Source organism: Phaenicophaeus curvirostris, chromosome 2, assembly GCF_032191515.1.
Source record: "Phaenicophaeus curvirostris isolate KB17595 chromosome 2, BPBGC_Pcur_1.0, whole genome shotgun sequence".
Classification (NCBI taxonomy): domain Eukaryota; kingdom Metazoa; phylum Chordata; class Aves; order Cuculiformes; family Cuculidae; genus Phaenicophaeus; species Phaenicophaeus curvirostris.
The window spans coordinates 920,026-1,064,204 of NC_091393.1; the positions used below are offsets into that span (position 1 = coordinate 920,026).

The 144,179-nt window shown below is 42.2% G+C and overlaps 1 protein-coding gene across 6 annotated transcripts; it reads right to left on the reverse strand.

Annotated features, from left to right (window-relative positions):
• Positions 1-3,392: 3,392 nt before the first annotated feature.
• Positions 3,393-103,297, reverse strand: LOC138717584 (PR domain zinc finger protein 1-like). Of its 6 annotated transcripts, none has more exons than XM_069851111.1 (7): positions 103,275-103,297; positions 25,711-25,959; positions 19,311-19,430; positions 15,978-16,230; positions 7,357-8,465; positions 6,917-7,045; positions 3,393-6,493 (listed from the first exon to the last, which is right to left on the reverse strand). In XM_069851111.1, the coding sequence occupies exons 2-7, from the start codon at positions 25,891-25,893 to the stop codon at positions 5,918-5,920; spliced, it is 2,370 nt and encodes a 789-aa protein (XP_069707212.1). In that variant the 5' UTR covers positions 25,894-25,959; positions 103,275-103,297; the 3' UTR covers positions 3,393-5,917. The 6 variants fall into 6 exon arrangements, with proteins under 6 accessions (XP_069707212.1, XP_069707210.1, XP_069707207.1 ...); XM_069851109.1 differs by lacking the exon at positions 103,275-103,297 and adding an exon at positions 67,185-67,239; XM_069851106.1 differs by lacking the exon at positions 103,275-103,297 and adding an exon at positions 35,861-36,026.
• Positions 103,298-144,179: the final 40,882 nt, after the last annotated feature.

Genomic DNA, 144,179 nt, shown 5'->3' on the forward strand with positions numbered 1-144,179 from the left:
TAAAAAAGAGCTGAAGGCCTTTATTAATCATTGCACAATAAGGAAGTCATACTGGTTTGGCTCCCTTCAATAGGGCTATTTGGTCACACCTACCTAAGTGGTTTGGCATCTCAACCATCTCTCCACACGCAGCAGCCAGAGAGGAAGAGGGAAGGGCTAATGCGCCCACATGCCACCAGGGTGCCTGGCCACCAGCTTGCAGGGCAGGAAGCAGTAAGCATCCTTCTCTCTTTCCCAGGGAAACAAGCATGTCTTTTTAAGAATCTCTGCCCCATGCATACACCTGTGCCTCTTTCCCCTGTGCTCTGGGCACAGATTTCTGCCCCATCCCCTGGAATCAAAAAGAAGCAGAACTTCACGTATGCCCTGTGCTGGAGTTTTCTCCCTCTCAGCTGCAGGCGTCCCCGCCAAGGAGGGTCTCCTCCCAGGGGCACATGCCACCCACTCAGTGACTTGTAGCTCCTTGCCTTGCTGCTGCGCTTGTGCTCAAGGTCCCAGCCTACCTCTCATGGCAGCCAGTCTGTTCAACCCTCAGCTCCAGAAAGCAGTTAGTGGCCAGATGTGACAGCTGGCAGGTGCCTATGAAGTGCCAGGAGGCAGATGTTCAGACACAGGGCTTCGGCTGATGCAAGGGGCTGCATTGCCCTGTCCTAGGAGAGCATGCTGGTGAGAATTTTGTCATGAGTGGCCGGGCAACATCAGGACAGGATGTGAGGCAGCACTTCAGGAGCCCAAGCTACGTCTCAGGTGCCTTTTCTAGGTGAGCTTCTGCCCAGGCTGACATTTGCAAAGCTGAATGTCCTGAGCCAGCTGAGCCCACGCTACCTGGAAGTGAAAAGCACCACCAACTGTGAGCTGTCGTGGTGGAGGTGAGGACGCTTGGCTTTGAAGCAGAAGGCAGTGTCTGCATTTTTAAGCAACTGACATCTGACTCCTCTACCACAGGACAAGAATACAAGTTTGCATCCAAAGTGGGTACCGAGGCAGCGGGGGCTCAGTGAGCATTAGTGGCTCCTCTTCCCTTCAGCCACCACTGTGAATTGCAGAGGAGAGAAATCGTCCCCAACCTCTTCTAAAAATGGGCAAAAGCAGAGTCCTTTAGCGTGTTGCAGACTTGTAAGCCTTCTGCTGTTGACTGCAGTTAGTGCAAACGTGACCTTGATGGGTGTGCAACCATGCTACTTGCTAGAACTTCCAGTCACTGCTCATGAGGATGGGAATGACATCCAAGATACCGGTTGTGGGATGGTCCTTTTTCAGCATCTGAGGAAAAATTAAACACCCGTGGTTTTGGTAAGTGTCATGTCTTTGACAAGAAGTTGTGTTTTCCTGGTGCTGACGTCACCAAAACTTCCATCTGTGCCTCCACATCCCAGCCCAGGCAGCTGCTCTTCCCTTACCAGTCTCCCCTGACTCCACACGGAGGAGGGAGACCTCTGCCTCAGTGCCAGGGCAGCTACCTCAATGCTGTCGGTGAGTTTTTCTTAGGCCACCATGACAGCTTGTGTTTTTCAGATACCTGCCCCGTGACACATGCATTCCTCAGCTGCACCGCATCCAGTCAGCCCCGGCTCATGCAGTAATTAGCCAAGTGTTTCCTTTAATTTCAGCCACAACTATTTTTCTTGCTCTAACATAAAGCCTCCCAATGACAGTACAGGTTTTGGGTCCTGTCCTGCGTGGAGCGCTATCCCAGCACGTGTTGGGATGCAGCCATATGCTGGCAGCCGCTGATTTGAATCCGAAGGGCTCATACCCCCTCAGTGAGTCATGTTTTTCATTTTCAACCTCAGGGTTGTAATTGCCCACACTGGGAAGTAGCGGTGTCTCCCGCAGCACCCAGCTGAGACACACCAAGCTTTATAAAACAGCCAGAAGGGCAGAATCCTCCTGAAATCTGTGTTTAAGTCTATCTCAGCTGTAATTTGCCCCATCCCATGGCAAGGCAGCTCAGATGGCAAAACCATGGAAGGAAAGTGCACATTGCCTTCCTGGCCACATCACATTCAGTGCCCCAACATTTTCATGCTGGCGGCAGCAAGGTGGGCATTAAGCCCTCCTTCCCAGTCAACCTTTGGCTCTGTGCCGGGGGCAGGTGGCCTTACGGGGCTGCATTTTATGGCAGCACCCAAAACGAGGAGCTTTCCCACTGCTGCACCTTGCTAACACTGTCTCAGTTAGCCAACCTGGTGGTGGTGTTGCCATGGTTGAGATCTGTTGTATTTCTGGTCACAATACACACCTTCATGGCTTCCAGGTGGCTTGGGGGCTGCCAGAAACCCATGCAGCAGCTGCCAGGCTCAGCCTTACGAGGCTGTGATCTATAACGTGCATTGTCTTTTTATGTAATGCGTTTTATTAAACATCTTCTAAAGCTTACAAGTGTCCCCAGGACATAACTCTCCAGCGCAACGTAATGCCTTGCCAAATAATGAAGTAAGATTTATGGCAGTAACGGTTATCTTATGTTTTTTTAAAAAAAATATTACAGCAATATCTCTGTCTAATATAGGAATATAACATGCTGCCTTTGGCACGTTTATGACAACAGTGCTCTGGTTTTCTTAACTCCATAGTTCAGTGTTGGCAGTATTTCAAATTCTTGAGACAGATGTTTAAATGAGATTTTTAAGAGGACAGAGAAATACTTCTAGAACATCATATGGCACTGAGTGTCTCAATGTGAGTAGAAACATTATTTCTTTAACATTCAGGGGCAACACATGGCCTCTCTGGTTTAGATCTCATGGTAAATGATGAAAGTAGCAAATGTTGAATTAGCTTTCTGGGGCTTCCTGGCCTGTTGTTACTTTTTGGCTGAAGTGGTGGTGGAAGAACAGACACTTGACCTTCTTCTGGATTGAGTTTGCATTCACATCTTGCTGGTGAGCCGCGAAAATAGATCCACATTTGTTTTGAATGCAGTTCCCACCATGCTGATACAGGACTAAGTGGTCTCATGCTGACATTTTGAGTGTGTCATTGTGGTCCCAGTGGTTAGGGTTTCAGGCCAGAAATACAATCATTTGGAAATATGTAAATGAGAGCCCTGGTCACATATCTGCAAAGCAGGTAGCATTCAAGTATTTCCATTGAAGCAAATTCTTGGGGGGAAAAAAAGTATTGGCTAAAACAGATGAGAGCGACATAATTAACAAAGCTAGGGTTTTCAGCTCTGACATTGCTATTAGCAACTTTCAGTCATGGAAAATCAGAACCCACAAAGGCTGAAGTCAGCATTGTTAGAGACATCATCACTCTCAGTGTACGGTGTGTTTGCGGCTGGGAGGGGAAAGCGCCCCGCAAGAAGGCAAGAAGGCTGCACACGCGGACAGTGCAGAGAGATTGAAGACAAGGGAAGCATCAGTAAAGCAATGAACACTTATATTTAATTTACATTTGACAATTTGCACATAAATAACAATGTAAACCAATACGTAAACATATGATAGTTTGTTGTTCTAGCAAAGTAAAAAGCCTGGTAACTTTGGTCAGTCTTTCTTAAGAGAGACAAAAAAACCCAACCCCAAAACACTGTTGATTGTTGCTACATTCACATGTAAAACTTCTAAGGGAAGGGGAAAACAGTAAAGAGAAGTAACAATTCTTAAAGCTGATGCATATAAATTCTTGTAAAATTTGTATCAAATACAAGAAAGCACTACAGGCAAATAATAGGAAAAGTGTGTGTCCAGTGACAGAGTAGTGATACTTTGGTTTATCCTACAAGTACTACATTTATGAACTATTGCTACATTTAAAAGATGTCAGCCTCACAATTTGCAGGAGTGGAAATGTAATGAACGGTAGTCCTTCAAAAGCTGTGTTGAGAGACTTGCTTTTCAGGATTGTTTGGTGTTTTTTTAACAGAAGGCATTAAAATGAAGTATGCTGAGAAAAAAGATTGCTGAATTCTGGATTGCAGAAGTGGGCTATTTTTAAATATGTAAGATATAACCAGATAAAAAGCTACAGACAGATGGGAGGTGTGTGATAATGCTACTTATATTTATGTGAGTTGAGCAGGCAACCCATTAATGTCTCGTTAAAACAAGACGAGGGGCTCATCCCAACTAACTTCTATCCTGCACTTTGCCGTGTTTTGTGAACACACCACGCACGGGTCATATTTGGCTTCTTTTCAAGTTCTTTCAGTTACATTTTCTGGCTGTTTGCTGACCACCCACCTCCTTCCCCCAGTACACACTGCCTGGAGAGCAGGAGCCTGATGACCCCCGTCCTGCGAACTGGGTCATTCCCACTGAATTTGCTGAGATGCCACATGGGGGTGATGTCATCACATAAGGTGTTTGCACGTTCAGGCTTTGCCTGGACAGGGGTGCGTGCGTGCTTGCAAGTGGTAAATGCCTTAGTACATCCTTCTGGTTTTGAGGTCATTGGTAATATGCAAACGTGGATAACATTTGATTTTCACGCTTAGATGAAAAATAGGTTTTATTACATGGTTTGGCTCACAACTTAAGTGATATAAATATATATACATATACATATATAGTATAGTGGTATAAATATATCTATAAATATACATGTATTCTTTGCTACACCTCAAATGTCACCATATCATCTTTGGGCTTAGCAAAACAAAAGATAAAAGGACGTGCATTCTATCTTTCCCTGTGCACATTTTGGTTTCTTCTCTAAAGTAGCAAAGCATTTAGATAAAACAGCATTGTCTGCACCACTGGACACAAGCACTGAGGTAATTGTTGTTCAACAACTTTGCAATGCCCTTTTCTTCTTTAATTAAATTAACGACAAAATGTACAAACACAAATACTGAGAAAAATCTGACTCGTACAGGAAGGAAGAAAAATGTATGTGCCAGGAAAGGACTTTGTTCCCCACTTCTACCCAGGCAAAGTGGGAGAGGAAAATACAAGTAAAACTGAACCCCTCCTTTCTTTCTCAGGGAGTCTGACGGATTTGGGGTTTTTTTAATCCCCGGAAGGCTCTGGCCAAAACAAAAAAGGAGTCTGCCAAAAACCTCCTTTTAGGCAGAACATTAAGAATATTTGTATGTTTGCTTTTAAACTGCTTTTGGAAACAGAAGAATGTAAATGAGATTTTATTTTGGAAGAGCCATTTCAAGCTGATGCATTCCTTTGGTCAAAAAGTTACATGACAACGTGTGGGGCTGTAGCTGTTTTCTAAAAATCTGGGGTATTGTCCATGGCAGGTAGGAGTTTGCTGTGCCACATCTGTTCTGGGTAGAGCTGCAGTCAGTAGAATCTCTCTCCTATCCCATGAGAGGCAGGGGCAGCAGTTTCTTCCCTGCTTGCTGCTACTCTGTTGTTTTTTTTTTTTCTTTCCTTTTCAATTCCCAGTGGGGTGATTTGCACACAAAAGTACACAGCATTTTTTTCAAACTAACGGATCTAGGATTTTGTAAGTCAAATGTCCAACTTTGGCAATATGAAAAACCACATTTGTTTAAAAGACATTGGTACATAAAACACATTTACTGAAACCCCAATCTTAGGTTCTTAAAACAGATGTGCAGAAAAAAATATCTACAAAGAATGGCCATAAAACAAAAAATAAAAACATTTAAAGTAAAAATTACAATGAATTTTCCAGTCATTGTAAACATTTTCCTAATTATTGCTTTTAGAAAGATTAATTGCATAATAAATTATGAAGTACTATCATTGAAAAAATAATTATGGATAGATGATTGTCTTTTAGGAACTGGCGAGGCAATGTACAGTCCTTTGCCTCTTTTTATGCCCTGAGAAAACAGTAACTTTGGAGTTCCTTCTTTCAGCTGGAGAGCGTAGGGAAACTACTGTAAGCTGAGATTGCTTTGCAGCATTGAAACTATATACAAGCAACTGCTACAGGCACCCTGACTTGCCAAGTCATAAATAAAAAAAAAAAATCACTTTGCCAAAATGTTCTAAGGGTCCATTGGTTCAACTGTTTCTTGCTTGACCTTTACAGGTAACAGAGGTAGTGGGTGACCATGAGGCAACTTCATAACTGACATATCTGACGATTCATAAAGGTTGCATCCTGAGGAGATAAGTCCGTTTCCCAGGTTCCTCTGCAGAGATGCTTTCAGATTAGCTCCTTCCATTTCCCTTCTGAGCATGGCCAGTATATCCTTCTCCACGATCGATGTTAAGTCGATATTGTCCTCCACTTCTTCCAACTTGTCGGCATTGTCACTGATGTCAAACTTCTCAATCTCCTCGTTGATTCGATTCAGGTCCTCCATTGAGAGGCCAGAAGCAGGGGCGACAGGGCAGTTGCCTTTCAGGTGGACCTGGAGGCTACAGAGGTGAATGTAGCTCTTGTGGCAGTGGATGCATTTATGGGGACGTTCCCGGGTGTGGAGACGCTTGTGCAGCTTCAGGTGCACAAACTGGGTGAATTTGGCTGGGCAGAGCTTGCACTGGTAAGGCTTCTCTCCGGAGTGGAGCCGCAGGTGGGTTTTGAGATTGCTGGTGCTGCTGAACCGCTTGTGACAAACCTAACATGGGGGGTGGCAGAGAAACAGTGAATGAGTGGGAGGGGAATTTATGGTTTAAATCACAGACACCTAGGGGGAGACAGCAGGATGAAATGGCAGCTTTTTATATCTTCACACTTTCTCACAAGTAGAAAAAAATCCCCACCTTTTTTATTTAAATATTGCTGAACAGCGTTTTGAGTATGGCTGATGGCAAAACCATATCAGGCAGATGTTGCTCTAGCATGTTAAAGGCCACCCAGGTGTCTCACAGACCCTGCTGCATCGAGGCTGGAAAAGGCTGCGATACCGTCTCCTCAGCGATACTGTCTGAGGAGCTGAGAGTTTGTTGCACAGCCCTCCCTGCACGCTATACGGGGTGTGCATGAGCCCTGCCGTCCCTCAGGCCTCCAAGGGGAGCTGTCTCTGTGCTGTGTTACATACCTGACACTCGTGGGGTTTTTCTCCCGTGTGTACCAGATAGTGCTTCTGGAGGTGAGCCAGCTGCGTGAAGCCTTTATTGCAAGTCTGGCATTTAAATGGTCTCTCTCCACTGTGTACACGGAGATGCACCTACAGAGAAACAAAGAAATTGACAATTTGCAGTCTCCAGTACTGTAACAAATGTACTTTCAGATGTTTCCTGAAGTTAGCAGAAGACTCCCATTGCTAAAATACAATGTTATCTAGCTAATTAGGTGACATTAGTATTAAAACAGTGTCTTTACAACCATGCTTTCTGGCTGGGGGGTGCCACATTAAGCCCAGACTGATAAATAACCTAACGTGCAAGGGAGGCCTGCCCTAGCGTTCCTAGATAGCCTACAGGGAAGGAGAAGCCCCAGCCTTCCAGGAAGGCTTGTATCTTATTCTCCACTGCCTACCTTCAGATTGGAAAGCTGACCAAAGGTCTTGGAGCAAACGTTGCATTCATACTTGATCTTCCCGTTCTGTTTCTTCAGTGGGTATGGGAGGGTTTTGTAACCGGTCACATTCCTCTTACTTTTAATGAGATTCATGGCTTCTTCACCGCCGGTGGCAGCCAACACCACTGAGGTAGGTTTAGGTTGCATTATGTGTTCTGAACTGGCTGCTGTACCAGCCGTGGGTGACCCGCTGGTAGGGCTGCATGGCTTGTCCTTCATGCTGGCAGCAGCGCCCGTGATAGAGAAGGCACTGTTGGGTGCTGGTATGAGGAAGTCTCTCGGATGATCAGGCTGCAGCAATCGACGGCCTCCTTCACTGGGCAATGAACTGGGAAGGGTGGTGGGGTTCAACATGTGGTGTGAAAGGCTACCTCCACTGAGCAGGTTGCCATACAGAGGATACATCCTTGGGAAGAGATTGAAATTGTTGATGCCATTGATATTGTTCAAAGCGCTCAGGTTATTACAGCTCATATTGAATGGAGGTAATAGGAATTTGGGGTAGTGAGGGTTATAGGAAGGTAGAAAGGCAGGTGGGAGGTGGCCAGGGGGTGCATATCCAGGATAAGACCCCAATCCTTCTGAGCCATACGATCCATTCAAGTATGAGTACGGCTCTCTGTGCTCTTGAGAAGTAGGTGCCAGAGGTGAAACCGTGACCCCTGGACTGCTGTGAGGGCTTGAACTTTTTAAACTTTGGTCTGGGCTGCTCCTCCCGGAAGGACTTGGCGTCGTAGATGTCTGGATGGGTGAGTGAGTAATGTAGCTGGGTCTGTCCATCCCATATGCTAAGGAAGCTTTCAGATAGTCTTCAGGAATGTGAGGTCGGATAGGGTAGACAACTCGAGGGAAGAAACACCTCTCTGGGCTATAGTTCTTACGCAAATCATCCAAGTCTTTTTCTGGAGTAACTGGTGAAATGTTGGTCTGGAAAAAGTCTTTTCCTTTTGGAGGATTTGATTCCATTTTCAGGATTTCTTTCACACTGTGCTCCCTCTTTGGGATACTTTTCTGATAGAGCTCATCTTTATCAGCACTGTGCTCCTTTGGATTAACGTGGGTTTGTGCTGAAATACAAAGACAAGGCAATGATTAGTTAGATAAGCCACCATCATTATCTCTGTCCAAACACAATCCAACTCCTACAAGTTTAGTGGGAAGGAAGGGCTGCTCTCAGAGATGAGCAATCATTTAACTCGCAAAAAAAAAAAAAAAAATTTCTGTGTGAAGAAATGCCTGCTGATATTAACGGTTAATTAAAAGCATTCTTAATCTAAGGGACACCAGCCAGTATACACAGATCTGGATGACGATTCATTTGCAGAATGCTGGCCTTGGCTTTGCAAACCCATTTCACCTTTCTTTCCCATTAACTTTGACTAATTTCACTGTTCAATGTCTATTTAAGCAGTAATTCTAATAAATGCGGTAACAAACATTTGTTCACAACACAGGTTTAACAGAAGGATTTTGCAGAACACAAACTTCCAGAAATGTTTCTCAGTAAAATAACAAGGCATGACAAATCGGCTTTTGCCAAACCACAGCAGTCCCTTCACCAGCCAGTTCAATTACTTACAGTACCAAAAAAACCATGGCTGGCTAGGATGAAAGCCTTCTTCAAAGAGAAGGTATTCTCCATCAGTAAACAGATCATTACTCATTAAATATACTGCTTAGGAACATCTACAACAAAGCAGACTATTTACTGCAGATTTCTGTGGCATTCAATCTATGCAAAACTCCTCTGCTTACAGCTGTACTTTATAAAAAAACGCTGAAGCAAAGCAAAAGAAAGCAAGACTAGTTGGCTCCAGCTTAAGCTGAAATGTACTTACAAAACAAAAAAGGCAAAAGAAGTATGCATTTAGAAGAAAATAGAAGCCAGCCTCCATTTGAATCAGTTCAACGCATACACTTTTATTCACATTCAAAGCCTCTACCTTGTTATCTGGACACAGTATAACACAAAGAGTACACTGAAAGATGTCTTCAACAGAAAAAGCAGTTTACTTTTATCTAATCTCCTGAAGTTAATAGTTACATAATCTTGAAATGATGATGACTTGTAACATATTTTATTGTAGGGGAAAAACTACCAGAAGGTTTTGTATTTGTGGTTAGTTGTGTGCAATGTTTTCCATCAGGAGGTACAAATCAACACTGATAGATATGTGACTCGAAAGTATTGCAGCCCTTTCGCCAAATATCTACATTTGTGACTAACTGTTTTTACTTCACTAACCAGGATGAGAAATAGTTATTTCTGATTTTTGGAGGACCAGCTGAACCCAGCAAGGAAGACGGGAACCAGTAATGACCACATGGCTTTCAGTGCAGATTCTTTGCTTCACTATTCACTACCCTGACAGAACCTAACATTTGGCCACATTACCCTATAAGGCAAAGAAACAGTCATTTATTAAACGTATCCCAGAAAACAGCTGCTTTCAAAGCATGCTCCTACTCACAGCAACCAGTTGTTCAGTAGCATCCCTTTTCAAATGGTACTAGACAAGCAGCAAGCAAATTTGATTTGAGATAGGTGGGTAGTTTGTGTATTTTCAAGTTGCAACAAAATGCAGTTGAACAGTTATGTTCAATTAAAATGTTTATGATAAAACATAGATTGTGTTGTACAGCAAGCATGTACACACATAAATGTGCTTCCCAATTACTTCTATGCTATTTAATGCAGAGATATTTCAAAAACAAATTAATTGTGTATTGTGTTGTCTGGCATTAAAAATAATCTACTTTTCTCATTTTATCTGTATCCATGGACTGGTAACTCATTTTCTAAATGTCCACCCAGATTTTTGGGTGTAACATAGGGGTCTAAGAAGCTCCATAATGGCATTGTAGATAAAATCATCTTCTTATCAGCTGCCTGTCACCACGCCAGTGTCTCAGAGCAAACATTCCTGGTGACGTTATCAGTGTTGGGAAGTATTGAAAGCTGGGGGTGGGGAGGGCGGGAAGTGAGACTTGTGAAACCTTGCGGCAGAAAAAAAAAATAAATACCACCTTATCAGGCCCATATCAGTTTCTCAGTGGGGTCTGTTGAGCAGGAAGTTCAAATTGACACTTTTCAAAAGAAAAAAATCTGGGGGGAGGGGAAGAGGAAGGACAAGTGCTGGTGTTGCTGGAAAAGTGACAGAGAAACTGGGGACACTTCAGCTGGAGGAACGTCCCCTACTGTCACAAGGCTAAACATCAGGGTGTGGACCTTATGTGCTAGAACAAGCCTGTGAGTGACAGAAAGGAAGCTTACAACAAGAATGTAACTTCCCTTGTGCAACAGGCCCGTGTCCCCACTTGACAGACTGGAGATAATTGTTCTTTCCTTCCCTTCAAAGTTCCTGGTAAAGCCTCCCCTCCTACTAATTTCAATGTGCAAACACAATATTTAAATATTATTTTTCAAGTCTAACTGTGACAGCTCACTTTAGTTTGCAAGCTATCTTTGCTCCATAAATCCCCTCTCAGCTTCTTCCGCTATTACCTGTGCACAAGGGATGTTTGGGAACCTAGAGTGAGCAAAACATAAACAAGTGTGTCAACACCTTCTAAAATAAGAGAAGGTAATGCTGGGGTCCAAGAAGAGGTTCTTATATTTTATACTAAAGGTGAATTTAAACCAAGGTTCAAACAGATGAGGAGTTTGCAACCTTTCTTGTTGCTCTTAAAGGAAGCATATTTCAAAAGTAGATCTATTTCATATGTGTTTTTTTTTAAACGTTCTGATTTTAGATTTAAGTTCTTACTGATTACAATGTCTCCCTCTTGCTCTTAAAATGCATTTCTCCTTCACCCCCCCATATACATACCTATATACACACTAAATATAGGCACATACTCTTCCAAGATCTGTCTAGTTGCTGTGGTCAGAAACACACATAGAAGAGAGGTTCATGTCAAAACAAGAACAGTGTAACTGCATTTGTAAGTTACTGATCTGAAGGGAGAAGGGGGAAAAAAAAGAAAGTAAGTCCCAGGCGTGCCTCTTTAGAAGCCCGATCCACTTCTGAGAGAGGTGAGCAGATTATTTGCTCAGATCTGAAATTAGTGTGTGGAAGAGGAAAAGGAACAAAACTCTCATTATTTTTAAGTGTTAATAAAAACTGAGCACAGAGGCTGCCTGAAGTTACTCCAGTGTGGGTGTTCCAGCTACAGACTGCTGCATAGCCACAGAATTGCTCTCATTTCTTGTGCTCTGAGCTGTAGCAGGAGAAAGACTTCGATAAAACAATGATGTTTTTTCTAAAAACTTGAAAAATGGTTGTAGGCAGATAGTAAGCTCAATAGTAATTTCAGGAGTGAGACGGTACTGAACATTTTGAGTGGTGCAGCTTAATTATGCCGATTCACATTTTCGATCTAAATTAAGGACCTCTTTTGCTAGTAGAAAGAGAACCTCGAAATTGTGAAGCAGGCAAAACAAAGAGCGTTTCCACTCAAAATGAGAATGGAGACCAACATTTAGAAGTATATAATTTGATAATCTATTTTCTGTATGCGTCCAAGGCAGGGTGACATGCCTTTGAAAACATTTTGCTCAGAGTTCTTAAGTGAGCCTTCAAATAATCCTCAGTATTAAGTCAACTTTAGCCCCCAAATTCTGATTTTGTGAAAACAATCCCTCATATCACTTCAAAATAATTTTCCTGAGCCCTTTTGAAGATTCCAAGAGTTTTGTTTTTTTTTAAACAAGCGCAGATGTTTCCTCTCAACCCAAACAGAAAAGCTTCAAGACCAGAAAGTGAAACTGCCCATAAGCAAAAGGGAAAGCGAGCAGCAGGACTTAGCTGACAGTCAGTAAGTCAGGGCCAGCAGGAAGAAAAAAGAATAAATCACATTTAGGAAAGCTTTAAAAAGTTAATCTTCATAGAATCCAAAATACTGAATTATACATTAAATCTGCTAGTTCTCAAATATTTTTTAAATGCACAAATTGTCATCCCCCAACTCAAACTTTTTTTTCTGAAGCTTGACCAAAAGAAGATGTCACCTGCCTGTACTTGACTGAGGAGACAAACACGACATGAGCAGCAGGAAGTTGCATCATATGATTGCAATACACAACATTATTATCAATTAGTCGTGTCCTGAGTCAAAGCAATTGTATTGGGTTTTTTTGGTTGTTTTTTTTTTTTAAAAAAACACAACCATGTTACTCTCTCCACCCTCCATCCCAAAATTATGCTCCTATGATGAGGCAGGAATGAAATTCTAGATTATGTGGGACCCTGAAGCAGATTTCCTTGGTCTGTTCGCTAGTCTGAATGCCTAGATTATCACAGACTAAAAGAGAATGCGAGGGCCCAGTTGATGAGATTAAGCACATTTCACAAATCTTGCCAGAACACACCACCAGTGGCCTCAAAACAGGCAGGAAGGAGAAGGGGATCATTTGAAATGAGACTGAAATCCCAGTGCTGGGATAACGCGGAGTCTCCGCCACTGTTGTGCAACTCCTTGCAGGCACTTCAACATCCACTCCAAGTTACGTAGCTCCACTCAGAGCTAATCATGGTCATGAAGGTAGGTGTGTGCTTCAGCGTCTGAAGGACTGGGTCAAAGGCCTCAATTCAAGAAAACACAGAGTACAGGGTTAAACCCATAACTAAGTACATGCCTAATTGCTGTCTTGAATCTGGATGCTTTCCTTCTACAGCACAAATGGACTAACGCCAGAGAAGTTACCTTTAATTTGAAAGTTTGCTGTTACAGAGGCAAATAGATGTAATATGTGGATGTGTAAATATATTTATGCTCTAAAGTAGTAGTTCTCTCATTTTTGAGGCCACTAATTACAGGAAATAAAGCCAGAGAAATTCTCTGATACATTTTTTCCCTGGAGGCCCATCCTGCTCAAGTGCTTAAAGAGGAACTGAGGTGCTGAACTTCAAGACCGTGATCCCCGAACCCCTGAGGCACCTAAAGCAGCTACCTATATTTTAAGTCAGCAAAACTGAGGTCACACTGGAAGCTCTCCATTGGTGTGTGTCCCAGGCAGCCTCTCCTGTGCCAGGCTGGGCGACCAGCCAAGGCACAGCTCTTCCAACAACTCCCGCAGGCAGTGGCATGCTCTGCGCATCCAAGACACGGTGAAGGGAGGGAGCTGGGCACAACACACCACAGCAGTGGGCTGGCTCTGCTGCTGTCCCACACTCATGCTGGTGCGTGTCCCAGTGGGAGGGAGCACTGACCTCAGCCTGTGGTGGAACCTGGATCCCAACCTTCCCTCCCTCTTTCTCAGAGGGTGCCAAAACCAGCAGTCAGGAGCTGGGAGAGGTGGCAATGCTCGCCTGCTCCACTGAGGGAAGCTGTGTCACTTTAAACACCAAATTATTAGCGATTCATTTGACCGTAGAGGGCTTTCCTGACTTTCTGCAGGTAGAGGAGAAGACCAGTGGGGAGGGTCCCCTCAAGCAAGTCTGTACTAAGATGTTTTGTTGGGTCAAAGCCTCATGTATGCAGCAGGCTATGCAGCGGGCATAGGATCCTAGCTCTCTGGGGACAATTATTTATTGACAGATTAATGCAGTGTGAGGGCACCTTGGCCAGGTTTGTGCTAGGGATGTTCGCTAATTTTAGGTTTAACTAGAAGAAGTAGCCTGGGAGGAAGGGGAAGAAAACGAAATGGTGTTGACATTCACTTTAAACTCATCTGGTTCCATTACTAATGCTGGAAAAAACATTCCTGCTTGGTCTGTTGTTACAAGGCCTTCAGCAAATAAGCATCTTCTGGAGACCTGTGGATTTTTTTCCCATACTTTTAAAGAAAGGGCATTGAATCAATCTTCATGGTACCTGTAGGGTTTCTGGCCTAACTGACCTTGCACCCGAATGTTTGTCACAAAGATGAGGGGAAAAGGTAAACAAAAAAGTGAGATTTTTTTCTCGTTTTTCTGAACTGCTATTTTCTTTTGGTGGAGGGGGCTAACAGGAAACTTCTAAATGGTTTAAACAAAATTATCTTTAAAGATAAGGGATAATTCCATCTCAGCATCTGGAAAGATTGCTCTTTCAAATGTTAAGCCTAAACTACACAATTGCTGTTCAAGATCCCATCTCTTTAAATCCATATATTAAACTGACTTTTTCTAAAATGCACAATTCTGCACATGTTCAAACAATCTCAGTTTTGACCTGAGCAAGAGTAACCAGGTAATTAGTTGACACTTTACAAATACATTCCTCACTGCTTCTGCATGCAACCTAAGACGCCAGCAGATGCAGGAAACTGAGGCTGTATTTGTGTTTCCTCCTAGCTGCTGGCCAAATGTCTGGATCTTAGTAAACTCCTCATCCACAGGAGCCCTTAATGCTGTTATCTTGACATACTGGCACGTCCCACTGGAAAGCCAACAGATCATCATACCAGGAAATAAAACTGCACAGTGAGCAGTGAAATGACATATGCGTGAAGATGATATAATCAGTGAGATATTTTTTTGAACAGGGAATACAGCAGCACAGGACATCCCCTCCCTCTCTTCCTTCTGCCACTAAGAGAGAGCAAATTTTCTTCTGTAATTTGTACTTAGTAGGGACAGACCAAAAACTGGTAAAAGGATGTCCGTGGAGGACAGATGTACTTTTGATTAATCTAATTATTGTCATGATGTGGGGTGACATTTTAGCTCTAACAACCCCTGAAGTAACACTGATATTAGTTGTTGCCAAATAACAGCAAATAGCCGTTTTTATTAAAAAAATGTAGGTGCTGGCAGAAGAGCAAAAGAATGCTCTCCTCTATCTCATAGCAGCTAGCAGGAGGGGAGGCAGCCTAGAAGACGAATGAAAAGTCAGCAAGAATCTCTCCTTCTCTTCAAGGGGCTCAGGATTACGTGCTAGGCGGTGATTAGTTATGAGTAAACGACTGAGGCTGGAAATGGTCAGAAACCACAGGGAAACAGATAAACTCCTGAAAATACCTCTTCCCCCTGCTCCCAGAGCCATTATTTTTTAACAGAAAATGAAAGCTGTGATACAGAGCCAAGAAACAGGATCAAAATACACAGTATTGAAAAAACAAGTAACGAGATCAGAAGACCACATGAGCTTTGCTCCCATATAAGATAAGTAAGCACAGATGAAAGGCTCAAAGAGCATCATGCTTTCAAAATATACTTTGTTAGACACCCAGACAGAGTCATGGCACATGGCTACTTCCTTGTACAGTGAGGGTAGCTCTTTGGGAGCATGACTGGACAGCCTTTAGAATATGCTCTATGCACAAAGAGATCTGGACTGGGAAAGCCTGAGAGTGAACCAACATCCTACAGTTCTGAAAGCAGAGGATGTACTCAGGCTGTTGGTCCAGAATTTCATCAGGTAAGACTCAGATTATAAACCAGTAACTGTTCAGATTCTTTATAATCTGTTTACATTTGAAAGGGCACAAGGAACTCATTCTGTTGTGTTGGGTATTTTAATTCCTCTTTTCCACTCCAAGCTACCTACTGTGACACAACAGATGATGCAGCTGTGTAATCATACAACTTATTATTAAATCATATAGGCAGAAGAGACATTACTAGCATTCCTTGTTTATATTGTAATCCACTTACTGAGGTTCATCATTGTCAGCTCTCTGGAGGAGGGATAGTGCAGTCTCTCCGCAAAATCTCGGCAATACCACACAAGCAGCTCTTGGTTGGCAGGGATGGGCTTGATGGTGTAGAAGTAGATGTTCATTCCATTCTGACAAGCAGCCAAGTTCTGTTCCTGGACAGAGTAGCCAGGGTTTACATAACGCATCCAATTGCTCTTGTCCTCATTAAATCCGTCAATGAAGTGGTGAAGTTCACCACTTGAATAGATCTGGAATAGAAACGAAGTGCCTATGAGTATATATATGCAAAATAGTCAACACGTATGCGGAGTCCAGAGGGGAAAAATGATAAGCTTTTTTTTTTTAAGGAAAAAAAAGGCATTACTGAAATAAGAATTTAAGCTGGATTCCCACCTTTCCAGCTCTGATATCCTCTGTATTAGGAAAAGAGATGCTTATCCAAATATAAGTCCAGTCACCTTTTCCATTTCCACTTAGCCTGTGTCTCTGCCAGTATGGACAAATCGGACACAAAATCTGAAATAGAGAGCACTCTTCCTGTGCCAATAGTCTACCTTAGAGCCCTTTTCCCGGTGCTATGATCAACAAGTGGGTAATGTTAATGACTGCAGGTCTGAGTGCATGCTTGCATTAATGCTTTGAGTCACCTGTGTATAAGACTGACTGGTTGTGCTACGTCAGAGCCTTTCTCGCTTTTTTCTATGGCCTCTGTACTTGCAGTTTCCTACCACCTCCGCCCAAAGGTTTAAACTATGCAAACATCCTCCACCCCCCTATAGTCCTAAAGCAACACTTGCTCATAGTTGGACTGTAGCCCTTTTATAGAAAGGCTGGGCGAGGCAAAGATGAACTTCACCTGCCATAACTTAACGAAGACCTGGAGAAGTGCCAGCCGATGAGAAGTCACTTTTTCTGTCAAAGGACATGTTCTGTCTTGTCTGCCGAGGGGAAAGAAAACACGAATCTATAAACGCCTCGGAAGCTTAGGGGGAGAGAAGTCCCAACCCCTGACAGAAGTTACTTTTTCTTGAAGTGGTAAGAGAATTATTAAAAAATAAAAATAAAAAAAAATCCAGGAGACACAGTGGTTGAAGACACATCCCCTACTCTCAGACAGAACTAGGTTCCTGGGTTTCACAAAACATATGACCACGCAAAAGCCAGAAGTGGTAGCAGCTTGCACCAGTGATGCACCTCACTGAGCGGGAAATGATTTTCCAAAGGAGAGAAAGCTTATCTCGGAGGGGAAAACGCTCCATGGTGTGTTCCTGCCTTTGTGTTCACACCACTGTCTTTCGCACCTATCTGGCTGGGCAGTGCGCCCTGTGACCACCCGCCAGGCAGCTGGGATCTCTCCCTTTCTCTAGACAGAGCTGCCAGCGGACAGGGGCAAGGCAGCCTGGCCCTTTAATGCGGGCCATAAACACCAGAATCACTTTCTTTAAGAGTAACTTCCTGTAAACCGAGAAGGGGGAAATACATGTGGCCTCATCAAAGCAGCTTGCGAGAGATTTTGCGGTGTGTTTGTTATGAGAAAATGGAAGGGAGCTAGGCGAGTTGTGCTGCATCAAGAGGAGCCTTTGGGTTTCTCTGCTCAGCCCGGCTCGCAAACTTCCAGGAACATGGGGCTCCAGCACTCGACGCCTGCCACGATTTCCCAAACTGGCCCTCCACGGCTAGTGCTGGTCATCGTGTTCTGGGGCGAAGACACCCCACCAGGCTCCCACCTATTCTGGGGAAGGCGAGAGCAGATGTGCTGAGTCACGGCGTGGTTCCCAGAAACGACGTCAGCCCCGCTCCCCTCACACGGGCAAGGAGCAGGCAGCGTCCCCGGTGCGCGCAGCAGATGTTCCCACTCCTGCCAGCAAGCCCAGGATGCATTTAATAACATGTGGGAAGTTATCTCCCACAATTTCCTTTGCATATGTAAGCCTGTTTCAGACCCCTAGGAAGGAATTCATATTCAGTGCAGCGGCGTGTCTTGAATGAATCAAGGGATTACAACAGAGACTTTAACGATGCTTAGATGGCTCCTAGGATATTATTTCTGAGGATCCCTCTGCATTAAGGCTTAAAATCGCATCGTGAGAATGATGTCATCTTTCTCACTGAAACATATGAATGTCCTGCAATACGATTAGCAAACCCTCTCGCTAATGTTTGCCACTTTATTAGCAACTGGCAGGGCTAGGGCTGGCGTACCCATTGCTTCCTATGCCAGATACAAGCTCCTGAAAAACTTGGCTAAAAAACTAATTTTGTAGCCTTGTGAATGTGAAAACACATCACCTGCTTTGTAAAAATACTCAGGCAAATAACTGCCTGTGCAATGCTATATTACATCACACGAAGACAATCTGAGAAAAACGAAATTATGCAATTAGGTAGGAAGAAAGAGGTGTGGAGAAAGCTGGTGCTTGCCCCGGGTTTCACCTGGATATGAGGTTGGGATATTGGTAAGGCAGGCAGGCACCTGGGCACAGAGGCTTGGATGTACTCCCAAATCCACTGATTTAGACACAACCTAAATGGCTAGAAGGCAGCAAAACAAATCCATGGAAGGAGATGAGGCTGAAGAAATGTTCTCTAATAATTAATAATGTGTCTGTAAAGGAGACTGAGGATTATGTCAGCTGATAAACTGGAAGCATATTCCTCAGCACAGATTCCCCAAGCCAAAACAAATTGGCTGGTGCTCCCTTCCAGCTTATATTAAAAGTACAAATTAGGCATCACCTCTAGTGTTTGTCTGGCATTAATGGATTTTTCTCTTCACTAAGATCTCTGGACTGCTCTTTTAACACTTTCTAAAGCAGACTAGAAAAGCTTATGACTTGAATGCTATATGCTGAAGTCTGCCACTGCTGTGGTATAGCAGTTGCATTCAAAACTACAAGAAAAAATGTCACAAAATTTACCATAATTCCAGAGTAAAAGACGATGCAATACTTTCACAGCTGGAAAAATCCAAGATACCTGATATTTGCACGAAGAAGAATGACTTTCCACTGTGAAGAAATGCAAAACAACCTGCTCCTACAGCAAGCAGCAGAACTATTTCTTTACACATTGATCTGTTTAGGAAGACAGAGCCAGGAAGGGCCGTACATCTCCCCTGCTCTCTCCACCCACACAGTCCCTACATCCAAGACAGCCAGGCTTTTACTTGGCTTAGTCCACCCCACTGATTCTGTTCATGCCTGGCAGCGTACAGAAGTTGCCCCCTGCATTCACAGAAATCTGCAGCAGGAAGTGACCCAGCTTTTCAGCTGTACTCATTTAGCGATCTGCTTACTGCAACAACATGGTGCTGTTTTTTCCTGCTTACCCGCCAAAAGTATTTTCTGTTTGCATTCTTGGGAACCGTATCGCTGGTATAGATCTCTCCTACCAGGGGTCCAAAGCGCGTTCCTTTTGGGATGTACTCTTTGCTTATAACTCCAGTGACCTACAAGAAGAGCAGCACAGGATGAGTCCGTCGCCAGCAGAAATCGAAAAGTCTTTCTTCCTCTCCCCGATCCCCTGAACTTCACATGGTAAAGCAACAGATGCAAGAAATTTTTAGTGACAGGTCAGCAAAACAGAAATAAATTAACAACTGTGTTGGATGTGATATGACTAGTATTGTTAGGTACTAGCATCTTACCAAGACATACGGAAGCCAAAGACGAACACCACCTGAAAAATGTGTTTTGTTGAAATACATTTACAAGAAGAAACACTCAGCGAAATGTGCAGACTGCCAGATAACTTTAGAAGTTATTTCTCCTATCACAGCCAACCTCCAAAAGTCTAGTTCTAGCAAACAAAAATATTCAATAGCTATCAATCACTTCACTGCTACAGAGTTCGCTTTTCTAATAAGTTAGGAACTGGAATGACTGCTCCTCCAGATCAAAACGAAACCTCCCTCCACCCCCACATTCCTTGCTCTATACCCGTCCTGAAAGCTAAAAGGAGGAAAAAAAAAAAAAAGACGACCTACAATTTTCTCACCAGCATACAGTGACATACAAAACAACATGAAATGGCTTTGGGACGTGTACTCACAGATCACCCTCTTTTATAAAAAGAAGGCAGCAGTTCCGGTAACATATGTCAAGTGGGTTTGGTCAGAAAGGCTTAAGGGTTTTGATGAAAATGCTCCACTGTGCTAGGTCTAAGAAATGTATTCTAGTTGTTCAGCTTCCTTCTTGACAGTAATTATACCAAAAAAAGTCACTGACCACAAATCAGGAAGCAATTCATCACTATTCAGAAGAACGTGCCTTAGAGTAACCCTTTGCAAAACACTGCTGACTTATTGGTTTTGTCTCTCTCTGTTCCTCACCAATCTTTTTACATTTAATGCAGTCAAACAATGTTAGAAAACCAACAATTTTGTAAACCAACCCCCACGAGCCTTTGCAAGACTGATCCTGCTGCTCAGTGGAAAAAAAGAGGGCTAAAAAGCCTATTCATTTGGTATTATAAACAGACTTTCACAGCAAAATGTATTGATCATATCCCTTTCACACACCTTGCCTTATCTTTTTGCTCGATGGGATTTCAGAACAAGACAGGAATAGTAGAAGTGGTTGGCTAACACTGAGAGTTGGGATTACTGCTGTCTGTCTCCTGTAAGGAATCAACGTCCTTACCAAAGGAGATTAGCACTCCTCAGACCCTGCAGATAGCTCACTTCAGGGAGCATTTCTTAGCAACAGTCCTTTGCAGCAAAGGACAGCAAAAACCTTGGACTTCACAAATTAGCTAAGACTTGTGATTTTCGCATGCTACCTTTTCTTCTGTTGTATTACCCTTGGCGTGAGAGAGCGACACAGACAGAAAAACTTGCCTGCATATTGCTCAAGATTAAAAATCCCAGTAAACAAGTAACATCTAGTGCAATTTCACAGTAAATGCCAAAATAAAGTGGACAAATAACCGTCATGGAATCAAGCTGGTAATCCACACGGAAACAGATTGCTGGGTGTATCTGGTAGCTGTGTGCACTTGTCTGTGTTTCAACATGTGTTTCAGCACACAACAACAACAAAAAATTAAATGTCAACAGCAGAGGTAGTTAAATGCTCCATTGATCTGTGCATCTGGACTGAAGAAAGAGAGAAAAGGGACTTCCAGAAATTTTCCTACCCCTACCGCAAGCTGAAACAAGCTCAGTGGCTCAGTTTTATTTTTGTCTTGCTTGTACATTTCTCATAGAGAGCTGAAAAAGGCAGATGTTCTTCTCATCTTCCCCATATACCTTCATTTACATCCATCTGCCCTCTCAGGAAAAGTTCACAACTAAGCTACAGTTTTACTGCACGGAAGCTTCGGTTTTTGAATTGTTTTAAGATAGCCAGGCCTTAATTAAAATGACTTTAATGAAATTCTCAGAATCTCTAGAAATCGCTCCTCGAACTAGTCAACTTGAAACACTCCCTGAACTCGTGGCTCTGACACAGCAGATACTTTTCTGATATCCCCTTCACACACAGCGCTCGCTTCTCCCCTGGCGCGGCGGAACACGGAGACGATTTCTCACCCCGTCCCCATCCGAAGGTTATTTCCGCAGAGGATGTTCCGCACGTCCGCGTGTGCCAAGAGCTGAAGTTTTGCTAAACCGGACTAAAGGGATCCCGACGGTTTTTAAGCGGGGGGTGGGTCTCTGGTCCCCAATCCTCGCGGCGGGGGGGACCCTCCGGGACAACGGGGGGGCAGCACGGCCCGGCCGCGGGAGCCCCCGAGCCCCGAGAGCGAGAGGGTTCGCAGGCGAAAACAGCGAAGCGACCCGCGCATCCAAGCGCCGGGAGGGAGGCGGAGAGCCGCGGCGGAGCGGCACTTCAGACTCGCGTCCGCCAGGTGTCCCCGGCAGCTCCGCCGAGCCCCGCCGGGCCGGCCCCGCGGCGGGGGAACCACCGCGCGGCGCGACCCGAGCCGCTCTCCGCAAACACGAGTCACGCCGCGGAGGCGCGCCGCGCCGCCTCCTGCGCGACCCTCCTCGCTCGGGGCTCCCCGTCTCTCTCTTCCCCGCGCTGCCCCGTCCTCCAGCGCTCCCGCAAGCCGCTCTCCCCGGCGCGTCCCCCGCACCGAGCGCTGCGCGCCCCGCGGGGACGCGGCCCGGGGCGGCCGCCCGGGAACTGACCAGGGTCCTAACGCCGCCCCGCTCGGCGCCGCTCGGGAACCGCCGCCGCCCGCAGCCCAGAACCGCCGCGAGGGGCTCCGGAAAGGCCCGCGCCCCCGCGGCTCCGGCAGGCGAGAGGGAGCAACCGCCCCGCGAGTGCTGCCACGGGGCGATATTTTGCAGTGGGACCGTTAAAAAAAACCAAACAAACCAAAAAAACAAACAACCCCCCCCAAAAAACCCAAAAAACCCAAAACAAACCCCCCACCGCTGAACAAACTAACTCTTTTTGGCATCAGTGAAATAACACTGTTCTCCCAATGCAAACACGTGTCCTGGAATAACACTGATTTACGGTTGGTTTTTGTTTTGTTTTGTTTTTTTCCTTAATCTACTAGTTCCATGGTTACATAAGCCCACATAAATTTTACCAGTTTGCCCAGCACTAGTTTTCTAAAAGAGATGTCATGAAATAAAATGCTGTCAGCCTGCTTCCTCGGTGATCATATTTAAAAGAAAAAAAAATATAAAAGCAATAGGGGAGAAGCAGGTATCCAAGCTTGGCCAGGCACACTTAAGAACAGTTCAAAAATCACTGCTTCCATCAAAATCACTGATTCAAGGTCTACCTCTAAGAAACAGCCTTATCAGAGAAATGCAACAAGTAATGGCTTAGCTGATATGTTTCTCCCTGTCAAGCTCCCAGACCAGGATGACGCACTAGTAATAGTCAAGACAGCAGAGTAACTGGCTCTTTACATCAAGAAGGGCTCTTCACGCTTTAAGCACTGAGACTAAAAGGAGAAAAACGTTTTGGAAAAAAAAATGTTTTTAAACCTCTGGATGAAAAAGATCGTTCACATATGGCCTTCTAGAGCACGATTTTGGCACTGCGTTTCATCATATTTTTGTCAATTGCTAAAACTGGAGGAAAGGATAAATAAATCACACATAGGAATAAATAAATGACTTCATGTAAAACTATCAGCTTAAAACGTTACGAGCAGTAGTAATTCATTTTTTAAAATGCTGACACATACTGTGAACTCATAATGAAAAATGCGTCCTTCAGAAAAATCCCCAATCAAGATCCAGGAATAAACAAGGGTATGACGTGTCACGGGCTCCCTTGCAAATTCAATAAAGCTTTAAAGAGGAGCTACTCGCATGCAAGGAAAAGAAACACAAAAAGCAACCCTCCCCAGACAACAGCGGTTGTGCTTCCTCCCTCTTACGCAGGCATACGGTACTTTTCCTTTTCCAAGTGGAAGTATAACACTAATCATGACAGCACTAGGATTTAATGATCTAATCATGACAGTGTTAGCATTTCACAAGTGATATATCATACATGTTTTTGTCAATAAACTGACTCAGCATTTAAAATTCCTAACGAGATGAAGCCACAGCTCTCCCCAAAGTTAACAATGAAGACAGCTCACATCTGAAACCCACTGGCAAACATGCACGCACGCATCCCCTGAAGTCTTGCCTCATCCTTTCGCAAGTAAAAAAAAAATCCATCTACAAAGCTGTCAGGACTCCAGTGGTTTTCCATGAGGTCAAAATGAGAATCAGACTCCCTTGCTGACCGCACAAACACTGATGTGCAAGAGCAACACACACTCAATCCTGACCCCACTGAACAAAATAAAACTTCAAAGGTAGGTGGGAAAAAAAAGAGTGTTTGGCGTCAGAAGTTGCTAGAACCCAAATGGATTATGCTATTTGCAACTGTTTCACCCTGCCGACAAACAGCAAAGGAGTGCCCTGTCCTTACATTCGCAGGAGGGTAGCTTTCACAGAAGCTCGGGGGGGGAAATAAAAAGGTTCAGATAGGCCCTTTCTTTCAAAGGTACCTTAGAAATAGTCAGGGTTCGGAAGTTCCTATTGGTCCTTGGGGTAGGTGCTATTCAGTGCAAATAAAAGACTAGGGGGAACTCTGGAGAACAAAAGGAGGATGTCCTATATTCAGACTCCCACTAGCAGGGAGCTGCACGGGTCACATTTTACAAGGAAGAACCAGGAATCTTTCAACAACTTCTCTCTCCCCACAGCTCTTACACAGAGACGGCAGCAATCCTCCTACCCTGATTCACTGACCTGAGCCGTCGCATAAGGAAATTACACCTTGATGTTTCCAAACACAGCACTGGGAATTTTGAAAGCTCCTCAGACATCTGCTGCTGTGGCAGCAGGACTGAACAGGGGCAGAGAGAGAGCAAAACAGCCTGAGCAGCCGATCAGTCACCAGCCAGCCGGCTGCCGAGGTTCTGCCCAAGCTGTCACACTGCAACTTCATCCTTCAACCAAGAAATCCTTCCGCACCACACAGCGGAGTCGCAGCTTTATCTCCCCACCTGCCCTGACAAACTAAGACCTATCTTACAACGCAGTAACACAAAACAAGGTTTCATGCTTTCTCCTGGAGCACGTTCATTCTCTGACAAAGTTCTGCAGGGCAGGGCAGGACATATGGGAAGAGAAGGGAAATTTTACAGGAAAATTTAGCTTTAACCTCTTACTAAACCTACCAGACACTATATTAGGCACTGCCAACTAATTTCCATGGTGCCGATACCCTCCAGCTGGGGGTCCGGCCCTATTCTTGCATGCAGGATTAAACAAGTAACTACTTTGGAAGGAAATATTTGATAGGCATGGATGAGTGTACTTCTTCTTTTCAGCTCTGTGGTCAGTGTGTTTAGCCAAAGTAGAAGCACAGGTAATAGCTGCTATACCACAAGTCTCAGCACAAGGAGAAATGAAGGGTTGTCCCTAGGGTTATTACCCTGCCGAACATCACACCTAGCTATAATAGCTACTCTATACGAAGGAGTAAACACAAAACCAAATTGCTCATCCAGGCTCATTTCTTTCCAGCCCTTCTGAAACAACAACAAAGAATGTACCCACTCCAGGGACAAGGATAGGACAGTCTCGAACGGCCAGCTACCATTGAAGATACTGTCCCAGATAAACAAAAGTTACTCTAAGCTAACAGCCACTATTCTGTCAAGCTTGCTACAGTTCTACCTACGCTTCCTTAACTGATACGCTAGAATTTTTAAGAATTTAGGAAGCTAGGAATACAGTATGCTTACAAAAAGAATAAAGCAATTTCATAACCAAAGGGAAAACAAAAAGAAATAATTAAATGCATTTCCAGGAATTTGTTTTTTTTTTTCCCCCCTCCACTTTTTTTAAAGCTATTTATTGGACAACTGAGGCACTTTAATCTCTGAGCCAGAGGCAATGAATGGTCCTGGCAAACAGCAGTCTTTAGAAATTGGCACAGAACTAGTCCACAGTTTAAATATGCTTATTCAGATGCTGTTCAAATTGTCTGAAAGTTTAACTGTTTATGAATTGGTATAGAACCAGTTTAAGGATAGGCTGGCTGCTATTTCCAGTGTATATATTACATGACAGATGACCAGCTTACAGTTTCTTCAAAGACTTATTAGGGTCCCCTCATAAAAGCCAGCAGGCAGCATTTGTTATTGGTGGAGTGTGCGTGTATGTGTTAAAGAATGGAAGCTGGGGTGAGCACACACTTTCCAAAGCGCTGTGATTTGGCTTGTCTGACTCCAACCTTCCCCAGAGCATTGCCGCTTACCTCTTTGCAGTTAGATGCGTATTTGAAAGTCAAGTTCCTTGGCAAGGAAGCCTCTGCCTGAGTTAGGGTGCCTCCGTCGGCACTGGGATCCAACGGGTGATCGTTTACAATGTACGTGCACTTCTCTTCAAAATCGGCTTCTGTCCACAGAGTCATGTCAGCATCCTCCATGTCCATTTTCATTGTCCACTCTCTCCCTTTCACCAGATTCTTAAAACTCACAGCGTCCGAGCTACACTGTGTAGCAGCCTGGAAAATAAGAAAACAGCCTTTAATCCTCATTGTCCTTCAGTGTTGTGGTTTCCGTTGAGACAGCGTGACTAATACAGTAGTCTGTGACACTTTAAAAGCATATGCAGGATAGTTGGTACAGTTGAGTAATAGCCAAAAAGCAGTGTAAACGAAGCTGCTCTGACTGAAGCAGTGCCTTAAAACACACGCCTCGCTAATAATAAGGAGAGAACAAAAACAAAGAGGAAAAAAAATCCCTATGCTGACAACCACGTTACCTTTTTTCAGACCCTTTCCCTAATGCCTTAGAGAGAAAAAAAATATTCCGTGCTGAAGAAAGCGTGGGGTCATGGCTGCGAGACCACTTAAGTCTCCTGTGGAAAAGCTGCCTCAGAAAAGTGTCACAAACAAGGAGAGGAAGAGGAAAGGAGCTGCTGTCTGCGTCTGAATGAAGCTAAAAATGGAAAGCGCATGTTGGAAGAGCGGAACCCAGCCTTGCCTCTTCCAAATGGGGAAGCCTGAACTTTCCCACCGGCTTTCAACACAAACAACTTTCAAAACAACCTGGCCCCCCCGCCTCCTCCTGACGTCCCCTTATCCTCTGGCATGGAAGGCTGAGAGAGCTGACATCCTGCCAGCATCCCTGCAGCCCCGCGCAGCGCCCCGCAACGCGCTCCCGGGGGCCGAAAAAGGTGAGGAGCAGGATAAACAAGGAAATAAAATTTCTAAAAGTGGGGTTTTTCTTTTTGGTTTTGACGGTACCTCTGAGAATTACTAGCTCAAATCACCGCATAGGCGGCTCGCAGGACAATTCCTGCGAGTCCTTCAGCCCCTCCGCCTATTCAGAACAGAAGCGCTGTTATCAGACCTATCACCAAACAGGTACCAGGTCGGGCTCTTCCCATAAAGTTCATCAAGGACCGAAATCCGCGCCTACACCTGGAGCCGGGAATGACGTTCGAACCCGGCGTAAAATCCCTTCACTTTTCCTTTTCGGATGCGCGGCTACCGTGAAATTCACACTCCTCCTCCGGGAAAAAGAAAAAAAAAATCCAAAACCAAAAAAAACCATCCCAAACCCGAAAGGCGGAGGCTGGAGGAGCAGGAGGGAGGCTGGAGGAGCAGGAGGCTGGAGGCAGCGGCGAGGTTGGCTCCAGGAGAGCCCGGGGGTGGCGGCACCAGCCCCGTCCCCATCCTCGAGGGGGGCGAACAGCGACACTCGTGCCGGAGACTGGGGGGGGGGGGGAGGGGGGGGAGGGCGGTCGAGCGGCGGAGCGAAGGGGTTAATGGTGATCGGGGGAGCCGGGAGAGCCGACGAGGAAACTTTTGCTCCGTCCTGCGGGAGCCGCGCGGCCGGAGAAGGCGAGAAGAAGGAGCCGGGGAGGCGGGGATGGGGCGGGGGGGGGGGGGGGGGGGGGGGCAGGCGCCGCGCTCCTTACCGGGGCAGAATCCGCGCGCGTTCCCACAGCGAAGCCCCCCGCCGGCGGCCAACCGAGCTCATCTCTACGGCAGAGTAAACATCTCTCCTCCCTTCCAGCCGCTGGGTCCCCGGGAGACTGACTCACACCTCCCTCCTTCCCTCCTTCCCGGCCCTCCCGCTCCTCCCCCCGCTGTCAGACAGGTGCCGCCGCGCTCCCTGCGCTTCCCCCGGGGAGACGCTGGGGGGCCGCCTGCCCCAGCGCCCGCCCGGCCCGGGGGGCGGGGCCGCCCCGCGCACCCGGCCCCGACACACCCCAATTACCCGGCTCCTAATTAGCCGCCGCTCCTCGGCGGTGCCACCTCTGCCCCGGCCCCGGCCCCGCGCGAGAAGGCGGTTGGCGCTTCACTCGACCGGGTTTTCGTGTTCTTTGAACCTCCGCGGGTCCAGCGAGAACTCGCCTTCGAGCTCCCTCGGTCCGGTTAGCTAGGGCGTTACTCAATTAACAGCTACAATTACTACGAGGCTCCAGAGCACCGATTGAACCCCGATTTAAAGCGCTTGCTCCCAAACCTCAGTACCGATTTGGCAGTTTCAGAGTTCGAATTGATGTGCGGGCATATGACACAGGGGAAAACCCCTTTCCAGAACCTCTTTCTAAGGGATGCTCGTAAAAGGCATTAGGAAAAGCATTCCCGTTTTCTTGTTTAAACAAAATCTCCCCGAGTAACAGCCGGGAAGCTCGCAGGAGCAGGCAGTGTCCAAACCCGATGCCTCTTCCGCAGCGGGATAAGAAAACGAGCACCGATCTTGCGCAGAACAATATGTGAGCGGCCATCCGGGCGCACGCTGGTGATGGGAGGAGGGCTGCTGATAGCAATTACTGGACCCTGCACCCGATTTTTTTCCCTCCGATCCAAGTCAGCGTGCTGGCTGAAGGAAGGACATCCTGTGATGATGGCATACAATGTCCTGTTTGTTTATTATTAAGAGCATTCCTGCTTCTCATTACGAAACAACCAGATGCCTTACTTCCTTCAGTGGTCCTGTCTCTTCAGCGAGGCGTCCTCGCACTCGGAGGAACAGCGATGCACAATTCCATTTATAGCCATCTACGGCCCAGTGCGAACACTAACTGCTTCGCTGTGAGGCAACTCTGCTACTTTTCCTTCTTCTCGCATATCTGCGAGCGCATTGCTCACCGCTTTCCCGGCACTTTACATGGCAGCTAGTTTCACATTCTTCTTTTGAACACACGTGCACTTGTATTTTGGGGCGATCTGGTTGCTATGTACTTTCCTTCACAGAAACAAAGAGTGAAAGAAGAAGAAAAAAAGGACATTTTATGCAATTGGGTGCCTGACTCTCTCTCTGATGGGTGTACAGACATCCCTTTCCCTTAACCTGCTCCTCCTCCTCCTCTGATAAAATGACACGTGGAAAGAATTGCTTGCCATTTTCGGTCTGAGATGCTGAGAATAGTATATCTGTGTAAAGACCTTCTCTATGCGCCAGCACACGGGGGCTTGTGGCCACAGACAGAAGTAGGGCAACTGCTTGCAAGTGAGTGTCCTGGCTTAACTTCCACCGCGGCGTAATTCCACAAGAGAGGTGGCCCGAGTACTGAGCTGAAGGATACAAATGTAATTGGATATACCTGCTAAAACCGAGCCACATCCAAAATGAGGTCTAGGAAGGCTCTGAAGTAGGAAGAACCATTCATTAAAGGAGAGAAATCCGGCCTACTTGATTGGGTTAATTAACCGATGCTGAGTCACACCACACAGAACAGAAAAACAATGTAGTCATACCGAAGGTGATTATTTTACCAAAAAATAGTCTCACTCCGAGAGGCAGCTGTTTCAGAGCTTTTCACTTCCCTGTTAGCTAGAAATAAAAGGGGGGAGGAAGGGCAAGAAAAAAGGGTTGGTGTGTTTCCTTCAGGGGCTGATCTTCTTAATGTGAAGAAGAGGAGAAAAGCAAATCTGCCTTTCAAGGAACTGAGAAAGCTTTTGCACTGGAGAAGAAGAGGAAGCAGAGATTAGATCAGATCAGATGAAGTGAAATATTTGTCAGGACAACAGGAGGATGCCAGTGTCCCAGGTCAGTGCTCTCCCCAGAGCCTGGGGAGGTAAGTACAGCCTGTGAAGCCTGTGGACTTGAAGTAAGTCCTTGGCACACTCCGAGGCTATTCTGAAATTAGCTCCAGGTGTCTCAGTGAAGCTGAGCCCAGAACTACTGTAGCACAGGAGAAGGCATTTCAGTGGCATGCAGGTCTAGCCTAATGGTGCCTGATCTGGAATAAAGCAAAGTTTATCAAGAAAGAAGAGACAGAAACAAATTGTTAAGAATGTGTACTAAAGTAAAAATCACAAAGGAAACTCTGCCATTAAAGAAATATATATAGAGTGACCTTCTGACCTTCCTCCTTAATAGAGAAACATAAAAAGATGCCCTGTTCAACCGGCAGTTTTCTGCTCTTTTATAGAAATCTTTCTTACCAGTAGCTGCTATTGTCTGGAATGTGCAATCTCAAATGTTGTTCATTTCAAAAAGAACATTTTTAGTCATATTTTCATTTTTTCCTTCTCACTCACAGAAAACCTCAATTACCGTATTAATCAGCATTTCTCAGGCAGCTCTCTCTGCAGCAGCTTTCAGCCTGGCAACAAATCATGAATGGCCCTAACAGATCTGATCTCAGAAATCCCCATCCATTTCCTTTGATGCTATCACCACTTCGGCTCAACAACAAGCCTGTGCGACTCGGCCTCAGCTGCTGCTGCTGCTGTTCTCCCTGCGCCTTCGAGTGTGGCAATTGTAAGGGGAAGAAGGAGGGAGTGGACCTGGCTCTAATAGATGAAACTTCTTTAGAAAGTTGGAGGGGAGATAAAATGCACACCGGAGATTAAAGCAGAGTCTCATTTTCACATCCTCCCCTTCCCCTTGCCCAAACAAGGTCAGTGGCAGATTGACCACATCAAGAGTAACTACCAGACCCACCCCCCTTTCCCACTTCCTGCATGTAGGCATCCTTGTGCTGGCAAACATTTGGGGACCAGTTGTGGTCATTGTGTGGAGAAGGTACATGATGTAGTTGTACGACTGCACATCTTTTAAAAGCCAGCTGAGAAATCCAACTCAAAAGAACTTGCTTTCAAGTTCTGATGAGATATACTCGTGTTTTGGGGTCACAATTCTGAAAACGTTGTTGCCGTCAGATTCAAGAGACCCAGCACACTCTCGTGACTGTGCAACAGGAAAAGTTAAAGCTACCTTCTCACAGACCAGCCTGACCTTTGCAAAGCACAGCCTATAGGCTTCCGATACAATCTCAGAGGCTCTGTATGCCCTAGACTACTTCAGCACGGTATTGCCTATAAGGAGAGAAATTAAAACGGCACTTCTATCTGCATCAGGATTTTTGCAAGGGCATTTGGGGTGGTGTATGTTGTAGCCAGGAGGCTTTTGAATTATCACAGGCAGCTTTCAGGGACTGCCTTAAATTACAGAGCACCCTGGTCATTGCCTTGTAGCACTTCCAAATGCCTTTATGTTAATTTTTGTCTCAGCTGTGCAATACCAAGAGCAGAGCTTTTGGCTGCACTCTCAGCTACTGTCTAGCACAAGCCTTAACAGCTCTTTCAATTTCAATGTTGTCTTATCCTCTCAAGAAATATTCCTTAAAAAGAGAAAAAAAAAAAGAAGTCAAACTAAAATACCATATCCCTTTTTGTTTCCAGCTAGGCCTTATTAAAATACTGCCTAGATGACTTATAAGCCAAAGCAACCATCCTCCAATGGGAAAAAACATTTTTGCAGCAAACAGAAGAGAGAACTATGCTTCAGCCATTTCCTCTTGTTGAGGCTCAAGTTTGAGAAGAAGGAGCCAAGGCTGTCTGGGCCTGCTATCAGCAGTGCAAGGAGTCACTGTGAGAAGCTGGACTTTGCTTTCCTGAAGGCAACTCGCTCGTTTCCCACGAAACAATCTGGGGTGAGGGTACTGAAAAGATAGCAGTAGCAGAGGCTTTGTCACTGCAACACTTTTCATTGTGTGAAAAGGCAGCAGACTTCAGGAGCTGGACTAAATGTAAGGAGCCATCTCCTTGTCCCTTGTGAGAAGGGAGATGCCTCACAGCAAAGACCACAGATGTTCCCCTCTTGGTTACCATCAGCCTTCCCATCACAGTTCTGAGCAATGGTGGCCTTGGGAAAGGTAGGGATGATAGCCAGGAGCCCAAACAATGATGCTTGTATTGTTTCTGCATGTTTCTACCAACCCAAGTTTATATTGGACAAGAAAACCTGACCACAAAAATCAACCTTCCACATCCCAAACACAGACTTCTGAATATTCTGTGCATAGCAACTGGGTCTGAGGAAAAATGAATGAAAACACGCCAACCCATTCCAACCACCTTCAAACTTCACTGGTGACAGAGGACTGAAAAAAGCATGTGGTTTGGGAAATTTTCCTTTAAAATAGGCTGATCTCCAGATGATTATGGAGAAAGGATAGCATACATATATTAAAAGGCTCACTCCTGTGAATGTTTCAAAGACATGAGCCCTGCAACAAGCTCACAACAATCTAAAATAACAAAGCCATCTCAGAATTAATTGCATTAATTCAACTTTCATGTCTCTTCCCATCTTCTCAATCATGACACTTCTTGGGGTACTCTCTCCTCAATGTGCTGGTAAATCATAGTGATGGGAACCTTGGTGAAACTCTGGACTCTGTTTTCAGCACAATTTAGTTTTCATTTCAGATACTCTCCAGGCTCCCCAGTCTTGTGGAACACAGCAGAAGGAAGGTGAGATCTATGGGTGGAACCATGCCACTTTTCTCAAAGAACTGGCCACGGACCCATTTCGAAACAGATTAACAAAAACAACAGCTACTCACCATGAAAAAGCACATATGGTGGAAATGAAAATATTTACCCATAGATTATCACAGATCTAGCAATGCAACTACCGTGCATCTAGGACCAAAGGATTCAAAATACTGACTGTATGTTTAGAGCTGATTAGGGAATCTGGCTGCGGCAGGCTGAGGGACCACTTTTTAAGCTTCTGTAAGTACAGTTGTCATTTCTCCACCTTTCCTAGCCCACGGTGGTGAAATAACAGTCTTTTCATACCTGTGTGTTGACTGGGGGAGGGAAGAATTCCTCTGCTATTAAACACAACTTCTCATTAAATAGTTGACACCTTATCCTTCTTTAAATGTTGTAATGTTTACTTTGCAAAACCCAGGAAAGCTTTTAAAATAAAGATAGCAGAGAGATTCTTAAGCCGGGTGTCCTTGCTTATCTGCTCTTTATCAACCAGCTATTGTTTCTGGAGGAGCTTGTTGGGGAAGGTGGAGCAAAGGGGGTTAATGTTCAATAGGTATCTATCAGTTCCCCTGAAGGAATAGCGCTGCTGACAGAAGAGCAACACTGGGCTCTCAGCTGCTTCCTGCAGAATGTGACAAACCAGAGAGGAAAAAAAAACCCGAGGGCTGCAGCTACTTTTTTTTTTTTTCTCCTCTTCCCCCCCCCAAACAACTAGTTTCAAGGAAGACATTGTCCTTAGGAGAGATAATTCCACAATAGAGAGTCCATTAGAGGTATTAAAGTATTGGCAATGCCTGATCTACAAGAAGGGCTCTGTCCTGACAATAGACAATTAAAGCTGATAAATCTGCACTACTTGTTGCCGTTCTAATTCCTTGTAATTGTATGCTACTTGTCCCTGCCTCCTGCGTCCAGGGATGAAGCATGCTTCTTTAATCTCCAGAGTACCTGACCTAGTTCCTATGTGGTCTTTTCAGGACCTGTTTTCTTCCCATCTGGACTTCTTCCCTCCTACTCTCCTTTCCTGCTTCGCCCCCCTAAGCATTAAGAAGAGGTTACGATAGAGGGCACAGAAAACACCAGAGCACAGCACCCGGATCAATAATTCTGGAGCCCCAGACAATGCACTAATCTGCAATAACAGCTAATCATGCTCAATTTGGCACACCAGTGATTAAACTGTACTCTTCATTAGGCTCAACAAGTAGAGCAGACGCACACCGACAATTTAAATTGCCCTATCAGTAAGAGCTGCCAAACACGTGTGCACTTCTGCGTTTTTAGCTGCTGTATCACTAGCCTCAACAGACTAGGTGTTCTGTGGGAGCTTGTTTTTTTTCTTTTGACATTTTACAGACTGGGACTCTTAGCTGTGTTTTCTATAAAAAGCAAGTCCCTGCTTCACTTCGCTACAACGAGTTCTCCTAGTTAAAGGGCTCAGTGGGTGAAACTGTGCTGTCCTGTTGGGGACACTGAAAAACAGTCATCACTGTTTCATGTTCTCTCATGGTGCTGACAATATTCTTGGTTTTATTTTACGTCTCAAAGATATTTGGTGTTTTTCTCAAATTTCCTTTTTTTTTTTTTGAAGAAAGCTCGGAAGCCTGCTGATTACAGAGCAGAAGCATGAAAATGTGCATCATAGGAATTATAAGATGTAAAAATTACCTTGCATCTTTTTATTTTTCAAACTGATCTGTTCAGCCAACCTCACAAAACATTTGGAGACTGAAGAGTGGCTTCTTGTTTTTTTTTTCACCTCTGAACATGTGAACAAGCCACTACTATGCCCACTTTAGAAACCTATGTAGGTTTTAACCTTTACATGCCGTTTTGATAGTGACCTTCCTGTCACCCTCATAGAACAATTTCTTCTGACAACAATTTCTTCTTGTTACAATCGTACCTAGCAGATCCATTTTGCAAAACGCCCTGATAGCTTCACCCAAGAGTTTACCCCAATCCTCCTCTAAAGCACAGCACCAAATTCCAGGACTCCTGGAGACCGACCCCACACACTCAGGGGTCTCCTTCTGTTTAACTTTAGCTTATCATCCCTGTATTAACTTGAATAAGTGTTAAAACTGAACTCCAAGTTGCTCTTAAAAAAAAAAAAAAAGAGAAAAAAAAGAAAAAAAGAACATGGAAGATGTCAAACGAATGCAGGAAATGTCTATTCTACTATTAATATTAATGAATCCCTAATGCATTTACAACCCATTTGAGGTAAGTAAGTAGAGTTCTTCTCCTGACAGCTATTCCTCATCAAACTACCACTGCTAAAGATGTTGATGCTTTCCCTTTTGCTCTGTAATGTTTAAACCTAGTTTAAATCACACCAGAGCCTACCACAAAATAATGCATTTTATCCTAAGTGAACACAAAGCCCTGGAGACAGAGGTTTAAAACTGTGCACATGTCCGCTCAATTTATCATTTTAAGATAGGAAGCTGCCGCAACAAACAAAACACCTCCTTGAAAGTGGGACAGCAGCAGATTGCGGTGCAGAAAGCTCCGGGATCTTTTGTTTTCCTAGAGAGCAACAACAGGGCTTTGCAGAGAAAGACAACAGTCTTCCCTTGCTGAAATCTAAATCAGTTCATATAGGAAAGCCTGCCAACTGCTAGTTAGATGGTAACAAAATATTGCAGATAATTCACTTTTCACGATAAAGCAGAAACAAGGACGCATGCAGCACCCAGCAGGGGCTCAACTGATAAAATGGTGTCAAACTCAAACCATTTGTCAATTGGGAGGGAAGAGAGCAAGCTGAAAGACGGACTCAGGAAGTAGATTTATCTAGTGCGACACATTAACTAGTATAAATACGAAGGAAAAAGTAAACACATTTACCCAGCAGTATCTCCAGCCAGCCAAGAAAAGGCTTCTGAGCCTCAGACCCATGCTGGCCGTCTAACCACTCAGCTGTCAGCTACCACAGCAGCAGCATTTTTCTTCTTGTGCAGGATTGCAATGCGATTTAATTCACAGCACTAAAAGGTTTTATTAAAAGCGTACATTATAATTACGCAAAGCAAAAGCGTGACTCCTCCGCTGTTCTAGTCCCCTCCCTCCACCCAGCAGCCAAAAACAATAAAACCATCTCGGCAGCAAACAAGTCAGGTAACATACCCCAGAGAAGAGCACAAGTTTGTTATATAATCATTTACTTTGCGTCTGGCTTGCTCAAAACTGCTTTATCAGAAACTTCTGTCCCGGAGGCTCCTGAGGCAACGGAGGGGGCTAACAATGCAGGTCAAGCACAGAGTTGCCAGCAGCATAATGTGGGGCACACAAACAAACTGGAGTAATGCAGGGCAGTAGGGCTCTTTGGATACACACTGTCCATTGGAAAGTCTAAACAAATAACACAGTTTATAGGGCAGCACTACTCCACTCCACTGCAATCGCTGGGAAGAAGGAAAATAGTTGAAAGGGATTTAGGATACCAACCCACAGCTACACACACACACACCTTGCGCCCACAACCCCATAATATCAAAGGATGGCATGGCACATCAGCAAATCATTCTAACACTCAAAACAAAATTCGAAAATTAACAGCAAAGTAAGTAATCCGCATCGTGTCCTCCGCCCCCCAAGAAAAAGGAGTTAACTCATAAAGCAAAACACAGCACATTTCTTTGTTCAGTGGTACCTTCATGTGTCCACACAGCACAGGTTCCCCACCTCCAGCTCAGGCATCTCAGGCTTTTAGTCCATATGGAAGGTCTGTCACTCACTCTCACACCCTTACACACACATGCACACAAGCTCACTCGCTCACACACCCGTACACGCACACCACATACGCACTCTCACTCCCCAACACACACTGCCTGGAACTGCTCTGAGGATTTTAGAATTTCCTCTCGCTAGCAGATTCCTCCCTCCCCTCGCATCCACTCCACCCCATTCTGTAATTAGGCTTAACAAGAGCAATTAACAAAACAAACTCCTCTCTGCCTGGTGGCCTGATAATTTTGATTGTCATAATGTATGAAGATGTGTACGCCTGTTTAAAATAAAGGTAAATTACAAAATTGCACAAGAGCCATTTTGCACCTATTTTTACTGCTTTTATCATAAGGATAATGAACATGCAGCCACGCCTTTAATTTAAAACAGAAAAACCAAAACTCAGTGTCTGCACATCAGAACTCAAAATTGTCATGTTTGGATCAATTGGTATATTGGGTGTTTACTGCTTTATTAGTGGGCAGATCCCTCCTCCTGTGCACAGCAAAATCCATAGTAACATATTTTTCTTTTCGGATTTACCTAGTCACTGTAAAAATTCTAAGATATAAAATCAAGTTTAAATGTTTCTTGTGGCTTTACAGGCATCCACAAATCAATGAATTATAACTGTTCTTTTTTCCCTGCCTGATGTCTAATGGCATGATATAGGAGGCCAAAGCCTCAAAATTTTTCTGATATTTTGTCTATCCGTTTTTGGTTCGCTTTCATTCAGCAATCAAATCAAGGAAATTTAGTGTCAAGAAAATAATAAAAAAACCCCAAATAATTGAGGACTAACAGATTTAAGAGGTCAGTAGAGAAACCAATATCCTTTGGTTTCTATGTGTTCAGCCCACATAGAAAATTCACACGCAGCCTTAATTCATCTGGAAAACATATCAAGTTCTTGTTTTGCGTAAAAAAAAAGAAAGGCTGGTGGTGCTAGTGTATTGTTGGGATCCTACAGTTTCTGATAAGCTAGATATGTTTTCATAAGTCAATGATTTCATCTCTGCTGGGTGTCAACATTTGCACAAGAATAATTTGGGGGGTCAGAAAGACATCAGCAAATTAGATTTCAAAAGATTTCATAAGAGTGCAGATTGCTCAAACGCAGGGAAAGGAGGGTTTCGGCTTCCAGAAGTTCACTCTTCTGCTTCTTCATTCCTCCTTCCCTGAAGCTGAGTCAAAGTTCTGTAAAAACCTACAGCAGACCATCAGATTTTCAAGACAATAGTCTCACATAAAAAGCCATGTTTTGCAGTGAGAAAAACACTCCAAAATGACAGTAAATGGAGACTATTATGGTGCAAAATCATGCACTCTTTCAAATGGTAGGAGATACCAGGTGTACAATTGCATACAGAAACTCAGTTCTACACTCCTGGCATATGACGCACCATCTTTTTCTTTCTACCAGATCTCTTCCTTGTTCAGTGTTTAGAAAAAAGACTACTGACTAGAAAAGCAATTTTCCCAGAATTTTTCTCTTCTTTCTCCTTGGAAGGTCCAATATCTTACTTTTACCACACGCTGCTCAAATGGAAGACAAACCAATTTTGTCTTGTATTTTTCCACTTACAGCAGCCCATGAATGCCTCACAATTATCAAATAATGACTAACCTGATTTTCACAATACCTCTCCCATATGCTGATGAAAGTATTACTGCTATTCTTGCTTGCAGAAGGGGCATGGAGGCACAATGATGTTAACATTAAAAGTTTATATTAATTGTGGGATGTAGAGCAGCTGATTTACTCAACATGGAGTATTACTTTCTATGTTCAAAGCATTTCTCCTCTGGTATCTGTGATAGCAGTGTTTTGCAGGGCTTCACATGAGGCACCCAGAAGATGTCAAAATTAACAACCAGCTGCAAAAGGCTTTGCTGAGGTGAACTGGCATGAATCTTACTTAGAATCATGGGCAGAAATAACACTTGGTTCCTCAGAGCAGAGCTCACCTGCCCTAAGAAGAGCAACACTTCTTCCTACCATGACTGTTTTACTTCTTCACACTGCAGCAAACAAGATGGGGAGAAGAGGTGTCTTAAAGATAACATTTTATTACACCACCCCAATTCATCTCCCCTAGCAAGCTCGGCTGATGCCTGAATGAGGCAAGTAACCAGCAGAAAAAACAGTAATTAAATGAGTAATTAAAGACTGTATCATAATGCATAAGAGGATCAAATTTGGGTTAGGCAAACAACCTAAACTCTAGAGTACTTGAGTTTGCAATTTTAGTAATGTTCTTCAACAGTTTTTTGATGCTTTTTGAAACTGCAAATAGAAAAAAACTGAGATTCTATGACCTGGCATTACACTGACACCCACATCAGCAGAACTGGGATATTCTGCCCTGCCACAGGCAATCCTCTGCAGGAAAGCTGACAGACTTGGCTCAGAACAACCACACAGCTGATTTTGGCAAGGTCAGCATAAGCACTAGAAGGGATAGCACACTTCTGCTGGCAGATTGCATAGGACACTTCTTCTGGTGGGTATCTTCAGCTGACATGCTGGAAGCTGGGGAATGACTGCTATCAGGCAACTTGTTTTCGTGCCGAGTTTGATGTTGAGTTTGTTCCCCCTCCCCTCTCTTCCTGTCTCAGCCCATCTTCCAGACTTTGCCTCAAAACTTCTGGTTTCCTTGCCCAGCAAGTCCTCACCTTGTTCATCCTGACCCCTCTTGTAGTTTCCCTTTCTAGTCACTCCCATTTTCTTCTCCCCCACCCAGACTCCTTGTGCCAAGTCTTCTCATCAACCCAGTTTCAGTCCCTCTTGGTTCTTCACCTGCACTGCATCTCTTCCCCTTCCTGATCTACATGAACACGGGACAGTCTCCATCCTCATGTGCCCCTTCTCACTGATTAACCTGCCTGGCCTCCATAGCTGGAACAGCACTATGGTGTAGTCTCCAGGCATCTCCTGCTTCTCCTCTGTAGGCATGTAGTGGTGAGCGCAGTTCACACATGGAGCAGACATGGTGTCAAGCCAACTGGAAGTCCTGTGACTTATGTTAGTATGGCACTGAGCCCAAGCTAATAAGCCCTGGTGAGAAGCCGGATATATTAGCTTGGGCTTAGCACCGTGCTAATGCAGTCAGGCAGCTTTTGGATCAGAGCTGGCTTACATCCCACCCGCTTTTAACACCGAGCTTGCTTGTCTTCGTCTACAATAACCCATAAAGATAAATCCCTCGATCTTGTACCAACCTTACTCTCAGTTTCCCTCCTCTCTGACACTGGTGATCTCCAGGCACATTCTCTCTCCTCCTTCATAATCCTCTCCAGGTTCAGCTCTTGTCCACAGGCTTTTAAAAACAACTCCTTGTGATGACTCTCTGGCCTCAGGATGGTTTGCAGTAACCATGCACCTACATAGACTCTTCTGCTCTCAGTTCAGGTGCTCACTTCTAGACCAGACAGCATTCACTCATTGAAGTGAACCTCCTACAGCTCCTGGGCAGGCTGCTCTGCCATTTGCCTAGGTTGGCTTCTAGCTCCAAAACAATTCTCCTGGGTGTTACAGTCAGGGATGGAGGTGGGGACAGGACTGGTGTGTCCCCACTCTTGCTCTGACAGAGACCCAGTGTAAGTGAAGCACATGTGCAGATCTAGGAAGTAGGAAGTGCTCCTGGCAGGGAGATGGCATTTGAGCATCCCTGACAACAGCCACCACCCTCCCCTGCCCACATATGCTGTCCTTCTCTGGGCCACTGAACCTGTCACTCAGACTTCTGCTCCAAAAAATGGGGGCTGTCATGGTGCAGATTGCTTTTCAAAAGAAAAGACATCACACTAGTAATGTTAGCAACACATTTTTTGACATAGGCAAGTTCTTGGAAATGGCAGAAGAGATTTTGGGGAAAATACAGCCTGAGTGAAGTAAAATGTAAGAAACAACTGAGCCACACATTTAGAATTTAGTAGATTTATAAGCATCTAAAACTGGCATTTTCTAATGAAAATGGTCTATCTGTCTTAGCAACAGATAATGCTACAAGCCCTGCTTACGATAGAGATTGTTTTCCTGCAATTAATTTTAGAGGGATATTATTGAACTTTCTCTTTTGTATAAAGAAAATGAGAATATTAGCATTATACACAAATCACATACTAAGCACATGCATAGATTTAAATCCTACTTCCTTGGCCTGCTATTCCTATTTCAGAGGCCCAAGCCAGTGCACTAGGATTGTATTAATTATACATGGCAAGGTTTGACAAAGACAGAAAGGATGCTCCTGGTCCAACAAGTTTACGTAAAGTGCTCCTTTTCATATACTAAATCCTAAGGGGAAATGGAAACAGCAAAAATGCTGATGCTACTATTTTTCATCATTGTTAAGGTTAAAAAAATAAACAAGCGATTATCTAATTACAGTAGTTTGCTGTAATAAAACCAGATCCTCAGATGACTTATCTCATCACCTAATAATCATAATAATAAAATATTTTTTAAAGATTAATCTGTAGCAGTCTGTTCTGCCATACCCCTCATCTAGAATTATTAGCACTATATGCACACAAATCAGACAACAGGGTGTAAGGGAAGCTTGCAATCAGACCTAATGTCTTCCCTTCCTCTCAGCCCCTAGTACAGGACAGCCACTTCCTTTCTACAAACGCTTTGCTCAGATCTGTACACAAGGCAGGCCACATCTTCCGGGGAGGCTCAAAGTCTTTGCAGACGCACAGTTGCCTTCAAAGCATTACTGGAAATCTGTGTGGGAAGACTCTAAAATATTAAAACCATCCTATACCCTTTTTTTCTAAGCCAACAACAATTTCCCCTCCCCCCCCCTCCAACTTATCTATCACTTCTCTGTTCAGTTTATTCTGGGCTGCATAATAAACTTTCTGACTTTTGAAAAAGATGCAAAATACAGAAGCTCCACCACATGTGTAAAGGAAAACAATAGAGAAAGTATATACATCCTTTTCGGGCAGAAAGCTTTCTTCCAGAACATTAAAATTACACATAAGCTTTTCCTCTATTACCAAAAGCAGCCAAGAAGAGGGCTGTTGTGCAAATACCACACTTCAAAATGTAGCTTGTCTCCCCTACATCCAAACTGACTTATCTTTAGATCAATAATCTGTTACCTTCTTGCCCGATTTTCTTTTCCCAAAGGTGACTGTTCGCCCTCTAGCAGATTTGCAAGTTACTTAAGCCATGATCTTCAGTCATGAGAAATCTATAGCTGAAAGTTTGCTATGGCACTTGTAACCACAGCCCAGCAGCAGGCAGGACGCAACACTGCTCTTCCTTGCACGGTGCTCAGGCAGCCAGACCATGCTTGTCATGTTTTCTCAGTTTCCCCATTTCTAACCTGTAAACTACCCTGTGCAGCCTGATGACTTTAAGAAGACACATCCTTTGCACCCTCTCCTTGCTGCCAGATGTCCTCTGCAGCCAGTTCATAGCTTTATTTTTGTATTTTGCAATAGCTTAACAATTTTGGTAAAAATTCACAGATTACTACTACTGAAAAAAGTATGTATTTTTCTTAACGAAAGTGAAGAAGCTAAAAGATCCGATCTCAGTGAAATCCTCTGGATTTCTCTTACTTCACATTTCTTTCCGGCTATCAAATCCAGGCTTTTGCCAATCCTGTGTATAGATAACTGGATCCCCTTGATATATGGTCAAGCTGACAAGATGTGGAGCAGTACAACTGAGATGCTGTTTCCCTGAAGTACTTAGCACATTTGCAGTGTGCTAGGAAACTAGAAGAGCATAAATTATCACAACACACTGTGTATAAAGAAGACTGCCCTATCAGACCTTTGGAGGCTCATGATCAGTGTCTGAGGATGGAATGAATGCTGTAGCCCCACAGACAACAGTGAGACTGGGTTTAAGTCTAGTGAGGATCTAAAGACAAACAGGTAACCAGATATTCAGTGTACGTGCTGGTTACAGAAACAGACAAGACACATGGAAATATTTTTTTCAGATTAATTTACATAAAAACAGATCTGACTTTTGGGTGTACAGTAGATTTGATTTTGCAAATCACTACATCAAAGAAATTTAACCAAAATCCATCTGCATGCTTATAAACATGTAGAAGTGTTCAAGAGACACAATATGTTAAAAAAAATTCAACAGGAATGGTTCGTCCATGCTTCCAATTATATTCTTTCTTCAATTAGTCTTGAAGAAACTAACACCTCTATTAATCATTGCAATTAACTCCACGCACCACATGACATCCGCACCAGCAGCCCATATGTTGCGTTCCAATCACCCAAATATTAAAGCCTTTTTAATTGATTGATCTAAAGAACATTCAACAGGCTCAAGGTGGCAGCCAGCCAGGAAATCCCAAAAGAAGATGACAAAAAGGTGGGGGTGCTAAACCAGCTTCCCAATTTGTTTTTCCTCTTCCTCCAGGGTTCACTAAGTTAATCCAATCACAGCCCATAAAGCCCCTTTTTAATAAAATAAATAAATAGATAAGAGAACACACATGTTTGCTTTCCCCCAGAGAAGCCCTCTCCGCTAAAGTTGGAGACCCATCCTGTTAAGAAAGTGCCGCATATGAGGGTGCATTTTTTATCCGGCAGAAATATTTAGCTTGGCCAGCCGCCAGGGAATGCTGAAAGAATAGACTGAATTAGGGGATTTACCTTCCACGTGTTTGGCACGCGTCATTAGAGGCTCTGAAGAGCTTGACTCTTTCCTTCTCTCACTCTCTGTTTTTTCTATACCCTCCCCCCCCAAGCTTTGATGCAGAGAATAATGTATGAGCTATAAGAGCAGTTGATGTGTTGCATTTTTAAGTGTTGGCACGGTGGCTTTTGTTCTGTTGGAGAAAACTGATGTCCCATTTCTGAAGGTAATTTTTTTTTTTTGTAATTCCAGTCAGGTATGGGGTGATATGTTTCAAAAGCATTTGCTTTACTGCAGGAAAAAAAAAAGTTATTTTTCTTTTTTTTTCCCCTAAAAAAAGAGTTTTTGAAGTTTTCTGTAGACAGATTTAAACTCAGAGAAAGTGGCTTAAAAGTAAATTCCTTAAGTGAAACTCAAACCACAGAGTATTTTAGGAGCTCATTTGAAAGGTTAGGTTTGTAACAATAACCCATGAATTGCTCTGTCATTTGACTTTTATATGCTGTCATGTGGACTTATGTTATTTTAAAAACCACTTCTTTACATAAGTACTTTGGTTCTGCAAATAACTCTTTAAGATCTATAACCACAACACATTAGCTGAGATGGTTAGTCTATACCTCAAGTAACCCATGCACCTTCCCAGAGCGTCTAATTTGTGAAAGGAAGATAATATTGTAAGTTAGCTTCTGCCTCCCTTACCTTACAGAGGGAAAAAACCCACCAAACAACCCACTCAGTTTCCAGCTGAATAAAAGTGTGGAGATCCTTAAACCAACAGTAAATGTAAATGTGTCTGGCACGCGTGCCAACCCTGTTTACAGGGCAGAGTTTTGCAGAACAACTCCCAGTTCCACCAACACCAAACTACTCAAGTGGATCAGTTTAGAAGCTATTTGTTGACATGCTTGCTCAAAGCAAGGTTCAAGCAGAGTTTCTGAACTGGTGCTGGCTGTATCTTTATCCCATCATCACTTGCAAATAAATCTGGGTCTGACTTTGGTTCAGCTGAATTCATGTCACCAGATGAGAGCATGTGATTTTTCCATCTCTCAGTAAAACTAGTTCCTTGTGACTCGTGTATGAGGAGATTCCAGGGGCTAAGGAAAAGCAACTGAAGAGATGGGTATTGGCTGACATACAACTGAAAATACAAAAAATTAGCTCCCACATTGGTTGGATGCTTAGGCCCATTTCCTTGCTCAATATAAAACACCTCAGCTGTAGGGACCTCCTCATAGCTGAAGGGCAGGCCCATAGTTTATCACTTCTTAAATAAATCATTCATAATTCATAGCCTGGTTGAAAACCACACAAATAATGAGCTCTCAGTATTACTCAGTGGAAAGTGAGAACTGGAGTTTTCCACCCAAACCCGTAAAGGCTGACAAGCTCAGACATGTTTTTGTGATCTCCTTCCTGGACCCCATGTTTTTAATTCAATTTAAAGAAAGCTAGGCAGCCACTTTCCCCCTGTCTTTGAAGTAAAGATGTTAACATCCACGCTAATAATACAACAACCCCTTAATTTAGGAAAAGCTTCAGCAATCACGGAGACTTTCTTTTAATCGCAAGGAAAAACTGCAAAAATAAAGCTGCCTATTTCTGCTGCTAGCAGGGCAGGCTGGGCTGTACACTCTGCATGGATGCCAGCTGGTGGCTGAAGCACTGCTGTATGTTTCCAGCAGAGCATCTTTGCTGCTAATTGAATCTCTGAACGATGGGCCATGCAGCACTTGACTACTGCATGCCAGTAGCAGTAGGAACTGCAATAGATAATTCCCCGCTGGTTGTTGCCACTTTATCAGAGAACACAGTAAGTGTTCTGGATTGACAGTCCCCCACGACATAATTCCTCTGCAGAAAAAATGTGGGTTTAATAGAAAATAATTGTGAATAAAGGTAAGGATGCTGATGGCTCGCATTCCACAACAAAGCACCACAAGGCAGCATGTGATTTGCTGTGCAAACCTGTAAGCAAAGGCATTCAGTGTTCCCCATTCCCTCCTTTATAGGGCTGCCTTCCTGGAAAACACCCGCTGACACAAAAGGTGTATTTCCTTTATCTCTGGCCTCTGTCATGTATGATCACAGGAACATGCGGGTGTCTGAACTGTGCACGCGACTGGGAACTGCCTGTCTGCTTTGCCTCTCGAGGGGCTGCAGTGAGGCCAACCATATGTGTGTCAATGCTGTGACTGATATTTTGAAACTCAGGTCAAATAACAGAGACCAATGGCTGGACAATACCAGTTCAGTGGCAAACAGCTTGATATTTTTGTCATCAGTTCACAAACTTGTTTAAACACAGTCTGCTACGCTTAGCATATTTACAGATTTAAAATATGACCTTTATAAGTGAAATAAAAGAGCTCTTTCCCCCCGCCCCTCCATCTCCTCCCTCTGTGGTTTTAATTAAAACCACGAACCAACACATGTATCCATCCTTCTCTCTGTAATAGTTTGGGATTCCACTCTCAAATACTACCCAGATAAAACGAACCTTTATGTGTTAGCAATTCGCAATGCAGTAAATTCTCCTTTCCAAACCTACCGTCTTCATTAAAATCTTATTTGCTTGGTAATCTCCTTTGATCGCTAAAGTTATAAGAAGCCCCCTCCTCTTCTTTTGATACTATCAGTGTAGCTTTTGACCAGAGAGCGTGATGAATTAAATGTATGACAGATATGACAGGTGAGGAGTGCTTGGAGAGGGCTTAAACAGCAGGGATAAGACAAAGCCCCCATTTAAGAACAAAACCCCTACCCGATGGCTAGCCCGTTAATGACCAACCACTCTATTTGTCCTGGTGGATGAGAAGCAAGCTGATACTACAGACAATGCTTTGTTAGCCACGGGGCTGTTCTTCAATCAGGCCACACAGCCAACTAATTGAAATGCCTAGTTTCCCCCTCCTCCGGATTTGATATACAAGCTAGGGGTTTTGTAGGTATACTCTTTTTTTTTTTTTTAACTTTTTTCCCCCTCTATAATGTATTAATACAGTCACCACAAGTTTACAGCTGGACTAAGTGGAATTACAGCATATAAACCTGAAAATCTATCTGCAGGGATCCAGCTAAGCCCTGGAGAGAGACAAGTCCAGCAATACAAATCCAAGGAATTTTGGAAGTCAATCCATTAGGATTACTAGGCCTTTGATTTTGGAAGTCGCAGGCTCAAAATATGGAAGCGATGAACTCTCAATCTTCCTTCATTTTAGCCTCTTTTCAGATGACTTATTGACCCCATTTTTTTCTACTAAAACACATTGATAAATGTGGACAGAATGATATTGTTTTTCCACTGTATTTGCAATGAAGGAATACAGGAAAATAACTGATTTCCAGAACTCACAGTTAACAAGCCCTTTAAAATTTCACATGTATTTTCTATATATTTAGAGTTGCCACAAGCAAACTCGTCACCCTTCTCATCAGCTTAAGATCGCTCTCCCCTTCTTTAAATTTCATGTTAAATTTTAGCATGCTGTGCTGTACCTAAACAAGGAGCTTCAGGCTCTCCTTAACTTTAAACTACAGGCTGCCTGCCAGAGGTGAAGAAATCTCTGTGCCCCCTGCAGACCAGGATTATATTCTCAAGGGGCAGTCTCTCGTTTTAGCCTACCAATCTGTGGCCAGCAGTTTCCTGCTAGGTGCCAAAGCGATATTCATGATTAAACCCAACTGTGAAAGAAAAGAAAAATTAGATTATAGGGATGCAGAAAAGAATGACTTTGCCATTGCTGTGGGTATAATGGAAAACGCTAACTGAAGCAAGAGAAGTCTTCACTTTCAGAAGAACATCAATCTTAATCTCTTTGTTCCTTCCTGTCCTGCCCTCGCAGTGAGCTGTAGCTGAATCACAGGTGCTGGTATCAGGAAGCCTGCATTCTGTTCTTAGCTCTGCCACAGGCTTCTTACGTGGCTTCTGGCATGCCTTGTGCCCTATCTGTGCCTCAGTTTCCTTATATAAAAATGCAAATATTCCTACCTATTTCAGAAAGAGTGTGGTCTAGTGGTTTAAACCACAGAGTCAAGACATCCGAATTCTCAAACTGAATATGGTATCAATTTCTGCTGTGGCTTTGAAGCAACTATCCTTACCTAGCCAAGAGGTCACCTTCCCCTGGAAAATGTTGAATGGCCAAACCCCAGGCTTCCTGGTAGAATATATATGCAGCTTTTCAAGTAAGAGATATTTCTGTCTGGATGAGAGCTCAGAATGAGAACTCTAGAGTGCAAGAAAAAAAGACAGTCCAAGCTATGGCCAGCAAAGCTTTTGGGAGCTGTTCTTGCCAGAGGCCTATGGTGACCAGTGCTTGTCCCCAGGCCACCCAAGCAGAGCTCAGCCATTGCGGTCCTTATTTAGCATGTAGAGGAGTAAGGCTAAAATCCCAAATGTTCACCTAGTAGGACAAAGGGCTGAAAATGCTGGCATTCCCTTTCCCCAGGGAGCACTCTAACTTCTGGCTATTTTGCAGCAAACCAGTGTCTCTCACGCTCTCTCCTCCTCCACTTTTCCTCCATGAAAAACTCCCCAAAGTTTTGAGTCTGTTCCACTTAGAATAAGTAGCAATTTGCAAACTTTCATAAGGCAGAACAAGCATTGCTTACCTAGCTTTATCTCATGGCTCTCTGGACACTTTCAGAGGTTAATTAAATAATACTTAGATATTCATAATATGCAAAGTCCCAGACAAGTGATGAGTGTTAGTGTCACAAAGCATAAAAGGGTTATTCTGAGAGAATAACCTTACAGAATTCCATAGGAAAATATTATTAACCTCACATAAATACATGTTTCTTCACTATGGAGTCTGATAAACCTAGGCAAAGTTGTCACCAGTATGATCACTAACATCCTACTGAAAAAGACAGACTGATCTTTAGGAAAAGACCACAGTGATTCAGATCAATAAATTAAGGAGGGAAACCCTCCAAAAGCATTAATCTGGGGTATTTTGGTTTTTAATGTAGAGATCTGAATGGAATCTTCAGTTTTTCAGACAGCTTTCAAATGTCCCCATTAGATATAATGTTAGCGTCTCATTACACATGTTGCCTACTTGACGTGCTCTGACTTTTATAGATGTCAACCCTATTTCTTAATTCAAGCCATTTGTCTCTTGTGATGTCTGCGCCTCTGGGTTAGAGTTCCAGCCAAAGAGGTGATCCTGCTCGTATCTGCAATGCAGCCATAAAACCCTCCGGTGCTACATCTCCGAAAGCTGCTGCTGCTTTGTGAAAAGGCCTGGATTTTGTCTGTCTGCAGCTCCGCACCCAGAAAGGACATTTTGCAGAAGGGCTCAGTGGACATCCAGGAAAACTGCTTTCAGGACCTTATCTGAAGGACAATACTTAACTTTCACCACCTGGGCTTGGCCCCTGAAAGGAAACAGTCGCATTCAATTATTGTCTTTTTCTAGACAATTACTATTTAATCAAACCTCCAGCTGATATTAACTGGTGGAAAAAAGGCTATTTTTAGTCAGGACAGTGATTCCCCCTCACTCCTTTCATCTATGAGTAATGTATTTCCTTTTGCTCTCAGTACCACAAACCAGTCCACACCAGATGCTCAGTATTAGGTAAAATTAAAAATGTGGGCATCATACCCTTTGAAAGATGCTTTGAACTCAAATTAATATACCTAAACCCACTATTTAAATTAAAGATATCCTGTCTCTCTGCTGTGTAGTTTTCCCTTTTATCAGAAGTCCATTTAAAGGTTTTTTGGTTTAGCTCCACAGACCATGCTTTGACTTAACAACACATTGTAATTTCCTTTTAGCCACAAGAATAAAGGAAATGTATAGAAGCAACACCATAATCTTGTCAAGCACCCTCTTTCGTTTCCCTGAACAAGCTTGTTTGAGAAAATGTGAAGCCTAAGATTTTTAAGATGTTATCTGGAAGATGTTTAGATCATGGAATACTTTTATTGAAAACAGACATATGTATTTTTACGCATCTACTGATGTACCCACACACATAAAATATAGGTCTACTAAATTATTTTACGGACAAGAACAGAGCAGTCTGCAACCTGTGGAGGTTTTGCAGAGTTCAGTCGCACTGCCTCAGCATTTTACCTTTTTCAGACTTTTGCTCAGAATCTGTGTGGATACTCAAGAAAACCCCACCAATCCTCACACCCAAGGAAACGCTGCCTGAGAACGTAGCAACTGGGGAGCGTCTGCACCCAGACTCACCCATGAGCTCTCAGAAGCAAAAATGTGGGAGAAATGTAGAATACACTGATTTTTCATGTACCTCTATATACACTAAGAAATGGGACCCTGCACTGCTTGTGCCATTTATTTTCATCTTTATTCTTTTTCAAAACACAGTGATTTAAATGCAGCTGCTGAAGAGCTACAGGACCCAATGCAGTTTGCTGAACATACCGACTTTATATAAGCAAACACTGTCCACCTTCTCATTCAGTCTAACCCCTCTTGATGTCGCCACCGATGCCACCACTGATAGCGTTCAGAGTACAGGCAGAGGTGTAAAAGCCACCTCTTCCCTTTGGCACTGAGCCATGGAGTTGCTGAATGCCACAGAAATGGAGAGCTGGCTCTGTTTTAAGCTCTGCAAGACCACGAGGCTCAACACACAGAGCAAGCCCTGGGGGCACCCATGCATGCTCTGGCAGCACCCAAGTGTGTGGGGGCCTCTGCAGACCCTAAAGCCTTGCTTCATCTTGGCAGTTTCATGAGGCAACAGAGGGCAGCCCAGTCCCGGTCGCAGTGTGGGGAGAGGGACTGGCCAGGAGAAAATCCAACCACCAGGCTGGAGAAACCAATGCTGAACTCGCTGTACCAAGTGAGGGGAGAGATATTAGTTGCCAGTGCTAATTATGCCAAGAAAACGTGTTTTGAGACAAAGCAAAAGGGCAAGTTAAGCATCTGTGAGTTCTCTTGGTGTGGGTTCGACAGTGATAGTAAGACAGTTTATCCCCAGGAGCTTTCTCCTCACTGGAGGTGTTGAGTTAACTGGTGGTGACCTTCCACTGACCCACAGGCAGCATCTGTAAGTGCATGGTGGTGGCAGCCAGGAAGCCCTTCTACCAAACAGTACCCTTTCAAAACACCACTCCAAAAAGCAACAGCTGAGGCGACCCAGGAGTCAGCTGTCCAGCCCTGTCCAGCATGGAGGATGTCTCCCTTCACCTTTCTGGGGTTTCATTCATCTTCATTTGCTTTTTCTTTCTGCCATTTCCTCTGACTTTTAAAACCTGGGACACTGGTAGCTATTATTCATGCTCCTGTTTCTTACTAGTCATGCAGCAAAGAGCAGCAGCTTTCTATCAATAAATACCACATCAATACTTATTTAGCCATTATTTTAATTTCTCATATTTTTTTCTGCTCAGGTATCTCTTGAGTAAAAGCAGGTTCTACTTAATTATTACTGTTTACATTTCTAGGACAGAAACATCTCAATGCGATTATTAAACATCACTCTGGGTAGCTGCAAAATAACTTGCTAATAAAAAAGCTGAACAGGAATGAAAATATAACTGAGGTATGAAGAAAGTAACTGTCCAAACAGTTTGAGGTTAAGCAAATATGAACAAACATCTTCATTGTGCACCCTTTTTGTAGACAAAAAGGGTGAAGACGTGAAGCAGCAGGACTTATCCCTTCCACCACAAACAATGGTGTAAACACCAGAGGCTGCCCAACTTCCAGCTATAATAAACCATTAATCTCTGGGTAATTTCAATAATTTTAGTCAGTAATTTGCAATACTGCATATCTTGTACTCATTTGACATCAATTTGAGTAATCTTGTTCCCATGTCTGGTTAAGAAAAGACTGATAGTAACATATTTTGGCTTCACAGTGGGAGGAAGAAAGCTAGTCCTTCTCTTCCTCTCCTCTCCTCTCCTCTCCTCTCCTCTCCTCTCCTCTCCTCTCCTCTCCTCTCCTCTCCTCTCCTCTCCTCTCCTCTCCTCTCCTCTCCTCTCCTCTCCTCTCCTCTCCTCTCCTCTCCTCTCCTCTCCTCTCCTCTCCTCTCCTCTCCTCTCCTCTCCTCTCCTCTCCTCTCCTCTCCTCTCCTCTCCTCTCCTCTCCTCTCCTCTCCTCTCCTCTCCTCTCCTCTCCTCTCCTCTCCTCGGTGGTTCAGGAGGGACAGGGGAGAAAAAGAGGTGTTGGGGAGAAGAACTGGGGGAGAGATGGAAAAGTGAGCAGGAGTCCTGGTAGCAGATTTGGGCATGGGATCATGTTCTCTGCTAAGAATAAGAATCATGTTATCTGCTAAGAATAGACCCCAAAACTCCCACACCAGAATCCTCCTCCTCAAACGTGAGAAGGCAGGCTGTCCAGCTTGCATTAGAGGACAACCATGGTGGGGAAGGCATGCAAACGTCCATGCAAATGTGCTGGCAACAAGACTCTCTCTGCTCAATAGAAAAGACAAAAAGAGTCAGAGATTTTGCATAAGAGGAAGGGCTTGAATGACTTCTCCAATGTTTCACTGAAAACAGACAGCAGGGGCAGGAGTTGAACCCACACGTCCTGAATCACAGCTCTTCATCTCAATCACAAGACCCTCCCTTCCTCTTGTATGTTTTGCACTATCTCGGGTAGCCAAGAAAGCGACTGCATGCAAGAAAGAGACTGCATGCCCTCCTAAATCAGGGATTGAACACTAAACCAATAAATCACCTAGAAAATTCAGATGTCTTGACAGGAGGGCAACGAGTTCCAAAGAAATCACAAACCTTGCTATTGCTCCGGAAGGAGGGTGTAATTTCCTATGCTGGTCATCATGCTGAATAAAGATCAATTTAGATGGCAATAGGTTAGAAAACGCAGAGCCTTTTTAGAAAAAAAAAGCAAAAGAGTCCATGTATGCCACGTAGCATACTTGCTGCAAAGCCTGCAGAGACAGCTCCAAGGGTGTGTCATAAAGGGCATCACTGCATCAAGACAGTGGTGCAGATACTTCAGCAGCTAAGTTAATAAGACTTACAGCTCAGAAAGGTACACAATTTTAAATCCAGGGATATACTTAAACTGCTTCTAAGGCTGCCTCAATCACTGTTCATACTCTTGAAGGCCACTGAACCTTGTTCCATTATGCAACGCAAGCATGATCTTTCTTGCTTTCTGGCTTTGCCAAGGTTGGGAAAGGATATAGTTGTGCTCTATAAATATGTCACGGGGTAGAGGTTTTTCAGCTGAAGATTTTCACAGAACAAAACTGACCTGAGCAAGCTCAGGCAGAAGTTCTTTAGTCTGGGAAAGGCTTTTCCATCCATCACAGTGGTGGAGCAAAAAATCCTAACCTTGGTAAGACATGCCTTGTTCATTATTAAAATTATTTCTTTATGAAGTTGCCTTTCTCATCAGGAGACTGGGCTGAGTGACCAAGGAGACCTCCCTAGGCTCATTTTTTCTAGGAAATCTTCTAAGGTATTTCTAAGAAATACTACAGTGGTCTAGACATTTGGAGGCTTCCAGAAGGAAGAACTAGTAAAGCATTATGCATAAATTTTTCAGAGCAGATCCTACATAATAAAGCAAAACAGAATTTTCCATTTTTGGATAAAATTCTAGCTGACTGAGCAGTATACATGCATATGCGTGCCCATGAACACACACTATTTTCAGTATTAAGACCATCTTCAAGCAATTTCTCACTCCTATAATGCCTTCATTTTATATAAAACAGATGCATGTCTTTAGGGTAGGCTTTGACTTTTAGTCTTATATCATGAACATCTCTTTTAATTAAAACTGGAAATACAAATTCCCTTGCCTTGTTCCAAGCCTGAAGCCCACCAGCCCAAGCAGCTGTCTACAGATTCAACATCCCACATTAAGTCTGCTAGTTGAATTCAGGATCTTCAGACATGTGTAAATCAGTACAGCTCCACCGAGTTGTGCCCATTTACACCAGCCATAAAGAAGCTGAATTAGTAGTGATGTATCCTGCTTGAGTTCCTTATACAAGTCTTAAAATTCCACTGGAGATTGTTACATTAGTACTATTTAATACCTACACAGCTGATGAGAATGCCACTTTTTAAAGTCACTGCTATGTGCTGTGCTTGCTTAGTAGGATGAAGAACGACTAAATGATAAAAGCAAAAATGCTGCATGTTACAAATGGAGATTATCAAACTGCACTAGAAGTGAACTGGGTGGGGGGACACACATGACAACCTACTGAATGATCCCTAATGCGAAATAATTGACGTATCTTTCTAACTCAAATATATATATTTTTTAAAAACTCTTCCCTTTTCTTCCCATACCCACATGAAGGCGGAAGGAAGCATTTCCTTTCCCAATGATGAAAGTGATACCAAGTATTATGTTAGTATTAAGTGAACTTCCTCCCACCCATTTCTGTTGAATTAATGTCCTCTGACTCAAACGTGATTAATAAAACTGGGCTATTGAGTTCTGACAAACTAAAGCCTTGCAAGTTTATAGACACAATTGCCTCAGGCTCCCCCTGTAGCTGATCAGATAGGGTGTCTTTTCAATAGACTCAAAGAAACACATTTTCACACCTGTCAGGCCTAGATTAATATCCCTGCTAATTGCACTTTAGGAACGGCCAATTAGTTCTAGTTATAGAAGCTTTCATGGGTAAGGGGGAGAAGCAGCCTGTTATCACCATCAGGACTCATTGTTCCCCTGAAGAGATTTGTGTCCCAAACTGTGTGTGCCTCAGTGGTTTGACTGGAAGTCCTGCTGAACACCACTGTAATGATGCCCTTATCCAAGCCTCAAACTTGCTCTAATGACAATGGAGATGGCAGAAGAGGCCATGATCATAAAGGGAAAATAAACTAGTGCAAGGCTGAGATTCCGCCTAACACCCATTTTCAAGTCATAAGCGGATTGCTGAAATTTCCTAATTATCCCAATTTATTTTTTTCTATGATAAAAATCTCCTTTCTGCTCTAAAGGGATAGTACTTCATTTGTAACAAACCACTTTCTTCTGTGAGAAAAAATATGTCCAGTAATGTTGCTGAATTTGCAAAAGGAGGATAAGCAAAGTTCTGGCCTTGAAGCAGCAGCCTGAAGAGCGACAACCACAGTGCCAACACTAGCAGTGGGACACTTGAAAACAAGCCAGGGACCAAGGGTTAGTCTGGCCATTCGAACGTGACAGGAAGGCTAGTTAATAAACACCAGCTAACCCCTTCAATTACAGCAATAAATTGTTCAATTGGTTAAATGTCCACAGATTCTGCCCCAAACACTGCTGTGAACTGTTTAATTAGCAAACTCTTGCATCATTGGACAAACAGATGCTGGTGAGTGTGGGGGATGCTCGGCCCCTGAAGAGCGAGGGGCGCTGGTGCCCCGTACAGCTCAGCTCGCCTTGCAGGGCTTACCTCTGCACCACACAACCCGCAAGGTTTTAAACAGCTCTGGAGATCCTTCATTCATTGCTGCCTATTTTTCAAAACAGAATTAAGGCTCTGTGGGCCAAATATGGCTTAATCGCCATTCTTTCCCCATCAGTTTTCTGTATTTCGATAAGACGCCCAACAAATTACAGCTTCTCACCTGCCGCAAGATTAGATAGACATGAATGCGATATGGGTTACACGACACAAGAGATACCAAGTACCTGGAAACTGCATGCTGTACAAAACAGACCTGCAAATTAAAAGTCAGCAGGCCTATTTCTTGAAAATATTTAACACGCTAAATTTGGGATTATCTCACTAAGAGTTAAGACCATACAAAGCCTTGTAAAAAGACTTACTACAGAGATTACTGCTGGCTATGAAGAGTATTTAGAGTATATCCATGAAGCATATATCACCATAATATTAACAAATTCTGATACAAACAAAGTTTTTGGTAAAAGCTATGTAAAACGGATGTTTCTGGTGAATAAAGCAACAAGTTTCAGTTGATCACTGAGGATCAAGTCAGAGTTAAAGACTCAGATAAGTTGCCTTCACTAGACCTTTTATCACTTGCATGAACCACTGTTTCTACATACTCTCGTTAATAACTGAAAACCATACAGTGACGCAGGGGAAAAAAATATGTGGGTTTAAAAAATTTTATATTAATTAGATCCATTTACTAGGAATTTCACGTTTGAAAAACAACCAGCTATAGGAGGTAAGTACTATATGCTGTGTTTACAAAATGAGAAATTGCATTTCCCTGCTGAAGTTTTCTTAAAGAACTAAAACAGAGGTAAATTATCACAGCTTGGAGCAAAATACAAAAATACATACAGTGTTTGCCTGTGGAAAGTAGTAAGTCTAGCAAAAGTATTTCTTTGGAAAAGGGCATAAGGCAGAAAGTTCATTTTAGAACCAATTTTTTTTATAACATTGGGGAAATCTACCATTTTTGCATTTCTGCCTGAGAGGTTGAGCCTGGATCTTCAAAGGATCTTCAGAGCACAGATAGGCAATTCAGTTTACTGGGAGATGATGGAGTTGGACTATGTCCCATCCTCAACTTTGCAAAAATGCACAAATCCTACTGCTGGATTGAACTCAGGGTGCTTCTGGTTGAGCTTGCTGGCTCCTGGGAGTCCTCTCCTGAGTATTACCTTCTCCCAGTGAGCCACCTGGACAGCCTCAGCACTTGACTCTAGCATGAAGATTCTCCTCCAGGTACCTACCACAAAGGTCCACACCCAGGAAAACCTGTAAGGTTAGCAGTGTGTTACTGCCTCACATTTAAGGACATAAATGGTCTTATTTTATTTAGCGTGCAGAGTTATGCAAAGCAAGCTCTTAAATTTGGATTCACAGGAAGACTTCTGTTGACTTCAGTACGCACTGAGTCCATCTTGTACAGCGTATTTTGAATGCAAACTTTCATTTTTTACATTGCCAGACTCAACAGACGAAAATATGCAGCTAAGAGGCCCTTTACTGCTACCAAATTATATGAGTTACCTCATGTTTGTATGTGGTGCTTAATGTTAAAGAAAATAGCTCTTTTAAATCAGTACCATTAAAAGCTGCGTACTCACTTGGAGAGCTGAATTCAGGGTTTCACTGTCCTGCCTCAGGAGTGGACAATTTAGAACTACTCGGGTTTTTTTCGTTGTTGTTGGTTTTTTTTGTTTTTTTCTTCCGTTTTGTAGTACTAAATGAATTAACATCTCTGAAAAGTCTCGGGGTCTCAGGACAGGCTTTCAGTTGACAGCGATTAGCAGAGCCTCAATGAATTAAGCAGAATAAAGCAATTCAGGCCATTGAGAACCCACAGGGGCAGGGTAGGGAGAAACTGCAAATTAGGAAAAGAATAGAGAACACAATACCAGCACTGATGTCCTGGCACACAGGCTTTTATTCTGGAGATAGTTTACAAGCAGTTTGTAACCTTTGGACTCCAGACAGTCTGTAGAACCAACACGAGGAGGTTCAAGATTTGGTCTGAACTTTCTATCCAGCCCTGAGACTGTCAATATTTGGAAGGTACATTGGAACTCATAAAGCCTCCATAAAATGGATGTTAGTGAAGCGAAACAAAAAAGTCCTGAAACATATATTCATATAGTCACTTTAGACTTTATTACTTTAATCCAAAAAGGTATTAGGGAGATAAATATTTATAACTTTGCTATGCTTAAAAGAGGAATTTCCCAGCAAAATAGCTGATGCATTTTTCTTTAACAAACATTGCTCTTGTCCAAAAGGAGTCCAAAAACTGCCTCTTGTTCCAGACCTCTAATTTCAGAGTCACTTAAAACAATTTTGATCCATAATCTTAAGTTTTCTGCAGTTAGTAGAATAATTCATAGAAACGGTTCAAGTGTGATTTTTCTGCCTAAGAGACAAATTGACTGGAAAATTCACAAAACAAAACCATCTGTGTTTCAGGCCTGTCAATATTTCATTGATCTTTTTAAAATATCTTCACTTTTATTTCATTCACCATTATAAATCAATTATCATATCAAACCATACTTGTGCATTAATTAAGTCTATCAAGAAAAAAAATTTTTAACAAAGTAATTACAGGCTACAAGTAAAATTTTTGTTCCTTGATAGCAATTTTAAAAGACTAAATAAGAAAATATTTATGTCTATGTGTTTTATTTTGTGAATGAAAGATTCTTGAAATAATCATGTGCTCTAGAGGCTTTCATGACATGTTAACTAGGAAACTGACATTTAATATTAACATAATTGACAGCTTTTGAGCAACAAAAGTCAAAGGAAGTATACTGTTAATAAGCAACACAAAAATAAAAAAAGGAAGTTATCTTTTCATTCACTCATCATTTTGTTTCTTGTCACATGTTTAATGCTCTAAATTACGTCAGGAACGTTGTTGAATTAAATATACTTACACCAGTAAAAGGATAACATAAACGAAGAGGGAGCTGAATGCCTAAAAATGTGTTAACAAAGAATTTTTATCTGTCAATAAAAATACCTTAAATGCATCAAATTCTAAACTCTGTCCTGAACAGAAGCTTCTATTGTGAACAGTAGATGCTATACAGTTATAAATCCACTATTTCAATCAAAGCTAACTATCTAATTTGTTTTTAGGGGAAGGTCACTTAATTCATCAAGGGAGGAAAAGTTAGTCCGTAAAAATAATCACACTGAGACAATTCCTGAAGTACTCACTATATCTGCTACTAGCCATGGTCAAAAAACTATAATACCAACTTATTCTGCCCATAACTATGAAAAACCAAAATACATTGATTTTGCTCTAGATGCGCTTTTGAAGCCTTTCTCTCCTAGTTCTCATTTTCTACATGTAGGAATGAATAATTTGCTTATGCTCAACAAAAGCCTACTTTTCTTATTTCAAATGTGTAGAGGGGATTTGTGTTTGCCATATTAAAAATAATGACACAATCACAACTCAACCAGTATCACCATTTTGCTAAAAGTTCAAGAATTGTTCAGATTCGAGGTACTAACTCAACACATTTATTAGCCAAGATGATTAATCAAGCTGACCTGACCATGCAGTGCTATCAATTCAAGACCTGTGCTTGAGTAAGAGGTCTCTCCCATATATAAAATGTAAATCTTTGCCTTGGTAAAAGTTCAGAGAACAATATTGTTATCCCATATGACAAACCATTTCCACAAATTTTTCAAAGCCCCCAACATATAAGCAAGATCCACAGAGTTTTGACTCACCTGATCTACTAGGTTTTTGCCTTCTACAGAAAGCTCAAAGTTTCAGCACTATCTTGCCCCTTCTTTCACCGTACAGAATATCTCCACACAGTAACCTCCTGCGTAAAGCATGATCTCGTCTAGTTCTCTCCCCTTTCTCAAAGCATGAAAGCAAAGTTACACCAACTTCCTGAGAAGCTTTATACTGCATCAAGCACCTGCTCAGACAACAATCTGTTAAAAAATCAAAGTAACAGCTGAGTTGAGGTCAGCCACCCTGCGAACTTCAGGACATACTGGGAAATCCCACTACCCTCATCCCTCCTGTCTTTATTTGAAAATAGCAGCTCTAGTAACGCGATGCCTTCCTTCCCTTCCCTGTTTGAGCAGGCAGTGAAAGCTGTCCTGCTGTCTTCTACTCTTATGAAGAAAACATTAGTCTCCAACCTGCACTATGCCTGTCTGCAGAAATAAGACAACTCATCCCACACTGATGGTGTTTGTTTAAGGAGCACAGGTCCAACAGAGCTGGTTAACCATTAGCTAGCACTGATATAGGTCGTATTACAGTCACTATGCATACTTGTTAAGGTATCCCTACATGAAGTTTAGCTTAAGAGGAGCACTTGGGTCAGTCTTCTCTAAGCACTGCTAAAGGGTAACACCAACTACCCTAATACAGAACACCATGATGCATGGTGAGCCAAACTTGGGTACAAGCTCCACGTTTGTAGAAGCAATAGTTGTCAAATACTTCAGTTACACAACTCAAACGTTTATTATTGACACCAAAAGCTGCTCAGAAGGAATTTACAGGCACTAAAAACTCATACTAGATGTTTGCATCTAGAATTATTAACAAACGTCCTTAAGACCAGTTCCCCTACATTCATCCACAAGCTGCTCAACTCTGAAGGCTGAAAACTGCAGGTGTCTTCCTAAAAACAGTGAAAATTTTTTTTTTTCCAGGGTCTCCCAAGTTACTCATGGTGGTCAGAAAACTATTCAGTGCTGCAATTATTTTGTATTACCCTAAGTCTTGACAAAAACTTTTGCTGCAATGATAGTCTGTCATGTCACTCAAATTATTTTGTCAAGCCAAAAGCACAAGACTTTTATTACAAAATCATCTAGAAGGCACAAGCAAGAGCACCGTGCTGGGCATCATGTAAACACATACAAAGAAACCTCACCACCTCAAAGGGAGTGCAATCAGATAGAGAAAGGAAAGACAAAATGAAAGAAGGGAAATGGCATTAACTGCACTTCACAGGACAGAGTATGTATCAAGCCTTCGAAAGGCTAAGCCCCTTCTCCTTCAACTTTAGACTTAGCACGGCAGCTATTATTGCTATAGGGCTTCTTATGTATGCCAGGGCTCGCCAAGGCCACGACTGAAGCAAAAGGGCTTGTCAGTCTCCAGTAACTCAGTCTAAAACAGGTGTAGGAACTGAACGCACAACTCTCCTCTGTCCTACCTGCAATTTTAACAATTCCAGCTTTACCCCATTTTTACACCTATACACTCTTCTTCTTGTGACAGTTGGTTCTACCCTGCTCTTCGTTTATATTAATTCAAGATCCAAATCTAGTGCCTAGCTTTCCAATCTTTGTAGCACAAATAAGATTAATTTTTAATTTTAAGGCCCTGATTCAGCAAAACATTCAACTACATCTTAATTCTATCCCTATTCAGTAAAGTACTTAAGTATTTGCTTAATTCTCATTTACTCCGCTGAGACTTGAACATGTGCTTAAAGATAAGCCTCTTCTTAAGTACTTTGCTGAACTAGGGCCTAAACTGTGACCTATGAGCCAGGAAGAAAAGAAAAAAATAGATCAATAATGTCCAGTGTTATTTCCTCACAAATATTAGGCTAGCTGAAAGGAAAGGATGAAGAACAAATAAAAATAAAAAATCACTGATTTAAGTAAGCACACACAGTTAGTACAGTTGCTTTATGGGAAATCTTATGAAATCCTAATAAGAAATACCTCTTTAAATTTCCTTCTTTTTCCGCCATTTATATCTACAAACATGCATTATAACAATGTGTTTAGCCAACTGCTCACTTTTAGTTACACGACTGGAATCTTGGAAGTTTTTCAAGTTAGATGCCTGACAATTTTATACATAAAATATAGAGCAGAATCTAATTTAATGAGTACAGTGGAGTAGAGTTCAGTTTTATTGTTCTCTTGAACCAAAAATAATGAAGAAATTGGGAAGATACCAGGGAAGGGAACCCATAGTAAAAGCAAGAAAAAAAAAATACTCTCCTACTCAACTAGGAAGAAACTGCTGAGTTAATCATCATCAACAGAGACCAAGCAGACACTATGTAATAATTCCCTAGCAAAAAGGTCTCGTTGTGGGTGGATCCCTTGGCCAGCATGGAAGTAATACAAAATCAGAATCAAAAAGGCCTTGGCAGGTAGAAGAAAATGTGCCTAAATATCTAAGCTCAGGCTTATCTAGCAGAGAAGGAAAAATACTCTACCATTTTTTAAAAAACAAATATATTTGTTAGTGGCTTATTTTCTTAAGCATTTGCCTGCCCTACCCGCCTACCCATATGACCCTGAATCATTCCATAAAGCATACTTCTCCAATGGTAAGATTCTAAACCAACCAAATACACCCTTTTTACTTCGGGTTCAGTGTTCAAACTAAAGCTAACTTGCCTGTTTTGAGGACATCTGTATCAATTCAACTGAACCGGCCAGAAAAGTTCAGGAAGTTATAAGTAAGGCAAAATATCTGCAGACAAAATGTGTTTGAATCCCCTTCTCTGGAGGTATTCTAAACCCTCTAGACACGTTACTGTGCAGCCTGCTCTAGGTGAACCTGCTTTAGCAGGGGGGTTGGATTAGATGATCTCCAGAGGTCCCTTACAACCCCAACCATTTTGTGATTCGGTAAAACAGTGATTCTATTTCTTCCAACAGTCATCTCTATTGTTCCTCTGGCAAAAACTTTGGATGAACCCAAGTACTGGATATTGGATACATACCGCTAAACTGCAGAAAGATGTCACATGTGTGCCCACAGAAGCCTTCCACCCTCAGAGAAACCAGCCCATTAGCATTTTGCCAGGAGAAGGGTCCTTTTCACAAATAAAGACCAAACACTTAAGTGTCACTGGAAGTTCTTCTGTTGGCATGTCTTTCACATGAGCTGCTACTGCACTTCCTTCAGCAACTGTTGTTCCTCTGTAGCTGGGGTCACTGTCTTCATCTACCTTTTTATTTCTAGCAAACAGGAATGCTATTCTAATCTTTGCAGTTCCTAACTCACATGTATGCTTAACTTTGTGCACTGTGAATGGTTCTGCTGAAGCCTGAATTACAGTATCTAAAACTAAAACATATGCTGAAGCGCCTGCAGGATTTGGACCTAAAAACCTGAGCATTTACTAGCTATTACCCTTTTGATGGATCCATCCCACTAGAACGATGGATAAAAGTGTTTATAACAAAACCTTTGAAGATGAGAGATACTCCAGAAGTACATGTGTGGGGTAGAGGAAGTGGAAAGGGCTAGAGTCACAGATTGCATTGACTGCCCTGATGTTTACCATAGAAACCACACATCATTATTAGCAGCTGTAGGATTAAGAAGCCAATGTGGTTGAGGAGGTTCCTCATATTTTGGAAGAGCACAGCCAGAGAGCAGACGGTGCAGTTCCTCAGCTCCCACCTTAGTTCAGTCCTCGAAAGGAAGAAGACGCACATGGACATACCATTCCTTGGAAAGCTCTGCTGCAGTAATACCCGTGCTCACTGCCAGCATGCACAGCCGCCTCTGTCAACGTGGCCTTTGTCTCTCTCCTGCCCCTTCAGCAGTGGTCATGGCCAACGGCTAAGACAAGAGGATGGCAAAGGGATGAAAAATGTTTAATGTGTGTTCCTGTTGTCAGAAGGGTGGAAAAGGTCACCTGGTGCTCCCCTTCAATCATACGTAGAGCCAGGTATCTGCCATCCCCTCCTGAGCTGCCAGGCTGTGGAGGTATGAAATATATTCCAACAAAAAGAAACTGGATCACTTGCCTGGGGGAGCCACAACGTTTATTCTGATGACAATGAAAGACGGCTTTGATCACCACAGCGGCCATACATCTCTGAATGCAGACGGCAAGTCCACCTCAACACAGTTAAAACGTGTGTACTGGCCTCTTTCCTCCCACCAGGCTGGATGTCAGGCTAATCAGTTTGATCTGACAGATTTTAATTAAATTAATTAAGGCCTTTCTGAATGGACTTGATTAGTGTTCCATAGAGGAATCCCTCATGAAAAGAAACCCTGTCAAGGAAGGCACTAATATTACAATGAAGTTTCTTGAGTTGTTATTGGATTTTTTACACCATTAATAGAAGTATTTTATAAACAAATAGTGTATGATGGTTTTTGAAGCCTGTCACCCAATTATATTAAATTAACAATAGCTTTTCACAAATAAACAGAAGATTTTCATGTCCCCATTGAAGCAATTTTGTTTCTACGCTGTTATTGCAAATCCAGCATTTCAAATACAACTACTTCTTCTGATTTAAACAGAAATACACAAAATCAAGATGCAAACCAACCCTGATCACTTCCAGTTAGCCTTCTCAGAGTGGCCTCTTGTACAAATATTGGAAATTCAGCACGTGTAGAAACGGGGTGTTGCTAACACTGTGAGAGGCCACTTTGTTCCCCACATTGGTTTGTGCATGAACAAAGACCATTTTTGTTCCACAGGATTTGCCTGAGATTGTGTTGGCATCGTTTTGAAAGGGTTCAGTATGGTCAAAACCCCTTCTTGACTGCAGAGATGCAACAGCATGGTCGATTTGAAAGGCATCATACTGCTTCCCATACCACACTTGTGATCTGCAAAAGCACTAATGCTGGAAATCCGCTGGTGCTGGTAAATGGCTAGCAGTGGTCACAGCCACACTGTCTGCAAGAGATGTCCCACTGTCGCACACAGGTACAGCTCATGCATACTAAGTGTTGAATGGCTGTGCTTCAGAAGGCTATCAAAAAGTGACATTAAATCGCAAGTTTACAAATAGAAGAGCTCAATATACTGTATTTACAGTAAAGGCTTGACTAGAACATAGCCATAAAATGCAGGTAGTTATGGCTAGTTTAAATTAAATGTACTTGGAAAAGTAAACTCACCTCTAGATCTTTATGAGGAGGGACCTCATAGCAGTGTATTGCTTCCTCACAAGGAGGAGGAGCTTATCTCTTCTCTGTGGTGACCAATGATAGGACCCGAGGGAATCACAGAAACATGTGCCAGGGATGTTTAGGTTGGATATTAGAAAAGGGTCCTTCACTCAGAGGGTGGTGGAGCACTGGAACAGGCTCCCCAGGGAAGTAGTCATGGTGCCAAGCCTAACAATATTCAAGAAGCATTTGGACAATGCCCACAGACATATAGTGTAAATTTTGGGGTTGTCCTAGGTCGGGATAGGAGATGGACTCGATGATCCTTGTGGGTCCCTTCAAACTCAGGTTATTCTGTGATTCTGTGTTCTTTTTTAAATTTTTCCTTGTACTCCAGACAGAATGTAGGCTTCCGTACCCACTTTTCGTATCTCCTGTTTGTCTCCTGTTTCACTTCGTAGTTTTAGTTTAATAGTAAATGAAGCTTCTCAAGAGTTGCACAGGGTTTTGAATTCAGCCTGAGAGGAAGTAGCAGTGATGTTGTTGCGAGTGAAAGGATACTAGGAGCTCAGGTGCTGAAAAGACACTACTTCATCTACCAATGCTTTCTTTTCCTCTGAAGCCAGAGTGGTCATTCAAAACACTTGATCCTGAAGTGTCACACGATGGCAAAACCTACAAATTTGTTTCTGACACAGGCCGAATAGGGGAAGGAAATTCTGAAGTGGGAAGATACTGCATTTGGAATGGAAATCAAAACGAAGGAGAAAGAAGCAATGGGAAAAGGATAGAAAAAGGAGGCAAAAAGGGTGTAACAGTGACCTGGAGGGAGAAGATTAAAACATAAGGTACTCTGAGGGACAAAGTGAATGAGATAAAACAAAAGGTAAGGCTGATGTCCTCCAAAGAAAGAAAACATACTGAAAAGGAGAAAATAGTGTTAACAGGCACTTACTTTATAAAATAAGAAAGAGGAAACAAGAAAAAGAAAAGCCCATTATAAATTTTATTTCATGCCCCTCTCTTTTTTTTTTTACCATTTTATTTTCAACATATCTGTTATGCTATGCATCTCACAATAAAATCCCATACTTTTCTAAGTTGGTGCCCATTTACTATAGTGTTCAAATAAACAAAAGCTATTTCAGCTTATATGCTGGCTAGTCTGAATGCAGCATACCCCAAAGCATTTTCTGGTGCTATTATGATTGGAGTCTCATGGTTTTCTGATGTTCAAATTCACTTATTCTGAGCTTGAGCCAATAACTAAAGTCTTCTCATTGTACTGAGATTAGATTTACATGTCAAAGAACAAATTCCACTCTCAAAAACATACCTGGCTCTAGCATCTGTTGCAGTTTTATTCTCACAATCACACTCAGACAAGAAATATAAATTGGCTAGAGTGTAATTCTGTCTAGTAATTTCAGCAGAAACATCTATTTTGAGACTTTTTGGGCTATTTTATAAATGCTTCGAGGGAAGAAGGAAGATAAACTAAGAGTGATATATTTGCCTTTGCGAGAAACAAACCCGGGCTTTGTTTAATGAATTTTACAAAAAAAAAAGCTAGGTTACAATAAAAAGAGACACATGCAGGAAGAAAAAAGAATTCAGTTTGACTGACCTTCAAGTTCCCTCTACTCTTTCATTAACTGTCCACTGAGGTGATCCCTGGCCAAATACGGGCAATTCAGAGCCTGTCATAGAATTACAAGATGAATTAGGGACTGCTGCCACAAATTTACAGCTACCAAGGCCTCGGCTGATTAAATTTTCCCAGACTTGAAAGTAATTTCACTGGAAACACTCTTAATGTGGCCCCAAGATCAGCATCACGACAAATGAGGAAGGGGAGTAACACTTTTCCCTTCAAATTATAAGGTGATTTTTTTTGTCCTGTGTGACTTGTAAGCAAATAGACATAATTTAAGCCAGTGTAATATGAAGTGCCAGTCTAACATGGATTGTTTGCATCCTAAAAAACTTCCTGGAAATATCTCAGTTTTCAATTCCCTTAAGGAAAGGTGACTCCTGTATCATCTTTTGACTAAGAGCTTATTAAACAACTTCAGTTATCACACTAAACAATTCCTGACTCATCCCAAAATCAATTGAAAAGCTAATGTAGCTGAAACCATACACAGATACGCTCACTACAGGTGAGTAACTTCACATGCATGAGCAGTGTCACTGCACTTAGTGGCATAACTCATGTGCATAACTATTTGCAATACCAGGGCCTCAGATTGTAAACTCACTGAAGCAGAAACCAGATCTTATCTGCCTGTAAAGCACCTGGCAGTGCACCTATCTTTGCCACTACATAAATTAATTATAATTAGCATCTGAGTTTTGTCAGCTCCAGCATTCTCCTCTAACCTCAAACACCAAATTTCTCCCAGAGTCATGTTTGTGCACAGCAGCTAATAATACGTATGTGGATATGTAACTATCCTGGGATTTAATGTAGAATTGTTTCAAAAATTTCAATACAAGATGAACATGTACACGACACCCGAAATGCTTACAAGGTCTGAGGTCTGGGTGGGGCAAGGGAAAACTTTAAAGGTAAAAAATATACTGAATTGAAATCCTGAAACACTTTGACCTTTAAACAGAACCTTCCTCCCCTCCTGATATTTAAGATAAGTTCAGCAAACAAAATTTCACCCTGAGTTTGACACATAACCTGCTAAATTACTGAAGAAATAAACCAACACTTTTTCCTTCAACAAATCTCAACATAATTTTAGGGGACAGACAGACCCCCACTTCTTGTAACTACTGGTGATGGTTTCTACATGCAAGCTTATTATATACGAGTAAAGCGCTCTCAGATTTTAATAGGAAACACAAACTTAGAAAGACAAAACCAGTTGTGAAATAGAAGCTCGAAGATAAGAAACTCCGAACAAGATGACTTTTGGCCATCTGAAGAGAAGAATAGTCATCTTCCTTAATCATTTCAGAGTGATTGCTTCAGTTTGGTAATCTCACATTTCAATAGGTTTTTACTGCTGAACCTACAGAACTGGGGAGGGAGGGAGGAGGGGACTGGAAGTGCCGATCAGTTCACTCAACCCTTTTGGTGCAACTCAGCTAACATTTTTAGAAAGTTCTCCATCTTTTCCGTCAGAACACTAGCTGATTTCATTTCCAATGGCAAAATACCCAGCCATGAGCAAGTAAGTCAAGAGGGGGAAAAAAAGGCAATCTAGCATTCCACAGTTTTGTTTTGGTTTTGTTTTTTTCTCAGGAAACAAAAAGAAAAACTAAATTGAAGGGAACATTTCCATTGTTGATGACTTGCTGTTACACAAATCTGACTCCCAGACAGCAGCTGGCTTTGATGCATGTATGAGTATTCAGTGCCCCTCTTTTTCCTGCCTCTGCTTTCTCCTTCAACAGGCACAAAATACTCCAGTGAGCAGTGAAAGCTACTGTGTGGTCACCAGACCTAAACTAAACTGAAATGGGGAAAACCAAACACAAACAATCAAAAATAAAATAAAGAAGTAGACTCATCATGCATTAATTTAGGTAAGACAGAAATCCAAACTTACTGACCACATGCCAACAAAGACATTAATTTTCACTGAAGTCATGAAGCCTCCGATTAAATTACGTATTACACAAAAAGACTGCCTCATGAAAATGGAAAAAAAAAGTATCATTTTTTATTCTTGTCTGAGACCTGCTTGTATATGTATTCACATGAGAACTCATTTACCTGCTACCTCTGACACCACTGTCTAAAACATATTTTTCTTTTATTCCACAAATCACAAAAGCTTTGCAAGTCAGTTTCTGGTAACACATCTTTCTTCAAATTCCCTGATGAAATTTTATCTCCGTTTGCCATTTCTGTAGGCAGTGTGATGCCAAGTTCTATAGCGTAGAGCAATACTATTAATTCTTAAGTTTTAAGTCAGAGAAAGCAGCATACTTTTCAAGTCTATGATAAAAAAGAAGGCAATGTCAGATTAAAACTGTCACGTAAAGGATTACAGAAATAACAATGTACGATTAAAACGCAATGACAATGAAATCTAATCTACTCTGAATCTTCAGCTTTTTCCCTGCTTGTGTAGTATAATAGGAAAACTGAAAACACATATCCCACCCCAGAGACACATACACCACTTTGAATCTAATAACTATGTCCATTTGTAAAAAATAAGTGTAATTTAATTCTGAAAAGTAAGAAGTACAATTGACACTTGACTATGTAAGCACTCCATTAAGTTGTGCATCATCCTGGGGTCTACACCCACCTCAAAAAGCACCTTAGTAGCAGCTGCTTACTCACAGCTCACTCTACGCACGGAAAAGGCAAAGTGGAACCCTCACCTTGGATATAGGTCAGAACAGAAAGTGCAGTCTGCTGGCCAGTGCCTAGGGCAGGTGTGGACAAGGGCCACCCGGCCGCTTTCAGACTGAGAACCACGCCAGCAGTTCAGAGTCTTTATGAGGCGAGAAAGTAGAGCAGAAGCTAAGAGAGTACATCTTTTAAGCAGGATATTTAGGAGCCTCTGCAATCCTTTTACCAGACACACAAATGCAACCTGGCTGCCTTTTTTTTTCTTCCCCCTCCCTTCTCCACTCTAAAAATACCAAGCCTTCTCCTGAACTAGTTGGAAAGGACTTGTGAAGGGGTGGAGTAAGGGAAATCAGTGCAGCAAGTCACCTTTCAGCCACCTATGACATCAGCCTGCTGCCCTGATTCCTTCATTAATACCTTTGAGCTGAAAACAATGGGCCTGCCATTAAGCACCACACAGTTCGAGATAAGAAAGCCCTAAGCAGATAATAATCGGTGCATTTAGCTGGATTTCAAACATTCAGCTGCTTAATCATTTCTTCCTCACTGCATGCTACCCAAACACACGGGGAATGCTTTGGATGCCTTGGGCTAAGGAAGAAGGAGCTGGGGTGTGGGGAAGAGAGGAGAGAACAGAGCCACAGGATGGGGATTGGGGGAGAAAGAGGGATTTCATTGGCAATCCTCTCCCTGGGAAATGAAAACATTTCTTAATTGCCATTAGGGAAATAGGTTAAATACAGGCTTGGTAAGCTGCTAAGGGCTGGCTAACAGATTAGAGTGGATGGCTGTTGAAGTACACTCATTTCCATTATATGACAGCGCAGGGAATTTTTATTTTCTTAATAGACTTCAAAGACTGTTCCTGTCAGGCACTGGGTGTGAGACTGCTAGTTAGATTTTAACTAGTCACCTTCCAGCTGACAAAACGAGGGCCAGTTCTTTGGCCCTGAAGTGACTGCTTTACTGCTTCATCCAAGGAAACAGAAACTATAGGACATGCTGATGAGGGAGGTATTGTAACATCTGCCTGCTTTGCTCACACAAAATGACAATAAGTAATCACAGAGTCAGAGAAACGAAACACATGATGCAGCATACCTGCCACACCAGAAAAGGAGGGGTAAAGAAATCTTGGGATCCCCAAACATTACGCAGACTCACAGGCTGAGGTGGGGCTTAACAGCACTCACCTCTGAAGCCTTGGGGCTCATGTGAGTGGGAGTGTGGGCAACTTAGGAAACTCAAATGCTACCCCTTGCCTGCCAATATCTTCAAAGCCCTCTCCTTCCCACAATCACCCAAACCACCTCCTTCCTGTGGGTGCTCTCTCTCTTCACCTGTGTGTTATTCAAAAGCCCCATCTCTAGCCTACAAAAGAGGATAGTAAAGAAAGTTTCCAGCAACCTGAGTAGAAGCAAACAGAAATAAAATTTCCCTCTAAATGGGCACCGTCTTACTCATCCACAAAACTAAAAGGCAGCTCCAAGTAGCACTGCACTGCAAAGCTGAGACACCATCCTGTAATCCTTCGTCATGCAAAATTCCCTGAGGCATGAGTGGGAGTTTTATCTGAGCAAGGTCTGAGTTTTTTTAAGGAAAGCCTTTGTTCTGGGGCTCCCTGAAGCCACTATCCTGAACGATGCAAACGATCATGGATTGGCAGGTGAAGGCAACAGGGGGTCATTTGAAGAACAAGTTTCTTGCAGCAGTGCTGGTTTAAAGCAATTGCTGCCACCCCTTTCTTTCTACCTGCAGACACATTTACCTTCCCCCACCTCAGTCTCCCCCAATGATAAAGACACAAGCGTTTGTACAGCTGTGTGCAAAGAACTGTTCTGGCTGTAAACTACCCTGGCTCAGCGCTCTTCCACAAGGTTTAGCTTACGCTCATAAACAACTCCAAGGCAGGGAATGCTATGACCACGATTTAATAAACAAGGAAGAGGGACACAAAGACTATGGCCAAGGCTGCAAGCATTCTAAGCCACTGCCGACTGTTCACCCAGAAGGGCCTATGTCAATCTCTGAGACTCTAACAACCGGACCGCATCCAAGTCACCTACCAGCAACTGGTTTGTCTTTGACACCCAAACGCTACCCAGGAATTGCCCAGAAGAGTGTTGGTTCAGTCAGGTCCACACTGCTTGCAACCATCCCAATCAAAATTGCTAGCAACCATTACCACCAGTTAGTGGTATAGATTTCCAGTGTCTAGGGCTCCTATGTCCAGTAGGCTAGCATCATTAATCCAGCGGCTCAGAGACTGATTGTTAAAGGTATTTTGTCTCCTTGGGGAACGAAGAATAGCCTAGAGTGATCTCCACCAGCTTTTGATATGTCCAGTATGTATCTGTCTACATCACTGGACATCTTAATGCATTTTAAAGTCTGGGGCCAAGTGTCGGTTTCATCTGACTAACCGTAAACTTCGTTGTAGGTGTCTGAAAGAGACTGATAAATGTGTTCTCAGTGTTGGCTGGTTTTCTTCATGGGCAGTAAAGGGAGCTCTGAGAGAACTGACTCACATTTAGGCATGTGAGGCTGGGTGAAAAATAAGCCACTCCAGCTCCCTGCTCGGAATTACACTAGAGACAACGGGAGACCATGAAATTCTGTCTAGATGTTCTCTCTTCTGAGCCAATACGCTTGCCACAAGGTGATACTTAAAGCATCCTTGCCTGTGTATACAGACAGGTACAACATCACTGTGGAAGAACAACCACACTGATACCAATTGCTGTTGAAGCGCCTCTGTTAACACAGATTCAGCCAGCAAGGGCAGAAAGCCCATTAATTTACATACCACTAGCTGGTGTTTTTCACTTGGCTAGAAATTCTATGCACTTCATTTGCATGGAGTGTATTTCCCAGGAGTGGACTGGATATTGGTCTGGAATCAACAAGAAAAGGAAAACTCAGCACTTTCCTTGGTTTTTGCTTCCTTTCACTACCTTTCACTCATAAATGTTTGCCTGCTTCCCATGCACATAAAGTACCTGTGAATTGACATAAATCATTGGGCTATGAATAGGTATTCTTCCTGGATGATCCCAGAGGTGATCCTAAGTTAAAGCTTTTGGAAGAGCACTCAGCCAGGGTAGTTCACAGCCCAGCAGTTGCTTGATCCATTTTACACACAGCTGTACAAATGCTTGTGTCATTATCATTGGGGAAGATTGGAGTGGGGGAAGGTAAATGGATCAGCAGGTAGGAAAAGGAGGATGTTCCCAACTAGGGAAGCAAGGTTTATTTTTAAACAAGCAAGGTATGCTTATTTTAAAGAGCTTGGGACAGATCATTTGCCAATCATTTCAGGTCAGAAGTTTTTATGCATGTTTTTCCTATGACCACACATTTAGCCACAGCCAATCCAAACTAGCCACAACATTGCCAGAAAGACAACTGGATAACACAAGTGTGCTGTTGCATGGTGGCTGCACGTGATATCCTTAGCAGCTGAATGTAGCCATGCAGCAGTGGCAATGCTGTGAGTTTGGCAAGCTGAGAATGTGCCTTTTGTATGAACTTCTGTAATAACACTGAAATCTCTTTTTTAAAAAAAAAATATATATAATACACTGTTTATTTATGCTGTGTCTCCTTTTTTTTGGTAGCGAGGGAAATAACAGAGGTGTCTACTGTTATTTCAGCGTTCTTCACAAGACTATTTATTTTCCAGCATAGGTAGAGCTCAAGACTGTGCACCCTTTAAACTATTCACATCTGGACATGCAGACTGAGTGTGTGCCTTTTCAAACACATGGCTATACTACAGTTCAGCTTTTTTAGCAAACAGCATGCATTTATTCTTGTTGAAGACCATCTGAGTACCTCTGAAAGGAACCGCATCCTAAGGCAGCACAATCCTGGTTCCCAATTAAGAAAAATAGATGCTGTCTTAAATGTCAATTATTGTGGTTTTTTCTGTCACCAAGGAAAGGAGAGGTACTATGTTGAAGTACTAGTACAGTGGCAAAGACGTGGACACACTGTGCTTAATATCAAGTACTTTCCTTGACAACATAAGTAACATACAGATAAATTGGCTCTTTCTGCAAGTTATGACAAGTCCAATTACACTGAATCCTATTTTTTAAGGCACCCAAATTCTCATTCTATAAACCCTCTAGCATGTGTATTCCTGTAACAGAACAAATTCCTTTTCCCTACCCATTGCATAACCATTTCTACAGTATTTAAATACAGAAATAATTACCTATATTAATGAATAGTCTTCAGAGTACGATAATGACATCAGATGTTTATCCTTTGATGACATAAAATTAACAAGGTCAGTGGAAGCAGCACTTTGTGGTAAGCATGGAGACTATTGCTGCAAAACAGGGCTCTTGATACTGAATATAACTACAGATTTTTTTTCAAAGTTAATCATTACAATTCTTTTTCCTTACATCTTGCATATCTAAAAAGAGTATCTCTATATCTCTATTACAATATCACAATCTACTAGAAGAAAAATTAACCACATCAGCCATTCCAGAATCCCCCACATTATGAATTACATCTCAAAACACTCTTGGGAAACTAAAAACACTTTGAGGAATCCCAGACAAACAGTTGGACATAAGTCTACTTATATAATTACGTAAATATGTTGTGCTGGGAAATCAGTTGCTTGTAAATTAACTATTAAGGACAGATCATTTTTCATCAAGACGCTACTTGCATCCAGTAGCTTTATACCAAAGTAAAATGAGGAATAAATGGACCATATTCTACAAAGGGTGAAAATAATCTTCTCAGTTACACTAGAGCAGCTCCACTGCAGCCTAGTATAGCCACAATATCAAGAAACTGGAACTAGATAAAGTCATGGAGAAATAAAACAAAATTTTAAATATTTGTATTTTAAGTAAATAATAATAAAGTGAGCTACATTTGTGTGGTGTTTCTGCACTCCTCAATGCCTTTAAATCAAGATTAGATGGCTTCGTAAACACAAGCTTTAGCACATTCGTTTAGGACATGAGATTTGTGCAGGAATTACTGGGTGAATTTCTATAACTGATGTTCTGCTGAAGGCAAAACTACCTGATCATAACAAATTTAGACTTTTAATTCCATAAACCTAGGCATGTGACCCACCGTTACTTATGATGTGACAAAAGATGTCCCTCAACTATTTATTAGAAAAATAAAATTAATTTTAAAGACTATTAAATGAGCTTTTCATTATCCAAGTACAATTTTTTTGCTGTCACCCTTCCCTTCCACCTTTTATTTGAAACACAAATGCACAAGTCTGTCTCAAGAGGAGACCAAATTAATGTGGGACTGACTTTGCGCATGAAAGGAAACAAGCCTGAATTCCTATAAACCTTTCAAACTTTCATTCCACCTCCCTTCCCAGTTTGCATGGAGGAGTCTATTTTACAACTTTATCCATGTAATGGTCCTGCAGACTGCTTCTTCATGCCAAAATTTCTCTTTGAAGTTTGCTCTCCCATTAGCGTTTCAGTGTAGGTATTCAAACTGATCGCGCAAACACAGCAGAACTCCAGAACTGTCCACGTTCCATCGAATACAGTTGTTTCATGTTGCCTGTGATTTACAGTCTTAATTAGTGCTCAGAAGAAGAGCAGCACATCTTTGGTGGAGCGTCCCCCCTCTGCACACATGCAAACCCCTCCTCCCTTTTTTTCTTTTTTTTTTTTTTTCTGGTACAAACCAGTGCTCCCAGGGTTTTGTTGGACATTGTGCAGGATGGCTTTGCCAAGCAGAATGGAACACACTTAATACTTTTCCTTTATAACCTTTGCAATAAATCAGCTACCACTCCACTTGCACGAGAACGGCCATTAGTGTCCTGTCCCCTCCCCCAACACTTCCCGAATTTTAAACAAAGTAGGAATAAACTGAAGCTGAGCAGAGCCAGTGAGCCCAGTAAATCAGTTTAATGAGAGCTGAATCAGTCGTATAAAGCCCACTACTGAACAAATAAAGTGGACAGGAGAAGCTGAGCTTCCCATAGAGGTACTGGGGATGGGGAAGCATGAAAACAGTGCTCACAGACTTGATCTTCAGCAGTGATGTATGTCTATTGTGAACACTCTGTTCTTTAAAATCACATTTGCTGCAGCTTGCTGCTGCAATTCATTGTTTAGATTTGACTGTTTCCTCTGCTGTTTGTGGTTTTGTTCCTCCATGTTTTCCCACAGACGCGGAGTTTTCAGTTTACCCATTTTCACCACTTATCTCCTCTGAGATTCACTTTAACTTTGATTTATCCTTCTCAGGTTTTCCCCATTTCCTCATTTACTGTCAGTGAACACATACGCACATATATATACATACTACTGTTCCATTCAAAAGCTGGAAAGCAAATAATCCTGTACTTGCATGAATGCAGAGTATTAAAGAAACCACATCAATTTTCATATATGATGCCATGTAGATTCTGGGCATTCATCATTAAAAACACCTTCTCAGAAGTGTAAACCACGCTTGCCCCACACAAAACAAACCAAACAAACCCAGAACCAAACCAATACACATCGGTCCAAACATTTCTTCAAATCAGAGGCAGTAATTTGTGCAAATGGGGCCAAGTATGGATTTTCTTGGTCAAAGGAGACAAGGAGGCCTTTTACCTCCCACACATCAGTGCATCTCAGTGACATAGGTTCTCCTTGTTCGCTCAGTTTCATGCACTCAGGAAAAGCAGCTCGTAAGGTGTACCAATGAGCAAAATCAGAAATTATCTCACTTACGATGCAGTAAGACAACCTTATCTTATCCCTGGTGCCCCAACCATGGCTATAACTCTTTTCTACTTGAAATGGTCATCTCTATTCAAAATTAAGGGCAGAAATATGGATCAACTTTTCTCTTCTGCTTTCCTGCCTCCCCCAGAAAGAGCAACCTGAGCCCACTTGTGAGATCCTGCTATCATATAAATCCAAAATTTGGACCAAGATGAAATCTTGTAGTACTTATTTGTAAATTAGGTCCTGTTTCCAGAGCATTACTATCTTCACTGTGAGCCTAACAGAAGAGCAGAATTTGATTAATCTCTCTGAAGCACTTAAGCACCATACAGCCATACTTTTAATCCTGCCAGGATGGTCAGTGAGATGCAATAGAGCATCCTGTGCTGCTTCTCTGCCAGTGCATCAATTTCTCAGATGCACTATTGCCTGCTCTTCTGGAAGACCTGAAAAATTTGAATGTCTACTGAATTTTCAGACTTGTCAATAAGAAAACGTATTATTAGTGGCACACCATCACCATCTCCATGATTTCTGGGAAAAGACAACTAATTAGAACTGTTAAGCAGAAAGACAGACAGAGTCTACATTGCATCCTCTTGCCCGCTGCTTTCTCATTTCTCAATACAAAGGAGAGAAAAGGACACACCTGGAGCTGCCAGCCTGGCCTTGGAGATGGGAAACCTCTGCTGACACAGCAGAGGCTTTTCTGTACAGTTAAGGGAAGCAAGCACTCCTTAAGAGTTTATGAGCACAATAGTTAATGATGTTAAGATCTATTTATCAGATGAGGTGAGGAACAGAATGCATTTATTAAAGCCAGTTTGGAGACCCTGCTTATCTACCATTGGCTTGCACTTGTGCAAGACCAGTGTTGTGAGCTCTGAAGAATTCTACTGTGAGCCTTACGAGACAGGCTTTTTTTAAAGACTTGTATTAAAAAAATCTTGTCATTTTGTGGGAATCTCAGCCTTCATGAGAAACTGAAATCTAATAGCATCAAACCCAGAAGCCTAATTAAAGAACTCAAAATATTACTTTTGTAATCTGTGATTTTTAAGCCAACTTTATGACCTTAGAGTCTGACTTACCATTCTTGGAAGCTGGGGCTTGATTACATTAGAAGTGATAATCTAAAGACCCTATACACTCTGCACTGATTTAATTTTTTTTTTTGTCTTGGCTTTTCTGCAGGTAAAAAAAAAAAAATCTGTCTTGATATCCTAATTCATACCAAACTCTTTTCTCCAACCTCTAGACCAATGCTTTGCTCTTCATTACACTTAGCAACTCCCTTCTAGAGAAACCTGTGCTTTTCTGACAATGCACTGTCTGCTGTTCTCAAACCAGAAACAAATGATAAAAAATTGGATACAAAGCAACTGATACTAACATACAAGCAGCTTCAAGCATCTCTTCTGCAAAAGCACACTGAAGAACTTGATATATAACACGCTAATTAGGACCAACTCAATTTTTCTTTCAGTCCCTGCTGTTCTCTCTTTTTCTTCTGTACTATGTGTATTTAAACTACCTGGGGTGCCCTATGGATCCAGATATCCCAACAATCTGAGTAGTTAAGGAAAACAAACAAGAAAATGTAAAGCCCTTAGCACAGCTAATTCACTCTTCATTCTAAATGGTTACATCTATCTCTAATCTTTGTAAAAAGAGCAAAGAAATGTACTGTATTCTAAGTAGAATAATAGTACAATCCATAAATTATAGTTTCAAAGAGTTTGGGAAAGAGAAGATTTCACTGGAAGGCAGCTGAAGGTTGTTCTTTTCTTTCTCCTTTCATCAAAACTTTGCAGGCATCTGTAAAACAGGAATCTAAAAATGATTTATTGTAATAGAACATCATTCCGGTCATAGCCACCAATGGGCCACATCCAAAGCCCTCTGTAATGACAGTCTCCCTGTTGATTTCATGGTTTTGGATTGAGACCAATGTTTGTGCATTTCTTTCAAGTAGCAAATTTTCCAAATAAGCCAGGGTTTATTTGGAAATATTCCAAGGGCTACGTGACACTTTCAAGAGTTTATATTCATCCAAGTGACTTTTAGGAGCCAGTTCTCTGGGTTTTTTTGCATGGAAAAAGCTTGAGGGAGGAGAGGAGAAAAAGACAAGCACTGCATGACTCTGTCTAGGCTTTTCTAGATTATTCTTTGGGAGGTGCCCCCTAGGTCTGGTGACACAGGCAGGGCAGGTGGCATCACACCATCCCAGCTCTTCCTGTCATTCTTTCCTGAGAAGCAACCACAACCTAGTGAAGTAGAGGTGCCCAGGGGTGGTTATGAGGGAGTGAGTTACACTGCCTTCCCTCAACTTTTTTAGGATTTGGGACTTGGCCAGTGCTAAATTTGCATCACATGTCAAGAATGGGGCAGGTGGGAGTTTGCCTGCCATGGGGTGTCCCTCAGGTGGCAGGAACCCACCATCCTGCTGTCCTTACTGCCTACAGGCCTATGTAGGGACTGACCAGCATCAGGGACATCGGTTTAGTATGGTGATCCTGAACTATCAGCACGGCTCCTTGAGCACCGTACTTCTCCAGAACTGCAAGTCGTGCACTCTTCCAGTTGGCTTTTGGTGCCCAACTTTTGAGAAGGGCTTGAGTGGCTTAGGCTGGACTGGTCCTATGGCTGCTGCAGCTCACATGGTAGGCTGAACCAGCCATCTACATTGCAAAATGCTGTGTCTCAGCACAGAAAAACTCTTATAACTGCATTTTGATCAGTATCTCCTTCTTCACTAGAAATAAGGACCATCACATGCCTCACTGTTTTCAGAAGAAACGTAAAGGGCTGAAGTCATTACCTTTGCCTTCCCACAACAATATCAAAGCAATACTGTTAACATTAAAATTATGTGAAAAATTCCTCGATAGACCTCCAGGATCTACCCAACCAACATTCAGTACCAGAGTGCTTACACGCTTACAGGTATATAATTAACACAGCTTGAACTGCTCAGTACAAATGTTAAGCAGCCTGAAAATTCATAATTTTACAGTAGTACTTCTGCACAGATGGAGAAGTACCATGATTTGTTACAGCAGAAGCCTGATATAGAATAGCAGTGAAGACAACCTTTTTATTTATTACATCACTAACTTCTGTACTGTTTTTCCTTCAATGAACACAGAAAGTTATTGCGGCCCCTCAGTGCTGGAAGAGTTTTCAGGTGGTCTTTAGGGTCAACAATGTTTTCAGTTAGTTAGATGCTTAACCTGCCTTGAAATCGAAGTTTTGTTAGTATGGTAGGGACTATATTTTGACTCTTTAGCAGCTTTTTATAGTATTCACTTAAGAAACTTTCTGCCAAAAAGCCAGGCCAAAAAGCTCTGCTGCATATGGAGCTAGATCTACCAAATTTATATGAGCTATTCTGAGCAGAAAATACCATATCCATATAAAAATAAAAAGTCCCAATTCAACACGAGCTGTTGTATAGACCTGCTCTTATTCACTTTGCGATTTTGACTGCCTCTTGCAAGCACTACTGTGAAAACTCAAAAGCACTTTTTCAAATGAAAGAAAATCAAAGTATCTAGTGTCAGCAAGCCTTGTAAAGTCCATACATGTTTACACTTGGCATCAGATTACACACATTTGACTTCTTGATTTAGTGTGCGCACTTGTGTTTTCCCTTCTTTTGTCAGAAATAAAATACAGCTATTCTTAAGAAAGTCTTTGTTTTTAAAAGGACCTAATTTGTACTGTATGTTAGGAGAGTTCACTTTTTGCCCCACCCAGAAAGAGAAAAGCCTGATCCAAATACAGGGGTGGGAAAAGCAAAACTCAAGAGGCTTATTTGGGTAACGAGGATGTCTGTTTGCAAGACATAAAAAAGAGAAAGACAGAGAGAGGACACAAACAGTGGAGTCCTTGGAAAGGTTTGTTTTGGTTTTTTTTTGCTGCATCTAAAAAGTGATTCTGCTGAAATCTTACTCGGAACATCGCCTGAGTAAAAAAGAGAAACAGTTCTTAAATTATTTTGTACTTTCCACGTATAGAGGAACAGTCAGAACTGTATGGGGTTTTACGCCTTCTTAGTAGTTAGCTGGTAAACAGCGTAGCTACCAGTCTTTCCATAGGAAAAACAATGTTCTGTGGATAATAATACCATTACTGCCTGAGCTTCAGGGGTAAAGAAAGACTTCACATAAATAATATGTGGCATCTGACCATCTGTTAAGTAACAGAAGACTGATAAGTAATAAAAATAATAAAAAAAGGAACATTAGAGGAGAGTCAGGAATTGGAGAACAGCCATGCACAACTGAAAGTGTACAAGTTGACCTTCCTCTTATTTCTGTGATACTCCAAGAAGAGTATTACGTTAAAAATATATGAAACGACAGGGTTTTTAATTTGTACACTGTGTGTTAAGAGGCCATCAAGTGGAACATTGGTGCATAAGTGGTTGCAGAATCAAACTCAGAAAGATAGCAGTAGCCACAACAAAGTGAATAACTAGGCGAGACCTGAAATTTTCAACATGTTTTTATGGATATTTATATGCAGGAAAAGGAAATTCATACAAATGCAGAAACCAGGTCAAATAAAAACACTTGCATTATTTCCAAGCTAATTCTGACATTACTCTAGCATTGATCATTATGTAAACAAAAAGCAAGTAAAATCAAACATTATTTGCACCTGTTAATAATTTGAGGGAAAACCATAATCCAAACCATTTTTTCCAAATGTAACAAAGCAGGTTTGCCTCAAAACATGGCTTTATGCCTTCCACACACAGCCAACCTAAGATCGGCCCAAAATAAACCATTTATGAGCAAGCAAGCAAAAAACCACTGTTATGAATCTTACTATCTCTCTAAATTGCCTGTCTGACAAATGTGTATGCTTAACTTTGTTGCCATGGGAAATTCTATTGAATGTTGGCAGAATCAAAGCCTTACTTACGTCCTGCCTGTGCATATTAATCCAGAGGGGGGAATAAAATAATAAAATAATGTTTTATACATGTAATACCCTGAATCTTTTTCTAAAGCATGGTAACCCCACAGCATTTCTCATACATTTCCTGCAGTACCTCACATAGAAATAAATAGTACTTCTTATACATAGCTTCTTTCATAAATCTATCACGGCTCAGTATCAAATTAACAATGACAGAGAAATATATACTTTCTTACTTATGTGACACTTAACATTGCAGGTTGTGCTGTTCAGAGCTACTGTGAGTGCATGAAAAAAATTCAGGCTCACATAAAACTTCCCTGACAATGTTGCAAGTGATAAGCTATAAATCACCTTTGTGTGATTTTTGTGTGTGCTGTGAAATTGTCGATAGCTTAAACATTTGCATTAATTCATGATGCTGCTGAAATCTCATTACTGAAAATTAAAATCGTGGTCTCAATACAAAGCCAAGTTAAAACCATATTTTTCCCAGTTGCAGTTTTGACATTTGTTCAGAGACAGAACCTAGGACCAAATTTGTATGAGAGGACATTGACACGATGTGAATACATTACTTGCAGAAACCCATGGAAAAGAAAACTTTGGACTTCTGTTTTCCACTGAGATGTGTAATACCCTCCTGGGGTTTGGTATGAGGCAGCATCTTGGGACCTCTATGTTCAATCTCCAAAACTATTATTTAGGCTACCACTATTATTTAGGCTACCACAACAAACAGCAACCTTTTATGCCTTCTCAGGAGTTCTTTTTGTGTTGGTAGAAATCTCTGCTCAGGCTTTCACCCCTATGCTGGGGAAAGCCACAGCTTTGTTATTCATCGCTCCTTCCTCTTCTAAGAGATTTTTGAACTAGTAGTATAGAATAGCATGCAAACAGCTTGTACAAGCACAGAAACCACATTTTAGATTATATATATTAGGGTTCATTTTAATGAGTTTCAAAGAATTTTTCCCATCCATTTTATTAGATTTTGGAAAATAAACTGTGTGACATACTCATGAAATCCAAAATAAGGTCACTACAGTTGCCTTGTTTACATGAAGAACAACAAAGTTGCTCTTCAGATTAACAAAAGAGAAAATGGTATTTATTGTATAGGAATTTTTTTTTTATTGCTGATGTGCAATTATTTTAGCAAATGTATGGTTGAATTTAGAGAGGCTGCTTGTCTGTTTTAATAACCATATTCATTATAGTTTTAGCTGAAGTCTCTGGAAAGTAGAGATGTTACAGCAGTAGAAGAGCACACTCCCTAAAGTGGCCTTCCTCATGGGGAATTTTGATGGGGCACACAGAGGGATGCTCTCAGACTCTGATACTAAATCCCAAACTACTTCAAAATTTTGTTTAAATGTTTAAGCGGAAGTGCACTAACTGATACCTCTTGCACATACGGACCCAGCTGCTTAGAAACCAGAGCTGCCATGGTACTCGTTCTTGTGATGGTTACTGCTTGGCCAACACCCGGCTCATTCTTAAATCACCAAAATCTAGCACCGTCTGAGATGGCTTGCCTGCTTGGGCACAGCTTCTGCAAGGAAGCACATTGGAAAGAAGAAGCTGTGTAAGTCAGTGCACACCAGCTAAGGATCAATTTCTCTTTACCCTGCAGAAAACAGCTAATGAGAAGCTGACTGACAACTACTTTGCATTTCTGCTGAGTGCTGCACGATCTGAGGACCTGTAACGCCTTTTGTGCTCATGTTTTTTTCCTTCTAACAATTATAAATTTCCAGTGTCTGTTGACATCTCTATAAACTAAATAGCAAGGATGTTTCCAATTTCTTCATTGTCAGGATATGAAGATGAAACTGCATACATATGAGAGCCTCCTCAAAACCTCATGTGAGACCGGTGCTGTAATAAATAGTCTGTGGCTAAGCACTGTAAGGATCTGTAGGAAACACTATTTAAAAGTACGCTATTGTGTCCTGTGATTGTTCACCTGTGGTTTCTGGTTAAGCGCTATAAGCTTTTAAAGTATTACAGTATTTCTATGCAGGACAGGATGGAAGAGGAATAACTAGGATGTAAAACCTGAAACTGTAACCAGAGGGCTTTGCACAATTGACACAGTGTTTACGCTTCAGATATTAAATCACAATTTGATTAACCTACTTAGTAGGTTTATCTTTAGTGAAATTATTTTGCTGGAAACAAAAACTTCTTTAGACTATTTAAAAGACATGATGAAGTTAAATACTGTTACAGTGACTTAAGGAGTATTTCATTTCACTATGACACTGGAAAATCAAACAAGACAGTTTCAGTTTGAACTTGAATAGATTCTGGTCAAAGGCTTTCAGTATTTTCAGTTTTATTTTAACAAATTTTATATTGTTAGATTTTGGTGAAATTATTAATGAAATGTATCTGTATTGTACAAAGTCTGCATCACTCTTTCTAACACAGTAAGTGGATGTCAGCTGCCAAGCCTATCCTGCATGGTTCACACAAGGACTTGGCAACTGAGATCCCTTGGGCTTCCTCAGGTTATGCTGAGCAGTACCATGCTTCACACGTATCCTTTCAGGCTATGCCTCTACATATAAAATACATCAGCCTTGGTACCTCCCTCCTATCTATCTGTTAAGCACTGGCCACGGGGCCAGTTCATTTTGTTCTAGTATTTGCAGCTGTGCCTGCAAGATCTCCACCTTCCAACCCGTTCCTTCTAACAAACAGTGTACACGTCTGTGCCTGTGGCTTTTGGAGAGCAGATGCTTTTAGCCCATTATGGCCAAGGCCCTTTCTGCAGTGATTTATTTAACAGCGCTGTGTGCCAAGGACTATGTAGCTCTTTTGCCTGTTTTGGTAGGCACATTCTTACCAGGAACCTCCAAGCTCTATTACAGACAAAGAAAAGTAACTGAGGCAAAAGAAATACATCATTAACAAAACTAATTTCAAGAAAACTTTGTGCCAATTGAGACTGTCTTTAAAAAACACAGAAAAAAAAAGGAAAAAGAAAAAATATTTAGCTAAAATTAGCAATTGCGCTGAATACCTCCATCATGGTTGCCAGATGACAATAATAAACATGCAATCTCACTTACTTGCCTAAGAGAGAGGCCTGGAGATCTTTAATGGTCTAACTGTAATTTCCAGTATTTTGTATTGCTCACTTTATGGAGCCAGAAATAGACAAGAGACCCCATATAAACATGAAGCAGTATTACAGGAAACATGAGTTTTTCTTAATTTTAGGGAGGTGCTTGCCACATTTGTTTACGGAATCACTCATTCTGTTTACAGGGACATTAACTGCATGAGTATCATTTTTCCTCTCTGTGATTTTTATACACTGTGCACTCACTCTGAAAGTAAGTCAGTGGACTCTGGTTTATGCAGTTCAAGCCTAGTAATACAACATAGTCATTATGGTGCTTCCTACATGCATTAGTTTTTCAAAGGGCTGACCCCTAAATAACACAATGCAAATGGCATTAGTGCTCAAACCGAATGCTGCTGTGCTGGGACAAACGGAAAGGCAGGAGTGTGTCTGTGGCACCACAGCAGCAGCAGGGGCTGCGCAGCCAAGCTGCGAACACCTCTGTTGAGGCTGGTTAGGAGGAAGCAAAGCCAGGGCTGGCAGCTTGGAAAGAAGGAGAAGGGGGCACCAGGGGATCTGGCATAATCACAGAGAAGAAATGAAAAGCAAAAGGCAGAACAAGAGAAAAATACATGCTAAAACTTGAAGGAAACCAGACTGAAAGAAACAGGTGTGGACAAGTAGGTAAACAATGAGGGGTAAAAAAAATCCGTCATCATTCTTATTTTCAAAAATAAAACAGCAGATGAGAAGCGAGAAGCAAGCCCACCTTTCAGTCAGGACCCAGGAAAAGGAAAGGTGAGAAGGAAGTCAAAAAGCTCAAGAAAAAATAGAAAACTGTGATGCTTCCCCCCAAGATAAAAGTTCTCCCTTGTCTTATTTTACTCTTGACCAAAAATATGCAGACTACAAGAAACAAAAGGATGATTACAGTCTCACAGCAAGGATATAAAGGAGGGGAGCAAATTGGATATCAACTGTATTCATCAGAGAATATGTAAGGGAGTAGATGAATTCAAGAACACTGCAATGCAAGAAGAACATTTCTTCAAGGAGGAAAACTATCTCTCCAGCAGAATTCCTGAAATATTACTGCAAGCCCATAACTTTGTCCCAAAAACCAGTAAATAAAACTTCTGTCTGAAACTTTTCCCACCATTTCAAGACAGTTGGTATTTAATCTAAATAACCTCCTGCTGAGTGTTGATCGCAGCCTGTAACTCTGCAATCCAGCCTCATCATGGTTCAGTCTAAATAGAGCTTTAATAAATACCCAGCTTAAATTCACTCAAATTCCAACTTGTTTAGAGTATTATCTTTATTTCCAAACCTCTAATGACTAAACTGATGTTTGGGGAATGCTGAATCTTTGTGTCGGGTTTCCAGCTTTAGGACTGTTGCAAGGCTGCTGCTGTTTGGTGCACCAGCATTTTTATCTGCAAAAAATATGATGTGTATTCAAATACAAGGTAAGTCTACAGCAATGGTCAGACTACACTACTGAAAATGCCTCAATGGTGAGCTCATGGGCACTGCATCTCAGGTTTTCTGACTGCAAATACTGGCAAACAGAAAGGGAAACCAAAACGGTGTTTGTTTCAGCCCAGGTCCTTCCCACCTCACTCCAAATGCTGGTTTTGCAACTGGTTTGCTTCTGCCTCTTGGTATTCATTTTAATGGTGCAGGCATCTCACTGCCTGTTCTGTACCTATCTTGAAACACAGTGAGCCACCTCCCATCACAACAAAGCCCCATCACAACAATAATTGATTTATGGACATGCTCAAGAGTCTAAACATGAGAAAACTAGATTTGTTCAAATTCAAACTTCATAGGAAACTGGAACCTAAAGAACTGCGGGCACCACTTCTATTTACAAGTGCCTTTTTAATCTCCCTCGAGACCCTACTACCCTGCTGACAAGATATTTTTTCCTTGAGGAAAAAAAGGGAGGGCGCCTGTTTAGAAGCAGATGAGAAGGCCTCACCCAGTCCTCACATAAGTGCAAAGCGCTTCCCGCTGCAAGAGAGCTGGGACTGCAGTTGCTCCTTCAGCCAGATACCTCATCCAAAATAGCCCCTTCCCACCTGCCACATCCAATCAGCAATCCGGAGGAGGGCTTTTATGGAGTCCAGCTATCATTTCCTCCTGCATTAGATCCAGCCAACACCGCTGACCGCTCCAACATTACTGCACTGACTGACAGGGTCAGTCCTTGCTAGATGTCACTAAATCAACATCCCTCCGGGGTCTCTTTCCGTAGAAAGAATACGGTCTCTCGGGTGACCTTCAGAGTTCACAAGTGACTGACGCAGAAGCCCCATGCCATTCATCACTCCGTCAGGAGGGGACATTCGCAGAGGGTCAGAATGGCACAGGACTGCCGTGAACTTCCTGCACCCTGCTTCCCCGCATACCAAGCCCCGCTGCTCCCAGTGATTCATTTCTCTGAAAGAGGGAATAGGAGGTGAAGTCAATGAAGCTGCAGTGCACGCAGCAGAGGTCAGCCCCAGGAGCGAACCCGGAGTGTGCACACATGCATACACAAGAGACAGAGAGACAGAGAGAGGGCAAGTGTGTTTTCTATTAGCTGCCTGCTATAAATATTACCTTTCAGGTCAAATATTTTGTTTTGAAAATAGCCAAATCCCAAGGACTGCTTCCACCCATCAATCTAAAAGGAGGGGAAAGAAATGTCAATGCCTTCTCTTCATCTGAAAACTAGCTCAAAACAAACAAGGTCATGTCTGCTTCATGGGAGCTAACAGTGATGAGCGATTTCTATCAGCTCCTCTTCTATTCCTTACCAAAGTAAGATAAAAGCCAGATTTCTGATGCATGGAGGAGCAATTCCCAGGATGATTCCTGGAGGAACAGTCCCTGTGTGAGCTGTGATCTGAAATGCCTATACAGCAGATCTAGAACTGACCGAACCAGTTTGAGATGTGAACCTGCAATACAGCATTATTTAGTGTACAAAGATATTAAACCATATAACCAAAACTAAAAGACTACAGGGTAGATTAATTTGCCAGGAGGTATGAATTTTGTTTGATTAATGCTTCCTTTACAAATAATAATTGTCTTATTTAAAATAAAGGGAAAATGATACAGCCTCCTTCACCTTACATTATGTGTTGCTCTCTGAGGACTATGTGGGAAAAATAACTCCTTGGCTGACAAGTGACACCTAAGGCTTGATAAACGGCCCTGTTTCCCTTAACACAGCCCTCACCGGGGTTAGGAGGAGTTGGGAATACAAATCCACAGACTGCCTTCTGAATTCCCTCAGCCCATCCCGTTGTGGTAGCTGCCTCGGCTCACAGCCCAGCTGTGGGTGGGCAGGCAGTCACACACCTGCTGCCCACCTGCCAATGTAGGAGCCACCCCGGCCACCTTCCCCACTGGTGTTTTACCTCTTTTATTTGCTGAATGATTGACAGGGAAGACGCCTGTGTCACTCTGCTCACAGTGACGCAGAGCGATGGGGGTCTGGGCACCAAGAATATCTCGAGTTTGCAGTTCTGACTTATAAGAAACCTTCATTCAAAGACATTTCTTGGAGAGCTGAATTTTTACTCATTTATGCTGGGTGCTGCACTGAGCTTTGTAAGGTAGCGTGTAAACATCACAACATCAAAACCCAAAGCAACTCACTCCCCTCCAAATACACTATCACTAGCTTCACAAAGATTATTTTTTTTTTTCATTCTGGCAGCTGCAATCATATATAATAAATCCTCGTAGTATATTTTTTTATGGCCTTCTAAATAGTCAGCAGTAAATTTTGAGAAATAAGAGGTTAATAAAGAGACTACACTATATAGTCTGGGAGCAGAGTGCCTAACCTGGCAGAGTTCACAGGGCCACCCTTTTGTCCTGCAGCACCCCAAGCTGCCACCCCAAGAACGCCTGCTGTTGCATGTGTTGCAATAGTAGCTATTCCATCATGATAATACGTGGGACTCCCTTAATTTTCAGTAATCAAGTTGAGCATGTTCTTCATTACTAAACTCCACTTTCTGCCATCTTTACAGAAAGCCTGAGTTTTGAAGGAAAGGAAAACCCTCTCATAAGGGTGCCTGACTGGCTGCCCTAACACAAGTGGTACCTATGCAGGAGCTGAGGATCACTTCTTCTCAAACCAGCCAACACCATTTCATGGCTGAAGTACTTACGATCCACCTAGAAGATTAATTACATTAATTATCATGACTGGAAGGACATTTCTTACCTAGCAGAATACCTAACCCCTTTTTTTTCCAAAACAAAGCTACTTAAATGGCCAAGGCAGTGTGAAAGGTATAGCAGAAGGGCAGTGAAGCTGCCCCACTAGAGGCTCTTAGTCACTTCGTCCTTTACCATTTTCCTAGCATGCCCACTGCCTACAAAAGACAGAAGTGGAAGGTTTACCATATTAACATAACACGTGTAAAAATCTAATCTTTACATAATTAAGACTGAAAGAAAGGCACAGCCCTGTCTTATGCTGCCAGATCAGGTATATCAAAACCAGCTCCTTTATGGTGACAAAAAAGGCTGGGCAAAGGAGGACTGTACAAGAGGAAAGCAGGAAAGAGGGACCCTTAGGTACTTGCTATGTACCCCAGACACAGGATTGGGTAGAAGTAGCAGTGGGGTGAAAGGCAATGCTAATATTAAGAAAGGGTATACATTCAGCAAAAGTATGAAGTGCTGTAGATTAAGAAATTGCCATGTGTGCTAGGAATCACAGGGAGACAGCGAGGCCTCACTTGCTACCTGAGCTGCTACTCTCTGGGCAGCAGCATTTGAGGTGCCTGTCTCCCTAGCCATCTGTAGTTTGTGTTATCTGTAGTAAGCAGCTGCTGTGCAACTGCTTGTCACTGTTACGGCTGCTATGGTTTATGCAATGGAATGGGATTATCTGGAGTTTTTAGGTGACTGAGCTGGGATGATGACTACCTGGCTGAGACTCAAGCCAGCCAAAACAGAGATCACCCTACAGGTGCAGAAGGCAGGTGTGGGGTGGAGACCATAGGAAGGATAAGCCTGCATCTGCTCTTCCACCTGACAGCACAGACTTTTATACACAAGTCAAGTTTGCAGCACAGAGGTCTTTTTAGAGACAAAGCTGATACTGCACTAGAGCCACATCAAAGAGTCTTTATTATTTGTCTGTGTTTGGTAAAGAGCGAGCAACCTCTTATTTCAGATGTGGATTTCTGACATTTACCATATTCTGGTCACCTCCAGAACAGGCTACTGTTGTGGCTTTCCTTGCTCTCATTCTTAAGATTACTCAGACGGTGAAGCGAGATCCAAGACACCACAGCCTTAAGTGTGTCTTTATGATTACTTAGGCATGAGGGTTTGCAGGCTGAATTTAATGCAGTGGTACGGGGTTTTAACTGCAAATGCTTTCAGTTTCCGCAAGATATATTTTTTGCCTGTGGTGCCACAATATAATTCAATGGCACTATATATCTACATAAGATTATTGATATGCAAGAAGCAGCATGATCTAAATGCTAATCTTTCATTTGTAATGAGTTCACTGGGGAGGGAGACTTTTCCTCTTGAAAGATCTTTTGCTATTTTTGTATTCTTCTCTCAGTTATTCTTGGTTTTGCTCAGTTACTGAGACCATTTGCTTTATATTTCTTAGGAGAGATAAATTTTACATTAACTATAACCACGCAGATGGAGGGCTGCTAGTCTGTGCATCTCTGAAGGAGTAACACACACAAACCTCTTACAAAGTGTTAGGCGCTGAACACTGCAATTCAGTACTTTGAATTCAGTGGTTATGCTGTACAAAGCTACACTGTATGACCATACAGCTTTCACCTCTACAGTGAGATGTGATGGAGTAAGATAACTGTTTGTCACACAAAATTCATGCCTAGAATTATCCATATTTAAATATACAAAGCTATGTCACAGTCCCCAGGACATATCTTGCTGTAAATATTTCTCCTAAATATAAAATAATATATAAATATAAAATAAAATGTAGATCATATTACCTCTACCACCATAAAATATTTTTTCTCTTTCCTATCATCATCATCATTCTAAAATGGGAAGTGCCGAAAAATATAGTTTTTCTGAGAGGAGTTTTCAAAGACACAACAGTTTGCAAACTTCTAAAAAGTTCAGTAAACATGCTCATGGAACAAACACCCCTGCAATGTTTCCAATGTAAATGATGCAGCTAGGTGCTAATGTATGAGGACCAGAAAGTGAGAGAGGAGTTAAAATTAACTTCAGTGAAATGTTCTCAGCTGAGAAACATCTGGTAAATAAGCTAAAAACCTATGTAACTAAAGAAGTAGCATATGTCCTTTTATTCTGAGAAGAAATACTTCGGTAAAATAGGTACGTAGTTTACTATTAATTTTTACTTACTATGAGCTTCAAATGAATGTTAAGCATCTGCTCCTGCCAAGCTGACCAGTGCCGAGTGCAGCAGTATAAACAAGTTTACTTTTTCAAGTCAGGAGACATTCTGCTATGTTGCTTCCCTTTATTTTCTTCAAAATTCTGAAAAGTTTGCTTTTAGTAACTTCAAGCCACACTAAGATATCAGACACTCTACTACTCAGATCCAAGAAAGGGTCATCAAAAAGGGCATGGAGAAAGAGAGCTCTTTCAAAACGAGTTAAGAAGGGAGGAGGGTTTTTTCCCTGCACAGTGAAAAAGTTTTGGTTTTGTTTTTGAACAAATAGTGTTAAGCAATGTGAAACAAAACATGTCTCATCAAGGTTTCCCAAAGAAAATCTGTGTATTTTTTAAAATTGTAAGTTTTATTTTAGAAGGGATGCTCTGAGATGCTGTGCTTTGAGAACGAGTAAAGAAATTAAAAGCTTAAAAATGTTTCAACTGAAAACTCTCCAACTCATAACTAGAACAACAAATTGGATTCATAACCAACCAAGTTAATTGCTTTCCAGAACAGCACATTTTGGCAAACAAAAAATTAGTCACAAAATTCTCTTTTACCCAACTTTAGCTAAAAAGCACAGGACTATTTTCCCAAATTTAAGGGATAAAAGAGCTGCTGTGACTTGGATCATGGTGTTCTGCAGAGCTCCAGCCAGGTTGAAAGCTTGTGGGTCAAAATTAAGGACAGAAGAACCAACAGGAACCTTGTGGTTGGTGTATACTACAGGCCACCTGATCAAGGAGAACCAACTGATGATGTCTTCTTCCTCCAGCTACATAAGGCTTCACGCTCACAAGCTCTCATCCTACTTGGGGACTTCAACCACCCTGACATAGGCTGGAAAAGTAGCACGGCAAGCTGTAGGCAATCCAGGAGACTCCTGGAGTGCCTTGAAGATAACTTCTTAGTCCAGCTGATAGAGACCTTTTGGTCACCAATAGAAGCAAACTCATCAGTGACATTAGGATCGGAGGCAGCCTGGGCTGCAGTGATCATGCACTGGTGGAGTTCAAGGTCCAGAGGGGTATGGGACAGGTAAGGAGTATAGTCAGGACACTAATTTCAGGAAAGCAGACTTCCAGCTCTTCAGGGAATTACTCAGTAGGACCCCCTGGGACATGGTCCTCTGAGACAAGGGAGCAGAACAGAGCTGGAAAATATTCAAGGATGCTTTCTATAAAGCGCAAGAGCGCTCAGTCTCCGTATGTAGAAAATCAGACAGGGAAGGGAAGGGCAGGGAAGGGAAGAGACCAGCGTGTCTGAGTCCAGACCTGCTGGTTAAACTAAAGAAGAGGGAACTACACAGGCAGTGCAAGCAGGGACAGGTAACCTGCAACGTTTATAGGGACGCTGCCCAGTTATGTAGGGATGAAGTCAGGAAGGCCAAGGCGCAGCACTGGAGCTAAACTTGGCAAGGGAAGTAAAGACTTTCAAGAAGGGCTTCCACAAGTATGTCAATCAAAAGAGGAAGGTCAAAGAGAATGTACCCCCACTGATGGTTGGGAATGGTGATCACGTATCAAGAGACGAGGAGAAGGCTGAGGCACTTAACTTTTTTGCCTCAGTCTTCACCGATAACTGCTCTCCTCACCCCTCCTGGGTCATGGGACAGCAAGATGGTGACCAGGGGCATAAACCCCCTCCTACTATAGAGGAGGATCAGGTTCGTGACCACCTGAGACACCTGAACATACGGGACCTGATGAGAGGCATCCCAGAGTCCTGAGGGAACTGGCAGATGTGGTTGAAGAATTTCTTCACCGTGAGAGTGGTTAGACACTGGAACAGATTGCCAAGGGAAGTTGTGGCTGCCCCATCCCTGGAGGTGTTTAAGGCCAAGTTGGATGGGGCCTTGGATAACCTGATCTAGTGGGATGTCCCTGCCCATGGCAGGGGGTGGAACTAGATGATTTTTAAGGTCCCTTCCAACCCTAACTATTCTATGATTCTACAATTCTATGACACTATGAACCACACCTTATCACCTTATTTTTCCTCCACTTGGAGGTAGGATAGCCAAGATCCTATAGCTAAGGATACAGGAAAGGCAGGGAAATCCTCCCCTATAAGTGGAGGAAAGCTGCAGGAGAGGAAAATATGCCAGAATTTCCTTTGAGCTGAATTTCCTGGGAGCAGTTCAGGCAGGGTGTTTGTATGAAAACTGTATTCAATGACTGCAGCAGAACACCGCATTGGCCTCATTTCCATGAAGAGGAGCCAGTAACATCAATCAAATCTTGCTTGACACGCAATTCAGTCACGATGGAAGTTATAAACTCACATCATTTTCTTGTATACTTCTCAAGTTATCTTCCCCCAGCTGCCTAACATACATATCTTCAAACCACCAGCCAGGTAATCTCACTGATCACAGCTGCTTCTTGATATCTCTCTGCCTAAACAAACACAACTCCCAATACCAATTTTTTAAAGCTCCAGTCTCCTCCAGGTTAAGAGCTGAGGACTATTATCGCTTGCCTCTTGGTTTTTTTCACCTTTTTAAACTCATGGTGGGACTTTATCACTACATTTACTTTAGTACTTCTGTGGAAGACTGAACCAAAAGAATATCCAAAGGTTTATATTTTTGGTTTTGTATGCATTTCCTTCAGGGAAATCCAGGTTGCCCTGCAGCACAGTGCACCTTAAAAAACCTGTGCTACTACTCAGCGAGTGTCTATTTTTACTTACTAGTTATGATCAGTTAGTGGGAGCAGAGATTCATTATGCTGCTGAATAATTCCTAGGAACAGAATTTATGAATTTAGCATGAAAAAAAGTGTAGCTTACATTATAGTAGAAGTCTCCTGCTCCCCACGTTAATGCTTTACAGGAAAACTGAAGGTGACTATTCTTACACCTACCACAGCCATTTAAGTCACTCTCCCCTTTCTTTAGAAGTCTCAAAAAAGAAATAAAAAATCCAATGCTTTAATGTACTTTGTAAAGCCCTTTCATTTCATTCTTCAGGGGAAGGAAAAAAGGGAAATTTGTTGCCTTTTTTCCAATTCCTCAACTTCATAACTGGCAATGAGTAACTCCTGGATGGTTATTTCCCTCCATCATCTATTGTGGTGAAGCTGACACAGTAATTCCTAGCATACAGTTGCTAGGAAAACCCCCACGATGTGTTAATTTTCATTATACAGTGCTAAAAGGATGTGCAACTGAGGTTAAGGAGCTACCATGTAAAACACTGAACACTTACGTCCTGTTTCAGAGAAGCACTAAGTAAAAGCTTAGATTTAAGTGTAGGAATGATCGTACACATTAAACCAGTACCTCTCATGGAAGTAAAGCTGAGGATGCCAGGACTGAACTCACACCTCTCCTGCATCATCAGCAGCATGACATTGCTATAAAAAATGCTTCCCTTTACCATTTGACCCTCAGTCATAAATGCACCTGCTTTTTTCAGCTCAGTTAACAAATGAGAGCAAACATTTAAAGTGTACATTTCCCATTTTGAGGACAGCCAGAGTAATCAAGAGTACAAACCTGCTGCCACTCAGGCTGAGGGGCTCAGAGCTCGCATCAGCACTCCGTGATGCAAAGAAAATTGAGGGGAAAAAACCACTTCATGGATTTTCAACATATCAAGTTGTTGCAAGAGGTGCCAAAAGAAATAATTTCGAGTCAAACAGTTGGCTTGACGGCTCTGCTAATTACAGGCCTGGGCTGCTCCTGCTGGGCTGAAGAAGGCCAAGGCTTGCTGTCAAGCAGACGGATTAGCCACTTGCCCATTAAAACCACTGCTTGGTGTAGACAGAGACATGGAAGGAAACATAAGAAGGCGGCATGTGCATAACCAAACAGGCTACCTTGCTGAAAAGAAACCCCCTAAAGCCACATTCTGCTTCATTAGCACATGAAAATAAGGTAATTGAATACTTTATTCTCCCATCCAGAGCCAAGATCCATCACTCATGGAAATGGAGTTTTGATAAGGTGGGGTGTTTAAATGAGGCAGGAAGAGTCTTTGAGTGTGTGTTACTTTGTTTATCATCTGAGAGAAATTCCACTTAAATATAAGTGAAAAAGACATAAAAATCACTTTATCCTATGAATCACTGAGACACAACAAAGCCTTTCTGTGAATGAAACTTAAACCAAACCCATTTTAACATTATTCTGATTATGGAAGGCATTATGCTTATCGCTGTGTTTATTTTTGTATTAGAAATCCACCATTTCCCCTCCTGTGTTTTTGTTTTTTTTCTCCTTGAGCACTCCCGACTAGCTGTTTTTTGCTGGCTTAACATCACACACATCAAGAGACAAAAACTTAAGCAATTGGCAGGGCAAGGTATTTCAATCAGACATTTGTTGTTGTTTTTTTAAAGTTATGCATGTCGTACAGTCAGGGGTTTGGGTTTTGATTTTTTCCAACACTTCAGCTGGTGCCCAAAATAAGAAAATAAATTTATCATTCCCAATTCCAGACTGAGACAGTTTCTACTTAAGTTCATTAGCCTTGTTCTTGGAAAAAAAAAATCCACAAACAGGGAATGTAAAGATTTCTGATATTTAAAAGGCAAAAACATAAGCAGACAGTGTTTATCTTCTTTAGCAAGCTAAACAGCAACAAACTCATTTTCTCCCACCGGCTGATCACCTGAAGTATTAAGTAGAGTAAGTGGCATTTCCTCCAGAAAAAAAAATATTTACGTAAATACCGCAAATAGACTCCTTGCTTTAGCCAAAAATGCCTGCTATGGTATTGCCAAGTCTTTCGCAGAAAGGAGGAATTCCAGAAGCATAGAGGACAGATTGCACCCTTGTTTCTTGGGCTTAAACTAAAGTGGTATAGTTTCCTAATTTGGAAATTGTTTTGCTGATATATTATCTCCAAATGTGAAGAAAACTAATAGGATAATACAGACCTGCTCTCAGTCATTGGCAACCACAAATATTTTGATAACATTTACAACTAAACACGGGCCCTTTAACGAGGATGTTTAAATGTCCCCAGCTTTTGTCTTGCTCTCTCATGTGTACAGACATGTGATCAAACAATGAAGAGGCTTTCCTGCTTAGGAATATGTGTAATAACTGCAGTACTAGGAAAAAAGTTTCATGTTGGCATGAGCCAAGCTGCACTTTTACACCACTTCCAGAGCTTAAGTTGTTGTGGACCTGCACCTTTTGGAACAATGTCTCTGTGCCCAAATGACTGAAGATGGACTAGAAGTAAACCGTAAGGGCTGGGGCAGGGTCCAGCAGGGAAACATTTCACAACCCCTGCTTGTAGTCGATGTAACAATGGGAAAATTAAACGGGTTAGCATCTGAAGACAAATATCCTACAGACTGAAGCTCCAGGAAGCAGTCTTTAAGGTAACTAGGTCCTACCATGTAGCTTTGAAATATATATAGCAGCAGCATCTTGACGTCATTGTTTCATAGTTTGCCAACCCCCAAAGACAAAGAGCTAGCACAGCGACCACACAGTACTACTGGCTGACAAGCAACCACAATGCTGCTTTCCAAAGAAGCAGTGGGCAAGCAAAGGACAAGCAGGACTGAAGGCTTTACAGGGAAGAAATTACAATAGTCCAGCCTCGTGATCGTAGCAGCATGTGCTGCTGTTGCACCATAGCTGCATAGGCAACAGCAAGGCTGGTAACCCTTTTTTGTGTTGGTGGCTGAATAGACCTTCTAAGCAAAATTATCAGGCCACAAATTAACACCCCCTTTAATGCCTGCCAACAGAAAGCAAAAATAAAATAAAACCATGTGGCCGAGGGTTGTGTGAAATGGTGTCACAGGCCTTACTGCATATTTTCCCCACCCTTCAACTGGGAGAACACACTGTGAAAACTGTGCAACTAAAGCAAACATTTGCAAATTATACCCAGCTTGCGATTTTTCTGTGGAATAAATCTGGGTAAAACAAAATGAGGACTCCATCTGACTGTATCTCAGGAAGAATATGTTAAATCAAACTGTCCGAACAACAGTCTGTATCGCCTAATAAAATACTGATTTCCCAGGCCTAAGTACAGTAAGCAAACAATGTGCCCCATGAATTCATCCAGAGAAAACTGGAGCTGCAGAGCCCTCAGGGAAAGAGAAAAATGTGTATTATCAAAGCACTACTAACTTTCCACAACATGTTGAGAAAAGATTGCCAGAGGTCTTACGCACATTGAGCATAGACAGCAAGCAAAGCTCTTGATGACCACAGTTACCCAACTCTGCTGGCTTACTACTTCTTACCAAACGTGCCCCAAAATCAGACACATGAGTAGTTTCCCTTAGGCCATGTCTACACACAGATTTCCATGCAAAATTCTCACAGTGGTGCTGCTGGCTTTGTTGAGCCAATGGAAAATTCTTCCTGAAATTCCGTGTTGCTGACAAAACCCCAGCACTGAAGCAACATGATAAATTACATCATAAGCTGCCAAGAAGCCTATCATGACCGAAATGTTAATGCAACAGAAGCAGAAAAACATTTAAGACTCTGGTGAGGGTAGTTTTGACTCTCATCTAAAACACTTCTGTTATACAGAAATCAAGCTGGACATGTCATGGTGACAAGCAAAAACTGGACAGTAAAATTCTCTCTCAATCCTAATAAATAAAAAAGCTAGTATTTCTGATCTAAGCAAGTTAGGTCTCTCACTCTCAGAAGATGAAACTCACTGCCAGATGTAACAGCATATATTAGTATGACACAAATCCCACATAACCTACATAAAAAGAAGGAAGTGTATTTTTATTTATTCTGCATATCTAAAATTTAATCTAAATATTTTTGTCAAAAACAGTGCTTAACAGTAGATGAAGATTTAACAGGTGTCCTTGTTTCTCCCAGGTGTAATCATCTTTTTCATTTGCCCTTGTTTGTAAAGAAATGGTATTTAATAAGTAGGCTGAAAGAGATGAAACTAACACAACTTCTAGGGGCTGGGGTATATTCCTCCATTTGGGATACATTTCCCTTAGCTCTGAGCAAGCTGGAAGGCAAGAGATAGGACTCCTGCTCACCTTTTTTTCTTTTAACTAGCATGTATGTGATCAAATACGCTTAAGCTGGTATGTGTTTGTGAAGGCTTGAAGATGATTCTCAGTTTACTTACCAGCCTTCCTGACATCAGTCATTCACGAGTAATGCACACTGCCTCAAAAACACAATGTTTTTTTGAGTGCTCGTGACACCAATGCAGTGCCATCCAATGCAAGATCTGCCATCAGTTTTGATGTTTAAGCAACAGCACTTGCTCATACTATTTCTTCTAATCACTGAAATCTGCCACTTTTTGAACTGAATATCCACATGCACTAAGTGAACCCCTGAAAGTAAGCCACCTCATTGAAGCAGACTCATGACTGATTTTCTAGTGAAAACTTGCAAACAACAAGCAAGACGACAGGTCAGAGTTGGTAAGACATGTGGCCCCTTTCCCTTTTTCAAACTACAACACCTAGGGAACCTTTGATCTGAATGTCAGCAGTGAAAATACACAAACAGATACTCTCTTATTATATACTCACAGGTGTACATTCCTGAAACTGTTACATTCCATTACTTTCAGTTGTGCTGGAAAACAATACCTTCAGAAGTTGACCCCTTCTCTCCTCAGACTGCACCAGTGTCCAAGTACAAAGCATCACAGCAAGCATGATATTCTAAACACCGGCAATGATCACGCTGACAAATTCAAGCAGCACACATGAGGACAGGGCCAAAATGCTGGATGAGGTTTGTCTGTGTTACTTAGACTGTGCACAGCTCTACAGATCACAAAGGGTGCTTCTCATGCTCAGCAGGAATGCTTCCATGCCAGATAGCTGCAGTTTTGATAGTGACAAGGCTGGATTAAAGGCTAACTCAACTTGATTTTGCCAGTCCAGCGAGAAATAAAAATCTTGTTGAAATAGATACAGCCCCTGTGGACGTTCAGATCACTCCCCGTAACAGCACGCAACAAATCAATTATTTGGGCTGGGTCTGTTGAATGCAGAAGCACATCGATCCTCATAGAAATAATGTTCCTACTTTTAAAAAATCAGTCTCCAGCTTTGGCAGCTTAACACAGGAGGCAGTGCTCTTCTTCTGTTAAAAATATGCCTGTAACTGGAAAGGAGGAAAAAAAGCGCAGGGGATTTTTCCATTTTTCTCTGTTTTGCAGGCTGTTTATCAGCAGGCTGGTACCGCATTGCCTTTGTTAGAAAATTAAAAGTTGAACTGCAAGCATAAAAGCCACCATGAACCATGCAATAACCTTCAGGCATTTTAAGAGCAGCAGAGGTTAGAAGGGCAGCTCCTGACTCCAAACAGCACCTATTGTTTCTCTTTCTTCTTGAATAACAAAAGCAGAGCTGAAAGCTATTTACCTGGTTTTACCTCAGTCGGATCTCATTTCCCCTTTTATTTTCAGTAGATGATCTTATCAAATAGTGTCATTCCTAACAATCGCTTTGATCTGATATATTTTTTCTGTGGTTTTTTTTTTATTTCATTAGTAAGTTCTATTATAGATAAATCAGCATACTAGATCACAGCAGAAGAGCACTTAGAAGACTACAGGGTTCTGTTGATGCATATTTAAATTAAGGATAACTTTTTTAAGCTTATAGGTTAATGCGCTTTCCTTTTGAAATCATGAGGGTCAGCTTACAGTACAAGGCTCTGATATTGCAAACACTCCCACACGAACAGCTTTCTGTCTGCACTGTCCCAAGTGTTTCCCTCTCGCTGCAATCCGATTCATATAACCAGACACTTAACTTGCACGAACACGATTGCAGAGCAAGGGTGGAAGGATAAAACTCCTGATCTGCTAGACTTTTGGGTGTCCTGCTATTTAATGTAATGCAACCAATATATCACTCAAATTGTTTATACTGCAGAAGCAAAAAGAAGTTTGATTTCAAAACAAAAACCTTACATGAGTAGGCATCCTGCAGTTTTAGAGACTGGTTGGGAGTGATACGTAGTTAATATAAAATCCTCTGAGATCTAGCCTTAAAAAAATCCTCACTACACACAAAAGCAATCCAAAATATATTATTTCTTCCACTGTTCTACAATATTTAAAAAACTTTAAAAGAAAATTTTTTTGAGGGTGTTTCTCGCTCTAGGAGCAAAGTTCAAGCAAAACTAATAATTTCTAGCTTAACTGATCTTCACTTAAAATTTATTTTCTTTTTCTACTTTCTCTAAAGGGCTTCCCAACAACCACCTCTGGCCTTTTATACACTTATGCAATTTCATTAAAATGTTAAAAATTACTTGAAAATAGTTGATAAAAATCATTCTCCAATTCATAAGCTGCAGTTGTTACGATCTTAAGGAAGTGAACAGAGATATTATTTTATTTTAGCTATAAATTAAATGCCAGTGAAGTATTTGCAACCCCCAAAAAACACCATTAGACGTAGCAATCTACAATGCAAGTATAATGGGATTTGATTCTTCATCACTAGCTGGAGTTTGTAAATACCATACAGAAGTTTAAGAAAAGCATTAAAATCAGTAAAATAATAGGATTTCCCTCTCCTGTGAAAGCATCTTATAAATCAGTACTTTTAGGAAATTCTGGGATGAAAATCTAGAATTTTTCTTACTATAGCATGCTACCTATGAAATCTGATTTCACTAAATGTTACATTAATGGGACCAGGCTTTCAAGTCAGTATTGTATCAGATCCTTAGCTGCTATAAACTGTCACAAATCAACTGGAGCTGACATCCACTAGGACTAATTTTAAGACCTGTAAAGTGTTTCTAACAATAAAATAGGTACAAAGAAAAAGACTGAAAACATGTCTCTTGCACAAGCTGGAAGTATATTGGAGATACATTTTTTTTTAAATGTCTCTTAGAGCCTTACAGTCAAGTTTAGAGTTCTCTTAGAATATTTTCACTTTCTGCAAATAATGTATCACTGATAGAAAATAAAATCAAGACGGGCTCTCAGATGTGCTCTGTTTTTGGCATCAACTCTTGCCCTTTTGCAACCCAATTTCTATCTGAAGTTTTTCCTAACTACAAACGAAAAGGAAATCGACATCTGAGTGCCTGTAAGAACTAAAATTGTTGCATACATTATTGGTTTTCTACATATCTTTATTGAGTTACTTGAAATGTTGTAATTACATATATTTCCTGCTTTAATAAAATGTTGGTGAAAGGTTTAGTTACTATGGTCCTTTATAGCTCTGGAAGAACTGGCAAGCTAGAAAGAGGAAAGTAACTTTCTAGTCAGTTCAAAGGAAATGGAGTATGCTCATTTCCACTTGCAGAATCCACTCTTTATCAGGTTCTGCAGACGTTTCTAAGTGACCTTCTGCAGTGCAGCATCCAGGCACAATATTTTCATCTTATTGCTTTTTTCCTACTAAAGATATTATTAGTTTAAAAAACTCAGGAAAAAAATGGGCATAGGGTGAGAAGATGTGTGAGGAAAAATGTATGATTAGGCAGTTAATCATGTTCTCCTCATAGCTGCTGTGTGTGTTAGTATTTATGATTGCTCTGCTGCTTCCAAATCTGAATACAGACACATACTTGTATGCATGCTATATTTCTTCAAAACTGTCATTTTTGGGCAATCACCTAACTTCACTATTTTTCCGCATTACTTAAAAAAGCAAATTTTGTAAAAAATATTTATGCTGAAATTCTAAAAATGGCATTATACTTCAACAGGAAAGAGCAAGATTTAGCTTGAACTTTGGAAAATAAGCAGGTTTCCTGTGTCTAATAAGAACTAGTTTACCAATACTGCCTTCAAAAATATTTATTAGAGTCTTGGAAGATAAAGAAGAATAATTTCTCATCTTTACTGCCCAAATATCATTTGAGTCTTCCCACCACACAAGATGTTCACAACCAGCATTTTCAATTACTTCATACAGATGATGCAGTTTAGTAACTAAAACATAAAGATGCATGGCAGCCACAATAAAATTATTCTGGGAAATAGATGGGGAGGGCGGGGGGCAATGTTTCTAAACTTCTTCACATGGCATAAATTACTGGTAAGAGAGTTACTAACAACAGTATTTAGGAACCTCTGATTACAAAATCAGTACGATCAAGAAGCTATTTACAATACACCTGCATCTGGCAAGCTAGAAAAGACTGGAGTGTTTCAGAATAAAATGATACTCCTTTTCAGGTGCGACTTTGAGGAGGGCAGTTATCCTCACAGGCCTGAAGGAGAGACTAGAGCATATATAACTAATAAGCCATACATGATAACACAAAAGAAAAGCCACCAAAGGCTTAAAGGAGGAGGAAAGTAAAGAAACGTTATCCCATCTTCGTTCCACACTTCTGGAATGCGGGCAGATCATAGAAAAGTTTAAGTGGCATGAAGATTAAAGGAAAATTGTTAGAGCCAAAAAGGACACTCGTATCATCTGGTGCAAGTCAGCCAAGTCTCTACAGACTTCAGTGGATATACACTGATTTACGCCAGTTGACGTTTTGGCCCGACAGCTTCATAGAAGACACTATCAATTAAATGTGTGTTCTATTTCGATTAAAAGCTTCTCTCACCATCAGGGCACATCTTGCCCCAGCTGGAAGCTACTCTGGCATTTTTCTTTTTGCTAGAAAGTACCCTATAGGCAAATTCCAAAATAATACCAAAAAAAAAAAAAAATCAAATAATTCGTCGACTACTGTTTGCTATTATTTATCATTTCTTGGCACTCACAGACATACCAGGCACTTTACAGAAAATACCTCGAAGACAATTTCCTGCCCTGTGGAGCTTAAAAGACAAGGGCTAGTCCATTCTGCAAACACAGATCACTGCTTTACCAAAAATTACTGCAAAAATTTCTGTGGCATTCTTCACTGTAATAAGACTACTTACTACGCATGCTAGCATTTTCACGTCTTAAGTGATGAACATAGCAAGAAATGGAGGATAAAAGAGAACAATATTTTCAAAAGATATTAATCAGACACACTATATCTGTAAATCTTTCTGAGTCTGAACACTTTTTCTGTGTGTTTAACGTGACCAGTTTTCACCAATAAAAAAACCCCCAGGTCTTCAAGGCCTTATCTTTCAAAATATCATTATGCAACTATATGATGCTTAGCATGTGGTTTCTAATGTGATACACTGCGAATGAAGAGATCCTAAGCACTGGCTTTAATAAGAAAGAGGAATTGGGAATGGTGGCAGCAGTTCTTGAAGAGTAGCACCCATATGGTTTAAACTACAGCCACCCAGCCCCGCATGCAGCAGTGCAACTGCAAACCCTAACGAGCTTTCCACCCAGCCTTCAAAGCAAGAAGAAAAGTGGAACATGGGGCCAACTGTGAAACTGAAAGGGCTATCGGGTTTGAGAAGGGCTGCAGGGAAAAAACTCATAAATTACAAGGCTTAACAACTATTTGGCTTATCACTTTTAACTTCACATATTATGTATCAGAAAGACACAACCAAAATTTCAGAACATCCAAGGAGACATATCAACTATCAAAAAGTGTTTCTAGAAACACTGTGTTTTCACATCATAAGATATCTTTCCAAATCTTACTTGGAACCAACCAATAATCAGTATTAATGAAGAGGGCAGATCCATACTGACAAAGAATGACAGAAATGAACCTATCTAATATGTAGTGAATATATACATAAAGGCATATTCCCTTCTTCACCCCATTCTCTGATAACATTTCAATATCTCAGCTTAGGTCTGTTACAAAAGCTAACACTTAAATACTTTCATTGAGGCTATAATATGCTTGGAAGTACAAAAAAAAAAACCAACCCATCTGTCAGACTTCTTCATTTGTACAAGGCTTTTAGGAAAGTAATTGGCTTTTACTACTTATCTGTTGTTACTTTTAGGACACAGGTAGAATTAAGTTAGCTTTCAGTAGTCTCAAAGAAATTAATTTTGCAAACAAAGCCACAAGAAATCAAACCTGTGACATTAGACAATCTGCATTCATGTATTAATTTTCAAAAACAGTCTTGGCCATTAAAAAGAGTGTTCCCAAATATCAGTTAAGCACACAGCACTGTATTTCAATCACAGCCACAAGACATGAAACACATTATTATTACTAAGCACTTCAGCAAGTTCTTAGCAGCTGCCGAGAACGTTGCCATTTCTACAGCTTTTGGCAAGATCTAGCAAGTGTGGAAATCAGGAAGATGAGATCTAGTAAAGATATTTTTAGGATCTCAAAAATAAAAATCATACTCTAAGCAATCATACATTCAATGTGAAGTTAAGACTCTCAATTGTACTACTCTGCCTCTTCCATAGTTTCATATTATGTTATAATCTTTTAATACTACAAAAGGAAAGTCAGTGTGGTACTAGAGGTACTCAAAAACTTTAAAACTCCCACTGTGGAACAGTACACTGTTTGCCAGTGTATATACTTCTGAAATAGTATTAGCTGCTTTGTAAAGGTTATTTACTTCAGAGTGACATTGATGGAACAATCATTTTAACTTCCATACAAAATGCTTTACAGGACTTACAGTGGTTTAATTTGTAAGACATATTATACTGGCTTACCAAGTTTATGCAAAATTATTTCCTCTTTTTAAGCATTTGATTAAGTATTCATTTGAAGCATGCAGTGTCAGACGTGAATTTATTACTACAGAAAAAAATTACACTGCTAGCAGTAGAATACATGGGAACACTTAAGCATTAGAAATTCTTTCAGATAATCCAATCGGCTCTTATTTGCCTGAAAGAAATCACACATTTAGAGGAGAGAGATATATTTTTTCAAATTCCTGTAGTTCATCTGGAATTAGCATTTAATATTTATCAAAGAGAGCAAAACGAAGTTCATCTGAACAGGAAAGCTAGGACTCAAGTTAATTTGTCATCCACAATTATCACTTGGAAGTTCACCAAGTTTATTAAAGACAACTACTGTATGATAAGGACAGTGCAGGCACTATTAACCACGTCATTTAAATTGCTTGAGTTGGCATCATGCCCAATTCCTTTAGATCAGTCTATCAACACACTTGCTGTTGGCAGGGACTCATTTAATTGGGGGGGAAGAGGAACGCTCTCAGAACTGAGCATGCTGTACAGATTTCTATAGTAACTCCTCAGCATAAGCACGATTACTCTGTGTTTGTATTTTTGATTCCTGGACAAGAGAGTGACAAAATAATGACAACCAAGTGAAAGATGCTGTTCTTCATAAGGAAAAAAAAAAAAAGCATTTTTTTATAGTTTTCATTTGAAATTACTTGAATTTGCATTTACTTGAACAGCACATTTTGCTTGTAACTGCAACGCTGACAAACTATGCCACCACTCCCCTCACCAATCACTTGCTCTGCCAAATTTTATGATCACATATCTCTTCCACCCCTGCCTCCCCCCCACAATCTCCTGCTTTCACTTTGTTAAGCCTGTGGGAAGAAGAAAAGTTCTGGTGGCCGGACAGTTTATTTTCAGAGGTAGTTAGAGAAATTTTATTTCACTTCAGACAAGAATCGTGCCACAAAGTAACATAACAACACATTTGTGAAAGCTGCAATTAGAAGGTGCAAGGATATATTTTTTTCCATTTCATACCGAAATCAGTATTAACGTCTCTGCTAGAAACAACCTATATGTTAAGTTAGACATATTACTTCCACATGTAGAAAACAGCTGCAACAGAAACTTTTTCATCATACTCTTCATCTCCTGTTCTCCTAAGCTATGTCATGATGAAGGAAAGGAAGGGTATTTTTTTTTTTTGGAAGGGAGGAACTCATCAGCTCTAACAAGCATCTTGGTGTATAAAAGCAGTTTACTTGTTTGCTAAAAAATGTTGTTGCTTCCCAGTATCCACTCTGTGGCCAGCAACAGCTCGGCACTCTCCCGTTTTTCTCTTCCCTGGGACACAGACGTGAGACACAGAGCGTGCTGGCACTGCGGGCAAACACCCGGGTAGCTGCACAGTGTGTAGCCCAAATGATACAATCACAGGGGGGAAAAGGCTTTCTTACCTTCCAGAAATCGTCCTCTGGCGTCTTCAAGTGAATGATCTGGAAACACAAACAACAGAAACCCCTAAAGTAACAAGAGCACAACCTGCCTTTTGCCAGCCCCGCTGCTTCGCCGTCCCGCCCCCAGCCCCCCCGGCCACTTTCCCACCGCTTGCACTACAAACACCAACTTTCCCGGGGCGTTTATTTTTTACTGGTGAGCCATAAAATCGCCTGCTCGTCCAATTAATGCGAGCATCATCGTTTTCATTTACCTTTCACCATCTTCCAGGGAAGGAAAGCAGAGGGGGCAAAACCAGAAACGCGAATGCGTGAAAGAAGCTTCAGAAACACGGGTTTCAACTCATTTACGATCCCAGATAAAGGTTAATAGTTAAACCCCTTCCTCTCCCTCCCACCCTCACAATTATTGATGCCCTTCAAGAAATGAAATGTTTTTTGTTCTCGTTTACCAGAGACTAGACAAGCGGTCAACATCTCCACTTTATTTACGGGTTGAGCAAGAGCAGTTCCTCAAACATCAACATTTTTTACGTTAATCCTGGAGAGAATCCACTTCTCTAAAACTACAAAATTTGCCAACTTCTGTAGTATTTATTTTTAACGAACGAGAGCGAAAGCCTTGAGCGATCCTCGCTGCTCTCAGAGGAGAGGAAAGGGGAAAGTGAGACTCCACTCTCCCAACTTTAAAGCCCTTTTTCCCCTCCTTCCCACCCCCCCCCCCCCCAGCCCCCGCTCACTCCTCCGCTCCCCCAAAAATCTCTCCCCTCCCGATCCCCGACCTGCTCCACGTCCAGTGGGGTTTGAAGGGGAAGGAAACAAGACCTGCCAAGTGGCTCCTTTCGGGCGGTTTCTTCAACCTGTCTGGAGGTTTAAACCTGAAAAACAAACACCTCTATTGAATGCAAACTAAGCTTTGGGGGGTTGCCGAGTTAATTCCTCGGCAGACAGTTACTCCGGGTGTCCGGTTACACAAACATACCTACGGACAGGTTGGAGGGGAGTCCCTTACAAACCAGAGCGGGGGTGGGGGAGCGAGTCCCAGCGGGGAGGGCAGCGGGGCGGTCAGGCTGGAGAGAGGGGACACAGGTTTAACACCAGGAGGGAACGGGGGGAGTTAAAGCAAGGGGCAATCCAAGAAGGAGCAGAGACCCCAGAGGTCGCAACTGGGGGTTGGGGGGGGGGGGGTGGAAGGGAAAGGGGTGTCCTTTTGGGATGACAAGGCTGCGGAGCGGGGTCCCAGCACCGCTCCGGCACCTCCCACCCCCCACCCCCACCCCGCTTACCTGCCGCTGCCCCCCGCATCGCGCCGGGAGGAGCGGGGGGAGCGGAGCAACGGGGACCGGAGGGTAATTAATTAAATGGGAAAGAAAAAAAAAAAAAGAAAAAGAAACAGAACACAGAGAGAGAGAGAGAGAGAGAGAGACGACCACCCTAATAAGCCGCCGCCACCATCCCGCAGGGGCCGGTCCCTCCCACCGGGGGCAGCGCTGCGGGGCGCGCTCCTGCCCTGCCTCCCGCGCCGGGAACGGGCGTGAGCGCGGGGGGAAGATGCTGCTGCGGGATGGAGGGGAGGGGAGGCGCTGCGGGATGAGGAGAGGCGGTGCGGGGCTGCCGCGGCCACACGCACACACTCACACACACACTCACACACACGCACCGCCCCCCGCAGCCCCGTGCGGCCCGGCCGGTTCCCGGCTGTCACATGGCTCCTGCCGCCACCCCCGAGGGGTTTCGGGAGCCGCTTCACTTTCGCTTTTGGCCCCACCGAGGGGCTCCCGGGGCAGCAGCCTCCGCCTCTCCCCGGGGTGCGGGGGCGCCCCTGGCCCCGCTGCTCCGCTCGCCCGGCGCTCTCAGCCCTCCTCTCCTCTTTTGAAGAGAATAAGAACGAGATCAACGGGCTTGTGGGTGCTCCGGGCTAGGGGAGGGCACGTAATGCTGCAGCAGAGGGGTGCTGCAGGGCCACGAGTGGGCACGGGGCATTCCTTTCCCTAGCTTCTGGTGGGACTGATCTCCTGTACATCCCATCCCCTTCAAGCTGCTTGGTTGCTTCAGGCAGTTTATCTACGGGAGTCGGTGAAAATCCTACTGCTGGAGAGCCAGCGCCGCGCCTTGCGCTGCAGGACGGGTCACCGTGAGCGTTTTTCCAGTATCCTGTGTGGGCACGTGGCAGAGCCTCTGCAGGTCTTCTCCTTGCTTCCCACCAAAACACTCAATCCCCACGCTGGCAAGCACAGACTACTCGGTGCCCCACCAACAGCCAGTCCAGCATCCCATGCTTACACCAAGGATGCATCTGGCCCAGCATCCTGGTTTTTTGAGCTCGGAATAAATACTTTGGGAGTGAGAGGCACAGTCAATGCAAGTGTGTCAAATGCCATTGCCTCCCTGCTTCATTCCGAAGAGTGATTAAATAGGAAAAGGGAGTTATGACTTCTGCCTTCCTGCCCTCTTTTACTGTAGGCATCTCACTCTCGTGGGCATGGCCCTCCTGCATGAATGACATTTTCTGTGAGCACAGCTGGTCTAAATGTTGGTACCATTCAAAACCAGGGGAGAGAGACCCCTGGTAGCATTCAAACCATGGGAAAGAGCCAGAAAAGAGCAGTATCCTCCTCCGGACAGGCTCCCCACGTGGCTCCTGTGAAAGGCCCAACATCCACATGGTGCTCACAGGCAGGTGGTCATTAACCGTGTAACAGAGCTGGTGGGTCTCAACAGTTCTCGGAAGACACAGCAGGACTTATTTCACTGATTATGGCTTCACATCCTCTTTGCGGAGACAGTGCCGTGCAAGTGAGTCAACTGGCATTCTGTCTTTGCTAATGCTTTTATGTAAGGTCTTTCACTCTGTCCTCTCAACAATCATCAAACGTGGCGCAATGCACGTTCATCATCTTTGATGAGCTGGCCTGTAACCATCTTCCTTGAGCCCTCATCACAAACACAGCAGCAGTTCCTTGGGTTTCGTAGGAGCTCAGCTGGTGCCTGTGCCAACCGTCAGGCTGTAAAGCACCAGCACATGCTCACACTTAGTCCCTCCGCACCTCAGCCCGCTCTCCGCAATGGCATGTTTGACACAGCACGAACAAGCAAAATATAATTACAGTGGGTTTTGTTTTGGGGGTTTATTTTCAAAGCATAGTTAGATAAAAGATTGCCACCCAGAATGTACATTCCAGCGACAACAATTATAGCTCCACATATTATAGTATTCTGTTCTGAGCTTTCTGTTCCTGAACCACAGCTATTAGCCTTGATGTTCATCGTTAAATGGAACAAAAATGACTGACATTTGTGTTTGCATTTCTTCCTTTTTTAACATTTATCATGAGGCAACAAGACGCACTGATAAATCAGACTATGAACAAATGCTCCCTCCACAACCATCTAGTGCATAGCCTCTTATTCTGAGCATTTGCTAACTTGAAAATTAAATTGCCGTTTGAGATATTCTACAGTCCATAACATTCATTATCTTTCCTTAATTGTCCCTTCAGTTACAAGGCCGAATTTGACCCTTTGTTTTTCTGCTAGAAACTTCCACAAAATGAAGAGTGCTAGACACCAAGATACTGGCAAAATAGGGCAGAATCTGTTCCCATTTATACAGTTTCCTCCTGCATCCCCTCACCAGTGACAGCATGAACACTGACCAGGAACAATGGCCTGAAGTTAAGAAAGAAAACATTTTACAGTAAGTGAAATACAGGGGAACAATAGTCTAATTTACCAAATAAGAATAGTGAGATACCGTCCCTGAAAAGAGTGGAGAGTAATCCAGATAAATGAAGAGAGAGTGAAGAGATGATCAGGCAGTCATTCAGGCCTATCTTCTGGTGCTGCCCAAAGATTAAATCTGTCCTATCAAAACAGAGCAAGGGCCTGGAATAATGTTATCTTTCCTCTCCTCCCCCTGTCCACCCCCTCCCCCCTCCCTTTGCTGGCTGCATTTTTATCAAGCACTATTACCTTTGGATGCCTGGAAAACAAAAGGAAAAGGTGGGAAGTACAGAAAGTGAGAGGAAGGAACTTTACTTTTTTTTTTTTTTTAGTTTAAAAAGAGAGGCACAAACCCATTTATTTATCACATTTTCATCACGGGGCATTTTAATTTAAATTTTGGAATTGAAAGAACATCAGTTCTACTTTGAAAAGGCTAGAATTAAAGGAATATCAAGTTAAGTGTCCACCAAGTATCCATAATGTTTTAAGTAAATTGGGGCGCTTTGTCTGTTTTTTGGCTTTTTTTACATCAGAAAAAGTGGCCTGAAACAAGTGAAGCAGAGTTTTAAATCAGCTGGCTGAAAGGCTTTCCATTTCCAAAATCACAGGGAGGAGAGCTGCATAACAGAAAAATATTTTAATGATCAGTAGCAGAATAATCTGAGACGGCTTTTGCATGTCAAGGTACACAGAAAACACGGGCCACGGTGCTGAGCAGTGAAGGGAAGGATAAGCAACCTCAAAGCTGTCCCTTTATGTATTTTTCACATTATTCTCATTTACCAAAATATGTAAGTGAAAAATGAGAAGGAACGATAAATTAAAATATATTCCCAGTACATATATTTGTTTCCAAATGCTTGTGCAAATTGTTTGTGATTTAAGTAGTTCTGAAGTTATTTATGATAATGGTATGCATGAGTCTAAATGGCATCCTGTTCTGAAGAAAGGAGCTGACAGACAAGTGCTTTGGGGAAGTCTACACCCTTTTTAGTCCTTCGGCCATAAAGACAACAGATACGGACAAAATGTGACAAATGTGGTGCTGTGGGAGGTGGGCCGACTGGATTAAATACAGTGTGGAAAGGTGGTCTTCCTATGGGGGTTAGAGAAGAACTTTCTGCTCCTGAATTAGACAGACTTCCTATAACCTTGGGCAGGTCACTGGGCATTACTTTTTCTGCTTCAGCCATCCCACATGGAAGGTGCTTGATCCGAAGTGGCAAGGAGTCTTTTAAGAAATTCCCTTCCCTTTGTAATTTCAGTTAGCAGAGGTACTGGTATTGAACCTCAGTCTGTACTGAAGGAGAAGTTACTATATTGGAGTCCTGGAAATCTCCTGCTTATTTTATTTCTAAGCTTCAAACAGCTTGAATTTACTGAAAGTACTTCCTTTTGGGGTACAACCCCCCTACTCATTTTGCCTTGCCTAGAATAGAAGGAAGATGAAGAAATAGTAATGTGGGTGTGTAAGAGTAGTTGATGAGTGTCAATTCTTGGCTTTATTTAATGTGAGATTTTTTTAATATAAATTTGTTAAGTCATTGTATTTGTCCATGGTATTTAGAACACTGCGTACACAGGCATTATCTGATAGTCTGCAAGCTGCCCAGATGTGTTAAATTAAAGTTATTAAAAGTTAAGGGGCAAAAATAAAAGTGGAACATTTCACTTTGTAGTTCTAAAGAAATTTTACGTTGCGTGCTTGTACTTTTTTCTAGTTCCACTAAAAACAAATCTAAGTCCCAAAATTAGAACACTAATGTCAAGATTTCCTGTAGCAATTACTTGAATTGGAAGGGAAAGTCGAACTGACTTTGCCACATGTGAAGAGCCAGACGATTGGTCAGGATTCTTACTTTGATTAGGTTTAAGAGGAAACATTTTATACATTACACACTGTTATTTAGGCAGTGGGTAATGTTTTCAAAAGCTCTCAAGTCCCATCTTCAAAAATTTGGAGGCAATATTTTTCTGACAGGCAATGAGACATACTAAGTCACATAGGTGCTGTAATAGCACCGAGAAAAGGACAAAGCTTTATTTGATGTGTTCTACTTAATATTTTAGTGTCATATTTGGTACTTCTATTCTGTGAATTCAGTTCCAGGCTTGGTGCTAGCAAGCATAGCTAAAATCTGTCCAGGAAAGAAAGCTGCTCCAGAAGAGATGTAAAAACATGGCAATGGTCATAACTATCTCAGTCTAAGGTGTATCCAGTATTCAATCTCAAATTATGGCTGCTAGTGGCTGCTTCAGAGGAAGCTGCAAGAACCCCAACAAAATGCATTTATAGATTAATCATGCTTTTTTTCCCTATGTCCTTTTACTTAGAGGGGAAGATCTGCATTGCTTCTAAACATGATAATACAAGCCTATTCTTACCTTCATTAAGAATATAGCTCGCATTATCCATATATATTTTTTCCTTGAATTCCTTAAAGACCTTGCTTTTCATGGCATCTGATGACAGTGCATTCCACAAGTTAACTATGCCTTGTAGAGAAAATTCCTAAGATCTCTTTTCCATTTCCTCTTGTCTTGTTTATGTATTACTCATACAAGTCATGAGGGTGGCCAAGAAGTTCCTAATCTACCTTATATAACATCCATTGTATTTTACACATCTGTGTTATTCATCTTTCCCTCTAGTTGTCCCATGCTCCCCAAAGCAGCCATGGTCTTTTCAAATATCAGTGTTGTCTATATCACCGACAATTTGCAGTGTTCTACCCTGGGCCATTTTATTTCTGCTCTTTTTAAGATCCTGTTGCTGGCAGGGGCTTCCCACTGATCTACACGATGACAAAGCTTATGTAAATCTTTCTCCCACGCATGCCTCCCCTTTCCTTTGCTAACCAATATTTAATTAGCTTCCTTTGCTGTTGCTGCCCTTTGACCAGCGGTTTTCACTGTTATCCACAGTGATGTCCAGATTTCCATCCTGAGTCACTACAGCAAACTGAGGCGCAAATCAGTGAATGCGTTTTTCAAATCATGTGTCTGCTGTTTAACATTTGCCAAGCTGTTACCGGTTCTTGTGGCTGCCTTGAGCCTCTCTGAAATGCCTCTCAGTCTGTCAAGTATTTGGCTGAAGTAACCACTTGCACCATTTAAGATGGATACCACTTAGCTGCACTTATCCTTCTTTCATCTGCCAGACTATGGGAAGGCTGGAGTTACTCGACTGAGTTTAGGAAAGAAAGTGAAGGAGAACTGCAAAGCTTGAGCCGTTTTATGTCAAAGGGCCAAACTTTCATCTCCTTATTATGTTCTTCCTTGTTAAATGGAGATCCCTTGGGAAACAGTGTCTCCTCTCTGGAATAAGATTCTAGGAGCAGTTGCATTTGCAGCCTTTTGTGCTGTTTGTTTGAATTCCGCTTATTAGGGGTAAACCATGAAATTTGGAAACAATATTTCTTTTAGCAGAGGGCACACTGAAGTGAGGTCTTTTACTTGTTCCAAAATGGCCTGAAATATCAGAAATACTGGAAACAATTAAACAACCCTTTTTTTCCCCCTTCTCTGTTTGGATGTATCTGCTCTAGGAACAGGAGGGAGCCCCTTCCCTCTGGATTAGTGTTAAAGTGAGAGACACTGTTAAAAGGCTAATAAAAAATCAAAGAGCCATAAATACTAAGTGATTTCTAAGTAAATATGTTGGGTTTTTTTTCCCAAGGAATGCTCAGCTGTTACGTTTGACAGCTTGTAAAAAGGTGAGTTTTCACTAAAGAGCAAGAACAGGTCGAAGAGAAACAAAGGCATGTTCTGAGATAAAGAAATCACGAGGTATCTGCTCCACAGATTGAAGGTGTTGCATTACTCTGTGCAATGTCCAGAGAGGGAGAAGTCTGCACAGTAAAATGGTCATAAAATACATTTTTGCAAAGAAGACAGGAAATGTTTCTGTCAAAAAAAAAAAAAAAAAAAAGCAGTCCCTCTGGTGCAGTTTTCCCATCTGGTGAAACAAAGTGAGACAGATATCTCCCCTATTCCCAAATTACATACCTCAAAGCAGCCCTACCCCTCATAGCAGCAGTTTCAGACCCAGAGTAAGGCACTAGGTGTGGGAAGCGCTGCCAGCTGTGCGTGTGCTGGGACAGCTGTGGCACCTTCCTGGGCAGCTAAATCAAGACAAGGCGATCAAATAGTCCAGCTATAACATTATGGCTCGTTTACGTATGTAACTCGAAGGTCGCTGCGTTAGCTCTGAAAAAAAACACTTACTCTCATTCTTCCCTCAGGGTTTATTGCTAGCATGATTATATTTTCAGGACTGACAGGGAGGCCCTGATCTATAAATCTAAGGGAGACAGAGAGTGAGCTCATTATCAGACACCTCCTTCCCGACTCCAGAGTCAATAACCTCAGCATCTTGCAAGGTTGTTTTCTGGAAGAAAACAGTCTCTCAGCCAGGCTCTGCCTGTTTGCATCTGCTGAATTGCCTTCAGTCTGTCTTCCTGATAGCTGGGTAATCAATAGCTTGCCAACCATTCCAGAGCCCCAACAAGCCAATCTTTTTTAAACTGGTGAGAAGCAGGCTCAGGTCCTCAATGGAGTAGGTGCACTGGGTTTGAAAGGATTGGTTTAGGAGGAAAGTAAGTGCTCGCTTGATCGCTAGTCCCCACTCCCAAAATCCAGCACGTGTATCTCTCCTGCTGCCAGCACAGGGGCCTCCTGTCTTTGACACCCCCCAATAATTCCGTGGGGTTTTAATAACCAGGAAGCCACTAGAGACTATGCAAAGTGTTAAATTTAAGACAGTCCAAGGAAGACATCAGCATCCTCCTGGAATCTCATTTCCACCCCCAGGGTAAGTGCCTTGTCAGGTTACCGTTGCTTTACCCCAAAGGCAAGTGGTAAACTCAGAGAACCGATAATATCGGGTCATTTAGCTTCTGAGGAACTGCTCGCGGATGGGAATCGGTTTTTATGAACCCTGTATGAAGGTAGCCTCGGCGAGTGGCTTCGAGGGCAGCGGAGCCGGCGAGGAGCGGCTCGGGCAGCTCCCTCCCACCCCGCATCGCGGCTCGGAGGAACGAGTTAACTCCTCGGACTCAGCCTAAACCCTCTGCCAGGGGGCTTCACGTTTCATCATGAATTCGTGCATTTTAAAACGCACTTTAAAGGGATTTTTTTTTTCTTCTTTCACATAAATCCCCGGGAAGAACAAGAAAAAATAAAGATGCTCCCTCTCCTTGCCGATATCAGTCCGGGTGCGTTCCCTGAGCTTGTCCTACCAGTGGCTCATTCACCCTTCAGCACAGGAATTACCGAGAAGTTGCACGCTTGAGAGCAATCAAAGCATCGCACCGTTATCCCACCAGCGATCGGCGAGAGGGAAAAGAAAAAAAAACCTAAATAACCTCGTGTCGGGCTGGCTCCCAGCGCGGGTCGCGGGGGATGCGGGGAGGCTCCCCGGGGGCGCCCCAGCCGCGAGATGAGCCCCGATGCTGCCGAGGGGATCACTTAGCGCCGCGTTAATTATCCCTCTGCCCCGCTCTCCTTTAAGGAGGGAGCGGCTCTGCCCCGTCCCACCTGCCGCGGCTGCGGACAGCGGGGGCCGGCAGGCACCACCTCGGCACCACCGAGAAGAGGACTTTATTCCCAGAAAGTTGTGGTTTTTTTGTTTTTTTTTTTTTTCCTAGTCCTTTCATTTATTTCTTCCTTTTCCGCGCAACCGAAGCGCTAGGGACGAAGAGCGCGATTTAAATGCGAACTCCGCAGTTGGTCCCGGCACTATCAAACCGCATTCATTTTCACATCCTTCCCAAAAATCTCCTTCTGCGTCGGTTCCTTTGGTGCAGCTCGCGTAAGCAGCTTTACCGTGCGACTATCGGGAAACACAAACACACGCAAACAAACAACACGCGCGGCGACGGGGATGGGCAACCGTGGGCAGAGGGGAGCACAAACTAAAGGGATGAGCTCCCAGAACGTCCATCGGCTTATTTTTATTTCCTCGCGAGCAGGCGAGGCAATTTAATTAAAATATAGGTGGTTGGTTTTTTTTTTTTCTCCTTGTTTGATGTGCACTCGCGTAGCGGCAGCGCCTCGAAGAGCGAGACAAAGCAGACGGATTCAGGCGCCGCTAATTAGAAAGCAACGAATGCCGGCATTTCATAAAGATTTGGGTGGCCGGTGGCGCAGAAGGAGCCCCCGGAGGGGCAGCAGCTTCCGAGGGCCGCGGAGCCAGCGCCGAGACGGCTCCGCGCTGCGGGGACCAGCGCGCTTCTGCCCGCGGGGCTGCGGAGCCCAACGCTGCCTGCGCGCTGCCTGCGCGCAGCCTCCGCGGAGCCGAGCGGGTTCATCCGCGGGGGTTGCACCTCCCTTCCCTTCCCCTGGGATTTGCGCGTGTCTGCGGCGCTGCCCGCGCACCCGAGGCTCCCCGTCCCCGCGGCAGCTCCGCGCATCCCCGCAGCTCCCCGGCTCCGGGCGTGGGGAGGGGGTCGCGTAGCTGGTGACAAGCAGAACCGACCCCCACCGCCCAAGCCCTCCTCGATCCGTCCGCGGGGGGTGGCAGCGGGCAGCCCGAACGGGTTAAAGGAAAAGGCTTTGTCGCTTCTAAAAAGAGGGAAGGACGTTAGGAAAAGGAGCGAGGGGGAGGCGAGAGAGCTCTGATGCTGAGGAATATTGGTAGAGTGGGAGGGGAACCACCTGGAGATCGAGCTGCAAGGGGAGTTAAACATGCAGGCATCCCTCCCTCCCTCCCTTCCTCCATCCATCCCTCCCTCCATCCATCCCTCCGTCCATCCATCCATCCCTCCCTCCATCCATCCATCCATTCATCCGTCCATCCATCCATCCATCCATCCATCCATCCATCCATCCATCCATCCATCCTGCTGCCATCTCCCCAGTAGTGCTGTGAGGCTGAGACCCACCTGGGGAAGGTGCAGCAAGGCCACAGGTGTGCGGTGCCGTGCGTGGTGTGGAGCAGAGCTACGGGCAGCTGGACTGAGGGTCAGGGGCTGGACCTGCCTGTTCACCCCCAGCACCAGTGGCCTCCATGAAAGGAGCATTGGGGGTGCAGCTCCTTGGGCTGGGACCAGGACGGGTGAACTTTTCCCTAGCAGCAGAACCAGGGTGGTGTGAGGAGCTGGTGAGGGAAAGGTTCCCCCAGCTTGAATTACACTGGTTTTGCTTGTCCGACACAAGGGACCGCAGCAAGTGGGGAAACAAGAGCCAGCTGAGCCTTGCTGGGGCTGAACTTGAGGTCAGCGGAGTGCAAAACTCCTCCAGGGAAGGAGGAAACAAATGTTCGTGGATCAGATACCAACAAACTCAAACAAGTGGGAGGGAGGGAAGGAGAAGGGGCAGTCAGAGCTGCCTTCATAAAACTGTAAGCAGCGATGCTGGAACTGAGTTGAAAGAAAATCGCCCAGCAGCTGCTTGGAGTTTCCCTGTGAAGTGCTTGCCCTTATGAGAGAGGAGGATGCCCTTTACGGAAACGTGAAGTCTCCCAACCTCTGGTAACTGCGACTTGCAGCAGAACTTGGCCATCCCCTCGCAGGTTCCCCTCTGCGTTACTGTCAGGCTGGTGAGGGGAAGCTGCACTTGGAGAAGAAATCTTGTCACTGCTGATTAAGGCCTTTGCACAGGGACACAATGTGCTCCAGTGTCCTGGCCCTCGCAGCTCCTCCTGCCAGGCAGAAGGTGACTACCCCTTTGACAGGCCGCCTCTCTGTTCAGGTACTTATTAAATTGGCCTGGGCTGCTGGCAAGGGCAAAACTCCCCACTGATTTTTACAAACTGTGAAACCTTAAGCCTGTATCAGGTGATGAGAGAGCGGGGGAGATCAGGGGATTTCAGCACTTGCAAATCTCTTCATTTCATCACTTTAAAAAGGAATTTTTATCTCCAACCATATTGAGGGTAAATGGTCTATTAATAACAATAGAAGAGAGTTCCAAGAAGAGATTCAGGTATTCAGGTTTTTTTAATGAACTTCTGGTTTAGGATTTATTTTCTTAACAGTGCTTCAGTGATGGTTTTTCATAAGATACAATATATGATTTTTTTCCATGAATTATCAAGAACAGATGCATCTAAGTAAACAGATACATGTAAGTACAGGCACTCACAGAAGGCAGTGCTTATTTTGTCCATGTGAGCTTGGAGAATGATTTATTTTTCTAGCCCTTAAAGCATAATAATAATAATAATAGAACATATGTGTCCATTTTATTACCATATTTCCAAAGTTCATACAACTCAGCAAGCAATGAGTTTTTGTTTCAAGCTGGGCTTTAGACCATATACTTCATTAAAAAAAGAATTCCACAAAACCCAGAACTGGTAAAACTGTGTGTGAAGGGCCAAGGAGCTGCTTAACTGCAACAGTTGTGCCTAAAATTTGCATGAAGGATCAGAACAGTCTCCTTTCTTCCTTACTCACCTTACCAGAAAGCCTATGACATCCCAAGCTAAAGCTGTGTAATCGTTCCATTATAAACCACACATTTCCCATTTGTAAAGGGTCATGGTAAAAACATACTTGTGGCTTAAGTTTGGTGTGGGGAGTCTTAGACAGGACATTTTTTTCCACTCTGAGAGATTTTTATATTAAGAAATTTGGTCAGTTTTTTGGGTTTGGAAACAGCAGAAGAAGGTCTTTTAAACTTATTTTCCAAGTTTTAATACTTAGAAGTAGTCTGCTTTTAAAAGTGATCTTCAGTCATTAAAGAAAGAACTTGAATTGATTCATTAAAGGCTAAGGGGAATATGGGGTGAGCTCAAAGCTTTTCCTGACAGTTATATATAGTATGCATACCATGTACTGGAGGTAAGCCATAGCTGAAGTTCCAGAAATGAGTTTGGGTACGTAAAGGCAGTGAGAGTGAAAAGTTACCATGACTCATTTACTTCGCTGTAATACATTTATACTTTGTATGATGCCTCTCAGAATGGGATCAGCTAGACGTTGTGATCCTGGAAGTGTTTCTGAGTGTGACTGTTTTCCCTTTCTTTGATTTTATGTTTGTCATATAGACATAGGTGTTAGACACATTATGTGGCAGGATACAGAGAAATCCTAAAAGAATAGAAAATACAGGTGTGGAAGGAAGGGATGAAGGAAAGGGCAGGGAGGAGAAAATTGCCAGGACTCTACACAATATTGACTGCCTGAATTAAGGATGCAACTAGCAACACTTTAGGAAAGGTCTGGTGCCAAAAGTCAGTCAACAAAATGAAAAGAAAGTCCCAAGACTCATGATGTGTCTCTGTCTCTATCTGCATCTATCTACCTATCTGTGTGACACTGCATCTGACACCTTAAGTTTCTGAGCCCTGAGCTGGCAGCAGGCTTGAATTTCTCCCTTGCCCATGTGCTAGGAAGAGCAACTACTCCCTTACAGAACTGGGGTGAAAATTGAAGGGGGACACTGAGAAGGAAGAAGTAGCAATCCTGCTGCAACTTCGGGCACATTCAACCCACGCAAGGCCCTGCAGTGTTGGAGATCGCTGAACTTGTGCTGCATGAACTGTTATATCTGCTCCTGAAACATGCTACTATTTCTTAGGAGAGTGGGTATCAGCGGTGCTGCACCAACACCTACAGTTGTTGCTGCCACTTAACTGGGCTGCCTTAAGGCCCTGTCGCAGAATGACTGTATATTACATATTCATTGAGACTAGACTTCTTGCACAAGCCATGCGTAATGTGGTTTTGCTGTGCATTACACGGGCATGGTCATGCTGCACATGAGTGTCACTCAACACTGCATGTCATACAGAACACCCATAGCGCAATACTATGAGACCTTTCCAGCACATTTGAAGTATCCAGCATAATGCATGCTGAAGACCGCTCTTCAGCTAGGGAGTCTGGCTAGGGGCCAGGGCCAGATCCCTGAGCTCATGCTTGGCATTCATTATTATTCCTTTGCACAGGAGAAGATGTCTTAGTGGTTACATGTACAGGGTGACTCCTACTTCTGCCACTATGGTGGTACTTAGTACCTCTGGTGTTACTGATGTTCGTGAGGCCTGTGTTGAGGTGAATGGATCACAGGTTGAGGGAGAAAGGGTGTGTGGACCTGAGAGGACAACACTCAACGCTCCATCTATGCCACCATGCCACAAGACTGAAAAAATAATTAAAATAAAGAAAGAACTGTAGATGTGTGAACTAAAAGACTGAAAGGAGTAAAGAAAACTAAGAGTGGGTGTAAAAAGGAAGGCAGATGCAGTTCTACATTTATTCTTAGGTTGACATTGCCAAGAGCATGGCTGAGGGGCCACAGCTCTGCCAACAGTTGGAGAGACGCCTGGTCGACAGGACAAAGAAAATGTGGCAGGTCCTGTACGCAATTTCTGTAAATGCTCTTGGTTAAACTAGTTGCTGTATTTCTGCTTTGATGGCTGGCCTGACATATGTTTGGGACACTCAGACCGCTCAGATTTTGTGGTCTAGGGGTGTCAGAACAAGTGATTATGTGCCAAACCCAGCATGGAGATGCTTGGCCCCACAGCCATAATCACCTTGAGCAATTGAGACTGCAGCAGGACACATCTGCCTCTGTCACGTCTCTTTTTCTCTTTTGCATGCTGTTTGCGTCACCCTTGCTAGAAAGAACTCCACAATGCTACCTCTTAGCAGTAGTAGCACTGCTACTTCTACTCCCCTCCCAGCGTCACGCTTACTGCTACTGAAACAACAGCAAAATCAGTGACTGTGTTTCAGTGCTGTGTGAAGTTCCATATTGTGAGATCCTGTGGAATTAAATGTGCTGGAAAAGAAAAAAAAACAACACTGTTTTTCCCTGTACTCCAGTACTACTCAACATCTGCTAGCGATATTTAATCTAACTTCTGAAAGTGTGAGTTTAGGTACTATGAAATGGATGGCTCTGATCCTGGAAACCTCTTAAATGCATAGCACTGACATACATTAATTGCTTTCATTTAAGTAAGAAGATTATTCCTTTATCATCAGGTAATTGATTTAAAAGTGTTTCACCGTATGTTTACACTTGACATGTATTGGTGTGTCCAAGGATTTAATAATTTAATAGATTTAGTCATTTAATGAAACCTGATGGTCATTGCATTACCCTAACACCTGATAGTATTTATACGGCTCTTTCTGAGAAGGAGCTGCGCATCTCAGTTATGTACAGGAAGAACATTTCAGGGATTTTAGCCTGTGTTTTTTTGTTAAAGGCTTTTAAAGGGATTACCATGTGTGAGAGGTAGGCCACTGGCCTGCATTTGCACATGCAGGAGCACATGTTCACAATGCACACTTTTTTACTGAATGCATAGTGATATACTCATGTCTTTGTGGCATTGCCCATATACCAGTTTGCTGCGTTTCATGGATTTTTTTGTTCGTCATCAGTCTGCCTGGTGGGTTTTGTCATTATTGCCTACCCAGTGGATGCTGGTGAAGATTGTCTCAGAGAAAATAATCAACTCACACTTATGCTTTTAGACCGGTTATGGAGGTGAGAGGTTGCAAAGTGCCCAAAGCTCCTTCTGAAAACCAATTGCTAAAAAAGCTTTTACATTTTCATCTTACTGAAGTGACCAGCAGGGTAATGCAATAAAGGATACTGAATTTAGCCTTGTTCTTATAAAACAACTCCTATTGATATGCAAGAATGTTTGAGAAGTCTTTCATTTGGCTTTGTATGTACCTTGGAGTAATTTGCAGGCCAGTAATAGGCAATCTTAGAGGTAGTCTTTGGCAATAGATATTAAAAGTGATGATGTAAAAACACTTTGTAAATATAATATTTACTGGAAACTGCCTTTCTGACTGTTAATTGTTCTTTTTACTTCAAATTCTGTTTTAATTTGTCGTTGATGACATTCATACCTTTAAAATCAGTTATGTCAAATTTCCACTTTCAGATGATAAAATGATTATTAAAAATGTTTGTGCCTGAAATGCCATCGACCTACATGCAGTTTGGAAATAACTCCAATGGCTTCAGAGGAGTGTTGTGATTGCTCATGAGTATACACAAGCATAGGTTTCAGTTCTTTACATGCTTGCTTAATACAGTGTTGTTTCTTCTCTTAGTATGCAAGCTTTTAGCAGGTTTGTTTATGACAATTAATTTTTCTCTATATGTGCTACATTTTTTTTCTCAGTGATACTTCCTCTGTTAATATATTCTATGAACTCTTCATTACACTGCAAAGCAGCATGTTTTGTACTTCTTGCTGTGGAGTTACCTAGTTCTTCGGTGCCCCATAGCAGCTGATAGACTGTTAACATTGAGGAAAGCTGTAGAAAGACAGCTTCAGTTCAGCAAACTGTAAACTCGCTCCTAGCTGGGTATAAAGGTGCGCTCCCCTCTCCCAACCATTGCCATCCTTCATAAAAAATACTATTATAAACAACTCTTAGTACTTTGTATAATCCGTTTTAAAATCAGCAATCTTCTGCCCCAACCTCCCATCCCACAAATATGTTACTCAGCCTTTGAGACAATAGTTGTAATTTAGCTATCATTAGAATCTGATCAGAGCAGGGAGAATGGATGAACACAAAAGAAATCATCAGATTCCAGAAATGTGATACCATAGGCCAAATCCTGCTTGCTTAGCTAATGAAAGCTGACTTGCATGTGTTGGATGGACATAATTTTAATCATAACAAAAAAAATCTAATAATATCAGCTTTTGCAGAGCCTAAAGAAAAAAAGAGCTGAGACTTTTGAGTAAAAAAAAAATCTTCAAAGGCGTATAAAATATTTTGACTTAATCCTGCTGACATCTGCCTGTTTTGAACACAAAACCAGCCTAATGTTTATCTAATAGTCTTAGTACATTCTGTAATTAAACTAATTAAGGAAAACGTCTTACAGCTTTTCCCTGGAAAGACATCCCCCCCAACAGAAACTGAAAATAATCTCTTTTGTTTGCCAGACAGATAAAACGAATTGCCTCTTTACGTGTATTTTTTCAGCAAAAGTCTTTCAATATTGGAGGCTCAAGAAGCAATTGGGTCCTATCAAGAGAAGACAGACACCACCTCTCCTTCCCCTCCCCCATGAAACCTTTTTCTACAGAAAGAAAGTTTTTGATCTTAGGAGCTCTGCTTCCCCCAACTCTCAGCTTCCAACATCCATAAAAATGCTTCTAAGCAAAATTAGCTTCCAAGTCCATAAAATTGCAATATATCATTTAAATAATGACTTTTATAGCATCCTTTTTTAGTATTGGAAAGGGGAAACCTGTGAAATGGTGTGAAGACATTCTAGGCTTTGAAGATGGTTAGAGATATGATGGCATTTTCAGCACACCTTCTTATTGCCATGAAATGAAAAGTGCTTAGTTGATTAGCAGGCTGATCCATCCAAGTGAACTGCAATTAAAGTCAGTGGCAGTTTTGCCAGAGTAAGAACTGCATGAACAGCCGTCCAGGGACTTATTAATCACTTCTTCAGAACTGGAGCAAAATCTAGGGTTTTTTTTCTAGCGTTCCATCTACTTTTTCTTCCTCTTTACAGCTACTTCTGCTTAGACTCCATGAGTTCTGTATTAAATAATTTTAATCACTCTTAATTTAAATAAAAGCCGAATTTGCAAAGTGCACAGGCCTAGAAGTTGTCTTTATTTTCAGCTTTTGAACAGTGCTGACCATTGTAGCAGTGCTAACTGCTTCATGGAAGTCCAGAATTACTGTTTATTTGAGGGTTATGATATGCTGAAAATAGCACATTTTGTATTGATGTATAGGTAACATTAAAACTGAATGTTACCAATATGAATAGTGTATCTAGTTCCCACTCACATATGTCTGTGAACAACCACGACAACGTGAACTATAGAAACACTAATTTTCTGAGATATCTGCAGATGGCACATTAGATGATAGTAGGAAACTCTGCAAGTCTCTTCTTCTGCTGGACTCAACAACAAAACTGTTGTCTTCGTGGGGTAAAACCACATCACCTATGAAGTGTGGGCTGATGCCTGTTTTTGGGAAGCAGGATTCCCTTGCTCCCTAGGGAAGCCCATAGGCTGCAAGTCAGGAATTGTTTCATGCCTTTGCTCTTTGTCAGATCTTCTCCACTGAATGGCAGAGACTTACAGGGTTGAACTAGTTACTCACCTATCCTGACTTTGAAGGGATCGGGGGTAAAACCTACAATGAATTTCAATGTCTGTTCAGTGATTAAATGCTTTCTTTTCCATGCAGGAAACAAATCAATGTATTATATTATAGGATGTAAAGTACAGCATTCTTGAAAACAAGAAAAATGTCAGTTACCATTTCCAAGATTTTTTTCTCTAGAGTTAAATTCTGTATCCCCACATACAGTCTGTTACCTTCCAAAAGCATATGGTCATGATCATGTGCTCATGATTTCACAGAGTGTTTGACATGCAGTTATTTTGTACATTGTGCAAGTGAATGCAAATAGCATTGTTAATTTCCTTGCACTCTATTATGATTTTGATGACTACCTAAGGTGCAAGCAGTGCTGAGAATTGTTCCTGTAAAGTTCAGGGGATCTCTTCAGTGTCAGGAGAAGTAAATCACGTCCAAAATAGTTTTGTGTAAGTATAATGTAAACAAACAGACCCACAACCCCCTCTTTCTAGCAACAATTTCACATATTGTTTCAGCCAGAGAGGCCAGCTATGAGGAGGAATTGAGTTTCCAGAGGCTGCCAAATGTCTGTGCTCAGCAGACTCATTTTAATTAGTGAAGAGGATCCTTCTCACTTGGCCAAAGGAAAACAGGTATTCAAACCAACATTAAAATAAAGGTGGGACATTGTATCTATCACTGCTTTGGCAATTAACAGAATTTTGTGCACGCAGTTCTTGTCTTTACTATTGATACTATCCGTTGGCAACATCACTGCTTTTTAAGCGGACCCTATAAATGGCAAGTATCAGCTAGACTGGAAACAGTTTGTAGCGGAGGTGTGATTTTACTGATCAAGTTCAATGGATCGTGGCATATAGAAGTCTGATGTTTCTCTTTGTGGTTTTGGAGAATTTTCTGCCTTCCTGGCTGTTAATTCTATGTCCTGATTTCCATTCTTTTTTTCTCCTCTCCTTATATTTCTAATGTTGTCAAACTGATTAGCTGCTAAATTACATTGCATTCAGGTAACAAGATCTTTGTTATTGATTTGCTCTGAAGGCTTTCTTTGACAGACAGACTGGCAGAATCCTTCATCCAGGTTAGAGAATAATCTATTTGAAGGTTTCTTCCAGATGTCACTACTATAGCAACAGCTTCTATAGTGTTAATGCTGATATTAAATAGGGTTCAGCCCTGCATTACCATCCAGCCATATGGCCCTGTTTTTTTAAACTTGAAAATGAGTTTGCTGCTTCTCCCATAGTAAGGGCTGCCTGTATCTCCTCTTCATTTCCACTACTGATTTGTTTAGCTCTTCCAAAAACAGATTTTAAATCTCTTGGAAGACCATTATGAATTTACTCAAATTCCTTTTACATCTGTAGGTCTGATTAGTCTTCTTCAGTGAATTATGGAAGTATGTGACATGGCATAATTATGTTCCTATTAAACTTAGTATTTTGGATATTTGCTGCTTGCTTTCAATTGGTTCCTTCCCTAGCTAGGCTCAGTTGTGTTCTCTTCACATCGCCACATGTCTTTTCCATTTCTTATTCTCAGCAGTCCCAGCCCAATCTCCTTTGTCTTCTGATCTTGAGAAACTCCATTAATTTCCAGGAATTTTGATATTCCTGGGGTCCCATATCTCCTCCCCCTGCTGGCAGAAATCTTCTTGGTAGGTCTGCCCCTACCCTCACACAGCCATCTTTAGTATATTTTCCTCATTTTTATTGAAATATTAGGGTAAAGATTTAGCTGGCCTGAATGCATTTTGACTCCATTTTGTCTGTTTCAAGTAAAATCACTATAAATGCACTGCAGGATCAGCCCTGAAGATCTCCAGGTCCTCCTCCCCACTCACCAGATCACAACTAACAAAGAGAGGAAACCCCACCAAACCAAAAGGCAGTAGCAGGGTTGCTTCGAACACCAGCATGGAGGGCCATGAGAGGAGTTGTGGTGAAAGAGCAGGGTAGGATGACATGAGGGAGTAGGGCCAGGCTGGGCATCAGGCTGCAAACTCCACACGAGTGTAGGCAGCAGCTTGGCAGGGGCAAGGAAGTGCTATTTGTCAGCTATGTGCTAGGGCCACAGGTACAAACCCAATGATGCAAATCACCTGAGATCATGCTACAAGATACACGGAAGGCTTTTTCTTCCCTTAAAGCGTTGCCCAACTGGTGAGGTACTTTACGGATAGAGTTGGAAGGGGCAGGAAGGATGGTCTTATAATTATGGGATTCAGCGGCAAATCAGGAAATCTGGGTTTAATAATAAACCGTGACACAGATTTCCTGTGTGACCTTCTCTAGATCACTTACTCATCACATGACTCAAGTCCCAGTTTGTAACATGGGGCAACAACATTTCTTTTCTCACACCTTTTGTCTGTCTTGTGTGTTTAGGCAGCTCTTCTGTAGGGCAGGTGTTTCTCCCAGCTACATGTAGCACCTTGGCCCAAGGAGCTAAATTTTAGTTTGATTTCCTTCTTATAACTGATATTACTTTGATATTACTTCAGTTCATATAAATTGTCATGGGTCCAGCAAGAATAATCTGAGTAGCTGTTCTGACAATATGCTTCATGGCCATTTAGCTTGGAGGAGCTCTCTTTTCATCTGAAGTAACTATATTTCTCTCAAAAGAGGAATTCAAGTGCAGTAATAAGAGAGGTGATCCCCCTGATACATCACTAAGTAAAATCTGATCTGCAGATATAATGAAAACATGAAGCAATTTAATAATGAAAAATGTATAGGCCTGAGCTAATGGCTGAAAAATGTTTAGTGAAGGATTACACTGAAGTAAAAAACCACAAGAAAGACATTCAGATAGATTAAACATTGGGAATTCATTTGTAAGTCCAGACAATCTATGGTCTGTAATGTACTTTTATGGTACAACAGGATGCAAAGAAATAGTTTTTCAAAAGACTTATTCTTTCTAGTAAGACTTATGTAGTCTTTGTCAAGCACTATGAATCTGCCTTTGAAACTCCTATCTATCCTCAGGGTCCTTTGGTACCATATCCACTGATAGATGAGCACGAGACCAAGAGTCCAGGGCTGCATAATGCAGAATAGAAGTGCTGGCGATAGTCAGGGTATGGACTGAATATCAGTGAAACAGACATCGTGAGACCAGACTGAATTGACTCACAGCTGAATCACAGCACAAAGTAGCGCAGTAGGACTTGCTGAGAAGGGTCTGGGCTAGAGTGCAGAAAACGCATTGAATAGATGGCCTGTGTGGACTACAGGCAGTGCCTCCACATCCAGAAAACAGGAGGTTGCAGGTATGAGGGCATCTCAGATCTGCACTGGTAGCTGAGAAACAGGACTTGTTGGGTACAAATTATTGCAGGTGATCAGAACTATCCTAAGTATTCTGAGAAGTGTATTGAATAACAAATGCAGATACTTGTAGCAGAGCCAGAATCTCTTGGATTATGACTGTCCTCCCAGGTTTAAAGAGACATTGTAATTAATTGTAATAATTGATTGCCCAGTACCCCATTAGAAAAAAAAAAAGCTATAAGTTTATTGTGAAATATTGGATGTTACAAAGTCCCAAGGTGAAGAAGGTCTCCAGAAATCTCTCTCCCAACTTTCAGATTTTCTAGTATCAAGACATCTTTGAAATATTATTATTTCATTTTTTACCCTATCAGAATTCTGTTTAATTTTCATTTGAGAGAATACTCCTGGAGTGTACATACCAGTGGAAGAAAACCAAACCAGATCACCGTTCTTTTATTAAAATGCCCTGTCACAGGCCAGGCAACATTGGGTGATGCTGTGCTGCCTCAGCTCTTCTTCCTAGGTACCCAATTGTGTTTACCTGGGAAGTCACCTACATCATCTGTTATAGCAGCGTGTCTGCACTGAAGATGCCCAGTATTGTGTGAGGCAGTTTTTTCAGTTTTTCTTCTGCATGAATATCTGCACATGACCACCTTTTCTCTGTTGGCATGAAAGCAATCCGTCTTTGTCCTGTTTCAAAAAATATGCTTTCCCTTTTCCAGCAACTCATCAGCATGCAAGGGGAGGTTTACTTCTATTTGTGGCTCAACAGTGGTTAAAGTACATTATTTTTCTCACTACCATCCAGTTGAAATTGGTGTCAGCACTTTGCATTAAAGGACTTTTAGAGGGGTACTGCTACTTCTTATCACCTGTCTGTGAAAGGTACCTTTCTTGTTTACTGAAAATGTTGATTCATGCTCTTTTACCTGTCTACAAGCATTTCCTTTTAATTTATTGTACCTTTGGAAATTGTAAAGACACACTAGAGAGAGAGTCTTTCTTTATCTCATCCCTCTTTATCTCCAGGAAACAAACTCTCAACTCATCTCAGGTAGGGAAGGGGAACTCCCAGCCCTCCCTATGGCTAGTCCAGGGTCCCATATGTCCTGTCTGGGCACTGGTGGTTAGGTTAACTCTGAGGATGCCTTCATCAAGCAGGCAGTGGTCCCAGCTGGTCTCATGGGCTCTGAAGATTCTGAGCATTATTCTTCACTTGCAGAGTTCCGTAAAAATGCTTCTTTTAGGATGGTTTGCTTCCTTTTCCTGTTGTATCTCACTGTCTGACTTCGCTCCTGACCTGCCTCATTTTGCCACCTGTCCACAGTGGAGGGATGTATAAACTGTTGTCTCACGTGAAGTGAAAACTATCTGCTCAGTGCCATCCATGAGCACTGCTGTCCTGCTGTCCTGCTGTCCTGCAGTCCTTGCTCTCTTTAATCTTGCTGCTTCTCTTTTGTCTTTGGCTGTATCCTTGAGGGTTTTTCACCTTTCCCATCACCAATGACTTCATTTAAAAAAAAAAAAAATGCCTGGCAGTATGTAGTACCGGTAGGGTTATGAGGAGAGTAGTGCTTTCAGAGTTTTGGACAGAGTCTAGTGAAGGGTAAGGGCCAATGGAACCAGCTCTGGAGAGTTATGCTCAGCTTTTATGGTGAAGAGAAGAGACCTGAGATGCAGGGCCTGTTGACAAGCCCTTATTTTTTTGGTCTGAGATGGGATGTGTTAGATCCCAGGACTGGCATGGCTCCAGATCTCCTGAGACCAGGCTGGGAATAGTCTGATGTTCCCCATTTGCTGAATGTGGCTTAGAGCCATTTCCTCCCCCCTCCCAAAAGCTTCTTTGCATGTTAGCATTATGATACACTTCACTTGTAAAATTGCCTCAAACAAAGTTGCTGCCCCCACTTACACACATCTGGTGCACCTCAGCCCACCTGAGTGTCTCAGTCAAAGCCTTTCTATCAAGAAAAGCTGGGATCAGCTCAGTCATACTTTTGTTTTCCAGCTTTGTGGCTTGGGATTAACCCTTCTCATGCCTTCACATTTTATAAACCCAATGTTTTTGCAGGAGCCATGATATCTAATGTTTTAAGAACGTGCCCGTAAATGTCTTGTTTGAGGAGCGCAACACACAGGGAAGATACTTCACATTACCAAATTATTGGGTGCTTTGTAAATAACTTTCTGCTCGTTTTTCTGTTGCACTTTCCCAGTGTCTCTTTGTGCCTTTGCTTTTTTTTATATTTATAGGGTTTATTTTAAGTAAACAGCTCCCAGAGCATAAAATTCAATATAAAATCTTTTAAGAGCTAGTTTACATTGACCAGCTGTCACAGAAACAGAGAGAAATGTGTGAGATAGTGGTGGACAATATGCGTACAGAGGAAGGTAGGCATTTTAGAGTTGTTAAATCCTGTTGCTAAGCCCAGGGCTTAACAGGCTTCACATTTTTTTGCTCCAGGGTATCATGGTACAGTGAAAGCAAGCTGATGGGCTCCATTAGCATGAATGATAGCTTCCTTCTACACACAAGTCAATTTGCAGGTAAAGTTTTTTTCACACTGTCAAGAGATAAAGAAAGCCTTTCTGAAAATGTCCCGGAGCTGATCTTAGGGCAAGGGAGGGTCTCAGTTCAGTCAAAGCAAATGTTTGCTGACATTGTTCAGCTATTTTGGAAACTGTTAACCGTTGTTTTCAGCCTCATGAAATTAATAAGTGGATTCCCTGAAACTGAACATTAATCTCTGTCATCACCATCTCCAGTTCTTTAAACTTTAGAAGTGTTTTTGTTAAATTCTTACTCGAATTTAAATAATAAAGAGAGCCTTTCACAAAACTCTATTCACAAAATAAACGCTGTGTGCATTTTTAGAAACTAGTTTTTTTAAAAAGATTAGACTGGTTTTATAAGTTCTCTTTGCAGGCTTCCTCTTGCTTCCTTTGCTATTTTGTTCAGTCAGGTCTTTTGCCAATAAATGAGATGGTAGAGGTGGGAGGACTTTTTAAAAAACTAAACGGTGAAAAGAAAGCAGTCCATGTGTTAGGCTATAGGAATCTAAAGAAGACATTAATAGGGCCAGGTGCAAAATACTTGAAGGATCAGATCCCAAAACAGCATGAGTATTACATGAAGCATGTTCCAGCTATTAGGCAATACTTGATGTCACTGTTTGCACTTTTTAAAAGGAATTTCACCTGCATGCTCTAATGCATCGGAAGAGTTAAAACACCCATAAATTACTGCTTAAAAAGGCCACATGTGAAAACTCTTAAGTGGCAACGTTGCTGTAAATATTTATGGTGGAGTTAGGCACCTACATACAGCATGGCCACAATTCTTTAACAAGCTGTGATTAGAGTAGATATTATGGAAATAGTAAAAAAATGTAAATAAGATTAATTGCCTTATGACTGATCCAGAAAGTGAGAGGAAGAGCAGTGGTGAATTTTCAGGACTTCCTAAGAGAGGAAAAAGCCCCAAAAGTGACCTGTTCAGAATATTTTGCTTGTGGCTGATCTCTGCTTGTTTCTCCTCAAAAACTTCTAGGTTTCCAGTGGTAGCTTTGTGTTGTTCTTTTCATTGCAGCTCTGCATGGAGCAGTTGACGGTATTGATTTGAGTTAGGAGAGTTAACAGGGCTCATGATATTATCACTCAGGCTGCCTGCATCCCTCTGTTTCCTGGGGTTTCACCCCCTAAGGCTTAATGTCATTAAAATTGCTGAAAATACTACAAATAACAAGCGTAGCCACACTTTCTGAAGACTGATAAGATTGCCTGCCAGCTTCTACAGATCAGGGTGAAACTGTGGCCCCATGAAGCCAGTGTTAACATTCTGTTAAACTCAAGAAAGTAAGAAGTTTACTTTTTATTTTTATCTCTCTGTTAGAGCATGCCATTGCTGCCCCTTCATGCTCATTCATTTTCCATTTCATTGCTGAAAGGAAACCCAGCCCTGGTTCATAAGGTACCAGGAACTAGAAGCATACAAGGAAATTGGCAGGAACTGACTTTTCATTTATGGGCAGAAGGTCTGCATTTGTAATGAAGCTTGTTACAAGAACCTCCATGGCTTTATAAAAGTTCTGTTCTCTCTCCAAGGACATCACGGGTCTCTCTCATTTACGGGCATGGTGCAGCATGCCTTGTTCATCCAGTAATGTTTGCCATAGCCAGACATAACCTTTAATGTTCATTTATTTGGGGGAGATAATACAACATGTTCTACTAAAGAAAGCAAGCTCTGATAAACTATTTCTGAAGAAAGCGTTTGCATACATCCCTGACCTGCAAGTTGCTGGAGGCTAGGAGAGTGTGATGGTTGGGAAAGTGTACCAGGAAAACGTTGCTGTATTTTTCCTTATTTTGTACTCCTCCAAAGTTACCTGCTTTTGGCCACTGTCCTCCTGTTTTTAATCCCTTTAGGTATGGGAGGCAGCCCATCCCTAACAGAGACTAAAAAATGAAACAGAACAAAACAGAGGGAGGAGAGGTGAAGAGAAGAGACTGCAGAGGAAAAAACCTTAAGTGATCACAAGCAGCAAATGTGTATGTTGTCTTGTAGAGCTGCATGCAAAGGGGCACCTGGCAGGGCTTGTAAACTTAGTCAAGATAAGACAAGACTGCAGGATTTAAGGGGATCTTGGAAGACTGTGACATTTAAGCATGCCCTGCAGCAGATGCGACAGAGCAGGAGGAGCATTCTGTGAGCTGAGCAAGCAGCATGGGATCCACCTGGAATTTCTGATCATGGAGATCTAGTGACTCCAAAGGGCACCCAGATTGTGAGGAAATCCTGATAATTTGGAGAGTTATATGATAAGGCATCTCAGGCTGATGGTGAAAAGTTGCTGTCTGTGTTGAAGCCATTGGAGTTAGCGGAAGAAGGCACATAGCATCCTGCTCCAAGATGAACCGCCTGTGTTGTAGGTGGCCCACTGAGACCTGAACATGAGATATCACTCTGTCCTGGCCTTTTCTAGATAGATCATGTTCCTCAGCACAGACTCAGATTGCTGCAAGATTGTCTTTATTTGTCATTTGTACTAGAGAGGAACTCAGGGTGCATGTTTCCCAGGTTTCCTTCTTTGACCACAGGCTGCCACGGCCCTCTTGCACAGAAGGGAGCACACCCTGCTCCCAGAGCACTCACTCCAGATAGTTGTGAGATCTAAGCTATGCCAGCCTGTGGATACCTGGGGATTTTAGGGGCAGTGTGGCAGAAGACCTGTGAGGATCAGCTACAGAGAGAAGGGAGGTGAATGGTTACACAGGGGCAGTGGAGCAGTGAGGGCAGGGCTGGAGGTGGTACTCTGCCCTTTTCCCTTCCATATCCCCTCTGGGTAGGTTGTGCAGGGGAGAAGAGGAGCAGTGAGTGGGCAAGCTCTCCAGATGATTCGAAGACCAGGCAGCACGCAAGTGAAGCTCTGATTATGGGGTACGACACTGGCCAAGTCAGACCTTTGCTTTTGCTAGCTAGTGGTAGCAGTTTGGGAGGTGGTGGCAGCTTTCTCCAGCTCCTATTCTGCTTTTTCTGGTCCAGGAGGAGGAAGATGAGGCAGTGAAAGATCTTCAGGGCTTACAAGCTGTTGCAGCCCACATGTCTAGGCCCTTCTTGTCCTATTTGTCATTAGGAGAGACAGGACAGTGGGGGCAGCAGACTTTTGAACCCATTTCATTGAACCCTGTGTGTATTAATCTACTTTAATTTGCTTAGGAGTCTGAAACCCCGTTCTGTGAATTGTGAGCTTTCTCACATAGAAATGAAACTGGAAAAAGAAAGGAAAAGAAAAAAATATTAGAGCAATAGAGAATATGTGGGAGGTTTATAATTCAGAAGGGATTACCTGCCAGTTTCTAGGAATTGCGATGGAATCATGTTGTGTAGAGTAAGCAAATGGTAGACAGGGATGCTTTGAAAGAGCTGAGGCTGCCAGCGGCATAGACCACTCAGGTACAAGACTCATAGCAGTAATTTTCTGCAGCCATATCTTTAAAGTAGTTTTGAATTACTCTGAGGAAGAGATTAGGTTTGCATCTATGTTTCTAGTGCTTTTCACAGCATTGCTACACATCCCAGAAGAGCAGATTAGACCACTGTTTCTAAATGTCCAGAATTCTCAGTTTCCAAACTGCAGAAGGTCTAAAGGAAGGAAAAAAAAAAATGGAGCTTATCCAGGGATGCAGTGGCCACCATGCAACTTGCTGCATCTGCTCTGTTTTCTGTCACAGCTCCATGTGGTGGGTGTCAGCCCTTACAAATGAGGCAGTAGGAGGTCTGCACTACCAGAAAAGAAAGGCTACAGATGGACAGTTATATACAGGCAGAAGTCTTCTTTTGTGTATTTTCCTGAAGCTCCTTACAGGTGTCATAGTCTATGACACCTATTGGCAAGCCACTTGCTAGATTGAAGGCTGGGCTTGAGTCTCCCTTCTCCTCCCTTCTCCACTGCTCCTTCTGTCCTCTGCTGTGTCCCCCTCTCCTCTTTCTCAGGCACTGGACATGTGTAGCATGTTGTACTCGTTGTAGCAAGATCACAGTTAGATGGGCTTAGCTTCACAAGCAGAGTTTCTGCTTCAGAGTGGTCTCAAAAAATCAGCTTGGGTGGAACCGAACCATAGCCCTCGTTGAAGGAGGGATGACATTGCTCTCACCACCCACCACGCTGGGCTGACTTGAGCAGCCTGACGCCCTGCAAGAGGAAAATCCCCACACCAAGCCATATATAATTTGCTAGCATATCTGTTGCCACTATCTTTTCATGCGGCATTTTCATTACGGAAACATGACTGAATACCTCACAGTCTGAGTTGCAAGTCCCAGGAATTAGCAGAATGCACCTATTATGTCTCTTTTGGATATTCTTCTTCTCCATCTCTTGCACAGGCAGTATACTTGCACCTGGAAGCACAGAGGTAGCCAGCTCTCCACCCATTTCTCCCTGTCAAATTGAGATACCTCAGCGAAGTGCACCATCCATCCCCATGCCTAGCACAGGGATGGTCTGAATTACACAGTATCAACGGTCCTACTTATCCTAACCCTAAATCCAAGGCAAGTCATATTTAGCCTGATGAGATTACATGAGATTGCTCACTTGGCTGAGGCTGCTTACCTGCACTGAGTGATTCTTGAACTCCTCTTGTTTTTCTCAAATTATTCAAATGAGACGATTATGGGAGTTTTTCTCTCCCCAACAAATGTTCTCAGCAATTTGAATTTCAGTTGAAAAGGAAGTTATTAAAATGTGAAGATTAGAAGTGACCTTGTTCTTACAGGGAAATTTAAACAAAAGTCTGAAACTTTGCCCATTCTGCACAGTTGAGATTTAATAAATAATCAGATGCTTGTGTGACGTGGGGATGTATGTGCCCTTGGACTGAGAAACAGAACAGCATTTGAAATTAAATCTGTCAACTTCTGTAAATGGGATTTAAATGATAAAGCTCAGTGTCTTCTCCAAGAAACTTGGAAGAAAATGAGAACATGTAAAATGTTTAAGACTCCTCAGACTTACCTTACCCTTTTTCTGCAGTGCTTTCTTCTTTGAAATTTATAAATAAAATGTACATTGTTATTATTAAGGCTGATCTGCATGCACATTGAATAGAGCGTGTACTCCAAATAGATTCATATTAAAAAACCACTGCAAGTATTATTTTAAGCTCTCTTCATCTTTCTTCCCCAGCCTCTCAGACAACTTTATGTGAGAAAATACTATTCAGACTGCTCTGCTTTTGGAGAGATCTTTGTTTGGATCTTTGGCTCAAAATCAACAACAAAAGAAAAATAAGCAAACAAATAAGCTCAGTCAGTCTGTCTGATTATCTAGGCACCTATCTGGGTTTTATAATCTTGTTAATATCTGAGTATGCTCTACAGAAAATCTGCAGCAACAGCACAGTCTCTGCTGAATTCTCCTTCTTCAGAGTCAAACTTGAAGTGGTTTCCATTTTCTTATGACTTCACTAGTAATTTTCCCCATTTTTTTCTCTTGTATTTCGGAAAGTGAAGTTAGATTAACAGAATTTGGGAGAGTATCTGTTCCAAGGTAACTTTCTGGTGAGAAGGCTTTGCAAAAAAGAGAGATTTTGCTGCATTTCCTGAAGAGAGACAATCTCTGGACTCAGTCTGTGTCCTCCAGACACACACTGCACAATGGGATCCCGGGGCCAGGGCTTGCATCACCTCCTCTTCCTGCAGCACTGCTCACACTCTACCTATCTCCTGGCAGCCACAGAGCTCCAGCTGGGGAACATCTCACCACAAGACCCTAATTAGAAAATTAGGAAGTCATCACCTCGTCTCACATGTACTTAAGATATTTCCGAAGTTTTAATGGACGATTTGAAGTAATACAGTATACCTGTAAATTTACTGTTATTCAAATATCTTTCTCCCACTTAAAAACCTTCAGAAATAATTTGGATTTTAAATTACTAACTTGGACTTTATATTAAACAATACATGTTTTGGTCTAAATCAAGCCTCTGGTAATTTTTCAATATACCTGTAATCCAATTCTGAGGTAAATAAGCTAAATTGCATAGAACCAACTACATTTAAAAAAAACCATTTCTTTGTTCAGGTAAATCAGAATGATTTGTACTCCTTATGAGTAGCTTTGGTATATATTTAAAGTAAATTTCCCGTGACACATTCCAAAGTATTTCATAAGGGAACAGGGGAACACTAGGATTCTTTTATTTCTATATGTATTATCTCCAGCAAGAGAAACTAGTTCGTGTACAGGAGAGTAGAAGTCTCCTTTTCCTTTAATGAAGCCTGTTGCTATTGTCCCTTTATCTCTGTGACAATAATTTTACCTCAGCTTCTTTAGGATGGAGTTATGTGATTCTCTTGTGGGTCACTTTCATCACCATCTCGTAATTATTTCAGCTGTACTTAAGCACTGACAAAGGAGGGATATCTACATGGCTTGCGTTTCTGCTCTCTGGCACACACTGCTGCGCGAAGCACTAACGCATAACTTTCAAGATCCGATCTGACAGGCTCAATCCAATAAAGAGCATGGTTATCTACAGGTTAAATGGCATAACACATGCTGATGTCTGACTTCCTGAACAGAGGCCTTGCCCCTGAGTGAGGCTTTGGGATGATTGTCGAGTCCTTGAGGAATATTGGCATCTCAGAGTAAGTTCAAAAATGTGCAGTGCGGTGTCCCACCTCTTGCCAATACCCCACGCACAGAAGCCTGGAGATGTCCAAGGGGACATCTTGTGCATTGTGGTTTCTGGTTCTCCAGCGTCTGTCTTGGAGGTGTCTGTCTTCCCCTGCTCCGGATCTCTCACTGTGAAAGGTATAAACTGTTCTGTGATGGTCCATGCAGCTGACCAAGGATGCCTCTTTTCTTCTGAAACTCTGCAGGAGGGATGACAGGCACCACTTATGTGTTGTGGGTAACTCTAAGGGCCCTCACTCTGGTGTCTTCCTTACATCCTTCTCCACCCGTGACCATGAAGTAGTCCTGACAGCTGGGTAAAGAGCCTGCAGCTCTTCCTTCCTCACCCTGCTGTTCCCCCCTGCTCAGGAAGCCAACTTGTCTCACTTTGGCTCTGGGATAGGCATGAGGTCGCTCAGCTTTCATTCTCAGGACAATCCTGGCATTGTGCACAGGCCTGGAGATAAACACCTCAAAAGCTTTTGACCAGGAAAGGCTTTCTGGCATTGAGATGGCAGCTGCACAGGGGCTTTCAGGGTTGTGGATGTAGTCTGTGCCTACAGGAGGCACGAGAGCTGACGTACCAGTTCAGTGAAGGTTCCACTCTGATCCTCCCCATGCCCACTGCTCTCCATCCCGAGAGGTATGCTCCTTCTGCCTATTTTGTGCCATTTCTCAGAGATTTTGAACCAAGCAGAATAGCTTAGCAGAAATTTTACCTTGCAAATGCAAAAAATATCTGGATGGGGCAGGAGCAGGCAGACTACCAGAGGACAAAGAAGAGAGAAATTAGAATGCTGTGAGCTCTGGCCCACATGGGGCTGCTGGCTGAGAGCTTAGCTCACAGCTGAGGAAATGGCAGAAATAGTGACTTCAGTCCCACCCCTGTCCCTCCTGCCCATTAAAAGCCTTTTTGAATCTCATTCAAGAATCAAAAAAAAGCTTGGAAAAGATGTTGAACCCACATAAGATCCAAGGCATTTTATCTGGAAGCATCTTCTTGTCTAGCCCTTCTGGAGACCAGGGCTTGTGAAGGGCTGTTGGAATCTCCACCAGTGCCTGGGTTTTGAGAGTCAAATTCCCATTTGATAGTGATCGACGTTGTTCTGTGTAGTATGATGAACCTCCCCCATCATAAATGGGCCATGATGATCACTGCTAGCTGTGAATCTGCTTTTTATTCTTCTCTCAAGTTACATGGAAAAAGAAATTGAGCAATAACATCATAGTTCCTAGAATATAAGAGCGCATCCCACAGCTGGTAACCTCTGTTATAGAAAGAAGTGGAGCAGGACAGTGTACAAGTCAGGGCTGAAGAAACCTGGCAGGGCTGGGGGGAGCTGGAACAGCTCACACAGCATCTGCAGGCGCACCACATATGTGGACCAGCACTCAGAAAAAAACAAGGTTGTTAATATGCTATACGGAGACATAATTTAAAAGCCTCCCCATAAAGAGAGCAGCATTATCCCCAGAGCAGTAAGAGGTATTACCAGCTCTCCTGTTGTCTGTTTGTCTTGCTCAGACCCTGATCCTACAACATCCCTCAAGTTCAAGTGTTGTGGAAGTGATTACACACGTATGTACCCTTTTGGTCTGCCCTGATTCAGAGCCTCCCCCTCCACTACGTGTGTCTGAAGCCATGATTAGCCACCTACTTATGCAGAGGTTAAAATCTGGCCCTTAACCTCTTTCCTTTTTAGTTAAGCTTCCTGTGAAATGGATTTAACAAATATAACTGGCATGTTATTTAGAGTATTACTTTTAATGAGGTGACTAGTAAGTGTAAACAGGTAAATTATTAGCATAGGTGTATCTGTTTAACCCATCTTATTTTTACCCAAGGAATTTTTCACTTTGGAGAGTCAACTGTATTGTCAGGTTGTCAAGACCTTACTATCAAACAAGATTTCCCTGTTAGTAAGAAGCCTAATGCCATAAAGGGACTTGAGCATTTCAGGTCAGTGTGTCAGGACGTGAGAGAATTAATGCTACTACAAGGCTCTTTCAACAAGCTCTTTTAAATGCAAGACTTAATTGCTTAAAGAGTTTGCACTTGAAAACCCAAGTGTAAGTAACAAGAAATTACAGCAAGGATGAACTGTCTCATTTGCCTTTATGTTCCTGTATGTGTAAGGTTACAGTGATTACAACACTGCAGTATTTTCACTTCCTTCTATAAGGACTTCTGGCTTCCTGCTTTTCAGCTGTTGGCCCACATACCACTAGAGCTCCTCAGACTTCTTCTCGGGGGGTCCCTGGGAAATACAGACAAGCAGCCTGAGAGAGGCAGGCTTTAAAATTCCCATGCAGAGGTGTACTCTGCTCCTCCACTCTTGTCTTTCTCAGAAAAAGTTAAGAATATGTGAAAGGATGAAAATCCGTGAATTAGAGGCTGAAAAAAAAGAAACAGTGGTCATACTCTGAAGGTGAAACGATAAACAAGATACCAAAATACAGACTACTTTTTCTACATTTCTTTCCAAATGAAAGTAGCTTTGCAGTAAGTATGTGACTGCTCTGATGGATGATTACTAAGAACCACAAGAAGAACAAAGGTTTCATAGTACTTGCAGTATCTAAGAATGAGGTTGGCAGAACTGTTTGAAAACCTCTTTCTTCAATATGTGGCTTTGTCCACATCGCTAAGTTGAGTTATCAGATATTCAGAAAAGAAATGTGCTCCACAGGAAATTACATTGGTAGTACCCCACATGAAGCGTTGTTCTTGACTACCAGGTCTAAAAGCTTTCAGCAAGTGCAGAAGAAGATACCTACCCAGCTCCACCTACTCTTTTGGGAAGTTACAGGTGTGTTTTAATGTGACTCAGCTTTGTTGATGGTTACCCGCTCTGTCTCTGGAGCGTATAGTATTGATATGATGCTCCTACAGATATGATCATGACGGCTTATATTGCCAGGATTTAGGGAAGCACAGAAAGGAAAGCTACCTAAAGGTCATCTGGGAAAGAAACCAAAGCTGAATTCACTTTAGAAAGTCATTAGAAAGCAAATGAGGACACTAAACGGATGCAAGGGTGGGGAAAAAAAAGGAGAAGGATGATCATGAAGAGCAGGCAGTAGAATTAGGACATTCTCCAGATGGACTTTGCAAGGATTAGGCCCTAAGGCCATAGTTAGCTAGACTGGCCTTGGAGGCTAAGCTTTCTCAGTAAGCTACTAGTACTTTTCCCCCTTAGGAAAAGCTATTGGTTCTTTTTTTAGGTGACCGAAGTTATTTAAAGTTTCAGTGTTTGTGATAGGTCACATTTTAAATAACTGATTATTTAAGAATGACCTGTGATATAAGGTCAGTTTAAAACCCAACCTCTATAATAGGTCAAACCAACAGGAGAAAAGGAATGTGTTCCACTCGGATGTGAAGTAGCTAATCTTATAATTCTGCCCCTTCTTGGAGTGTGTACAGCAGGTACAAGCAAGGAGATGAAGTCTGGTATAGTGAGACACCCTGCTAGAGATGGACTTCTAAAACCTTCGAATGTTCTGCACCCCATAATGATTTCAAAAGCATGGGATGACACTTGATGCTGTTTTCCCCAATTTATAGCTTCAAAACAAACAGTTTAACAAAGGAAACAAAAGAAATAGTTTATTGGCATTATTAGAGGCGCCAGCTATTGATATGTAATGACACTGGTCACAGTGTAATAGAAACAATTCTCCTACAGTCAGTGAGGGGCCATTAGACCTTAATTAGAATTGGGTTCTATTTTCTGTTCTGTCTAAATTTTAAGTTTTTCAAAGGGGCCACTGGAAAAGTCCTGTCATCCATGTCCTTAGAGAATATTTTAGGAAGAGGGTTATGTTTAGTGAAGACCTGATAGTTCTCATTTTTTGAAAGGAAAATATACTGTTGCACGTATCTATGCTCATAGGAAATGGCATAGGAAAATGACCACAAATAAATGTGGTTTTGACTTGGAGGCTGTGGTGTGGCAGTTATTTTAATATCTGGGGAAAGACCGGGGAAGTATAGAAGGTGGTACTTTTTGCCTTTTATTTTTGCGTACCGTTAAGTCCAGAAAATAAGACCTTTCCCCACCACATCGTTGAAATTAGTATCAAATATTTTGTGTAATTATAATTTGCAAAAGAAATACACAAGCCTACTGTTCCATTTACATGCAACCTTAATTATTCTATATAAATTAAAACAGTGCTCTCATTATTCACATACATTTTTTTTATTCAGTAAAAGCTCATAATTCAAAAGAAATTTAAGTTTCTGTACCACTACAAACATACTTTATTTTTTCCCGAGTAAAAAAGGAGTGCTCTTTGACATCCCTGGTTTTATGTCAGGCCAACTTTGATGTAGCTTGAAATAAAATATTCCTTTCATTTCAGGCTTTTCAAAATGAGAACATAAAAATACTTTACTTTAAGGAGACACTGAAACAATCCATTTAACTTCCTTATCTGAAAAAAAAGCCTGTTCATTTTGAGCAACATGTCATTTCTTTTTTAAGCAAATAGATTATCCATGCAAGAAGAAAGATGTTCAGGTTTCCTCTTGCTCCCTTTTGTTCCTCTTGTAAGTCGGTATTGCCATTCCTCTGAAGGCAAGGAGACAGACTTAGGAGCTACAGGGATACAGAGTAACTGACAAAAACAGTAATCTGGGGAAAGCATGTTCTCGGTAGTCAAGCATGGCCTGAAGATCTTCAAATTTGCCTGCAAAAGCGTGGAAATTAAAAATTAAAATTCTGCAAGGCCCTTTTTAGATGCCCATTGTCAATCAAATGCTAATAATAAAAAATAATCAAACTTCTGCCCAGCCGTGTACAATGTTGGGAGCACCTTCCAGCTCATGTTTTACTCCTCTTGCTTCAGACTATGTTTTCTGGAGAGGGTCCTGTCCCTGGCCTTCCTGCGCCTTGGCTTTGCTAACGAAGTAAAAAAACCCTCATAACAAATCCCAGCCCTGTTTTTCTTTTCAGCTTCAGTTTTCTTAACATTTGCCTTCCAGAGCTTGGGCGTGGGAAACTCCTGTTTTGAGGGAGCAGGGATGCCACTGCAGAGCCCAGCGGGTGGCCAGGATTTCCCCCGGAGCCTTAAAACTGAAACGGAGGAGGCCTGACCTGGGCATGAAGGGAGGATCAGCTGCCAACTTAGAACTAGGTGACAGCAGCATAATCAATGTGCCTCAAAATCTATCACACAAATAACCTTGAGATTCTAGTGAATACAGCATGAATAATTGCATCACTTGTGCACATCCTTCACCTGCTTCAAATTCTGGGATAAATGTTTTTCACAAGAATATGTAGGTTTTAATACTTTCTCTTTTCCAAAGCTGAATCACTTCAAGAAGGCCTTTTTTTTTGGCTCACCAAACATTTTTGTCTCATCAGATTTTTTGGCAAATAAAATGTACAACTGCTTAACTAGTCAACAAATACTGTCCGTTTGCCAACAGGGATTTAGTTTTGCCTCAAGTGATCAGTTTGTACTGTAATTTCTGGACACAGGAATAGCAAAATTTGACACATATTGTTAAATTATCATCTCTGGAGAATTAAATCAACATATAATTCAGTATTTATTTTTTAAAATTTGCAGTACTCATGCAGTTTTGTTAAAGGAAGAGCTGTTTATTAGAGATAAATGTTAATATCAGTTTTGTCTGTAACATCTTGAACATCTATCAGAATTATGGTCCTTGTTTCAATAGGAGGAGTGCACGCAGACTGAGGCTTCTGGTTTCAACACTGAGCAAAAGGAAAGCATGTGGGTCTTCCAAACCCCTTGGGGTGCCTGTGGAACTGACTTGTGTTGACTTGAAGATGGGGAGTTACGCAGTGAGAATATTGCACAGGGTAGGATTCCAGCATAGGTTCAGGCAATATCTGGATTAATCAATGAAGAGATTTCCTCTTCCTTTATTCAAAGTAGATGGCATCTACATGAGGTAATTGTACCAGCACTGTGGTAACAGAGATAAAGCTTATCTACCTGAACTTCCCTTTTCATTGTCTTTCCTGTGCATAGTTCTCCACCTTTTTCCATGCTTGGACAGAGAAAAAGGATGTCTTCAGGACCAGGTAAATGTGTATTTCTGGCTGCAGGCTGCTGAGCTGGCAGCAGGGTGAGAGGTGCCATGCAGAATCACCATCCCAAAGTCTTTCCACATCTGGACAAAGAGTGAACTTGGCAAAGGAGGGCAGGGAGCAGTTTTACTACCTATAGCAATGAATTAGAGAGGAGGAAAAAGAGTTGGGGGGCTCAGAAGACTGAAATTAGTACAGATGATAAAGTCTGTTGGTAGCACCAACACCTGAAGTTTTTATCTGGAAAAAAAAAGGTGTGGGAACTGGAAATTAGAAGAAAATTTGTATGTTGCATTTCAGTCCTAAATGGTGATTGAAATAATGAAAATCTGTGTTTCTCTTCCCCCTTCCCTGCTTTTTTTGGCATCTTGAGAAAAGGGAAGCTTTAGGCAGAGCAGACATTTAGGGAATTCCCCAGTAGAAGGCCTCCTTTGCTGTGGAAACTTTTCCTTTTATTAGTAAACCTCAGCTACCACTGCATGATCCAGACTAGCCAAGGTGGGAGGCCTCTTCACCCATCCCATGGCACTAGACCAAGTTTAAATGTCTGCAACTGAACTCCACCTGCTGCTTTCTTGTCCCCCTTTCTGCACTTGCACCCCTTGCTGCCTTCTTGCACCTTCTCCCTCCTACTCTCCCTGCTCTTACCCTGCTGAGTCCTCTGGCTCTCTTGCTCCACTTTGCTGTATTTTAGACACCTACTTAGTTATGCAGCATTCACAGTGAAGGAAGGGAATTTGTTTAGACTCGGATAATGTCCCAGGCCAGCATGGGGTCTAAAGCAAAAGCAGTGATTTTGGAAACAACAAAACCTGTTTCCCCCTCCTCCATTTTGAACTATTCCATTTCTCTATCCTCTTAGTATTTTTTTCTCCAAGAAAAGAATTTCTTGAAATTTCTTAAGTGAAATCTGGCCCTAAATAAAGAGCTTAATTAAATACAAAATTAGGATTGGATGTCCTCTATCCACCAAAAGGATTTTCCATTACAATGTCTCACCATTTCAAACGTTTTCCTGTGTTTTTTTTTTTTTAATCTTGTGCTTCCTACCCAATAAATACTCAGATGTGGACAGAAATATTCTTGGAGCAGGCTACCATTTCTGCAGCTAAACCTGTGTTAACTCTACATTATAGGCAGGGCGTTACAAGGGCCATCGTTTTTGAATCTCTCACCCCAATTTTCTGTATTTTCAATATCTTTTCTTGAGAAGGCGCACAATATTTTTCATAACGGAAGTGAAATATTTAATGGTCTATAACATAGTGCCAGTAATGCCTGAGGCAGAACATGGAGCGCAATGTAAGGAAGATAGAGGGACAGAGGAGTGCATGTGAAAGAGGCAGTCTTTAAACATGAATAATATGAATTTTGAGTGGAAACAATGCCAATGACAGTGCTTCATATGTGTGGAAAGTACTTGCTGTTTTCTTCCTGAAGGTCTTCTAGTTTAGACTAGTTGATAAAAAAGGCATGGAGGGCAAAATATGTGTGTGAACATGTATGTGGAAAGACACTGAACAAAACCAAATAAACATGTCCTGAATACTCTGGGGTGTATACCATGTACATTAGATAGGACCAGAGAACACAGAGTGTGTCAGACACCCTGTACTATCATTGATAGTACATACACGTGACATTGTTAGTCGCTTTGGCAGAGCTCAGTTTCAGCTGCAACTCAGGAAATCATACTAATTATGTCTTTATCATAAATGTTAATTCAATGCTTTTGCGAAGACGACATAGAGAGTTGGGCACATGATATATTAAAATTAAGTTCTTTAGTTCAACAAAATGCTTGTAAAGATTTCTGCTTTCACTCTTGCAGCTCTTTCCAGGAGCACCTCTTTTGGAGAATGGTCCCAAGTGAGGGGCAGTCAGAGGAGAGGGGGAAGCATGGTTAAACCGGGCCCGAGTGTTGGTACCCCCAACAGCAAATTCACATTTTTCTGCCTTCCAAGCTTGTGATTAAGGGAAGTTTACAGCTGAAATATGTAGCGGTTGCAGTCTAAATGGACAGAGGCATGTTTAGCATGTCTGAACTCTTCTGAGTTTCTTTTTGCCACCCGGCCAGGAAAGAAAGTGGCCTGCTCAGTGAAATGAAACTTGGCCTTATCAGCAACGTTTAGAAAGTGGAAGGAGAAAGTGTTGACATCGGCTGATATATTCTGAGTCTGGGGCCAGAGATTGTGTCACATCATGTGAGAAAAAGAAAATCTTCATGTCAATGACAAACATCAAATGTTTTGTCATAAAATCTGCTGCCTAACTATGAGATAATAATTACAAAAGGACATTTTTTCTCGCTTTTAGCCTAGAAGTATGATATCTGAACAGCAGTGCATACAGGGCCAGTTTCCAATCTCAGTTATATTTACAACTGTTTATATTAACTTCATTCCAGTTTTTGCAAGATGGCTTCATATTTGTAAACAAGGAGAGCTCCCGGGAACTGCCCTGACTTGGCTTTTGTTCTCTTATAGCAGATTTGCATATTTTCTGAAACCTAGCCAGTTGGCTGGCATTAATATGTGGACGCTCACTAATAGGTCATTGCTTGTGTGTTTTAGAGTAATGATTTCCACACCAAAACCAAGCAGTCCTCATAGTCCATTATGTTTACTATCAGAACATACATTTAAGGAAGGGGAAAACAAACAGAAGAGTCCCTGGATAGGATTGAAATAAGGCATTTGGTGCACAGGCTGCTTTGCATCATGCAGAGGTGGGGTTTATAACACACAACAGGTTAGGTGAATAAATTACTTAGGTTACTAATAACAAACAGCCAAAGTTATACCTTAGAAATATTTTTATTTTCATCTATTTCACTTCCATCTGAATGCATTTTCACCAGAACATGATCTGAGATTGACCTTGAAAATGCTGTTTAGGCACGGACTTGGAACAAATTTAAGTTCCTTTAGGAAGAAGAGGGATTGCAGCACGATGCCCACTACATCCATACTCTAACCCTGAGCCTGTGATGTTGAAAAAGGTGAGAATGGGCATAACAAATTGCTTCCTCCCCTCCTCCAGCATTTTGTATAGGTGATGGAAGCATGCCTGGGCTTTGGTTCTGATACTTTAGATGTATGGGCTGCAAAGGATTTCTCTGAGCCACTATGTCTTTGGTGGCAGCAGGCAAGCCAGACATCAAATTTTGGAAGCCAAAGGAAAACATTACAGGCAACACACTGTACATTTAGTACCAATTAGTTGGTACCAAACTTGGGCATCTGACATGCTTAAGACTCTCTTGTGACTTTTATCTTATGTGTCTTATGCTACTTTACAAGAAAGCTTGGTGCTGCTGAAAAGCTACTTTATGCTACTTTATGCTACTTTACAAGAAAGCTTGGTGCTGCTGAAAAGCTACTCCTGAGGTGCGGTATGGCCACATATGTGGGAGACTATGGGAGATGCAACCTGATCAAGGAGAATAAAGTGCTAAAAATACAGATCTTCTGTGGCACAGAAGTATTTTCAAACTGACATATTTCCATTTTGGCCACATAAATTCACCTCTGAGATCAGCTGTGATACTAATTTTTATTGGTCAAGCAACCAAGACTTTCAGGGAGAGGGGTGTGATGGGCTGTCTGAGGGAAACTTGTTCTGATTTCTATGTTGACTAGTGATTTTGAATGCTCTTTTGAAAGCTTTTTGATCACTATGGTTTTCAAAAAAATCTCTGCACTGACTGTCTGAAGGCTGGGCTTTTCTTAGTGAACAAATAGGCTCTGAAAGTTAGATTATGCATGATCTTGAATATGGGAAAAGAAAGAAAACCTTGTGTAGCAGAATATGTGTGTAGCGATGGGAAAGGGGAAAAAAACATGTGATGGTTCTTTCCAGCTAAAATTGCCAGTAATAGTGCAGCTAATGACACATTTATAGATATTAATTGCTTCCAGTAAAGCACAGTTACTAATAGGAAGTGGAAACTCCAAGGCCTTAGTTTTTAGTATCCTTATCCTCTTTGCAAAGTTTAAATTCAAGACCCAAGAAGAACACCAATGTAATGATATGTTCTGTGACAGCAGGTTATTTGACCTCCTTCCTTTGAAGTTAGCTCTTTTAAGATAGCTTCTTTGTCTCCTTTCTTTTAAAAAAACCGGATTCCTGTTCCCATTGTCATCAGTGCAGACTTATCAGTAATTTAAATTAGGTGGCAGTCTGGATACCAGAGCATGAATTCTTTTAAACCTGTGAACTATCCAGTTTATGAAATTTTGAAGCCATATTTGTGGTCCTCAGTTAAAGATACAGTCTAAACATATGGGATTTAGGAAGTCTATCTTCTGTAAGCTACAAAATTAAGAGCGAGAGACCAGTAAAAGTTCACAGCTTTGGTTATCTCTCCCTTCCTTTTTTTCACACATGGATCCAGAAACATGTTTTACATTCTGAATATGTCAGCTGTGCTTGGCAGGTTGTGAGCTTGGCCAGAAGGTGAGCTGTCAAGGTAGGCTTTAATTTCTAACTTTTGAGTGTTTTTGAGAAATGTCGATAAAAGACTATGCATTATAAATATAAGGAATATCACATTGTTTTTAAT

What these genes read in the sequence shown, in the direction of transcription:
- LOC138717584 (XM_069851105.1), bottom strand. Translation starts at nt 25,992, where the DNA reads ATGAGGATTAAAGGCTGTTTTCTTATTTTCCAGGCTGCTACACAGTGT. An exon ending in GCTGACAATGATGAACCTCA is followed by an intron (nt 8,466 to 15,977) that starts GTAAGTGGATTA and finishes TTTGTATTTCAG; the next exon opens with CACAAACCCACGTTAATCCA. An exon ending in GTCAGCTTTCCAATCTGAAG is followed by an intron (nt 7,046 to 7,356) that starts GTAGGCAGTGGA and finishes GTTTCTCTGTAG; the next exon opens with GTGCATCTCCGTGTACACAG.